Genomic DNA, 144,179 nt, shown 5'->3' with positions numbered 1-144,179 from the left:
TGATCAAACTTCTCACAATAGGAGTGTTTTATTTAGGATCAGTTTTGCCTTTCAGAACACAATGAATAAGATTACATGGACAGGGGAACCTGATCCTAGATCATCACTGATTATATAGACAGGGGGACCTGATCCTAGATCATCACTGATTATATAGACAGGGGGACCTGATCCTAGATCAACACTGATTATATAGACAGGGGGACCTGATCCTAGATCATCACTGATTATATGGACAGGGGGACCTGATCCTAGATCAACACTGATTACATGGACAGGGGAACCTGATCCTAGATCATCACTGATTATATAGACAGGGGGACCTGATCCTAGATCATCACTGATTATATGGACAGGGGGACCTGATCCTAGATCAACACTGATTATATAGACAGGGGGACCTGATCCTAGATCATCACTGATTATATGGACAGGGGGACCTGATCCTAGATCATCACTGATTATATAGACAGGGGGACCTGATCCTAGATCATCACTGATTATATAGACAGGGGGACCTGATCCTAGATCAACACTGATTATATAGACAGGGGGACCTGATCCTAGATCATCACTGATTACATGGACAGGGGGACCTGATCCTAGATCATCACTCCACTGATTATATAGACAGGGGGACCTGATCCTAGATCAACACTGATTATATAGACAGGGGGACCTGATCCTAGATCATCACTGATTACATGGACAGGGGGACCTGATCCTAGATCATCACTCCACTGATTATATAGACAGGGGGACCTGATCCTAGATCATCACTGATTATATAGACAGGGGGACCTGATCCTAGATCAACACTGATTATATAGACAGGGGGACCTGATCCTAGATCATCACTGATTACATGGACAGGGGGACCTGATCCTAGATCATCACTCCACTGATTATATAGACAGGGGGACCTGATCCTAGATCATCACTGATTATATGGACAGGGGGACCTGATCCTAGATCATCACTCCTCTGATTATATAGACAGGGGGACCTGATCCTAGATCATCACTCCTCTGATTATATGGACAGGGGGACCTGATCCTAGATCAACACTGATTATATGGACAGGGGGACCTGATCCTAGATCATCACTGATTATATAGACAGGGGGACCTGATCCTAGATCATCACTGATTATATAGACAGGGGGACCTGATCCTAGATCATCACTCCTCTGATTATATGGACAGGGGGACCTGATCCTAGATCATCACTGATTATATAGACAGGGGGACCTGATCCTAGATCAACACTGATTATATGGACAGGGGGACCTGATCCTAGATCATCACTCCACTGATTATATAGACAGGGGGACCTGATCCTAGATCAACACTGATTATATGGACAGGGGGACCTGATCCTAGATCATCACTGATTATATAGACAGGGGGACCTGATCCTAGATCATCACTCCTCTGATTATATGGACAGGGGGACCTGATCCTAGATCATCACTGATTATATAGACAGGGGGACCTGATCCTAGATCATCACTCCTCTGATTATATGGACAGGGGGACTTGATCCTAGATCAACACTGATTATATAGACAGGGGGACCTGATCCTAGATCAACACTGATTATATAGACAGGGGGACCTGATCCTAGATCATCACTGATTATATAGACAGGGGGACCTGATCCTAGATCATCACTGATTATATAGACAGGGGGACCTGATCCTAGATCAACACTGATTATATAGACAGGGGGACCTGATCCTAGATCATCACTGATTATATAGACAGGGGGACCTGATCCTAGATCATCACTCCTCTGATTATATAGACAGGGGGACCTGATCCTAGATCATCACTGATTATATGGACAGGGGGACCTGATCCTAGATCAACACTGATTATATAGACAGGGGGACCTGATCCTAGATCATCACTGATTATATAGACAGGGGGACCTGATCCTAGATCATCACTGATTATATAGACAGGGGGACCTGATCCTAGATCATCACTGATTATATAGACAGGGGGACCTGATCCTAGATCATCACTCCTCTGATTATATAGACAGGGGGACCTGATCCTAGATCATCACTCCTCTGATTATATGGACAGGGGGACCTGATCCTAGATCATCACTCCTCTGATTATATGGACAGGGGGACCTGATCCTAGATCATCACTCCTCTGATTATATAGACAGGGGGACCTGATCCTAGATCATCACTGATTATATAGACAGGGGGACCTGATCCTAGATCATCACTCCTCTGATTATATGGACAGGGGGACCTGATCCTAGATCATCACTGATTATATAGACAGGGGGACCTGATCCTAGATCATCACTGATTATATGGACAGGGGGACCTGATCCTAGATCATCACTGATTATATAGACAGGGGGACCTGATCCTAGATCATCACTGATTATATAGACAGGGGGACCTGATCCTAGATCATCACTGATTATATAGACAGGGGGACCTGATCCTAGATCATCACTGATTATATAGACAGGGGGACCTGATCCTAGATCAACACTGATTATATGGACAGGGGGACCTGATCCAAGATCAACACTGATTATATAGACAGGGGGACCTGATCCTAGATCATCACTCCTACTCTGAGCAATGGTTGGAACCAAAATTATTTTCCAATCGTTCCGTTCCGAGCAGAATCCTGTTCTTTATGTTCCATTCCGGTGTTCCGAGCAGAACCCTGTTCTATATGTTCCATTCCGGTGTTCTGAGCAGAAGAACATTACTGTTTTATATAGTGGCTTTTCGTTACTTAAAAAAAACTGTGAAATCAATATCGTTTTAACATTTAGAGTTAAATAAATGTATTCCCCCTAATTAGCACCAATGTGTTTAGGCTATTACTAGCATTATAACTTCACCTAATTACAGAATTATATACTAGACATAAGGGATATTTTGGGGGGAAAAAAAGTTATTAACCGGTAATCAAGATTTGAAAATAACGGTTCTGTTCCCGGAACACTAGAGATCCCTTTCGTTCCTGGTTCTGATTTCGTTCCTCGGAAAATGTTTTTCAGTTCTGTTCCCGGAACACTAGAGATCCCTTTCGTTCTGATTTCGTTCCTGGGAAAATGTTTTTCAGTTCTGTTCCCTGAACCGGTCCCAAACCTCTGACTGAGATACATATGCGGCCCCTGAGAACCAGGCGTTTGCTGTAGTCTGAAACCACTGGGGGTTGATGCCATCACCATGGCGATGTTGAAATGTTTTTAGGTGTCTTTTATTTGCCTGATGTCTGATCTGGAAGCAACAGGTCTGTCTTTCACTGTAGCAACAAGGTTTAGATGGGTTTTTTTTTTATGTTGAGAATGATGCTTTACTTACGCTCTTGTCGATTATTGTACGAGAGGGACTCGTACGATGAACTGGGAATTCATTGATTTTGGGGAAGGACTTTGTCTATCTTTTTGTTTGTTTTATGCTTTGTACATGTTTATGACAATAAAATAAAAACATCTAAGGCCGGTCATATGTTTGTTGATAAATATACTGAACAAAGATATAAATGCAACAATTTAAATGAGTTTTCTGAGTTACAATTTTAATAAATATATTTGGCCCTAATCTATGGATTTCACATGACTGGGCAGGGGCTCAGCCACGGGTGGGGCTGGGAGGGCATGGGCCCACCCAATGGGGAGCCAGGCTCAGCCAATCAGAGTGAGTTCTTCCCCACAAAAGGACTTAATTACAGACAGAAATACTCCTGTTTCATCAACTGTCCGGGTGGCTGGTATCAGACGCTTCCAAAAAGTGAAGGAGCCGGATTTGGAGGTCCTGGGGTGGTTGCACGTAGTCTGCGGCTGGACGTTCTGGCAAATGCTCTAGAACGACATTGGAGGCGGCTTATGGTAGAGAAATGAACATGAAATTATTTGGCAACAGCTCTGGTGGACATTCCTGCAGTCAGTGTGCCAATTGCACGCTCCCTCAACTTGAGACATCTGTGGCGTTGTGTAACAAAACTGCACAATTTCGAGTGGCATTTTATTGTTCCCAGCACAAGGTGCACCTGTATAATGGTCATGCTGTTTAAATCAGCTTCTTGATATGAAACACCTGTCAGGTGGATGAATTATCTTGGCAAAGGAGGAATGCTCACTAACAGGGATTTAAACATTTGTGCGCACAATTTGAGAGAAATAAGCTTTCTGTGCATATGGGAAATTTCTGGGATCTTTTATTTCCAGCTCATGAAATATGAGACCAACACTTTTACATGTTGCTTTCATATTTTTGTTCCGTGTAGTAACTGCAAACATCAATTGTACTTATTCTAGGAACATTACTGCGTTCTGGTATTGGTCTGTGCTGGTCCCGAACGAACAGGTTACCACCGCGACTATAAGGCCCTCCTACCCGACCAATCAGGGGAGGGAGTGTGATGATGCGTGTTCCGGTTCATCTCAGAGTTAGTGTTTGACGACCAAATAACTAAATACAGTCTGGAACAAGAATTAGCGACGACACTAAAATTACACTGAGAAAGGGCAACTAGTAGTTATCTGTTGCTACTCACATCTAAAAGGAGTTAGCTAACTAGCATAAGAGGAGTTATTCTTATTTGATAGAGCAAAGTTGTTAGCCTTTCTAATAGTAACGTTAATATATTATTGACCTGCAACAGATGCACAGCCTTTGGTAGGAAAACAACTTTGTTGGGAGCAGTTGCCATCGGTCCCATTTAAGATGAGGGAAGATCATTACATCGTGCTACAATGGCCTAGAAAATGCTGAGGCATATTTATATGTGCTTGTATTTAGCACGACCTGGACCCAACACCTTCAGGATATTGGAAGTCTGTTCAGGCATTTCTCAGTTAACTGGTTAAAGAGCAACAGTGAAATGTCTCAGGAAGGTGGTAAAGGAAAGCTGACCGGACCTCAATAACTTCCCAGCTTCTCACCAGAAACAGCGACAATTCTTGGGAATAGCTGGCTACTACTGGGCTTTTTGCAAGAACTTTGCCCAGGTTATTACGCCACAGATTTGACCAATCCGAAAGATTTTTTCCCCCCCGTTGGATCCCCAACTGTCAGGAGGCTTTTGGTCTCTCCACCGATGCTAGCTTGCTCCGGATTTCCGTCATTTATTTGCGTTGTTCACCGATGCCAGAGATGTAGGAGCAGGGTCGGTGGTCCTACAGAAAGACGATAACAACGTTGAACACCCTGTGGGGTACTTTTCAAAGACATTGGCTTCATATAAAAAAAAAATACCACTCGACTATCGAGACGGAGACACTCGCTTTGGTACTGGCTCTTCAGCACTTCGAGATTTATGAATCGGTCTCTACTCCTCAGCTGGTCTATACGGATCATAACCCTCTCGAGCTCCATGAATCGCCGACTCACTGGGGTCTTCTGTTGCAGGAGTTTCCCATTGAAATCAGACGCGTCTGTGGTAAAAGGACAACTTGGTTGCTGGCTGTCTATCAAGGGTGGGCAGTCAATAGCTTTTTCTGACCAAAAATATTTGGACACCTGCTCGTCGAACATTTCATTCCAAAATCATAGGCCTTAATATGGAGTTGGTCCCTCCTTTGCTGCTATAACAGCCTCAACTCTTCTGGGAAGGCTTTCCACTAGATGTTGGAACATTGCTGCTATAATAGCCTCCACCCTTCTGGGAAGGCTTTCCACTAGATGTTGGAACATTGCTGCTATACCAGCCTCCACTCTTCTGGGAAGGCATTCCACTAGATGTAGGAACATTGCTGCTATAACAGCCTCAACTCTTCTGGGAAGGCTTTCCACTAGATGTTGGAACATTGCTGCTATAACAGCCTCCACTCTTCTGGGAAGGCTTTCCACTAGATGTTGGAACATTGCTGCTATAACAGCCTCCACTCTTCTGGGAAGGCTTTCCACTAGATGTAGGAACATTGCTGCTATAACAGCCTCAACTCTTCTGGGAAGGCTTTCCACTAGATGTTGGAAAATTGCTGCTATAACAGCCTCCACTCTTCTGGGAAGGCTTTCCACTAGATGTTGGAACATTGCTGCTATAACAGCCTCCACTCTTCTGGGAAGGCTTTCCACTAGATGTTGGAACATTGCTGCAGGGACTTGATTCCATTCTTAGTGAGGTCGGGCACTGATGTTGGGTGATAAGGACTGGCTCGTAGTCGCGTTCCAATTCATCCCAAAGCTGTTTGATGGGGTTGAGGTCAGGGTTCTGTGCAAACCATTTCTGCATGTACCTCACTTTGTGCATGGGGGCATTGTCATGATGAAACAGGAAAGGGCCTAAGCCAAACTGTTGCCACAAAGTTGGAAGCACAGAATCGTCTAGAATGTCATTGTATGCTGTAGTGTTAAGATTTCCCTTCATTGGAACTAAGGGGCCCAAACCATGAAAAACAGCCCCAGACCATTATTTCTCCTCCACCAAACTTTACAGTTGGCACTATGCATTGGGGCAGGTAGCGTTCTCATGGCATCCGCCAAACCGAGATTAGTCCGTTAAATATACTTTTGTATACAGTGCCTTCGGAAAGTATTCAGACCCCTTGACTTTTTCCACATTTTGTTAGGTTACAGCCTTATTCTAAAATTGATTATATTCGTTTTTTTCTCCTCGTCAATCTACACACAATACCCCATAATGACATCACAATACCCCATAATGACATCACAATACCCCATAATGACATCACAATACCCCATAATGACAAAGCAAAAACAAAGCCTGAGAGGATCTACAGAGAAGAATGAGAGAAACTCCCCAAATACAGGTGTGCCAAGCTTGTAGTGTTTTTTTTTATTTCACCTTTATTTAACCAGGTAGGCTAGTTGAGAACAAGTTGTCATTTATAACTGCAACCTGGACAAGATAAAGCAAAGCAGTGCGACAAAAACAGCAACACAGAGTTACACATAAACAAACGTACAGTCAATAACACAATAGGAAAGTCTATATACAGTGTCTACATATGAGGTAAAATAGGGAGGTAAACAAACGTACAGTCAATAACACAATAGGAAAGTCTATATACAGTGTCTACATATGAGGTAAAATAGGGAGGTAAACAAACGTACAGTCAATAATATCTCCCCATAATAGTGTAATATCTTCATAAATGTGTTTGATTATAAATCTACTGATGTCGTCTTACCACAGATTCCTTACATGAACACGATGCCGAAAAAGATGCAACACTGTTTCTGGGTGGTCCTTATAAAAGGTACAATTTGGAGAATTAAAAAAATAAAAAAAAACTTCATCTAGTGGTTGTCAGGATAATATTTATGAATCATTTTAAAAAGTAGGTATGTATGTGGCAACATCCAAACTTTTTTCCAACAAACATGATCAATAAAACCATTCCAGTAAGGCATGACATGAGGTATAGATACAACATCCTGTTGAAACAAGGTTCCTATAGTTCTATTGTTGTTGAATGGACCAACATGACATGAGGTATAGATACAACATCCTGTTGAAACAAGGTTCCTATAGCTCTATTGTTGTTGAATGAACCAAATATTTCCTACTGATGAGTCAACAGGGTTAATCGTAGGTCTGAGGGTCAGGTCTTTCCTACTGATGAGTCAACAGGGTTAATCGTAGGTCTGAGGGTCAGGTCTTTCCTACTGATGAGTCAACAGGGTTAATCGTAGGTCAGAGGGTCAGGTCTTTCCTACTGATGAGTCAACAGGGTTAATCGTAGGTCTGAGGGTCAGGTCTTTCCTACTGATGAGTCAACAGGGTTAATCGTAGGTCTGAGGGTCAGGTCTTTCCTACTGATGAGTCAACAGGGTTAATCGTAGGTCTGAGGGTCTTGACACGTTCCTGAATAATAAAGCAACACCTGAGGGAATGGCGTCTAAAACAATTGCAAAATCTTTAAGTGTTACTGGGATCTTGTAAAATGATCCTTATAAGGAAGTAATTAACCCTCTGCATTTACCAGTTGTCACACCAATAGGATATTATTTCGGAACCAATATTCTAAAAACAAAGAAGTATTTTTATACAATATATCCCGATTATTCCATATACAATATCTGTGTGGAGAAACATTATGCTTATAAATTAAGGACCATGACAAGAAAGTTTCGCTTGACCTGTCAATATTAAAATTGCAAACCAACATGAAGTTAAGTTCACCAAAAGTAGAGAGGACCGAGGAATAAAGTTCCACATAGAAGTGGGTCTTCTAAGGAATTGTTTTATCCAATTGATCTTAAATCATATTTTATGGTAGTAAAGTCAAAAAAATTCAGCCCACCATTCTCATAAGTGTTCATTACAACAGTTTTCCTATAATGTAATGGGTACGGTTTCTCCACAGAAAGTTGAAAAGCATCTGGTCTATCTCCTTGCTTATTTTACTGTCAAGATATAAACAGAGCGCCATATGTTAGTCTAGAGATACCTTCAGCCTTGGTTATTAGGACTCTTCCTTTTAAAGATAAGTCCCTCTGTAGCCATTGATTTAGCTTCTTCTGGGTTTTTTATTTATTTGAGGGTTAAAATGTAGTAAGCCACTAGACTTCTGATCCTTTGTAATGGTTATGCCTAAATATGGAAGTTCTTCTTTTACTGGAATACCATAATATGAAGGTGTCACACAATCTTTGACAGCCATGAGTTCACATTTATTAATGTTAAGATATAGACCAGATGCTTTGAAAATGGATTCTATATCACATTGATCGATACGGGAATCTGACCAGCGTCTTTCAGAAAAAGTGTAGTATTGTCAGCCAGCTGGCATATAATAATTTATTTACCAGCTATGGAAATACCTTGTACAGGACTATTATTTAAAGAATTTGTAAGAAGTTGAGTGATTAATAAAAATGGAGACGGTGAGATAGGACAACCTTGCCTAATTCCTTTCTATAACTCAAATCTAGGTAAGTGCTTGTTTCTCCTCTGCACCTAACAGGACCGCTGGCATTCGCGTCGTTACGCACGAACCTAACGCTATGCGTCTTCACACTCCCTCTGATTGGTCAAGTAGGCGGGCCTTCTGAATTTGTGGCTGTAGTAGCTAGTGACGACCAAATGAACGCGAGACCAAAGACATTGCAGTATGAAGATATGCAGATCCCCGATCACGCGTGTAGGTGTCATGGCGACGTTGGCTGGCTAAGCGCTTGCGTAGAAATACGTCATCGGGTCTAACGGTCGTCTCGTGCCGAACTGCGCAGGTGCAGGCCGTCAAAAATCAAAACGCATGCTTTCGATATAGTCGTTTTTGACGAAAATGAAAACGTGTCACCTTCCCGAGGTTGGAGTAATAACATGTTAAAATACTTAAAACATTGTTTCGTATCTAGCTTGTGCCTTTTAGATAAAAACAAAGGAAGAACGTTTCGCTTCTCTTAACGCTAAACCACGGCCTGCTTCGCAAGTGTTCCCGGAAGTCTTGCGATGTTGCGCCTCTGGGTTTAAAAACTCTGTGGCGAGATCTCGGCACCATTTTGTGAAGCCACTCAAGCCTGCGAGAGTTGTGGTGGGAATATTTGTATTTTGTTGCTAGTGAGCTAGCAAAACTTGGTGTGAACTGTTAACGACTGACCAAACATAGCTTGCTATTTTTTTTTAAATATATTTTTTACAATAGCAATTAGTTAAATTAACGTTAAAAGTGGTCTCCTAACTTTTAAAACACGAAAGTTAGTTATCAGTCTACGGATGTCTGGAGATAATATGTCGGGCGGCGGGAGCGTGGTTCGTGGCCCAGCGGGAAACAACGACTGTCGGATCTACGTGGGTAACCTGCCGCCTGATATTCGCACTAAAGACGTGGAGGATGTGTTTTATAAGTACGGGGCGATCCGAGATATCGATCTGAAGAACCGGAGAGGAGGACCTCCGTTCGCTTTTGTGGAATTCGAGGACCCCAGGTAAGTTAGCTGACTATGCTAAAAACATAATTAATAATCCGCTTTCAGAACAAAACCGATAGCTAAGTAGCTAGCCGCGGACTAGCAACCCTTTAGCTACCTCGTGTTGAGGCGGAGATATTGGTTGGTGTTTTGTTGCCAGACAGTTTTTTTTTTACCAGAGTTTAAAAAATATATACTATATATAGGTTATTTAGCTTTTTCTACTATGGTCAAGAGCCAAGTTATTGAGGTGGTTGTCACTAGTTTCCACAGTCCATAATTATGGCTAAACGGAGAGCTGCGCAAGATGGCGATGGGCCGGACACATGACTTTATTTAACGCTTCCCTTTTTAAATTAGTTAAATGCATCTGCCATGGAGTCCAGTTGCATTAGTTTGGCCCAACTGCCTGCCGTACTTTTAGAAGTAATCGCGGAAACATATTTAATAGTTTTTTTTTTTTTTTGCACCCTGCCAGCTCCTACTTGTTTTATTGAGCACGGATGCACCAACTCGCCTTTTTAACTTTCTATGCTCAGCCCCATTGTTCTGCGTGAGTGCCAGCCTGTTAACCCACCCAAACCGTCTGTTTACCGAAGATATTAATAAGGTTACTACTATGTGAGAGCGTCCGCTGTTCGCATGGGTACACCTTGATGGCCTACGGTGAGAGGTTGCTGGCGTGTGCAAATCAAAAGTGAAACATTATATTCTTCTCGTGGTTAACAATCATTCGGGGTGTAAAATCTAACAATTTGTCCCAGTCTTTTTCAAGATGTGACCAATTATAAAGCACTTTTTTGGTTTGAAGAAAAACGTTTTATTTTATTTTAAGTTTTTATTGGGAATCATTGTTTCTAACTGGCTGCGGTGTAATTTGATTTGCGTTAACATCTGTAACACGAGAGACACATTTAATATGTTGGGGAGATGAAACAATGGAAGCCCATTCATTTTGAATGAAGGAAGCAAAGTGGGTGAGGGGCGGGACCAAAGTTGGTTAAAGCTGAACTTCATGCAAATAATCCGAGACATAGCATTGTTATTTACCAATCCAAGCTCACTGTAGTTTCCAGCCCCTACAGGATTGGCTGTTAATACCTATCACCACCTGGCCTGATTGCTAGCGCCAACACGAGGACGAAGCAATCATGGCTATCCGTTAGTGTGCCTAGTGGTTAGTGTTGGACATGTTTTTTTTCTTCTCACCTTTATTTAACCAGGTAGGTCAGTTGAGAACAAGTTCTCATTTACAACTGCGACCTGGCAAAGATAATTCAAAACAGTGTGACAAAAACAACAGTTACACAAAGAATAAACAAAAGTACAGTCAATAGAAAAGTCTATATACAGTGTGTGCAAATGAGGTGAGATTGAGGTAAGGCAATAAATAGGCAATAGTGGCAAAATAATGACAATTTAGCAAATAAACACTGGAGTGATAGATGTGCAAGTAGAGATACTGGGGTGCAAAGGAGAAAAAAATAACCATATGGGGATGAGGTAGTTGGATGGGCTGTTTACAGATGGGCTATGTACAGATGCAGTGATCTGTGAGCTGCTCTGACAGCTGATGCTTAAAGTTAGTGAGGGAGATATGAGTCTCCATCTAAAGTGATTTTTGCAATTTGTTATTCATTGGCAGCAGAGAACTGGAAGGAAAGACGACCAAAGGAGGCATTGGCTTTGGTGGTGACCAGCGAAATATACCTGCTTGAGCGCGTGCTATGGGTGGGTGCTGCTATGGTGACCAGTGAGCTGAGATAAGGTGGTGCTTTACCTAGCAAAGGCTTATAGATGACTTGGAGCCAGTTGGTTTGGTGACGATTATGAAGTGAGGGCCAGCCAACGAGAGCATACAGGTTGTAGTGGTGGGTAGTATATGGGGCTTTGGTGACAAAACGGATTGCACTGTGATAGACTGCATCCAATTTGCTGAGTAGAGTGTTGGAGGCTATTTTGTAAATGACATCGCCGAAGTCGAGGATTGGTAGGATAGTCCGTTTTACGAGGGTATGTTTGGCAGCATGAGTGAAGGATGCTTTGTTGTGAAATAGGAAGTCGTTTCTATTTAATTTTGGATTGGAGATGCTTAATGTGAGTCTGGAAGGAGAGTTTACAGTCTAACCAGACACCTAGAATATGTTGACAACTACAAATACCTAAGAACCATCCCGTGTATTGATGCTGGGCAGGCGGGCAGCGATTGGTTAAAGAGCCGGCATTTAAGAGCAGTTGGGGGCAACGGACAGAGTTTTGTATGGCATTGAAGTGCGTAATAGTGTCCAAAGAATGGCCAGAAGTATACAGAATGGTATCATCTTATCGATGGAGGTTATGATATCGTTTAGGACCTTGAGCACGGCTGAGGTGCATCCATGACCAGCTTCGGAAACAAGATTGCATAGTGGAGAAGGTATGTTGGCATTCGAAATGGTCATGGCTTTCAAAGACCTTAGAAAGGCAGGGTAGGATAGATATAGGTCTGTAGCAGTTTGGGTCTTGAGTGTCCCCCTTCGAAGAGTGGGATGACCGCAGCAGCTTTCTAATCTTTGGGGATCTCAGAAAGGGTTGCAACAATTGCAGTGGATCGTTTTCGAAAGATAGGGTCCAGATTGTCTAGCCCGGCTGATTGGTAGGGATCCAGATTTTGCAGCTTTTTCGGAACATCGGCTATCTGGATTTGGGTGAAATAGAAATGTGGGGTGCTTGGGCAAGTTGCTGTGGGGGGTGCAAAGCTGTTGACCGGGGTAGGGGTATTTTGGTGGCCTTCCTAAGCCAGGGCCGACAGGTTAACAAAATGAGGAACCGTGTTATTGTAACAGTCCGGGGGGCATCAGCTGTGTAGCCGAGTGATCATAGGGTCGAAAGAGTAGCACTGTACGGTTTTCACTTCTCCGCAATCTGTTTTTATATCTTTCTCTCTCACTGGGGACACTGCATTCAGAAAAAGCTAGCAGGCCGCGGTTAGTAGATGGTTCTGTGGTGACGTCGTAACAGAATAGCCTGTTGAGACCACATTGGGCGATCATGTAGGCAGTCCAGTTGTCATGGATTTGCGGGGCTCCGTGCCGACAATAAAGGGTCCAGGCCAATTGGCGAAGGCGGTATTGTAGCCCTAGAATTAGTTGGAATATGGGCCTAGCTCGAGGCTGGGTCAAGGCTAGCTGGTGCTTGCTCGTTTGCAGCTAGCTAGCTGCGATGATCCGGTGTAATGATCCAGAGTGGCAGGAATCCGGTGCTGTGGTAGAGAGAAGCAGTCCGATATGCTCTGGGTTGATATCGCGCAGTGCAAGACTGGTAGGTGACTGTCCGAGCCAAGGCTTGCTGATTCCAGGGGGGAAGGCGATGACCGCTATCTGTGGCTAACAAAGACTAGTAGCTAGTTAGCTGGCTAGAGGACAGCTAGCCGTGGCTAACAAAGACTAGTAGCTAGTTCGCTGGCTAGAGGACCGCTAGCCGTGGCTAACAAAGACTAGTAGCTAGTTAGCTGGCTAGAGGACCGCTAGCCGTGGCTAACAAAGACTAGTAGCTAGTTAGCTGGCTAGAGGACCGCTAGCCGTGGCTAACAAAGACTAGTAGCTAGTTAGCTGGCTAGAGGACCGCTAGCCGTGGCTAACAAAGACTAGTAGCTAGTTAGCTGGCTAGAGGACCGCTAGCTGTGGCTAACAAAGACTAGTAGCTAGTTAGCTCGCTAGCTCCTGATGGACGTTCCAGTTATAAGTAATAAAATGGCAAAAAATATATATGTACCGCATTGAGTGAGTTGCAGGAAAGTATATTTAGTTCGTAGATCGAAGTGAGATTAAGATGTAATGAAAAAAGACCAGCTATTGACACCGATATACATGTCCTACTGCGCCCGCCGCCATCTTGTGACCGAAAGGTTGTTAGATCGAATCCCAGAGCTGACAAGGTAAAAAATCTGTCCTTCTACCCCTGAACAAGGCAGTTAACCCACTGTTCCTAGGCCGTCATTATAACTGATTTGCCTAGTTAAATAAAGGTTAAATAAAATGTGCTGCTCGCGTTCACTGGGGGTGTTTTCACACATTTTTCACGGAACAGCCAATCAGACTGTTACATTTGATGTATTTGGTCTGGTTGGTTTCATGGCAACTGTGCAGACGTTAAACAACTCAGTGAAAACAGGGTAGGCTGTGGAATGTGCTTTTCACAAACTGATGCATAGGCAGCAGAGTGAAGTAGCTAGCTAATTAAACAATTGGCCCTCTCAAGCTCTGTCTGTGTTACATCTTTCTCTCTTGGTGTCTGTCTCCCAGGGATGCTGATGACGCGGTGCACGGTCGCGATGGTTACGACTACGATGGTTACCGTCTCCGGGTGGAGTTCCCCCGTAGTGGGCGTGGGGGAGGGAGAGGGGGTGGTGGCGGCGGCAGGGGTGGCGGCGGCGGCGATGGAGGAGGAGCCCCAAGAGGTCGATACGGACCTCCCTCACGGCGCTCAGAGTACAGAGTCATCGTCTCAGGTCTGTCTTTACCCCTCCTGTCTTCACTGTGTTGCCCCTCTACCTCCTCCCTCTCCAGGTCTCCTCCTGTCTTTACACTGTTGCTCCTCCTCCCTCTCCAGGTCTCCTCCTGCCTTTACACTGTTGCCCCTCTACCACCTCCTCCTCCCTCTCCAGGTCTCCTCCTGCCTTTACACTGTTGCCCCTCCTCCTCCTCCTCCTCCCTCTCCAGGTCTCCTCCTGCCTTTACACTGTTGCCCCTCCTCCTCCCTCTCCTCCCTCTCCAGGTCTCCTGTCTTTACACTGTTGCCCCTCCTCCTCCCTCTCCAGGTCTCCTCCTGTCTTTACACTGTTGCCCCTCTACCTCCTCCTCCCTCTCCAGATCTCCTCCTGCCTTTACACTGTTGCCCCTCCTCCTCCCTCTCCTCCCTCTCCAGGTCTCCTGTCTTTACACTGTTGCCCCTCCTCCTCCCTCTCCAGGTCTCCTCCTGTCTTTACTGTTGCCCCTCCTCCCTCTCCAGGTCTCCTCCTGTCTTTACACTGTTGCCCCTCTACCTCCTCCTCCTCCCTCTCCAGGTCTCCTGTCTTTACACTGTTGCCCCTCTACCTCCTCCTCCCTCTCCAGGTCTCCTCCTGTCTTTACACTGTTGCCCCTCCTCCTCCGCCCTCTCCAGGTCTCCTCCTGTCTTTACACTGTTGCCCCTCTACCTCCTCCTCCTCCCTCTCCAGGTCTCCTCCTGTCTTTACACTGTTGCCCCTCTACCACCTCCTCCTCCCTCTCCAGGTCTCCTCCTGTCTTTACACTGTTGCCCCTCTACCTCCTCCTCCTCCCTCTCCAGGTCTCCTCCTGTCTTTACACTGTTGCCCCTCACCTCCTCCTCCCTCTCCAGGTCTCCTCCTGTCTTTACACTGTTGCCCCTCTACCACCTCCTCCTCCCTCTCCAGGTCTCCTCCTGTCTTTACACTGTTGCCCCTCTACCACCTCCTCCCTCTCCTCCCTCTCCAAGTCTCCTCCTGTCTTTACACTGTTGCCCCTCCTCCTCCTCCCTCTCCAGGTCTCCTCCTGTCTTTACACTGTTGCCCCTCTACCACCTCCTCCTCCCTCTCCAGGTCTCCTCCTGTCTTTACACTGTTGCCCCTCTACCTCCTCCTCCTCCCTCTCCAGGTCTCCTCCTGTCTTTACACTGTTGCCCCTCTACCACCTCCTCCTCCCTCTCCAGGTCTCCTCCTGTCTTTACACTGTTGCCCCTCTACCTCCTCCCTCTCCAGGTCTCCTCCTGTCTTTACACTGTTGCCCCTCTACCACCTCCTCCTCCCTCTCCAGGTCTCCTCCTGTCTTTACACTGTTGCCCCTCTACCACCTCCTCCTCCCTCTCCAGGTCTCCTCCTGTCTTTACACTGTTGCCCCTCTACCACCTCCTCCTCCCTCTCCAGGTCTCCTCCTGTCTTTACACTGTTGCCCCTCTACCACCTCCTCCTCCCTCTCCAGGTCTCCTCCTGTCTTTACACTGTTGCCCCTCTACCACCTCCTCCTCCCTCTCCAGGTCTCCTCCTGTCTTTACACTGTTGCCCCTCTACCTCCTCCTCCTCCCTCTCCAGGTCTCCTCCTGTCTTTACACTGTTGCCCCTCTACCACCTCCTCCTCCCTCTCCAGGTCTCCTCCTGTCTTTACACTGTTGCCCCTCTACCTCCTCCTCCCTCTCCAGGTCTCCTCCTGTCTTTACACTGTTGCCCCTCTACCACCTCCTCCTCCCTCTCCAGGTCTCCTCCTGTCTTTACACTGTTGCCCCTCTACCTCCTCCTCCCTCTCCAGGTCTCCTCCTGTCTTTACACTGTTGCCCCTCTACCTCCTCCTCCCTCTCCAGGTCTCCTCCTGTCTTTACACTGTTGCCCCTCTACCACCTCCTCCTCCCTCTCCAGGTCTCCCCTCTAGTGGTAGCTGGCAGGACCTAAAGGACCACATGCGTGAGGCAGGTGATGTATGTTACGCTGACGTGTTCCGGGACGGTACCGGTGTGGTGGAGTTCGTACGCAAGGAGGACATGACCTACGCTGTCCGCAAGCTGGACAACACCAAGTTCCGCTCCCACGAGGTAGGTCAGAGGTTGGTCTGGACTCCAGGGGTGGAACACTGTTGGTTGGAGTCCACACTCTATACTCTTATGTGTCTCATCAGGCAGCCTTCTCTCTCTCTCTCCTGTGTGTTTAGGGAGAGACTGCGTATGTGCGTGTGAAGGTGGACGGACCTCGCAGCCCCAGTTACGGACGCTCCCGCTCTCGTAGCCGTAGCAACGGGCGTAGCAACGGGCGTAGCAACAGCCGCTCGCGCAGCTTCTCGCCGCCGCGACGCAGCCGTCCCTCGCCACGCTACTCGCCACGACACTCCCGATCACGCTCCCGCAGCTAGACACAAACCACACACACACACACACCTCACCTCCAGCCCAGCGGCCCCCAGGGAGAGGATACATCAGACCAGGAGACGGACAGACGCCGCCCGGTGGACATTCTAATGAATTACACCTAATGTTCTCTTGCCTCGGCCACCTCTTGTTCTTTCATCCCCGTTTCCTGGTCTAGTTTGCCTCAGCTGTGGTTTTGGCTTCTGACCTCTGTTCTCTTTGTATCTGCTGACCCCTCATCTTCCCCCGCTCTCTCTCCCATCTCCCCCCCCCCCCATCTGTGTAAAGGGCTTTAATTGTTCTGTTTCTATTAGTTTTGACTGGGGGGGAGATTTAATTGTGTGTTTATGTGGGGAGGGATGGTATTTTCTTTGGCCATTTGTGGTGTCTGTGATGTGTTGTTGTGCTGACCTCTGACCTGTCTGTCGTGTCTCTCTGTAGAGATCACAGGAGCAAGCTGATAGGCTGCTGGGAAACAGGAAACTGTTCATATTAGGATTAACAGGAGGAGCAGGAGGAGTCAAATAACCAGCCAATGGTATGACGACAGTAGTCTCTCATCCAATCAGCTGTCAGACCTGATGTTTTAGTGACCAGTAATATTATTGAACTGGTTTTAACTTTCTACTCTTAACTCTCTCATATTAGAGTGCTTTGCCACCTCTCCTTCCCTCAATCCCATCCTCCCCTGGTTTTCTATTCACGGTTTCTGGTCAGAGTAACACAGTGTGTGTCTGTGGAGGTAGGGTGTCTGTGGAGGTAGGGGTGTCTGTGGGGGGGGTAGGGTTGGGTAGGGTAGTGCATCGGTAGGGTAGTGCATCGGTAGGGTAGTGCAGTGCTTCGGTAGGGTAGTGCGTCGGTAGGGTAGTGCGTCGGTAGGGTAGTGCGTCGGTAGGGTAGTGCAGTGCTTCGGTAGGGTAGTGCGTCGGTAGGGTAGGGTAGTGCGTCGGTAGGGTAGGGTAGTGCTTCGGTAGGGTAGTACTTCGGTAGGGTAGGGTAGTGCGTCGGTAGGGTAGGGCGTCGGTGGTGGCAGTATCAATAGGATAGTGTGTGTGTGTCTGGCATTGTTATTAGTGGTTGGTTAGTCTTAGTTCAGAGAACTTTAGTTATAATGTTGAGGTGAGTTTTCTTCTGTAGATGTCTTGTATAACTAACCTTAGGGCTGTAAATGTCTGTAAATGTCTTGTCTTAAACACAGCTTTCAGAGCCAGCAGGTTGTGATGGCTGATTGGCTGTAGCTAGACTTGGGGCGGTATACCATATTTTACTATACAGATATTGATGCAGGGACCGGTTTGGGTTTTTACTTTACCTTCTATAACGATATTTGAACGTTTGGTTTGTTAAATGTGATACGCTGTGTGTAGCGTCCGTTTTTATAGTTGACTTGGGTCGTCTCTCGCCATGCCACTTTCTAGCCACGCCCCCCTGTCACTCAAGGAGCATAATTGTTGTTGCTTGACCAGGATACTCTTTCATTCAGTCTGCATGGTCAATGCTGACCACTACCATGTTGGCTAACCAGGAGACGCTTGGGTTCAGTCTGCATGGTCAATGCTGACCACTACCATGTTGGCTAACCAGGAGACGCTTGGGTTCAGTCTGCATGGTCAATGCTGACCACTACCATGTTGGCTAACCAGGAGACGCTTGGGTTCAGTCTGCGTGGTCAATGCTGACCACTACCATGTTGGCTAACCAGGAGACGCTTGGGTTCAGTCTGCGTGGTCAATGCTGACCACTACCATGTTGGCTAACCAGGAGACGCTTGGGTTCAGTCTGCGTGGTCAATGCTGACCACTACCATGTTGGCTAACCAGGAGACGCTTGGGTTCAGTCTGCGTGGTCAATGCTGACCACTACCATGTTGGCTAACCAGGAGACGCTTGGGTTCAGTCTGCGTGGTCAATGCTGACCACTACCATGTTGGCTAACCAGGAGACGCTTGGGTTCAGTCTGCGTGGTCAATGCTGACCACTACCATGTTGGCTAACCAGGAGACGCTTGGGTTCAGTCTGCGTGGTCAATGCTGACCACTACCATGTTGGCTAACCAGGAGACGCTTGGGTTCAGTCTGCGTGGTCAATGCTGACCACTACCATGTTGGCTAACCAGGAGACGCTTGGGTTCAGTCTGCGTGGTCAATGCTGACCACTACCATGTTGGCTAACCAGGAGACGCTTGGGTTCAGTCTGCGTGGTCAATGCTGACCACTACCATGTTGGCTAACCAGGAGACGCTTGGGTTCAGTCTGCGTGGTCAATGCTGACCACTACCATGTTGGCTAACCAGGAGACGCTTGGGTTCAGTCTGCGTGGTCAATGCTGACCACTACCATGTTGGCTAACCAGGAGACGCTTGGGTTCAGTCTGCGTGGTCAATGCTGACCACTACCATGTTGGCTAACCAGGAGACGCTTGGGTTCAGTCTGCGTGGTCAATGCTGACCACTACCATGTTGGCTAACCAGGAGACGCTTGGGTTCAGTCTGCGTGGTCAATGCTGACCACTACCATGTTGGCTAACCAGGAGACGCTTGGGTTCAGTCTGCGTGGTCAATGCTGACCACTACCATGTTGGCTAACCAGGAGACGCTTGGGTTCAGTCTGCGTGGTCAATGCTGACCACTACCATGTTGGCTAACCAGGAGACGCTTGGGTTCAGTCTGCGTGGTCAATGCTGACCACTACCATGTTGGCTAACCAGGAGACGCTTGGGTTCAGTCTGCGTGGTCAATGCTGACCACTACCATGTTGGCTAACCAGGAGACGCTTGGGTTCAGTCTGCGTGGTCAATGCTGACCACTACCATGTTGGCTAACCAGGAGACGCTTGGGTTCAGTCTGCGTGGTCAATGCTGACCACTACCATGTTGGCTAACCAGGAGACGCTTGGGTTCAGTCTGCGTGGTCAATGCTGACCACTACCATGTTGGCTAACCAGGAGACGCTTGGGTTCAGTCTGCGTGGTCAATGCTGACCACTACCATGTTGGCTAACCAGGAGACGCTTGGGTTCAGTCTGCGTGGTCAATGCTGACCACTACCATGTTGGCTAACCAGGAGACGCTTGGGTTCAGTCTGCGTGGTCAATGCTGACCACTACCATGTTGGCTAACCAGGAGACGCTTGGGTTCAGTCTGCGTGGTCAATGCTGACCACTACCATGTTGGCTAACCAGGAGACGCTTGGGTTCAGTCTGCGTGGTCAATGTAACACGTGCAACAATGTTGATGACAATGTTGTTTTCACTTTGCTTCTTAATATAAATCCACTAGCGTTCCGTAATTACACTATTAGTTTGTTTCTTACATCTGCAAATTTGTATTTTCATAGCAAGTCGGGCCTATATCTTGTTAGCCGCTAATGCTAACTGCTAGCTCGCAAATTAAATGTACCGAGTCAGAGCAAATGTAACTAGCTATACAGCCTGATAATACCAGTGATGGTGTAGAACTAAATCGGCATGTTGGTACAACAGTATTTTTTCGAAATCAGAGGAACATGTGAATGTCAGTTACATGAAGTAACTAAGAGAACCTTCAATGTAGCCAAAGATTAGAGTCCCATAGGAAACACTGACCATCACTTTGGTTCCTACCCTGTCACAATAACTCCTCCTGGCATTTTCATGTCAAACAACACACAGTATTCAAAGTGCCCACAATTATATCCGAACTATATAATTAACCCTGCCTAATCATGATTTCCTTTTATTTCAACAGTTCACCCAAGTGTTTTGCTCTAAATCGCAAGTCCAATTGCAACATTTGGTTAAAAATAAGGCCTAGTTTATTTTTTGTTGCCCATTTATCGTGCAGCCAGTCTTACTTTGTGGAAACGATCTCAAATGAGTGCAGGAAACGCAGACATTTATGAAAATGTTTTTGGTTGAAATGAACAGTATAAAACAAAGACCCATTTGAAATCACATATGTATTAGGTTGGTAACAATATTCATAATGAAAATTAAGGACTTTTATTAAAAAACATGAAATACTGGCATACCATTTTTTAAATATTTTTTTTCTAATATTGTTTTTACACCGTGATATATTTTGGCCATATCGCCAAGCCCTAACTATAGCAGGTTGTGATAGTGTGGCTGATTGGCTGTAGCAGGCTGTGAGTGATTCTAACCTGTTGCTCCTTCCTTCTCTCTGTTGGGTGCGGGATCTGTCTCAAGGAGGGCTGTGATTGGAGGAGGGCTCTGTCTCCCCGTCCTGGAGCCAATCAGACCTTCAGGATTCAGGATCAGAGCAGGGATTAGGATTAAGGATGGAGAGAGAACGCGGAGTGGGACAGGAGCATAGGATCGGGACCAGCCCCCAGGCCACAGCCCAGCCCACTGGAACCTAGATACTAGACCTAAGTCACTCAAATGGCTCTCAAACACCCAAAATTAGTTTATTTCCCCCCCCACGTGTGGACTCCACAGCGTCCTTCTAGGATCCTGACCAGCGTTCTTTTATTTAAGTGGAGCTCAACGCAAAACCAGGAGTCTGGCACAGGATGGAGGGAGGCGCACATAAGGAGATTGGTAACTAGAAGGGAATTATAATCTGGGGGGGGTTAAATGTGTTTCGTTTGTTTGGAGGGAGGGTGTGTTTATTTTTAAGGTTTGCATTGTTTCCTCAGTAGATTTTATGATTCGTTTGTTTCCCTAGTTGGTAACTTTTCATGTTTCAGCACCTCTTCAATAAAGTGTCTTCTACAGTAGCTAGTCTGTGTGCCTCTGATTCTTGTTCCTGTGGATTCTGCTACAGCAGGGATGCAAACTAGTCACCTTTCGGGCGAAATGTGCCGTTTTCAATCCAAAATAGGTGACCTACGTGATTTGTGTCGATCCAATGAAAAGTTTTAGGGGGGGGGGGATCATCTTTGAATCACTATTGGCTGTCAGTGAATGAGTGAAGTGCGTTTGGACCAATCCCGGCTGTTTCCAAGGCTCAGCCAGTCGTTCACATGACAACAGAACGCAGCGCCCGACTGAAAGAAGACTTGTCCCGTTACAGCAGCGTGTCTCCCTGAACGGTAACTGAGGTAACGGTAGGTGAGAGACCGGGGTGAGGTAACGGTAGGTGAGAGACCGTTGTGAGGTAACGGGTAGGTGAGAGACCGGGGTGAGGTAACGGTATGTGAGAGACCGGGGTGAGGTAACGGTAGGTGAGAGACCGTTGTGAGGTAACGGTAGGTGAGAGACCGTTGTGAGGTAACGGTAGGTGAGACCGGGGCGAGGTAACGGTAGGTGAGAGACCGGGGTGAGGTAACGGTAGGTGAGAGACCGTTGTGAGGTAACGGTAGGTGAGAGACCGTTGTGAGGTAACGGTAGGTGAGAGACCGTTGTGAGGTAACGGTAGGTGAGAGACCGTTGTGAGGTAACGGTAGGTGAGAGACCGGGGCGAGGTAACGGTAGGTGAGAGACCGGGGCGAGGTAACGGTAGGTGAGAGACCGGGGAGAGGTAACGGTAGGTGAGAGACCGGGGCGAGGTAGGTGAGAGACCGGGGCGAGGTAGGTGAGAGACCGGGGCGAGGTAGGTGAGAGACCGGGGCGAGGTAGGTGAGAGACCGGGGCGAGGTAGAGGTAGGTGAGAGACCGGGGCGAGGTAGAGGTAGGTGAGAGACCGGGGCGAGGTAACGGTAGGTGAGAGACCGGGGCGAGGTAGGTGAGAGACCGGGGCGAGGTAACGGTAGGTGAGAGACCGGGGCGAGGTAACGGTAGGTGAGAGACCGGGGCGAGGTAACGGTAGGTGAGAGACCGGGGCGAGAAGGTGATGAAGCGGACTTCATGAGCTGTAACCGAAAAACAACCGGCTTTTGGAGAGTTTGAGCTGAAGAAGAAAGTGGTAGAACAAGTATGATTAGCATCGTTAACTATCTGGTTAGCTGGATTGGTTTCTCCGTTAGATAATTTATCCAGAGAAATGTTGAGCAACATTAGCCAATTTTAACTGATCAAATCATTTAGTTTATGGTGTGAAAAATTAGCTGGCTGATTGTCAGGCGGTTAACGTTACAACATCGGATGAGCCAACTTTAGTAACCTAACCAAATTTGCAATAGTATTAACTTGTAACGTTATACGACTCCTTGCCTTTCCTCAAGTTATAACGCGTTATGTGCTTACTGGACCCTGGCAATCTGTGTGAAATGTTAATGAACTAATGTTTTGGATTATTTTTGAATGAGAGGCGTTGTTTGTTAAGTGTAGCTGGGCCTGTCTTAAACTGGATGCCACTATAGAGGTGAAAGACCACACACTTTCCCTCTACAATACAGTGGTATAAAGGGCTATGCCAGGTGACTACCTGCCTGAAAGAGATCAATTATACCAACAACTGGTCTCATGCTCTGCTGGCACATTGTACAACAGATGTCCACAGGCAGAACGTGTACAATGTAAATATGTTCAGTGTAGCCCCAACGATATTGCTTTTGTTGTGTTGAATTTGACAGTAATACGTGAGTGAGGGGGGGGGGGGGTCATTACATTTCTTTCTCAGTTAACTTTATTTTTGCTCACATGTATCCTTGTGCACTGGGTTTGTGTCTATAATGATCATATTCTATTTCTACTTTAAGATGTTTTTCCCCCCCAAGTGTAATGTGTGTGTGTGTGTGTGTGGTCACAAGCATTCTATTATAAAGGCTGTCATGACTGAAATATTAGTGTATTGATTTTTTTCTGAAGACTTGAGTGGCAATTCAGTGTCTAACCATGAATTCTCTGAGAGCCCCCTTACAATGCAACTGAGTTCCTTTTAATAGCAAAGACACACATAGTCAGACAGCATAGACATAATATATCGTTCAGCTTTGTCTCCTTACTCAAACCCCAGAACCATAAACCAACCCTCCATATCAACAGGCATATATCAAATTGTCATTTAGATTACAACCCACTCTAAATACGACCTCACGGAGAGGATAGAAAGATTCCAGACACTGCCATCCTCCATGGGAAAAGTAGGGAGTGAACTGGCAACACACACAGTGGAGCAAAAGATGTTTACACATGATGACACTTTGACCTCTCCCCTCTCTGCGGCCCAAGCAACTTAGTCTCGACAGAGAACAGATAACTGCAACCTCGCCACAGTATTATACAAACATACCATTCTTGATGAGAAGTAACTTACACACATATGATGAATATAAAACATCTTACAAATGTTACCAACAAATTCTGAATCTTCCACGACAAGACTTGAGTGTCAATTTGCAGTAAAGTCGAGGCAACAAATAACATTGGATTGCTTTCTTATTTTTTTTATTTTTTTTATAGCTGTGAGTCAGTGTCACATTAACCACTTATTTTACACACAGAGACTGATCATGTAGATTCTGTTTAATGGTTATGAATGCAGTCAGTATTTGGTGGTCTACCTCCTGCTCAGATGTTGCATCAACCAATGGTGGCATGCTACGGCATTGGCCAAAATACCGATCCAGACGTTGTGAGATCTGTCTGGCATCTGCAATGTCTGAGCTCTGGAACGTTGTACAGGACAGCGTAGTGACAAATTCAATAAGATTAGCAAGTATGCAACATTTGAGAATAAATCACTATTATTGATAGGAGGGGACTTGAACATTACTATAAATAATTTAACTGATAGATGGCCCCCAGGAGGCCAACCAATCAGAATTTGGGTTTAATACTTTTTATGGAAAAGTTTGATCTTACTGATATATGGAGAGAGAGGTTTCTGACCGAAAGATCATTCACTTGGAGTAATAAAACAGGTTCCAGACAATCCAGAATATATTTTTGTCTTATATCCAAACTGTCAGATTTCACTGGAAGGCTCTCCCAACAGTGGATGATGGAGGTCCCTGATCTCTCTGTCCCTTCTTGTTTTTTTCCGCAGCTCTGTGGATTTTGATGACCAAAGGAAGGAAGGAAGGATGCCTTGAGCTCGATCAGCTGCATTTCAAAGTCCTCAATCCCCATCCACTGAAACACAGACAGATCCAAGTCACTGTCCTCAAAGTCGTCTGGCTTGATTAAAAAATCAAACATTGGGCCAGGTTGCTTGAAATCTGACAGAGAAACTCTGACTTCAGTTCCCCCATGTACACTCCGTCAGCACTGACCGTGTGTGGAGTTGACAGCCCTGTGAGTTGCTTGAAGTAGCGGAACGTTCCATCTTGAATATCCTTCGAGTAGACATTTTTTTTTATAGCTTGGCAACGAATGCCTTCCATGCATGTAACAGTTCCAGGACTGTTTCCCCTGCACCCTGAAGATGCACGTTGAGCACGTCGAGGTGTCCTGTTATGTCAGTGAGAAATATCAGTTTTATAAGCCAACCCCGAGCTCTGGGTAGTTTTGGCCCTTTTCAGCCAGAAAGGATAAAACCGTATCCAAACACTCCACGAACCGTTCCAGAACCTTCCTTCAACTTAACCCACCTAACACTGCAGTGAAGAGGCAAGTCTTTGTGGATTTGTTCCACCTCTTCCAGCAGTGACTGAAACTGTCTGTGTGTCGAAGATGAGCGAACAACAAGGAAATTCACTATTTTATTTACATAGCATCACGGTACCATTTTAACTACAGTAGCATCACAGTACCATTTTAACTACAGTAGCATCACGGTACCTACATTTGAATTTTAAATATTTGAACACATATCCGTGCCGTGGGGGATATCTTCGTGGGCTATACTCAGCCTTGTCTCCGGTGTCCTCTATGAATTAAGTATTCTTCCTCTCCCTCCCCTTCCAGAGGCGCTGAGCCCTGAGCCATGCCTCAGGACTACTTGGCCTGTCCCCAGTCCACCTAATCGTGCTGCTGCTCCAGTTTCAACTGTTCTGCATGCGGCTATGGAACCCTGACCTGTTCACCGGACGTGCAACCTGTCCCAGACCTGCTGAACCCTGACCTGTTCACCGGACGTGCTACCTGTCCCAGACCTGCTGTTTTCAACTCTCTAGAGACAGCAGGAGCGGTAGAGATACTCTTAATGATTGGCTATGAAAAGACAACTGACATTTACTCCTGAGGTGCTGACCTGTTGCACCCTCTACAACCACTGTGGTTATTATTATTTGACCATGCTGGTCATTTATGAACATTTTAACATCTTGGCCATGTTCTGTTATAATCTCCACCCGGCACAGCCAGAAGAGGACTGGCCATCCCTCATAGCCTGGTTCCTCTCTAGGTTTCTTCCTAGGTTGTGGCCTTTCTAGGGAGTTTTTCCTAACCACCGTGCTTCTACACCTGCATTTGCTTGCTGTTTGGGGTTTTAGGCTGGGTTTCTGTACAGCACTTTGTGACATCGGCTGATGTAAAAAGGGGTCTTTATAAATACATGTCATTTATTGAGTAAATTGTAAAACATTTAAACTAAATCATTGTTAGGTATTCTGTCTCCATGACACTAGCTGAATGTTTTCTCTCAACTCCTGTCAACTCCTTTTCTCTCAACTCACAACTCCTGTCTCGTTAATTAGAGAGGATCTGTAGAGGACGTAAACACATCACAGTAATAGTAACGTCCTCACGACAAATACTGCCGTTTGAGACATGGAAAATACCAAACGTAACCATGCAAACGAAATACGTTATACTTTGGTTTCCATATTCCACTGATGAGACAATGGCGACACCATGTGGACGCGAGATACAACCACAAACATATCCAGGCTTTATAATCAATCGTCGAATCACCGGTTGGTTTAACTAGACTGGGATCGAGTCGTCATGCCTTTTTTCGCGTCTCCACGCTGTTTCAATGGACGCCTTCGACTTGTTTCGTAAACTCGGAGCCGGAGCGAAATTTGATTTCAAGAGGTTTGGTAAAGATGCCGAACGATTTAAGGTAATGAGGATGATGTCCAATATTTCTCTATTCGTGTTCAGCGAGTAGTATTTGAAGGCTGCAAAGATTTGAGCGGTTCGTTAGCGTGTCTGCCCTCGATCTGTAGAGACACAGTCTAGCTAAGTTAGCTAGTTTCAGGTTTAAAATGAATACATCTCAAACTCAATGTTTCGTTTATTCTCATAAATTGAAGCCCCGGATGATATTATCTATATGTAACTTTCGATTGTTTTGGTTAACTAACATTATTCTGAACGTTTGTAGTGAGATGTATCAGGACATATATCACATTAGGATTTAGCTGGTCTGGGGTATTGCTAGTAGTTGTCTTCGTAGTATACTCTTGTCATTAACAATATTTATATGTATTTATGGTACGTGTGTGCGTTCCAGGTGGTGAGATCTCAAGAGAAAGATGTATCTGACCACTATGGGATCGACTTTTTCGGGACCGGAACAACCCACGGCAACCAGGAGCAGAGAGCGGAGGAGAAGCGAGACGAGGAGGGAGAGGTAGATGCTGCTGCAGGGAAAAGGAAACGACAGGATGAGGAGAAGACTGCAAAGAAGAAAAAGAAAGATACTCAGGCTGAAGGTAGTATTTGGAGGCTTGTGTTCTACAGTGCGGCTGAAGGTAGTATTTGCCCCTTTCTGATTCTCTATTTTTGACACTGAATGTTAAATCTTCAACCAAAACCTAATATTAGATAAAGATAACCTGTGTTTACAAATTGCAAAAAAAGAGTGTACTTATTCAATTAACAAAGTTATGTAACACCCAATGCCCCTGTGTGTAAAAGTAATTGGCCACTTTCACTCAATAACTAGTTGTGCCACCTTTAGCTGTAACAACTCCAACCAAACACTTCCTGTAGTTGTTGATCAGTCCACCTTTAGCTGCAGTGACTCCAACCAACCACTTCCTGTAGTTGTTGATCAGTCCACCTTTAGCTGCAGTGACTCCAAACAAACACTTCCTGTAGTTGTTGATCAGTCCACCTTTAGCTGCAGTGACTCCAACCAACCACTTCCTGTAGTTGTTGATCAGTCCACCTTTAGCTGCAGTGACTCCAACCAACCACTTCCTGTAGTTGTTGATCAGTCCACCTTTAGCTGCAAAGACTCCAACCTAACACTTCCTGTAGTCTCTCACATCGATGTGGAGGAATTTTGGCCCACTCTTCCATGCAGAAATGCTTTAACTCAGTGACATTTTTGGGTTTTCAAGCTTGAAATGCTTGTTTCAAGTCCTGCCACAACATCTCAATTGGGATTAGGTCTGGACTTTGACTTGGCCATTTCCAAAACTTCATGTGTTGCTTTTTGGGCATCTTTCCACAGCGGTGTGTATGTGTGTTGTGTGTTTCAACTGGAGCAGCTTATTGTTGTTTAAAATGACCCATGAATGAATTCAGCGTTCTGATGGTCCCTGTCGTTTTGTTGTAGTGGAGTGTGAGGAGACCGAGGGCATCCTGTGGACCTCCTCTGCAGACAGGAAGTCTAAAGGCTTGAAGGAGGGGAGGGACAGAGACAAGACATCCATGAAGAGACTCCAACACCTCCACCAAGAGAAGGTACACACACACACACACACACACACACACACACACACACACACACACAGCTCTTCGCTCTGTCTACCTGTTGAATCTCATCTCTGTGTGTTGTCAGGTGAACCGTGTCCGTATGCAACATCGTATCAACGTGCATGGCTGTGACGTGCCTGACCCGGTGTGCACCTTCTCCGAGCTGCAGTCCGAGTACGACCTGAACCCACGCGTCCTCCAGAACCTGTCCGCAGCTGGACTCACCATACCCACGCCCATCCAGATGCAGGCTATACCCCTGATGATGCATGTGAGTACACAGAGATGCATCAGTGTATGGATATATAGAATGGAACACAGGGACTGAGTGTGGATATATAGAATGGAACACAGGGACTGAGTGTGGATGTATAGAATGGAACACAGACTGATGAGTGTGGATGTATAGAATGGAACACAGACTGATGAGTGTGGATATATAGAATGGAACACAGACTGATGAGTGTGGATATATAGAATGGAACACAGGGACTGAGTGTGGATATATAGAATGGAACACAGACTGATGAGTGTGGATATATAGAATGGAACACAGGGACTGAGTGTGGATATATAGAATGGAACACAGACTGATGAGTGTGGATATATAGAATGGAACACAGACTGATGAGTGTGGATATATAGAATGGAACACAGGGACTGAGTGTGGATGTATAGAATGGAACACAGACTGATGAGTGTGGATATATAGAATGGAACACAGACTGATGAGTGTGGATATATAGAATGGAACACAGACTGTTGAGTGTGGATATATAGAATGGAACACAGACTGATGAGTGTGGATATATAGAATGGAACACAGGGACTGAGTGTGGATATATAGAATGGAACACAGACTGTTGAGTGTGGATATATAGAATGGAACACAGACTGATGAGTGTGGATATATAGAATGGAACACAGACTGATGAGTGTGGATATATAGAATGGAACACAGGGACTGAGTGTATGGATATATAGAATGGAACACAGACTGATGAGTGTGGATATATAAAATGGAACACAGACTGATGAGTGTGGATATATAGAATGGAACACAGACTGATGAGTGTGGATATATAGAATGGAACACAGACTGATGAGTGTGGATATATAGAATGGAACACAGACTGATGAGTGTGGATATATAGAATGGAACACAGGGACTGAGTGTGGATATATAGAATGGAACACAGACTGATGAGTGTGGATGTATAGAATGGAACACAGGGACTGAGTGTGGATATATAGAATGGAACCCTAAATAAAATCATTGTATGCATCTCTCTCTCACCCCTCTCCCAGGGTCGTGAGTTGTTGGCGTGTGCTCCGACAGGTTCGGGGAAGACTCTAGCGTTCTGTCTCCCTCTCCTGACACACCTGAAACAGCCTGCTAACCTCGGCATCAGAGCTCTGGTCATCTCTCCCACCAGGGAACTGGCCAGCCAGGTACACACACACATATAGAAGCGTTTGGTCCTCATGCCTCATAAACAAATCCATGTCTTGTGGCCGTTGTGCCCTTGGGGTGAGTATAATAATAATTTCCTGCTCTCAATCGCCCGTGCTCCTCTCACCTCTCACTCACCAGGCTCTCTCAGATATCGCAATTCTTATTAGCCAATGCCGGCACTTGATCGGGTCCTTGTCACAGGCATTGCAGCTTGGAAGTAGGTTACGCGTGAAGACGTCCTCACCGGGGGAGGCCACACACGTCCTCATTGAATTCCGAGGCGCGTATTGAAGATGATAGAACTGTCCACATTTGACTTTCCGTCAGCCGTGAGGAACGAACGCTGTCGATCTAGTATCCATCAGGGTACAACAGTTGACCTCGTCTATTGGTCAGCTTGTCCTTCTGTGTGACAAATACATCTTGCAAACATAGTCAGGGAGAGTTGTGGTAACGATAGACCCCAAACTAATACAACCACTATATATATATATATATCAAATCACTTTTAAAAGCAATGAGATTCATGCAGCATGACATTTAGCTTAAGCACAGCGATGTGCACACGGCAGTAGGCTATAAACGCACATGTTATAAAATTCAATTACCGGAAAACACCGTTCTCAAAAGTGCACTGCAAATGAAGATAGTAATGAAGATATCCTTTAACCCTACAGTATACTGCTGTTACTGTCTATCTATCCTTAAACCCTACCTACAGTATACTGCTGTTACTGTCTATTATCTATCCTTTACCCCTACCTACAGTATACTGCTGTTACTGTCTATCTATCCTTAAACCCTACCTACAGTATACTGCTGTTACTGTCTATTATCTATCCTTTACCCCTACCTACAGTATACTGCTGTTACTGTCTATTATCTATCCTTTACCCCTACCTACAGTATACTGCTGTTAATGTCTATTATCTATCCTTTACCCCTACCTACAGTATACTGCTGTTACTGTCTATTATCTATCCTTTACCCCTACCTACAGTATACTGATGTTACTGTCTATTATCTATCCTTTACCCCTACCTACAGTATACTGCTGTTACTGTCTATTATCTATCCTTTACCCCTACCTACAGTATACTGCTGCTACTGTCTATTATCTATCCTTTACCCCTACCTACAGTATACTGCTGTTACTGTCTATTATCTATCCTTTCCCCCTACATACAGTATACTGCTGTTACTGTCTATTATCTATCCTTTACCCCTACCTACAGTATACTGCTGTTACTGTCTATTATCTATCCTTTACCCCTACCTACAGTATACTGCTGTTACTGTCTATTACCTATCCTTTACCCCTACCTACAGTATACTGCTGTTACTGTCTATTATCTATCCTTTACCCCTACCTACAGTATACTGCTGTTACTGTCTATTATCTATCCTTTACCCCTACCTACAGTATACTGCTGTTACTGTCTATTATCTATCCTTTACCCCTACCTACAGTATACTGCTGTTACTGTCTATTATCTATCCTTTACCCCTACCTACAGTATACTGCTGTTACTGTCTATTATCTATCCTTTACCCCTACAGTATACTGCTGTTACTGTCTATTATCTATCCTTTACCCCTACCTACAGTATACTGCTGTTACTGTCTATTACCTATCCTTTACCCCTACCTACAGTATACTGTCTATTATCTATCCTTTACCCCTACCTACAGTATACTGTCTATTATCTATCCTTTACCCTACCTACAGTATACTGTCTATTATCTATCCTTTACCCCTACCTACAGTATACTGCTGTTACTGTCTATTATCTATCCTTTACCCCTACCTACAGTATACTGTCTATTATCTATCCTTTACCCCTACCTACAGTATACTGCTGTTACTGTCTATCTATCCTTTACCCATACCTACAGTATACTGCTGCTACTGTCTATTATCTATCCTTTACCCCTACCTACAGTATACTGCTGTTACTGTCTATTATCTATCCTTTACCCCTACCTACAGTATACTGCTGTTACTGTCTATTATCTATCCTTTACCCCTACCTACAGTATACTGCTGTTACTGTCTATTATCTATCCTTTACCCCTACCTACAGTATACTGCTGTTACTGTCTATTATCTATCCTACCTACAGTATACTGCTGTTACTGTCTATTATCTATCCTTTACCCCTACCTACAGTATACTGCTGTTACTGTCTATTATCTATCCTTTACCCTACCTACAGTATACTGCTGTTACTGTCTATTATCTATCCTTTACCCCTACCTACAGTATACTGATGTTACTGTCTATTATCTATCCTTAAACCCTACCTACAGTATACTGCTGTTACTGTCTATTATCTATCCTTTACCCCTACCTACAGTATACTGCTGTTACTGTCTATTATCTATCCTTATACCCTACCTACAGTATACTGCTGTTACTGTCTATTATCTATCCTTTACCCCTACCTACAGTATACTGCTGTTACTGTCTATTATCTATCCTTTACCCCTACCTACAGTATACTGCTGTTACTGTCTATTATCTATCCTTTACCCCTACCTACAGTATACTGCTGTTACTGTCTATTATCTATCCTTTACCCCTACCTACAGTATACTGCTGTTACTGTCTATTATCTATCCTTTACCCCTACCTACAGTATACTGCTGTTACTGTCTATTATCTATCCTTTACCCCTACCTACAGTATACTGCTGTTACTGTCTATTATCTATCCTTTACCCCTACCTACAGTATACTGCTGTTACTGTCTATTATCTATCCTTTACCCCTACCTACAGTATACTGCTGTTACTGTCTATTATCTATCCTTTACCCCTACCTACAGTATACTGCTGTTACTGTCTATTATCTATCCTTTACCCCTACCTACAGTATACTGTCTATTATCTATCCTTTACCCCTACCTACAGTATACTGCTGTTACTGTCTATTATCTATCCTTTACCCCTACCTACAGTATACTGTCTATTATCTATCCTTTACCCCTACCTACAGTATACTGCTGTTACTGTCTATTATCTATCCTTTACCCCTACCTACAGTATACTGCTGTTACTGTCTATTATCTATCCTTTACCCCTACCTACAGTATACTGCTGTTACTGTCTATCTATCCTTTACCCCTACCTACAGTATACTGCTGTTACTGTCTATTATCTATCCTTTACCCCTACCTACAGTATACTGCTGTTACTGTCTATTATCTATCCTTTACCCCTACCTACAGTATACTGCTGTTACTGTCTATCTATCCTTTACCCCTACCTACAGTATACTGCTGTTACTGTCTATCTATCCTTAAACCCTACCTACAGTATACTGCTGTTACTGTCTATTATCTATCCTTTACCCCTACCTACAGTATACTGCTGTTACTGTCTATTACCTATCCTTTACCCCTACCTACAGTATACTGCTGTTACTGTCTATTATCTATCCTTTACCCCTACCTACAGTATACTGCTGTTACTGTCTATTATCTATCCTTTACCCTACCTACAGTATACTGCTGTTACTGTCTATTATCTATCCTTTACCCCTACCTACAGTATACTGCTGTTACTGTCTATTATCTATCCTTTACCCCTACCTACAGTATACTGCTGTTACTGTCTACTATATATCCTTTACCCCTACCTACAGTATACTGCTGTTACTGTCTATTATCTATCCTTTACCCCTACCTACAGTATACTGCTGTTACTGTCTATTATCTATCCTTTACCCCTACCTACAGTATACTGCTGTTACTGTCTATTATCTATCCTTTACCCCTACCTACAGTATACTGCTGTTACTGTCTATTATCTATCCTTTACCCCTACCTACAGTATACTGCTGTTACTGTCTATTATCTATCCTTTACCCCTACCTACAGTATACTGATGTTACTGTCTATTATCTATCCTTTACCCCTACCTACAGTATACTGCTGTTACTGTCTATTATCTATCCTGTACCCCTACCTACAGTATACTGCTGTTACTGTCTATTATCTATCCTTTACCCCTACCTACAGTATACTGCTGTTACTGTCTATTATCTATCCTTTACCCCTACCTACAGTATACTGGTGTTACTGTCTATTATCTATCCTACCTATTTGTACGTACCTCATACCCCTGCATGTCCACTTGGTACCTGTACTACATGTTTTTAGCCAACTTATTGTTAGTCGTTGTGTATTTTTATTCCTGGGGTTATAATTGTTCTATTTCTCTCTGCATTGTTGGGAAGGGCCTGTCGGTAAACATGTCATAGTCTACACCTGTTGTTTACCAAGCATGTGACAAGTACAATTTGATTTGACGTTGTTGCATGTGCTTTTTTATGCTGTGTTAGAATGTTGTGTTGCTATGTTAGAATGTTGTGTTGCTATGTTGCTATGTAGAATGTTGTGTTGCTATGTTAGAATGTTGTGTTGCTATGTTAGAATGTTGTGTTAGAATGTTGTGTTGCTGTGTTAGAATGTTGTGTTGCTATGTTAGAATGTTGTGTTAGAATGTTGTGTTAGAATGTTGTGTTAGAATGTTGTGTTGCTGTGTTAGAATGTTGTGTTGCTCTGTTAGAATGTTGTTGCTGTGTTAGAATGTTGTTGCTCTGTTAGAATGTTGTTGCTGTGTTAGAATGTTGTTGCTGTGTTAGAATGTTGTTGCTGTGTTAGAATGTTGTTGCGGTGTTAGAATGTTGTTGCGGTGTTAGAATGTTGTGTTGCTGTGTTAGAATGTTGTGTTGCTATGTTAGAATGTTGTGTTAGAATGTTGTGTTGCTGTGTTAGAATGTTGTTGCTGTGTTAGAATGTTGTTGCTGTGTTAGAATGTTGTGTTGCTGTGTTAGAATGTTGTTGCTGTGTTAGAATGTTGTTGCTGTGTTAGAATGTTGTGTTGCTGTGTTAGAATGTTGTTGCTGTGTTAGAATGTTGTTGCTGTGTTAGAATGTTGTTGCTGTGTTAGAATGTTGTTGCTGTGTTAGAATGTTGTTGCGGTGTTAGAATGTTGTTGCGGTGTTAGAATGTTGTGTTGCTGTGTTAGAATGTTGTGTTGCTATGTTAGAATGTTGTGTTAGAATGTTGTGTTGCTGTGTTGTTGAATGTTGTTGCTGTGTTAGAATGTTGTTGCTGTGTTAGAATGTTGTGTTGCTGTGTTAGAATGTTGTTGCTGTGTTAGAATGTTGTTGCTGTGTTAGAATGTTGTGTTGCTGTGTTAGAATGTTGTGTTGCTGTGTTAGAATGTTGTGTTGCTGTGTTAGAATGTTGTGTTGCTATGTTAGAATGTTGTGTTGCTATGTTAGAATGTTGTGTTGCTGTGTTAGAATGTTGTGTTAGAATGTTGTGTGTTAGAATGTTGTGTTGCTGTGTTAGAATGTTGTGTTGCTGTGTTAGAATGTTGTGTTGTTAGAATGTTGTGTTGCTGTGTTAGAATGTTGTGTTGTTACAATGTTGTGTTATGATGTTACAATGTTGTGTTGTTGTGTAGACCCACAGGGAGTTGGTGCGTCTGTCGGAGGGCGTCGGGTTCAGAGTTCACATACTAGACAAGGCCTCCATGGCAGCCAGGAAATACGTTCCCAGCTCTCACAAGAAATCCGGTACAAAGACAATATTCAAATGATCTGTAAAATGCGCTGGGACCTGTTTACTAATGAGACCGAGACCAGCACAACAGCCCTCACTCATTTTCTATTTGTTTTGTCCCTCCCCCCTCTCTCTCCCCCTCTCTCTCTCTGTCTAGATATTCTGATCAGTACCCCCAATAGACTGGTGTTCCTCCTGAAGCAGGATGCTATAGACCTCAGCAGGTCAGCTCCCTCTGTGTCTGTCGGCTTTATGTTGGTTGAGGGCTATTGTAATAGGTTTTGTTTGTCAATACTGTGTGTGTTAAACGCATCCACACATATTATTAACTATACCCGTGGAGACCAGAAGTCAAAACATTTGACCAACTGGGTTCACAAGGTCAAATAATATTTCTAAGTTGTTTAGGGTTAAGGTTAGAATTAGGGTTAGGAGCTAAGGTTAGAGTTAGGGTTATGTTTTGTGGTTAGGGGAAATAGGATTTAGAATGGGACAGGATTGTATGCCCCCATAAGGTTCAAATCAAATCAAATTTTATTTGTCACGTACACATGGTTAGCAGATGTTAATGCGAGTGTAGCGAAATGCTTGTGCTTCTAGTTCCGACAATGCAGTGATAACCAACAAGTAATCTAACTAACAATTCCAAAACTACTGTCTTATACACAGTGTAAGGGGATAAGGAATATGTACATAAGGATATATGAATGAGTGATGGTACAGAGCAGCATACAGTAGATGGTATCGAGTACAGTATATACATATGAGATGAGTATGTAGACAAAGTAAACAAAGTGGCATAGTTAAAGTGGCTAGTGACATAAGAATGCAGTCGATGATCTAGAGTACAGTATATGCATATGAGATGAATAATGTAGGGTAAGTAACATTATATAAGGTAGCATTGTTTAAAGTGGCTAGTGATATATTTACATAATTTCCCATCAATTCCCATTATTAAAGTGGCTGGAGTTGGGTCAGTGTCAATGACAGTGTGTTGGCAGCAGTCATTCAATGTTAGTGGTGGCTGTTTAACAGTCTGATGGCCTTGAGGTAGAAGCTGTTTTTCAGTCTCTCGGTCCCAGCTTTGATGCACCTGTACTGACCTCGCCTTCTGGATGATAGCGGGGTGAACAGGCAGTGGTTCGGGTGGTTGATGTCCTTGATGATCTTTATGGCCTTCCTGTAACATCGGGTGGTGTAGGTGTCCTGGAGGGCAGGTAGTTTGCCCCGGTGATGCGTTGTGCAGACCTCACTACCCTCTGGAGAGCCTTACGGTTGAGGGCAGAGCAGTTGCCGTACCAGGCGGTGATACAGCCCGCCAGGATGCTCTCGATTGTGCATCTGTAGAAGTTTGTGAGTGCTTTTGGTGACAAGCCGAATTTCTTCAGCCTCCTGAGGTTGAAGAGGCGCTGCTGCGCCTTCTTCACTGCAGCTGTCAGAGTGAGTGGACCAATTCAGTTTGTCTGTGATGTGTATGCCGAGGAACTTAAAACTTGCTACCCTCTCCACTACTGATCCATCGATGTGGATAGGGGGTGTTCCCTCTGCTGTTTCCTGAAGTCCACAATCATCTCCTTAGTTTTGTTGACGTTGAGTGTGAGGTTATTTTCCTGACACCACACTCCGAGGGCCCTCACCTCCTCCCTGTAGGCCGTCTCGTCGTTGTTGGTAATCAAGCCTACCACTGTTGTGTCGTCCGCAAACTTGATGATTGAGTTGGAGCGTGCATGGCCACGCAGTCGTGGGTGAACAGGGAGTACAGGAGAGGGCTCAGAACGCACCCTTGTGGGGCCCCGTGTTGAGGATCAGCGGGGAGGAGATGTTGTTGCCTACCCTCACCACCTGGGGGCGGCCCGTCAGGAAGTCAGTACCCAGTTGCACAGGGGCGGGGTCGAGACCCAGGGTCTCGAGCTTGATGACGAGCTTGGAGGGTACTATGGTGTTGAATGCCGAGCTGTAGTCGATGAACAGCATTCTCACATAGGTATTCCTCTTGTCCAGGTGGGTTAGGGCAGTGTGCAGTGTGGTTGAGATTGCATCGTCTGTGGACCTATTTGGGCGGTAAGCAAATTGGAGTGGGTCTAGGGTGTCAGGTAGGGTGGAGGTGATATGGTCCTTGACTAGTCTCTCAAAGCACTTCATGATGACGGAAGTGAGTGCTACGGGGCGGTAGTCGTTTAGCTCAGTTACCTTAGCTTTCTTGGGAACAGGAACAATGGTGGCCCTCTTGAAGCATGTGGGAACAGCAGACTGGTATAGGGATTGATTGAATATGTCCGTAAACACACCGGCCAGCTGGTCTGCGCATGCTCTGAGGGCGCGGCTGGGGATGCCGTCTGGGCCTGCAGCCTTGCGAGGTTAACACGTTTAAATGTCTTACTCACCTCGGCTGCAGTGAAGGAGAGACCGCATGTTTTCGTTGCAGGCCGTGTCAGTGGCACTGTATTGTCCTCAAAGCGGGCAAAAAGTTATTTAGTCTGCCTGGGAGCAAGACATCCTGGTCCGTGACTGGGCTGGGTTTCTTCTTGTAGTCCGTGATTGACTGTAGACCCTGCCACATGCCTCTTGTGTCTGAGCCATTGAATTGAGATTCCACTTTGTCTCTGTACTGACGCTTAGCTTGTTTAATAGCCTTGCGGAGGGAATAGCTGCATTGTTTATATTCGGACATATTACCAGACACCTTGCCCTGATTAAAAGCAGTGGTTCGCGCTTTCAGTTTCACGCGAATGCTGCCATCAATCCACGGTTTCTGGTTTGGGAATGTTTTTATCGTTGCTATGGGAACGACATCTTCGACGCACGTTCTAATGAACTCGCACACCGAATCAGCGTATTCGTCAATATTTCCATCTGACCTTGTCTGAAACATGTCCCAGTCCACGTGATGGAAGCAGTCTTGGAGTGTGGAGTCAGCTTGGTCTGACCAGCGTTGGACAGACCTCAGCGTGGGAGCCTCTTGTTTTAGTTTCTGCCTGTAGGCAGGGATCAGCAAAATGGAGTCGTGGTCAGCTTTTCCGAAAGGGGGGCGGGGCAGGGCCTTATATGCGTCGCGGAAGTTAGAGTAACAATGATCCAAGGTTTTACCACCCCTGGTTGCGCAATCGATATGCTGGTAAAATTTAGGGAGTCTTGTTTTCAGATTAGCTTTGTTAAAATCCCCAGCTACAATGAATGCAGCCTCCGGATAAATGGTTTCCAGTTAGTTTGGGCTGGGCGATATGACCAAAATATATCACTGTTTAAAAAAAATGTTAGTCCTAAAAGTCCTTAATGTGCTTTGAGTAATGACCCCCAGGGTGGCAACAATCATTCTACGTGATTTCAATGGGTCTTTCTCCTTTCTGTTTTATACTGTTCAATTCAAACCAAAAACATTTTCATACATTTCTGTGTTTCATTCATTTCCACATTGCCGTAAGACTGGCCACAAATACTAGGCCTTATTTATAACCAAATGTTGCAATTGATTTAGAGCATAAAACACTGATGAACCGTTGGAACCATGGCAATAGAAGGATTATTCTAATTCTATAGTTAGAATATAAATAATGGTGGGCACTTTGAATACAGTGTTGTTTGACATGACAACGAATGAAAATGCCAGGGAGGAATTATTGTGACAGGGTAGGAACCAAAGTGTTGATAAGTGTTTCCTAGGGGACCCTATAATCTTTGGCTACATTTAAATGTTTCTTCATGTAGCCGACATATTAATGCTATAACTATTCCTCTTTGATTTAGAAGATATTTTTTTTTTTCCCCGCAAACTTGCTAAGAACTTTGCAGATGTAAGAAACAAACTAATAGTGTAATTACGGAACGCTAGTGGATTTATATTAAGAAGCAAAGTGAAAACAACATTGTCGCACGTGCTACGTAGAACCCCGCAGTGGTGGTGTCATAATACCCATAAAACCTAGTGGTCAAACAGGGAAATGGTTCCTTTGTTTTTCCACCATTCATTTTGTATTTATTTTTTAGAAACACTTAAATTAAGGGCTGTGTTTCATGTAGTCGTGACGTTTTGATGACCGTGTATCTCTCTCGGACAAGGTGACTTTTATCAATACATTCGGCTCTATTTACTTTCGGATTCTAAAATGCTAATTTGCATCAAAGTAGACATTATGCAAGACTACAAATCCCTGCAAGCTCCTGCACGTCATCTCTATCTGGCACCTTTGCTAACATATTGTCAATTTAAAACTTGCACAAGTTTTCACAGAATTGTCCATTTTTTAAGAAATGTAGCCAATTTGATTCATTACTACATATAGCTAACATTAGATAGTTAATCCAGACATTCTTACCTTTGCCTCGATTCGGCTAGATCATGGTGGCATTTGTAGTTCTTTATATTAGCCACATTAGCAGCTAATTGCAGTTTCATTTTTGGCGAGTTAATACAGGCGAAAAGTCTCCTTGTAAACCTACGAGAAACATATCCCTTATTTTAAGTGTTTCTAAAATAAAAAATGTATTGTGAAAAAACAATGGAACCATTTCCCTGTTTGACCACTAGGCTTTGTGGGGATTATGACTCATACTGTGGTACTCGATTGACCATGCAGACTGAACACAAGTGTCTCTGGGCAAGTAACATCAAAATGCGCTCCTTGAGTGACAGGGGGGCGTGGCTAGAAAGTGGCATGGCGAGAGACGACCCAAGTAGCCAAGTCAACTATAAAAACGGACGTTACACACAGCGTATCACATTTAACAAACCAAACGTTCAAATATCGTTATAGAAGGTAAAGTAAAAACCCAAACCGGTCCCTGCATCAATATCTGTATAGTAAAATATGGTATACCACCCCAAGTCTAGCTACAGCCAATCAGCCATCACAACCTGCTGGCTCTGAAAGCTGTGTTTAAGACAAGACATTTACAGACATTTACAGCCCTAAGGTTAGTTATACAAGACTGTTGTTGGGTCTGATATGTTGGTCAAGGGCTGTCGTAGCAGGGTTTGTTAATACTGTGTGTGTGTGTGTGTGTGCTCAGTGTGGAATGGTTGGTGGTGGATGAGAGCGATAAGCTGTTTGAGGATGGTCGTAGTGGCTTCAGAGAGCAGCTAGCAGCAGTGTTCCAGGCGTGTTCCTCTCCGCGGGTCAGACGAGCGCTCTACAGTGCTACCTGTGCTCCAGACGTGGAACAGTGGTGTCGCCTCAACCTCGACAACCTGGTCTCTGTCAACATTGGACACAGGTACTCCACTACCCACAGTCCCCTGTTCTACAATACTCCACTACCCACAGTCCCCTGTTCTACTATACTCCACTACCCACAGTCTCCTGTTCTACGATACTACACTACCCACAGTCCCCTGTTCTACGATACTACACTACCCACAGTCCCCTGTTCTACTATACTACACTACCCACAGTCCCCTGTTCTACTATACTACACTACCCACAGTCCCCTGTTCTACTATACTACACTACCCACAGTCCCTGTTCTACTATACTACACTACCCACAGTCCCCTGTTCTACAATACTACACTACCCACAGTCCCCTGTTATACAATACTACACTACCCACAGTCCCCTGTTCTAGTATACTACACTACCCACAGTCCCCTGTTCTACTATACTACACTACCCACAGTCCCCTGTTCTACTATACTACACTACCCACAGTCCCCTGTTCTACTATACTACACTACCCACAGTCCCCTGTTCTACTATACTACACTACCCACAGTCCCCTGTTCTACTATACTACACTACCCACAGTCCCCTGTTCTACTACACTACCCACAGTCCCCTGTTCTACTACACTACCCACAGTCCCCTGTTCTACTACACTACCCACAGTCCCCTGTTCTACTACACTAGTCCCTGTTCTACTACACTACCCACAGTCCCCTGTTCTACAATACTACACTACCCACAGTCCCTGTTCTACTATACTATACTACCCACAGTCCCTGTTCTACTATACTACACTACCCACAGTCCCCTGTTCTACTATACTACACTACCCACAGTCCCTGTTCTACTATACTACACTACCCACAGTCCCCTGTTCTACTATACTACACTACCCACAGTCCCCTGTTCTACTATACTACACTACCCACAGTCCCTGTTCTACAATACTACACTACCCACAGTCCCTGTTCTAGTATACTACACTACCCACAGTCCCTGTTCTAGTATACTACACTACCCACAGTCCCTTGTTCTAGTATACTACACTACCCACAGTCCCTGTTCTAGTATACTACACTACCCACAGTCCCCTGTTCTACTACACTACCCACAGTCCCTGTTCTACTACACTACCCACAGTCCCTGTTCTACTATACTACACTACCCACAGTCCCTGTTCTACTATACTACACTACCCACAGTCCCCTGTTCTAGTATACTACACTACCCACAGTCCCCTGTTCTACTACACTACCCACAGTCCCCTGTTCTACTACACTACCCACAGTCCCCTGTTCTACTACACTACCCACAGTCCCTGTTCTACAATACTACACTACCCACAGTCCCTGTTCTACTATACTATACTACCCACAGTCCCCTGTTCTACTATACTACACTACCCACAGTCCCCTGTTCTACTATACTACACTACCCACAGTCCCCTGTTCTACTATACTACACTACCCACAGTCCCCTGTTCTACTATACTACACTACCCACAGTCCCCTGTTCTACAATACTACACTACCCACAGTCCCCTGTTCTAGTATACTACACTACCCACAGTCCCCTGTTCTAGTATACTACACTACCCACAGTCCCTTGTTCTAGTATACTACACTACCCACAGTCCCCTGTTCTAGTATACTACAGTCCCCTGTTCTAGTATACTACACTACCCACAGTCCCCTGTTCTACTATACTACACTACCCACAGTCCCCTGTTCTACTATACTACACTACCCACAGTCCCCTGTTCTACTATACTACACTACCCACAGTCCCCTGTTCTACTATACTACACTACCCACAGTCCCCTGTTCTACTATACTACACTACCCACAGTCCCCTGTTCTAGTACACTACACTACCCACAGTCCCCTGTTCTACTATACTACACTACCCACAGTCCCCTGTTCTACTATACTACACTACCCACAGTCCCCTGTTCTACTATACTACACTACCCACAGTCCCCTGTTCTACTATACTACACTACCCACAGTCCCCTGTTCTACTATACTACACTACCCGTAACTGCCCTCTCTAACTGTATCCCCTCTAAAAGAGTTTCAAAACGATTGTGTGTGTTCTCAGGAACTCTGCAGTAGAGACAGTAGAACAGGAGCTGCTGTTTGTTGGAACGGAGAACGGGAAGTTACTGGCCGTGAGGGACATCATCAAAAAGGTACCTTCCCAAATACATCTAATCAAATGTTATTAGTCGAATGCAACAGGTGTAGTAGACCTCACAGGTGTAGTAGACCTCACAGGTGTAGTAGACCTCACAGGTGTAGTAGACCTCACAGGTGTAGTAGACCTTACAGTGAAATGCCGAATACAACAGGTGTAGTAGACCTTACAGTGAAATGCTGAATACAACAGGTGTAGTAGACCTCACAGTGAAATGCTGAATACAACAGGTGTAGTAGACCTCACAGTGAAATGCTGAATACAACAAGTGTAGTAGACCTTACAGTGAAATGCTGAATACAACAGGTGTAGTAGACCTCACAGTGAAATGCTGAATACAACAGGTGTAGTAGACCTCACAGTGAAATGCTGAATACAACAGGTGTAGTAGACCTTACAGTGAAATGCTGAATACAACAGGTGTAGTAGACCTCACAGTGAAATGCTGAATACAACAGGTGTAGTAGACCTTACAGTGAAATGCTGAATACAACAGGTGTAGTAGACCTTACAGTGAAATGCTGAATACAACAGGTGTAGTAGACCTTACAGTGAAATGCTGAATACAACAGGTGTAGTAGACCTCACAGGTGTAGTAGACCTCACAGGTGTAGTAGACCTCACAGGTGTAGTAGACCTTACAGTGAAATGCTGAATACAACAGGTGTAGTAGACCTCACAGGTGTAGTAGACCTCACAGCTGTAGTAGACCTCACAGGTGTAGTAGACCTCACAGGTGTAGTAGACCTTACAGTGAAATGCCGAATACAACAGGTGTAGTAGACCTTACAGTGAAATGCTGAATACAACAGGTGTAGTAGACCTCACAGTGAAATGCTGAATACAACAGGTGTAGTAGACCTCACAATGAAATGCTGAATACAACAGGTGTAGTAGACCTTACAGTGAAATGCTGAATACAACAGGTGTAGTAGACCTTACAGTGAAATGCTGAATACAACAGGTGTAGTAGACCTCACAGGGAAATGCTGAATACAACAGGTGTAGGTAGACCTCACAGTGAAATGCTGAATACAACAGGTGTAGTAGACCTTACCGTGAAATGCTGAATACAACAGGTGTAGTAGACCTCACAGTGAAATACTGAATACAACAGGTGTAGTAGACCTTACAGTGAAATGCTGAATACAACAGGTGTAGTAGACCTTACAGTGAAATGCTGAATACAACAGGTGTAGTAGTCCTTACAGGTGTAGTAGACCTCACAGTGAAATACTGAATACAACAGGTGTAGTAGACCTCACAGTGAAATACTGAATACAACAGGTGTAGTAGACCTCACAGTGAAATACTGTATACAACAGGTGTAGTAGACCTCACAGTGAAATGCTGAATACAACAGGTGTAGTAGACCTCACAGTGAAATGCTGAATACAACAGGTGTAGTAGACCTCACAGTGAAATGCTGAATACAACAGGTGTAGTAGACCTCACAGTGAAATGCTGAATACAACAGGTGTAGTAGACCTCACAGTGAAATCCTGAATACAACAGGTGTAGTAGACCTCACAGTGAAATGCTGAATACAACAGGTGTAGTAGACCTCACAGTGAAATACTGTATACAACAGGTGTAGTAGACCTCACAGTGAAATGCTGAATACAACAGGTGTAGTAGACCTCACAGTGAAATGCTGAATACAACAGGTGTAGTAGACCTCACAGTGAAATGCTGAATACAACAGGTGTAGTAGACCTCACAGTGAAATGCTGAATACAACGGGTGTAGTAGTCCTTACAGGTGTAGTAGACCTTACAGTGAAATGCGTACTTACAAGCTCTTAACCAACAATGCAGTTTAAAAAAACCTCAAACAAATCAAATTAATTAAATTAAAGAGCAGCAGTAAAATAACAATAGCGAGACTATATACAGGAGCATTTCTGAGTCGATGTGCGGGGGCACCGGTTAGTTGAGGTAATGTGTACATGTAGGGAGAGTTATTAAGGTGACTATTCGTACAACATAACAACAGAGTAGCAGCGGTGTAAAGGGGGGGGCATTGCCAATAGTCTGGGTAGCCATTTCGATTAGATGTTCAGGAGTTTTATGGCATGGGGGTAGAGGCTGTTAAGAAGCCTCTTGGATCTAGACTTGGTGCTCCGGTACCGCTTGCCGTGTGGTAGCAGAGAGAACAGTCTATGACTAAGGTGGCTGGGGTCTTTGACAATTTGTAGGGCCTTCCTCTGACACCACCTGGTGTAGAGGTCCTGGATGGCAGGCAGCTTAGCCCCAGTGATGTACTGGGCCGTACGCACTGTAGTGCCTTGCGGTCGAAGGCCAAGCAGTTGCCATACCAGGCAGTGATGCAACCAGTTATGATGCTCTCGATGGTGCAGCTGTTGAACCTTTTGAGGATCTGAGGACCCATGCCAAATCTTTTCAGATTCCTGAGGTTTTGTCATGCCCTCTTCACAACTGTCTTGGTGTGTTTGGACCATTCTAGTTTGTTGATGTGGACGCCAAGGAACTTGAAGCTCTCAACCTGCTCTACTGCAGCCTCGTCTATGAGAATGGGGGTGTGCTCGGTCCTCTTTTTCCTGTAGTCCACAATCAGCTCCTTTGTCTTGCTCACGTTGAGGATAGAGGTTGTTGTCGTGCACCGCATGTTGGAGTTGTCTGGCCATGCAGTCATGAGTGAACAGGGAGTACAGGAGGGGACTGAGCACGCACCCCTGAGGGCCCTGTGTTGAGGATCGGAGTGGAGGATGCGTTGTTACCTACCCTTACTACCTGGGGCGGCCTGTCAGGAAGTCCAGGATCCAGTTGCAGAGCGAGGTGTTTAGTCCCAGGGTTCTTAGCTTAGTGATGAGCTTTGAGGGCACTATGGTGTTGAACGCTGAGCTGTAGTCAATGAACAGCATTCTCACATAGGTGTTCCTTTGGTCCAGGTGGGAACGGTCAATGTGGAGTGCAATAGAGATTGCATCATCTGCGGATCTGTTGGGGTGGTATGCGGTGGAGTGGGTCTAGGGTTTCTGGGATAATGGTGTTGATGTGAGCCATGACCAGCCTTTCAAAGCATTTCATGGATACAGATTTGAGTGCTACGGGTCAGTAGTCATTTAGGCAGGTTACCGTAGTGTTCTTGGTACAGGGTGTTACGCACGCCTCTAAGAAGAGGGAACGCAACACCCTGCTACAACTCAACTCCCCGTTAACTTAGTGTTCTTGGGCGCAGGGACTATGGTGGTCTGCTTAAAACAGGTTGGTACGACAGACTCAGACAGGGAGACATTGAAAATGTCAGTGAAGACACTTGTGAGTTGGTCAAAGCATGCTCACAGTACACTTCCTGGTTATCCGTCTGGCCCTGTGAATGTTGACCTATTTGAACCTGTTTGGGGTAGGGGGCAGCATTTTCACTTTTGGATAAATAGCGTGCCCAAACTGAACTGCCTCCTACTCTGTCCCAGATCCTAATATATGCATATTATTATTAGTATTGGATAGAACACACTCTGAAGTTTCTAAAACTGTTTGAATCATGTCTGTGAGTATAACAGAACTTATTTAGCAGGCAAAACCCAGAGGACAAACCATTCAGATCTTTTTTTTGTTTTGAGGTCACTGTTTTTTTCAATATGTTTTCATGGGGAATCCAGAATTCTAAACGACTTTCCTGCAGTTCCTACCGCTTCCACTGGATGTCACCAGTTTGTAGAAATTGGTTGATGTTTTTCCTTTGTGTAATGAAGAAGTACCATAGCTCAGAACGAGAGTCACTTCATGTGTACCTTTTGATAGTGGCGCTTAACCAGAAAAGTAGCGTCAGTTTGTTTTGCTCCTGTATTGAACACAGATCATCCCGTCTTCAATTTGATCGATTATATACGTTTAGCCAAGTTTACAGGTAACTTTTGAGATATTTTGTAGCGACGTTGTGTAAGTTGGAAGCAGTGTTTTCTGGATCAAACGCGCCAAATAAATTGACATTTTGGATATTTTTCGACCGAATTAATCTAACAAAAGGACCATTTGTGATGTTTATGGGACATATTGGAGTGCCAACAAAAGAAGCTCGTCAAAGGTAAGGCATGAATTATATTTTATTTCTGCGTTTTGTGTCGCGCCTGCAGAGTTGAAATATGCTTCTCTCTCTTTGTTTACTGTTGTGCTATCATCAGATAATAGCATCTTATGCTTTTGCCGAAAAGCCTTTTTGAAATCTGACATGTTGGCTGGATTCACAACGAGTGTCGCTTTAATTTATCTTGCATGTGTAATTTAATGAAAGTTTGATTTTTATAGAAATGTTTTGAATTTGGCGCTCTGCATTTTCCCTGGCTATTGGCCATGTGGGACGCAAGCGTTAAGGTCTTACTCACATCGGCTGCGGAGAGTGTGATCACACTGTCTTTCGGGAACAGCTGATGCTCTCATGCATGTTTTAGTGTTATTTTCCTCGAAGCAAGCATAGAAGTAATTTAGCTCGTCTGGTAGGCTCGTGTCACTGGGCAGCTCTCGGCTGTGCTTCCCTTTGTAGTCTGTAATGGTTTGCAAGCCCTGTCACATCCGACGAGCGTCAGAGCCGGTGTAGTACGATTCGATCTTAGTCCTGTATTGACCCTTTGCCTGTGATCGTTGGTCGCAGGGCATAGCGGGATTTCTTCTACGCTTTCAGGTTAGAGTCCCGCTCCTTGAAAGTGGCAGCTCTAGCCTGTAGCTCAGTGAGGATGTTGCCTGTAATCCATGGCTTCTGGTTGGGGTACGTACGTACGGTCACTGTGGGGATGACGTCATCGATATCCTTATTGATGAAGCCAATGACTGACGTGGTGTATTCCTCAATGCCATCGGAGTAATTCTGGAACTTATTCCAGTCTGTGACAGCAAAACAGTCCTGTAGCTTAGCATCTGCTTCATCTGAACACTTGTTTTTATTTATCTACTCACTGGTTCGTCCTGCTTTAATTTTTGCATGTAAGCAGGAATCAGGAGGATATAATTATGGTCAGATTTGCCAAATGGAGGGTGAGGGAGAGCTTTTGTACATTTCTCTGTGTGTGGAGTAAAGGTGGTTCAGAGTTTGTTTTTTGTTTTCCTCTGATTGCACATTTAACATGCTGATAGAAATTTGGTAAAATGGATTTCAGTTTCCCTGCATTAAAGTCCCCGGCCACTAGGAGCGCCGCTTCTGGGTGAGTTTTCTTGTATTGGTCGTTCAGCACCAGAAGGGGTAGTGATATGGAGGACTAACTGATGTATTGGTAGTTCAGCACCAGAAGGGGTAGTGATATGGAGGACTAACTGATGCAGGGGATGTATTGGTCGTTCAGCACCAGAAGGGGTAGTGATATGGAGGACTAACTGATGTATTGGTCGTTCAGCACCAGAAGGGGTAGTGATATGGAGGACTAACTGATGCAGGGGATGTATTGGTAGTTCAGCACCAGAAGGGGTAGTGATATGGAGGACTAACTGATGCAGGGGATGTATTGGTCGTTCAGCACCAGAAGGGGTAGTGATATGGAGGACTAACTGATGTATTGGTCGTTCAGCACCAGAAGGGGTAGTGATATTGATGTATTGGTAGTTCAGCACCAGAAGGGGTAGTGATATGGAGGACTAACTGATGTATTGGTAGTTCAGCACCAGAAGGGGTAGTGATATGGAGGACTAACTGATGCAGGGGATGTATTGGTCGTTCAGCACCAGAAGGGGTAGTGATATGGAGGACTAACTGATGTATTGGTAGTTCAGCACCAGAAGGGGTAGTGATATGGAGGACTAACTGATGCAGGGGATGTATTGGTAACTGTTCAGCACCAGAAGGGGTAGTGATATGGAGGACTAACTGATGTATTGGTCGTTCAGCACCAGAAGGGGTAGTGATATGGAGGACTAACTGATGCAGGGGATGTATTGGTCGTTCAGCACCAGAAGGGGTAGTGATATGGAGGACTAACTGATGCAGGGGATGTATTGGTAGTTCAGCACCAGAAGGTTTCAGCACCAGAAGGGTAGTGATATGGAGGACTAACTGATGCAGGGGATGTATTGGTAGTTCAGCACCAGAAGGGGTAGTGATATGGAGGACTAACTGATGCAGAAGGGGGGATGACTATTGGTAGTTCAGCACCAGAAGGGGTAGTGATATGGAGGACTAACTGATGTATTGGTCGTTCAGCACCAGAAGGGGTAGTGATATGGAGGACTAACTGATGTATTGGTAGTTCAGCACCAGAAGGGGTAGTGATATGGAGGACTAACTGATGTATTGGTAGTTCAGCACCAGAAGGGGTAGTGATATGGAGGACTAACTGATGCAGGGGATGTATTGGTAGTTCAGCACCATGAGTGGTAGTTCAGCACCAGAAGGGGTAGTGATATGGAGGACTAACTGATGCAGGGGATGTATTGGTCGTTCAGCACCAGAAGGGGTAGTGATATGGAGGACTAACTGATGTATTGGTCGTTCAGCACCAGAAGGGGTAGTGATATGGAGGACTAACTGCAGGGGATGTATTGGTAGTTCAGCACCAGAAGGGGTAGTGATATGGAGGACTAACTGATGATGTATTGGTAGTTCAGCACCAGAAGGGGTAGTGATATGGAGGACTAACTGATGTATTGGTAGTTCAGCACCAGAAGGGGTAGTGATATGGAGGACTAACTGATGTATTGGTAGTTCAGCACCAGAAGGGGTAGTGATATGGAGGACTAACTGATGCAGGGGATGTATTGGTAGTTCAGCACCAGAAGGGGTAGTGATATGGAGGACTAACTGATGTATTGGTAGTTCAGCACCAGAAGGGGTAGTGATATGGAGGACTAACTGATGATCAGCACCATGGAGGGATGTATTGGTTGTTCAGCACCAGAAGGGGTAGTGATATGGAGGACTAACTGATGTATTGGTAGTTCAGCACCAGAAGGGGTAGTGATATGGAGGACTAACTGATGCAGGGGATGTATTGGTCGTTCAGCACCAGAAGGGGTAGTGATATGGAGGACTAACTGATGTATTGGTAGTTCAGCACCAGAAGGGGTAGTGATATGGAGGACTAACTGCAGGGGATGTATTGGTAGTTCAGCACCAGAAGGGGTAGTGATATGGAGGACTAACTGATGCAGGGATGTATTGGTAGTTCAGCACCAGAAGGGGTAGTGATATGGAGGACTAACTGATGCAGGGGATGTATTGGTCGTTCAGCACCAGAAGGGGTAGTGATATGGAGGACTAACTGATGTATTGGTTGTTCAGCACCAGAAGGGGTAGTGATATGGAGGACTAACTGATGCAGGGGATGTATTGGTTGTTCAGCACCAGAAGGGGTAGTGATATGGAGGACTAACTGATGCAGTGGATGTATTGGTAGTTCAGCACCAGAAGGGTAGTGATATGGAGGACTAACTGATGTATTGGTAGTTCAGCACCAGAAGGGGTAGTGATATGGAGGACTAACTGATGCAGGGGATGTATTGGTAGTTCAGCACCAGAAGGGGTAGTGATATGGAGGACTAACTGATGTATTGGTAGTTCAGCACCAGAAGGGGTAGTGATATGGAGGACTAACTGATGCAGGGGATGTATTGGTAGTTCAGCACCAGAAGGGGTAGTGATATGACTAACTGATGGGGATGTATTGGTCGTTCAGCACCAGAGGGGGTAGTGATATGGAGGACTAACTGATGTATTGGTCGTTCAGCACCAGAGGGGGTAGTGATATGGAGGACTAACTGATGTATTGGTAGTTCAGCACCAGAAGGGGTAGTGATATGGAGGACTAACTGATGCAGGGGATGTATTGGTAGTTCAGCACCAGAAGGGGTAGTGATATGGAGGACTAACTGATGCAGGGGATGTATTGGTCGTTCAGCACCAGAAGGGGTAGTGATATGGAGGACTAACTGATGTATTGGTTGTTCAGCACCAGAAGGGGTAGTGATATGGAGGACTAACTGATGCAGGGGATGTATTGGTTGTTCAGCACCAGAAGGGGTAGTGATATGGAGGACTAACTGATGCAGTGGATGTATTGGTAGTTCAGCACCAGAAGGGGTAGTGATATGGAGGACTAACTGATGTATTGGTAGTTCAGCACCAGAAGGGGTAGTGATATGGAGGACTAACTGATGCAGGGGTTGTATTGGTCGTTCATCACCAGAAGGGGTAGTGATATGGAGGACTAACTGATGTATTGGTAGTTCAGCACCAGAAGGGGTAGTGATATGGAGGACTAACTGATGTATTGGTCGTTCAGCACCAGAAGGGGTAGTGATATGGAGGACTAACTGATGCAGGGGATGTATTGGTAGTTCAGCACCAGAAGGGGTAGTGATATGGAGGACTAACTGATGCAGGGGATGTATTGTTCGTTCAGCACCAGAAGGGGTAGTGATATGGAGGACTAACTGATGTATTGGTCATTCAGCACCAGAAGGGGTAGTGATATGGAGGACTAACTGATGCAGGGGATGTATTGGTCGTTCAGCACCAGAAGGGGTAGTGATATGGAGGACTAACTGATGTATTGGTAGTTCAGCACCAGAAGGGGTAGTGATATGGAGGACTAACTGATGCAGGGGATGTATTGGTAGTTCAGCACCAGAAGGGGTAGTGATATGGAGGACTAACTGCAGGGGATGTATTGGTAGTTCAGCACCAGAAGGGGTAGTGATATGGAGGACTAACTGATGCAGGGGATGTATTGGTAGTTCAGCACCAGAAGGGGTAGTGATATGGAGGACTAACTGATGTATTGGTAGTTCAGCACCAGAAGGGGTAGTGATATGGAGGACTAACTGATGTATTGGTAGTTCAGATATGGGGACTAACTGATGTATTGGAGTTCAGCACCAGAAGGGGTAGTGATATGGAGGACTAACTGATGCAGGGGATGTATTGGTAGTTCAGCACCAGAAGGGGTAGTGATATGGAGGACTAACTGATGCAGGGATGTATTGGTCGTTCAGCACCAGAAGGGGTAGTGATATGGAGGACTAACTGATGTATTGGTAGTTCAGCACCAGAAGGGGTAGTGATATGGAGGACTAACTGATGCAGGGGATGTATTGGTCGTTCAGCACCAGAAGGGGTAGTGATATGGAGGACTAACTGATGTATTGGTCGTTCAGCACCAGAAGGGGTAGTGATATGGAGGACTAACTGATGTATTGGTAGTTCAGCACCAGAAGGGGTAGTGATATGGAGGACTAACTGATGTATTGGTAGTTCAGCACCAGAAGGGGTAGTGATATGGAGGACTAACTGATGTATTGGTCGTTCAGCACCAGAAGGGGTAGTGATATGGAGGACTAACTGATGTATTGGTTGTTCAGCACCAGAAGGGGTAGTGATATGGAGGACTAACTGATGTATTGGTTGTTCAGCACCAGAAGGGGTAGTGATATGGAGGACTAACTGATGTATTGGTAGTTTAGCACCAGAAGGGGTAGTGATATGGAGGACTAACCGATGCAGGGGTTGTATTGGTCGTTCAGCACCAGAAGGGGTAGTGATATGGAGGACTAACCGATGCAGGGGATGTATTGGTAGTTCAGCACCAGAAGGGGTAGTGATATGGAGGACTAACTGATGCAGGGGATGTATTGGTAGTTCAGCACCAGAAGGGGTAGTGATATGGAGGACTAACTGATGCAGGGGATGTATTGGTAGTTCAGCACCAGAAGGGGTAGTGATATGGAGGACTAACTGATGTATTGGTAGTTCAGCACCAGAAGGGGTAGTGATATGGAGGACTAACTGATGTATTGGTAGTTCAGCACCAGAAGGGGTAGTGATATGGAGGACTAACTGATGCAGGGGTGTATTGGTAGTTCAGCACCAGAAGGGGTAGTGATATGGAGGACTAACTGATGCAGGGATGTATTGAGTTGCACCAGGGGATGTATTGGTAGTTCAGCACCAGAAGGGGTAGTGATATGGAGGACTAACTGATGCAGGGGATGTATTGGTAGTTCAGCACCAGAAGGGGTAGTGATATGGAGGACTAACTGATGTATTGGTCGTTCAGCACCAGAAGGGGTAGTGATATGGAGGACTAACTGATGCAGGGGATGTATTGGTAGTTCAGCACCAGAAGGGGTAGTGATATGGAGGACTAACTGATGTATTGGTCGTTCAGCACCAGAAGGGGTAGTGATATTGATGTATTGGTAGTTCAGCACCAGAAGGGGTAGTGATATGGAGGACTAACTGATGTATTGGTAGTTCAGCACCAGAAGGGGTAGTGATATGGAGGACTAACTGATGCAGGGGATGTATTGGTCGTTCAGCACCAGAAGGGGTAGTGATATGGAGGACTAACTGATGTATTGGTCGTTCAGCACCAGAAGGGGTAGTGATATGGAGGACTAACTGATGTATTGGTTGTTCAGCACCAGAAGGGGTAGTGATATGGAGGACTAACTGATGTATTGGTAGTTCAGCACCAGAAGGGGTAGTGATATGGAGGACTAACCGATGCAGGGGTTGTATTGGTCGTTCAGCACCAGAAGGGGTAGTGATATGGAGGACTAACCGATGCAGGGGATGTATTGGTAGTTCAGCACCAGAAGGGGTAGTGATATGGAGGACTAACTGATGCAGGGGATGTATTGGTAGTTCAGCACCAGAAGGGGTAGTGATATGGAGGACTAACTGATGCAGGGGATGTATTGGTAGTTCAGCACCAGAAGGGGTAGTGATATGGAGGACTAACTGATGTATTGGTAGTTCAGCACCAGAAGGGGTAGTGATATGGAGGACTAACTGATGTATTGGTAGTTCAGCACCAGAAGGGGTAGTGATATGGAGGACTAACTGATGTATTGGTAGTTCAGCACCAGAAGGGGTAGTGATATGGAGGACTAACTGATGCAGGGGATGGGAGTTCAGCACCAGGGGATGTATTGGTAGTTCAGCACCAGAAGGGGTAGTGATATGGAGGACTAACTGATGCAGGGGATGTATTGGTAGTTCAGCACCAGAAGGGGTAGTGATATGGAGGACTAACTGATGTATTGGTAGTTCAGCACCAGAAGGGGTAGTGATATGGAGGACTAACTGATGCAGGGGATGTATTGGTAGTTCAGCACCAGAAGGGGTAGTGATATGGAGGACTAACTGATGCAGGGGATGTATTGGTAGTTCAGCACCAGAAGGGGTAGTGATATGGAGGACTAACTGATGTATTGGTAGTTCAGCACCAGAAGGGGTAGTGATATGGAGGACTAACTGATGTATTGGTAGTTCAGCACCAGAAGGGGTAGTGATATGGAGGACTAACTGATGCAGGGGATGTATTGAGTTCAGCACCAGAAGGGGTAGTGATATGGAGGACTAACTGATGTATTGGTAGTTCAGCACCAGAAGGGGTAGTGATATGGAGGACTAACTGATGCAGGGGATGTATTGGTCGTTCAGCACCAGAAGGGGTAGTGATATGGAGGACTAACTGATGTATTGGTAGTTCAGCACCAGAAGGGGTAGTGATATGGAGGACTAACTGATGCAGGGGATGTATTGGTAGTTCAGCACCAGAAGGGGTAGTGATATGGAGGACTAACTGATGTATTGGTCGTTCAGCACCAGAAGGGGTAGTGATATGGAGGACTAACTGATGTATTGGTAGTTCAGCACCAGAAGGGGTAGTGATATGGAGGACTAACTGATGCAGGGGATGTATTGGTAGTTCAGCACCAGAAGGGGTAGTGATATGGAGGACTAACTGATGCAGGGGATGTATTGGTAGTTCAGCACCAGAAGGGGTAGTGATATGGAGGACTAACTGATGTATTGGTAGTTCAGCACCAGAAGGGGTAGTGATATGGAGGACTAACTGATGCAGGGGATGTATTGGTTGTTCAGCACCAGAAGGGGTAGTGATATGGAGGACTAACTGGATGTATTGGTAGTTCAGCACCAGAAGGGGTAGTGATATGGAGGACTAACTGATGTATTGGTAGTTCAGCACCAGAAGGGGTAGTGATATGGAGGACTAACTGATGCAGGGGTTGTATTGGTCGTTCATCACCAGAAGGGGTAGTGATATGGAGGACTAACTGATGTATTGGTAGTTCAGCACCAGAAGGGGTAGTGATATGGAGGACTAACTGATGCAGGGGATGTATTGGTCGTTCAGCACCAGAAGGGGTAGTGATATGGAGGACTAACTGATGCAGGGGATGTATTGGTAGTTCAGCACCAGAAGGGGTAGTGATATGGAGGACTAACTGATGTATTGGTCGTTCAGCACCAGAAGGGGTAGTGATATGGAGGACTAACTGATGTATTGGTAGTTCAGCACCAGAAGGGGTAGTGATATGGAGGACTAACTGATGCAGGGGATGTATTGGTAGTTCAGCACCAGAAGGGGTAGTGATATGGAGGACTAACTGATGCAGGGGATGTATTGGTCGTTCAGCACCAGAAGGGGTAGTGATATGGAGGACTAACTGATGTATTGGTTGTTCAGCACCAGAAGGGGTAGTGATATGGAGGACTAACTGATGCAGGGGATGTATTGGTTGTTCAGCACCAGAAGGGGTAGTGATATGGAGGACTGAAGTGGATGTATTGGTAGTTCAGCACCAGAAGGGGTAGTGATATGGAGGACTAACTGATGTATTGGTAGTTCAGCACCAGAAGGGGTAGTGATATGGAGGACTAACTGATGCAGGGGATGTATTGGTAGTTCAGCACCAGAAGGGGTAGTGATATGGAGGACTAACTGATGTATTGGTAGTTCAGCACCAGAAGGGGTAGTGATATGGAGGACTAACTGATGTATTGGTAGTTCAGCACCAGAAGGGGTAGTGATATGGAGGACTAACTGATGCAGGGGATGTATTGGTAGTTCAGCACCAGAAGGGGTAGTGATATGGAGGACTAACTGATGCAGGGGATGTATTGTTCGTTCAGCACCAGAAGGGGTAGTGATATGGAGGACTAACTGATGTATTGGTCATTCAGCACCAGAAGGGGTAGTGATATGGAGGACTAACTGATGCAGGGGATGTATTGGTCGTTCAGCACCAGAAGGGGTAGTGATATGGAGGACTAACTGATGTATTGGTAGTTCAGCACCAGAAGGGGTAGTGATATGGAGGACTAACTGATGCAGGGGATGTATTGGTAGTTCAGCACCAGAAGGGGTAGTGATATGGAGGACTAACTGATGTATTGGTAGTTCAGCACCAGAAGGGGTAGTGATATGGAGGACTAACTGATGCAGGGGATGTATTGGTAGTTCAGCACCAGAAGGGGTAGTGATATGGAGGACTAACTGATGTATTGGTCGTTCAGCACCAGAGGGGGTAGTGATATGGAGGACTAACTGATGTATTGGTCGTTCAGCACCAGAAGGGGTAGTGATATGGAGGACTAACTGATGCAGGGGATGTATTGGTAGTTCAGCACCAGAAGGGGTAGTGATATGGAGGACTAACTGATGTATTGGTAGTTCAGCACCAGAAGGGGTAGTGATATGGAGGACTAACTGATGTATTGGTAGTTCAGCACCAGAAGGGGTAGTGATATGGAGGACTAACTGATGCAGGGGATGTATTGGTAGTTCAGCACCAGAAGGGGTAGTGATATGGAGGACTAACTGATGTATTGGTAGTTCAGCACCAGAAGGGGTAGTGATATGGAGGACTAACTGATGTATTGGTAGTTCAGCACCAGAAGGGGTAGTGATATGGAGGACTAACTGATGTATTGGTTGTTCAGCACCAGAAGGGGTAGTGATATGGAGGACTAACTGATGTATTGGTAGTTCAGCACCAGAAGGGGTAGTGATATGGAGGACTAACCGATGCAGGGGTTGTATTGGTCGTTCAGCACCAGAAGGGGTAGTGATATGGAGGACTAACCGATGCAGGGGATGTATTGGTAGTTCAGCACCAGAAGGGGTAGTGATATGGAGGACTAACTGATGCAGGGGATGTATTGGTAGTTCAGCACCAGAAGGGGTAGTGATATGGAGGACTAACTGATGCAGGGGATGTATTGGTAGTTCAGCACCAGAAGGGGTAGTGATATGGAGGACTAACTGATGTATTGGTAGTTCAGCACCAGAAGGGGTAGTGATATGGAGGACTAACTGATGTATTGGTAGTTCAGCACCAGAAGGGGTAGTGATATGGAGGACTAACTGATGCAGGGGATGTATTGGTAGTTCAGCACCAGAAGGGGTAGTGATATGGAGGACTAACTGCAGGGGATGTTCAGCACCAGAAGGGGTAGTGATATGGAGGACTAACTGATGTATTGGTCGTTCAGCACCAGAAGGGGTAGTGATATGGAGGACTAACTGATGCAGGGGATGTATTGGTAGTTCAGCACCAGAAGGGGTAGTGATATGGAGGACTAACTGATGCAGGGGATGTATTGGTCGTTCAGCACCAGAAGGGGTAGTGATATGGAGGACTAACTGATGTATTGGTAGTTCAGCACCAGAAGGGGTAGTGATATGGAGGACTAACTGATGCAGGGGATGTATTGGTAGTTCAGCACCAGAAGGGGTAGTGATATGGAGGACTAACTGATGTATTGGTAGTTCAGCACCAGAAGGGGTAGTGATATGGAGGACTAACTGATGTATTGGTAGTTCAGCACCAGAAGGGGTAGTGATATGGAGGACTAACTGATGCAGGGGATGTATTGGTCGTTCAGCACCAGAAGGGGTAGTGATATGGAGGACTAACTGATGTATTGGTAGTTCAGCACCAGAAGGGGTAGTGATATGGAGGACTAACTGATGTATTGGTAGTTCAGCACCAGAAGGGGTAGTGATATGGAGGACTAACTGATGTATTGGTAGTTCAGCACCAGAAGGGGTAGTGATATGGAGGACTAACTGATGCAGGGGATGTATTGGTAGTTCAGCACCAGAAGGGGTAGTGATATGGAGGACTAACTGATGTATTGGTAGTTCAGCACCAGAAGGGGTAGTGATATGGAGGACTAACTGATGTATTGGTTGTTCAGCACCAGAAGGGGTAGTGATATGGAGGACTAACTGATGTATTGGTTGTTCAGCACCAGAAGGGGTAGTGATATGGAGGACTAACTGATGTATTGGTAGTTCAGCACCAGAAGGGGTAGTGATATGGAGGACTAACTGATGCAGGGGATGTATTGGTCGTTCAGCACCAGAAGGGGTAGTGATATGGAGGACTAACTGATGCAGGGGATGTATTGGTAGTTCAGCACCAGAAGGGGTAGTGATATGGAGGACTAACTGATGCAGGGGATGTATTGGTAGTTCAGCACCAGAAGGGGTAGTGATATGGAGGACTAACTGATGCAGGGGATGTATTGGTAGTTCAGCACCAGAAGGGGTAGTGATATGGAGGACTAACTGATGTATTGGTAGTTCAGCACCAGAAGGGGTAGTGATATGGAGGACTAACTGATGTATTGGTAGTTCAGCACCAGAAGGGGTAGTGATATAGAGGACTAACTGATGCAGGGGATGTATTGGTAGTTCAGCACCAGAAGGGGTAGTGATATGGAGGACTAACTGATGCAGGGGATGTATTGTAGTTCAGCACCAGAAGGGGTAGTGATATGGAGGACTAACTGATGTATTGGTAGTTCAGCACCAGAAGGGGTAGTGATATGGAGGACTAACTGATGCAGGGGATGTATTGGTCGTTCAGCACCAGAAGGGGTAGTGATATGGAGGACTAACTGATGCAGGGGATGTATTGGTAGTTCAGCACCAGAAGGGTAGTGATATGGAGGACTAACTGATGTATTGGTAGTTCAGCACCAGAAGGGGTAGTGATATGGAGGACTAACTGATGCAGGGATGTATTGGTAGTTCAGCACCAGAAGGGGTAGTGATATGGAGGACTAACTGATGTATTGGTCGTTCAGCACCAGAGGGGGTAGTGATATGGAGGACTAACTGATGTATTGGTCGTTCAGCACCAGAAGGGGTAGTGATATGGAGGACTAACTGATGCAGGGGATGTATTGGTAGTTCAGCACCAGAAGGGGTAGTGATATGGAGGACTAACTGATGTATTGGTAGTTCAGCACCAGAAGGGGTAGTGATTGGAGGTGCAGGGGATGTATTGGTAGTTCAGCACCAGAAGGGGTAGTGATATGGAGGACTAACTGATGTATTGGTAGTTCAGCACCAGAAGGGGTAGTGATATGGAGGACTAACTGATGCAGGGGATGTATTGGTCGTTCAGCACCAGAAGGGGTAGTGATATGGAGGACTAACTGATGTATTGGTCGTTCAGCACCAGAAGGGGTAGTGATATGGAGGACTAACTGATGTATTGGTAGTTCAGCACCAGAAGGGGTAGTGATATGGAGGACTAACTGATGTATTGGTTGTTCAGCACCAGAAGGGGTAGTGATATGGAGGACTAACTGATGTATTGGTAGTTCAGCACCAGAAGGGGTAGTGATATGGAGGACTAACTGATGCAGGGTTGTATTGGTCGTTCAGCACCAGAAGGGGTAGTGATATGGAGGACTAACCAGAAGGGGATGATATGGAGGGATGTATTGGTAGTTCAGCACCAGAAGGGGTAGTGATATGGAGGACTAACTGATGCAGGGGATGTATTGGTAGTTCAGCACCAGAAGGGGTAGTGATATGGAGGACTAACTGATGCAGGGGATGTATTGGTAGTTCAGCACCAGAAGGGGTAGTGATATGGAGGACTAACTGATGCAGGGGATGTATTGGTAGTTCAGCACCAGAAGGGGTAGTGATATGGAGGACTAACTGATGTATTGGTAGTTCAGCACCAGAAGGGGTAGTGATATGGAGGACTAACTGATGCAGGGGATGTATTGGTGGTAGTTCAGCACCAGAAGGGGTAGTGATATGGAGGACTAACTGATGCAGGGGATGTATTGGTCGTTCAGCACCAGAAGGGGTAGTGATATGGAGGACTAACTGATGTATTGGTAGTTCAGCACCAGAAGGGGTAGTGATATGGAGGACTAACTGATGCAGGGGATGTATTGGTAGTTCAGCACCAGAAGGGGTAGTGATATGGAGGACTAATTGGTAGTTGAGTGATATGGAGGATTGATGTATTGGTAGTTCAGCACCAGAAGGGGTAGTGATATGGAGGACTAACTGATGCAGGGGATGTATTGGTCGTTCAGCACCAGAAGGGGTAGTGATATGGAGGACTAACTGATGTATTGGTAGTTCAGCACCAGAAGGGGTAGTGATATGGAGGACTAACTGATGTATTGGTAGTTCAGCACCAGAAGGGGTAGTGATATGGAGGACTAACTGATGTAGGGGATGTAGTTCAGCACCAGAAGGGGTAGTGATATGGAGGACTAACTGATGTATTGGTAGTTCAGCACCAGAAGGGGTAGTGATATGGAGGACTAACTGATGTATTGGTTGTTCAGCACCAGAAGGGGTAGTGATATGGAGGACTAACTGATGTATTGGGTTCAGCACCAGAAGGGGTAGTGATATGGAGGACTAACTGATGTATTGGTAGTTCAGCACCAGAAGGGGTAGTGATATGGAGGACTAACTGATGCAGGGGATGTATTGGTCGTTCAGCACCAGAAGGGGTAGTGATATGGAGGACTAACCGATGCAGGGGATGTATTGGTAGTTCAGCACCAGAAGGGGTAGTGATATGGAGGACTAACTGATGCAGGGATGTATTGGTAGTTCAGCACCAGAAGGGGTAGTGATATGGAGGACTAACTGATGCAGGGGATGTATTGGTAGTTCAGCACCAGAAGGGGTAGTGATATGGAGGACTAACTGATGTATTGGTAGTTCAGCACCAGAAGGGGTGTGATATGGAGGACTAACTGATGTATTGGTAGTTCAGCACCAGAAGGGGTAGTGATATGGAGGACTAACTGATGCAGGGGATGTATTGGTAGTTCAGCACCAGAAGGGGTAGTGATATGGAGGACTAACTGATGCAGGGGATGTATTGGTAGTTCAGCACCAGAAGGGGTAGTGATATGGAGGACTAACTGATGTATTGGTAGTTCAGCACCAGAAGGGGTAGTGATATGGAGGACTAACTGATGCAGGGGATGTATTGGTCGTTCAGCACCAGAAGGGGTAGTGATATGGAGGACTAACTGATGCAGGGGATGTATTGGTAGTTCAGCACCAGAAGGGGTAGTGATATGGAGGACTAACTGATGTATTGTAGTTCAGCACCAGAAGGGGTAGTGATATGGAGGACTAACTGATGCAGGGGATGTATTGGTAGTTCAGCACCAGAAGGGGTAGTGATATGGAGGACTAACTAGTGATATGGAGGATGATGTATTGGTAGTTCAGCACCAGAAGGGGTAGTGATATGGAGGACTAACTGATGCAGGGGATGTATTGGTCGTTCAGCACCAGAAGGGGTAGTGATATGGAGGACTAACTGATGTATTGGTCGTTCAGCACCAGAAGGGGTAGTGATATGGAGGACTAACTGATGTATTGGTAGTTCAGCACCAGAAGGGGTAGTGATATGGAGGACTAACTGATGTATTGGTAGTTCAGCACCAGAAGGGGTAGTGATATGGAGGACTAACTGATGCAGGGGATGTATTGGTCGTTCAGCACCAGAAGGGGTAGTGATATGGAGGACTAACTGATGTATTGGTCGTTCAGCACCAGAAGGGGTAGTGATATGGAGGACTAACTGATGTATTGGTTGTTCAGCACCAGAAGGGGTAGTGATATGGAGGACTAACTGATGTATTGGTTGTTCAGCACCAGAAGGGGTAGTGATATGGAGGACTAACTGATGTATTGGTAGTTCAGCACCAGAAGGGGTAGTGATATGGAGGACTAACTGATGCAGGGGATGTATTGGTAGTTCAGCACCAGAAGGGGTAGTGATATGGAGGACTAACGATGCAGGGGATGTATTGGTAGTTCAGCACCAGAAGGGGTAGTGATATGGAGGACTAACTGATGCAGGGGATGTATTGGTAGTTCAGCACCAGAAGGGGTAGTGATATGGAGGACTAACTGATGCAGGGGATGTATTGGTAGTTCAGCACCAGAAGGGGTAGTGATATGGAGGACTAACTGATGTATTGGTAGTTCAGCACCAGAAGGGGTAGTGATATGGAGGACTAACTGATGTATTGGTAGTTCAGCACCAGAAGGGGTAGTGATATGGAGGACTAACTGATGCAGGGGATGTATTGGTAGTTCAGCACCAGAAGGGGTAGTGATATGGAGGACTAACTGCAGGGGATGTATTGGTCGTTCAGCACCAGAAGGGGTAGTGATGTACTGATGTATTGGTCGTTCAGCACCAGAAGGGGTAGTGATATGGAGGACTAACTGATGCAGGGGATGTATTGGTCGTTCAGCACCAGAAGGGGTAGTGATATGGAGGACTAACTGATGCAGGGGATGTATTGGTCGTTCAGCACCAGAAGGGGTAGTGATATGGAGGACTAACTGATGTATTGGTAGTTCAGCACCAGAAGGGGTAGTGATATGGAGGACTAACTGATGCAGGGGATGTATTGGTAGTTCAGCACCAGAAGGGGTAGTGATATGGAGGACTAACTGATGTATTGGTCGTTCAGCACCAGAGGGGGTAGTGATATGGAGGACTAACTGATGTATTGGTCGTTCAGCACCAGAAGGGGTAGTGATATGGAGGACTAACTGATGCAGGGGATGTATTGGTCGTTCAGCACCAGAAGGGGTAGTGATATGGAGGTACGTTCAGCACCAGAAGGGGTAGTGATATGGAGGACTAACTGATGTATTGGTAGTTCAGCACCAGAAGGGGTAGTGATATGGAGGACTAACTGATGTATTGGTAGTTCAGCACCAGAAGGGGTAGTGATATGGAGGACTAACTGATGCAGGGGATGTATTGGTCGTTCAGCACCAGAAGGGGTAGTGATATGGAGGACTAACTGATGTATTGGTCGTTCAGCACCAGAAGGGGTAGTGATATGGAGGACTAACTGATGTATTGGTTGTTCAGCACCAGAAGGGGTAGTGATATGGAGGACTAACTGATGTATTGGTTGTTCAGCACCAGAAGGGGTAGTGATATGGAGGACTAACTGATGTATTGGTTGTTCAGCACCAGAAGGGGTAGTGATATGGAGGACTAACCGATGCAGGGGTTGTATTGGTCGTTCAGCACCAGAAGGGGTAGTGATATGGAGGACTAACTGATGCAGGGGATGTATTGGTAGTTCAGCACCAGAAGGGGTAGTGATATGGAGGACTAACTGATGCAGGGGATGTATTGGTAGTTCAGCACCAGAAGGGGTAGTGATATGGAGGACTAACTGATGCAGGGGATGTATTGGTAGTTCAGCACCAGAAGGGGTAGTGATATGGAGGACTAACTGATGTATTGGTAGTTCAGCACCAGAAGGGGTAGTGATATGGAGGACTAACTGATGTATTGGTAGTTCAGCACCAGAAGGGGTAGTGATATGGAGGACTAACTGATGTATTGGTAGTTCAGCACCAGAAGGGGTAGTGATATGGAGGACTAACTGATGCAGGGGATGTATTGGTAGTTCAGCACCAGAAGGGAATTGGTAGTTCAGCACCAGAAGGGGTAGTGATATGGAGGACTAACTGATGCAGGGGATGTATTGGTCGTTCAGCACCAGAAGGGGTAGTGATATGGAGGACTAACTGATGTATTGGTCGTTCAGCACCAGAAGGGGTAGTGATATGGAGGACTAACTGATGCAGGGGATGTATTGGTCGTTCAGCACCAGAAGGGGTAGTGATATGGAGGACTAACTGATGCAGGGGATGTATTGGTAGTTCAGCACCAGAAGGGGTAGTGATATGGAGGACTAACTGATGTATTGGTAGTTCAGCACCAGAAGGGGTAGTGATATGGAGGACTAACTGATGTATTGGTAGTTCAGCACCAGAAGGGGTAGTGATATGGAGGACTAACTGATGCAGGGGATGTATTGGTAGTTCAGCACCAGAAGGGGTAGTGATATGGAGGACTAACTGATGTATTGGTAGTTCAGCACCAGAAGGGGTAGTGATATGGAGGACTAACTGATGCAGGGGATGTATTGGTCGTTCAGCACCAGAAGGGGTAGTGATATGACTAACTGATGTATTGGTAGTTAGCACCAGAAGGGGTAGTGATATGGAGGACTAACTGATGCAGGGGATGTATTGGTCGTTCAGCACCAGAGGGGGTAGTGATATGGAGGACTAACTGATGTATTGGTCGTTCAGCACCAGAGGGGGTAGTGATATGGAGGACTAACTGATGTATTGGTAGTTCAGCACCAGAAGGGGTAGTGATATGGAGGACTAACTGATGCAGGGGATGTATTGGTAGTTCAGCACCAGAAGGGGTAGTGATATGGAGGACTAACTGATGCAGGGGATGTATTGGTCGTTCAGCACCAGAAGGGGTAGTGATATGGAGGACTAACTGATGTATTGGTAGTTCAGCACCAGAAGGGGTAGTGATATGGAGGACTAACTGATGCAGGGGATGTATTGGTAGTTCAGCACCAGAAGGGGTAGTGATATGGAGGATTGATGTATTGGTAGTTCAGCACCAGAAGGGGTAGTGATATGGAGGACTAACTGATGCAGGGATGTATTGGTAGTTCAGCACCAGAAGGGGTAGTGATATGGAGGACTAACTGATGTATTGGTAGTTCAGCACCAGAAGGGGTAGTGATATGGAGGACTAACTGATGCAGGGGATGTATTGGTAGTTCAGCACCAGAAGGGGTAGTGATATGGAGGACTAACTGATGCAGGGGATGTATTGGTAGTTCAGCACCAGAAGGGGTAGTGATATGGAGGACTAACTGATGTATTGGTAGTTCAGCACCAGAAGGGGTAGTGATATGGAGGACTAACTGATGCAGGGGATGTATTGGTCGTTCAGCACCAGAAGGGGTAGTGATATGGAGGACTAACTGATGTATTGGTAGTTCAGCACCAGAAGGGGTAGTGATATGGAGGACTAACTGATGCAGGGGATGTATTGGTCGTTCAGCACCAGAAGGGGTAGTGATATGGAGGACTAACTGATGTATTGGTAGTTCAGCACCAGAAGGGGTAGTGATATGGAGGACTAACTGATGCAGGGGATGTATTGGTAGTTCAGCACCAGAAGGGGTAGTGATATGGAGGACTAACTGATGTATTGGTAGTTCAGCACCAGAGGGGTAGTGATATGGAGGACTAACTGATGTATTGGTAGTTCAGCACCAGAAGGGGTAGTGATATGGAGGACTAACTGATGCAGGGGATGTATTGGTCGTTCAGCACCAGAAGGGGTAGTGATATTCAGCAGTTCAGCACCAGAAGGGGTAGTGATATGGAGGACTAACTGATGTATTGGTAGTTCAGCACCAGAAGGGGTAGTGATATGGAGGACTAACTGATGCAGGGGATGTATTGGTAGTTCAGCACCAGAAGGGGTAGTGATATGGAGGACTAACTGATGTATTGGTCGTTCAGCACCAGAGGGGGTAGTGATATGGAGGACTAACTGATGTATTGGTCGTTCAGCACCAGAAGGGGTAGTGATATGGAGGACTAACTGATGTATTGGTAGTTCAGCACCAGAAGGGGTAGTGATATGGAGGACTAACTGAGGGGTTGTATTGGTAGTTCAGCACCAGAAGGGGTAGTGATATGGAGGACTAACTGATGCAGGGGATGTATTGGTAGTTCAGCACCAGAAGGGGTAGTGATATGGAGGACTAACTGATGCAGGGGATGTATTGGTAGTTCAGCACCAGAAGGGGTAGTGATATGGAGGACTAACTGATGTATTGGTAGTTCAGCACCAGAAGGGGTAGTGATATGGAGGACTAACTGATGTATTGGTAGTTCAGCACCAGAAGGGGTAGTGATATGGAGGACTAACTGATGTATTGGTAGTTCAGCACCAGAAGGGGTAGTGATATGGAGGACTAACTGATGCAGGGGATGTATTGGTAGTTCAGCACCAGAAGGGGTAGTGATATGGAGGACTAACTGATGCAGGGGATGTATTGGTCGTTCAGCACCAGAAGGGGTAGTGATATGGAGGACTAACTGATGGATGTATTGGTAGTTCAGCACCAGAAGGGGTAGTGATATGGAGGACTAACTGATGCAGGGGATGTATTGGTAGTTCAGCACCAGAAGGGGTAGTGATATGGAGGACTAACTGATGCAGGGGATGTATTGGTAGTTCAGCACCAGAAGGGGTAGTGATATGGAGGACTAACTGATGTATTGGTAGTTCAGCACCAGAAGGGGTAGTGATATGGAGGACTAACTGATGATGTATTGGTCGTTCAGCACCAGAAGGGGTAGTGATATGGAGGACTAACTGATGTATTGGTAGTTCAGCACCAGAAGGGGTAGTGATATGGAGGACTAACTGATGCAGGGGATGTATTGGTAGTTCAGCACCAGAAGGGGTAGTGATATGATATGGAGGACTAAAGGGGATGTTCAGCACCAGAAGGGGTAGTGATATGGAGGACTAACTGATGTATTGGTAGTTCAGCACCAGAAGGGGTAGTGATATGGAGGACTAACTGATGCAGGGGATGTATTGGTAGTTCAGCACCAGAAGGGGTAGTGATATGGAGGACTAACTGATGCAGGGGATGTATTGGTAGTTCAGCACCAGAAGGGGTAGTGATATGGAGGACTAACTGATGTATTGGTAGTTCAGCACCAGAAGGGGTAGTGATATGGAGGACTAACTGATGCAGGGGATGTATTGGTAGTTCAGCACCAGAAGGGGTAGTGATATGGAGGACTAACTGATGTATTGGTAGTTCAGCACCAGAAGGGGTAGTGATATGGAGGACTAACTGATGTATTGGTAGTTCAGCACCAGAAGGGGTAGTGATATGGAGGACTAACTGATGCAGGGGATGTATTGGTCGTTCAGCACCAGAAGGGGTAGTGATATGGAGGACTAACTGATGTATTGGTTGTTCAGCACCAGAAGGGGTAGTGATATGGAGGACTAACTGATGTAGTTCAGCACCAGAAGGGGTAGTGATATGGAGGACTAACTGATGTAGGGGATGTATTGGTAGTTCAGCACCAGAAGGGGTAGTGATATGGAGGACTAACTGATGTATTGGTAGTTCAGCACCAGAAGGGGTAGTGATATGGAGGACTAACTTGTATTGGTAGTTCAGCACCAGAAGGGGGTGATGTATTGGTAGTTCAGCACCAGAAGGGGTAGTGATATGGAGGACTAACTGATGCAGGGGATGTATTGGTAGTTCAGCACCAGAAGGGGTAGTGATATGGAGGACTAACTGATGCAGGGGATGTATTGGTAGTTCAGCACCAGAAGGGGTAGTGATATGGAGGACTAACTGATGCAGGGGATGTATTGGTAGTTCAGCACCAGAAGGGGTAGTGATATGGAGGACTAACTGATGCAGGGATGTATTGGTAGTTCAGCACCAGAAGGGGTAGTGATATGGAGGACTAACTGATGCAGGGGATGTATTGGTAGTTCAGCACCAGAAGGGGTAGTGATATGGAGGACTAACTGATGCAGGGGATGTATTGGTAGTTCAGCACCAGAAGGGGTAGTGATATGGAGGACTAACTGATGCAGGGGATGTATTGGTAGTTCAGCACCAGAAGGGGTAGTGATATGGAGGACTAACTGATGTATTGGTAGTTCAGCACCAGAAGGGGTAGTGATATGGAGGACTAACTGATGCAGGGGATGTATTGGTAGTTCAGCACCAGAAGGGGTAGTGATATGGAGGACTAACTGATGTATTGGTAGTTCAGCACCAGAAGGGGTAGTGATATGGAGGACTAACTGATGTATTGGTAGTTCAGCACCAGAAGGGGTAGTGATATGGAGGACTAACTGATGGATGGTATTGGTAGTTCAGCACCAGAAGGGGTAGTGATATGGAGGACTAACTGATGCAGGGGATGTATTGGTAGTTCAGCACCAGAAGGGGTAGTGATATGGAGGACTAACTGATGTATTGGTAGTTCAGCACCAGAAGGGGTAGTGATATGGAGGACTAACTGATGCAGGGGATGTATTGGTAACTGTTCAGCACCAGAAGGGGTAGTGATATGGAGGACTAACTGATGTATTGGTCGTTCAGCACCAGAGGGGGTAGTGATATGGAGGACTAACTGATGTATTGGTTGTTCAGCACCAGAAGGGGTAGTGATATGGAGGACTAACTGATGCAGGGGATGTATTGGTAGTTCAGCACCAGAAGGGGTAGTGATATGGAGGACTAACTGATGTATTGGTAGTTCAGCACCAGAAGGGGTAGTGATATGGAGGACTAACTGATGTATTGGTAGTTCAGCACCAGAAGGGGTAGTGATATGGAGGACTAACTGATGCAGGGGATGTATTGGTAGTTCAGCACCAGAAGGGGTAGTGATATGGAGGACTAACTGATATTGGTAGTTCAGCACCAGAAGGGGTAGTGATATGGAGGACTAACTGATGTATGTTCAGCACCAGAAGGGGTAGTGATATGGAGGACTAACTGATGTATTGGTAGTTCAGCACCAGAAGGGGTAGTGATATGGAGGACTAACTGATGCAGGGGATGTATTGGTAGTTCAGCACCAGAAGGGGTAGTGATATGGAGGACTAACTGCAGGGGATGTATTGGTAGTTCAGCACCAGAAGGGGTAGTGATATGGAGGACTAACTGATGTATTGGTAGTTCAGCACCAGAAGGGGTAGTGATATGGAGGACTAACTGATGCAGGGGATGTATTGGTAGTTCAGCACCAGAAGGGGTAGTGATATGGAGGACTAACTGATGCAGGGGATGTATTGGTAGTTCAGCACCAGAAGGGGTAGTGATATGGAGGACTAACTGATGTATTGGTAGTTCAGCACCAGAAGGGGTAGTGATATGGAGGACTAACTGATGCAGGGTGTATTGGTAGTTCAGCACCAGAAGGGGTAGTGATATGGAGGACTAACTGATGTATTGGTCGTTCAGCACCAGAAGGGGTAGTGATATGGAGGACTAACTGATGTATTGGTAGTTCAGCACCAGAAGGGGTAGTGATATGGAGGACTAACTGATGTATTGGTAGTTCAGCACCAGAAGGGGTAGTGATATGGAGGACTAACTGATGCAGGGGATGTATTGGTAGTTCAGCACCAGAAGGTTCAGGTAGTGATATGGAGGACTAACTGATGCAGGGGATGTATTGGTCGTTCAGCACCAGAAGGGGTAGTGATATGGAGGACTAACTGATGTATTGGTCGTTCAGCACCAGAAGGGGTAGTGATATGGAGGACTAACTGATGCAGGGGATGTATTGGTCGTTCAGCACCAGAAGGGGTAGTGATATGGAGGACTAACTGATGCAGGGGATGTATTGGTAGTTCAGCACCAGAAGGGGTAGTGATATGGAGGACTAACTGATGTATTGGTAGTTCAGCACCAGAAGGGGTAGTGATATGGAGGACTAACTGATGCAGGGGATGTATTGGTAGTTCAGCACCAGAAGGGGTAGTGATATGGAGGACTAACTGATGCAGGGGATGTATTGGTAGTTCAGCACCAGAAGGGGTAGTTGGAGGACTAACTGATGTATTGGTAGTTCAGCACCAGAAGGGGTAGTGATATGGAGGACTAACTGATGCAGGGGATGTATTGGTAGTTCAGCACCAGAAGGGGTAGTGATATGGAGGACTAACTGATGTATTGGTAGTTCAGCACCAGAAGGGGTAGTGATATGGAGGACTAACTGATGTATTGGGGATGTATTGGTAACTGATGCAGGGGATGTATTGGTAGTTCAGCACCAGAAGGGGTAGTGATATGGAGGACTAACTGATGTATTGGTAGTTCAGCACCAGAAGGGGTAGTGATATGGAGGACTAACTGATGTATTGGTAGTTCAGCACCAGAAGGGGTAGTAGTGATATGGAGGACTAACTGATGCAGGGGATGTATTGGTAGTTCAGCACCAGAAGGGGTAGTGATATGGAGGACTAACTGATGTATTGGTAGTTCAGCACCAGAAGGGGTAGTGATATGGAGGACTAACTGATGTATTGGTAGTTCAGCACCAGAAGGGGTAGTGATATGGAGGACTAACTGATGCAGGGATGTATTGGTAGTTCAGCACCAGAAGGGGTAGTGATATGGAGGACTAACTGATGTATTGGTAGTTCAGCACCAGAAGGGGTAGTGATATGGAGGACTAACTGATGCAGGGATGTATTGGTAGTTCAGCACCAGAAGGGGTAGTGATATGGAGGACTAACTGATGTATTGGTAGTTCAGCACCAGAAGGGGTAGTGATATGGAGGACTAACTGATGCAGGGGATGTATTGGTAGTTCAGCACCAGAAGGGGTAGTGATATGGAGGACTAACTGATGCAGGGGATGTATTGGACTAGTTCAGCACCAGAAGGGGTAGTGATATGGAGGACTAACTGATGTATTGGTAGTTCAGCACCAGAAGGGGTAGTGATATGGAGGACTAACTGATGTATTGGGGGATGTATTGGTAAGTTCAGCACCAGAAGGGGTAGTGATATGGAGGACTAACTGATGTATTGGTAGTTCAGCACCAGAAGGGGTAGTGATATGGAGGACTAACCGATGCAGGGGATGTATTGGTAGTTCAGCACCAGAAGGGGTAGTGATATGGAGGACTAACTGATGCAGGGGATGTATTGGTAGTTCAGCACCAGAAGGGGTAGTGATATGGAGGACTAACTGATGCAGGGGATGTATTGGTAGTTCAGCACCAGAAGGGGTAGTGATATGGAGGACTAACTGATGTATTGGTAGTTCAGCACCAGAAGGGGTAGTGATATGGAGGACTAACTGATGCAGGGGATGTATTGGTAGTTCAGCACCAGAAGGGGTAGTGATATGGAGGACTAACTGATGCAGGGATGTATTGGTAGTTCAGCACCAGAAGGGGTAGTGATATGGAGGACTAACTGATGCAGGGATGTATTGGTAGTTCAGCACCAGAAGGGGTAGTGATATGGAGGACTAACTGATGTATTGGTAGTTCAGCACCAGAAGGGGTAGTGATATGGAGGACTAACTGATGCAGGGATGTATTGTAGTTCAGCACCAGAAGGGGTAGTGATATGGAGGACTAACTGATGTATTGGTTGTTCAGCACCAGAAGGGGTAGTGATATGGAGGACTAACTGATGTATTGGTAGTTCAGCACCAGAAGGGGTAGTGATATGGAGGACTAACTGATGTATTGGTAGTTCAGCACCAGAAGGGGTAGTGATATGGAGGACTAACTGATGCAGGGGGATGTATTGGTTGTTCAGCAGCACCAGAAGGGGTAGTGATATGGAGGACTAACTGATGTATTGGTAGTTCAGCACCAGAAGGGGAATGGAGGGTAGTATTGATATGGAGGACTAACTGATGTATTGGTCGTTCAGCACCAGAAGGGGTAGTGATATGGAGGACTAACTGATGTATTGGTATGTTCAGCACCAGAAGGGGTAGTGATATGGAGGACTAACTGATGCAGGGGATGTATTGGTCGTTCAGCACCAGAAGGGGTAGTGATATGGAGGACTAACTGATCAGATGTATTGGTAGTTCAGCACCAGAAGGGGTAGTGATATGGAGGACTAACTGATGCAGGGGATGTATTGGTCGTTCAGCACCAGAAGGGGTAGTGATATGGAGGACTAACTGATGTATTGGTAGTTCAGCACCAGAAGGGGTAGTGATATGGAGGACTAACTGATGCAGGGATGTATTGGTAGTTCAGCACCAGAAGGGGTAGTGATATGGAGGACTAACTGATGTATTGGTAGTTCAGCACCAGAAGGGGTAGTGATATGGAGGACTAACTGATGCAGATTGGGGATGTATTGGTAGTTCAGCACCAGAAGGGGTAGTGATATGGAGGACTAACTGATGCAGGGGATGTATTGGTAGTTCAGCACCAGAAGGGGTAGTGATATGGAGGACTAACTGATGTATTGGTAGTTCAGCACCAGAAGGGGTAGTGATATGGAGGACTAACTGATGATATTATTTCAGTTCAGCACCAGAAGGGGGTAGTGATATGGAGGACTAACTGATGTATTGGTAGTTCAGCACCAGAAGGGGTAGTGATATGGAGGACTAACTGCAGGGGATGTATTGGTAGTTCAGCACCAGAAGGGGTAGTGATATGGAGGACTAACTGATGCAGGGGATGTATTGGTAGTTCAGCACCAGAAGGGGTAGTGATATGGAGGACTAACTGATGTATTGGTGTTCAGCACCAGAAGGGGTAGTGATATGGAGGACTAACTGATGTATTGGTAGTTCAGCACCAGAAGGGGTAGTGATATGGAGGACTAACTGATGTATTGGATCAGCACCAGAAGGGGTAGTGATATGGAGGACTAACTGATGTATTGGTAGTTCAGCACCAGAAGGGGTAGTGATATGGAGGACTAACTGATGCAGGGGATGTATTGGTAGTTCAGCACCAGAAGGGGTAGTGATATGGAGGACTAACTGATGTATTGGTAGTTCAGCACCAGAAGGGGTGATATGGAGGACTAACTGATGTATTGGTAGTTCAGCACCAGAAGGGGTAGTGATATGGAGGACTAACTGATGTATTGGTAGTTCAGCACCAGAAGGGGTAGTGATATGGAGGACTAACTGATGTATTGGTAGTTCAGCACCAGAAGGGGTAGTGATATGGAGGACTAACTGATGCAGGGGATGTATTGGTCGTTCAGCACCAGAAGGGGTAGTGATATGGAGGACTAACTGATGTATTGGTTGTTCAGCACCAGAAGGGGTAGTGATATGGAGGACTAACTGATGTATTGGTCGTTCAGCACCAGAAGGGGTAGTGATATGGAGGACTAACTGATGCAGGGGATGTATTGGTCGTTCAGCACCAGAAGGGGTAGTGATATGGAGGACTAACTGATGTATTGGTAGTTTAGCACCAGAAGTGGTAGTGATATGGAGGACTAACCGATGCAGGGGTTGTATTGGTAGTTCAGCACCAGAAGGGGTAGTGATATGGAGGACTAACTGATGCAGGGGATGTATTGGTCGTTCAGCACCAGAAGGGGTAGTGATATGGAGGACTAACTGATGTATTGGTAGTTCAGCACCAGAAGGGGTAGTGATATGGAGGACTAACTGATGTATTGGTAGTTCAGCACCAGAAGGGGTAGTGATATGGAGGACTAACTGATGCAGGGGATGTATTGGTAGTTCAGCACCAGAAGGGGTAGTGATATGGAGGACTAACTGATGCAGGGGATGTATTGGTAGTTCAGCACCAGAAGGGGTAGTGATATGGAGGACTAACTGATGCAGGGGATGTATTGGTAGTTCAGCACCAGAAGGGGTAGTGATATGGAGGACTAACTGATGCAGGGGATGTATTGGTAGTTCAGCACCAGAAGGGGTAGTGATATGGAGGACTAACTGATGTATTGGTAGTTCAGCACCAGAAGGGGTAGTGATATGGAGGACTAACTGATGCAGGGGATGTATTGGTCGTTCAGCACCAGAAGGGGTAGTGATATGGAGGACTAACTGATGTATTGGTTGTTCAGCACCAGAAGGGGTAGTGATATGGAGGACTAACTGATGTATTGGTAGTTCAGCACCAGAAGGGGTAGTGATATGGAGGACTAACTGATGTATTGGTCGTTCAGCACCAGAAGGGGTAGTGATATGGAGGACTAACTGATGTATTGGTAGTTTAGCACCAGAAGGGGTAGTGATATGGAGGACTAACTGATGCAGGGGATGTATTGGTAGTTCAGCACCAGAAGGGGTAGTGATATGGAGGACTAACTGATGTATTGGTCGTTCAGCACCAGAGGGGGTAGTGATATGGAGGACTAACTGATGTATTGGTCGTTCAGCACCAGAAGGGGTAGTGATATGGAGGACTAACTGATGCAGGGGATGTATTGGTCGTTCAGCACCAGAAGGGGTAGTGATATGGAGGACTAACTGATGTATTGGTAGTTCAGCACCAGAAGGGGTAGTGATATGGAGGACTAACTGATGTATTGGTAGTTCAGCACCAGAAGGGGTAGTGATATGGAGGACTAACTGATGCAGGGGATGTATTGGTCGTTCAGCACCAGAAGGGGTAGTGATAGCACCAGCACCAGAAGGGGTAGTGATATGGAGGACTAACTGATGTATTGGTCGTTCAGCACCAGAAGGGGTAGTGATATGGAGGACTAACTGATGTATTGGTTGTTCAGCACCAGAAGGGGTAGTGATATGGAGGACTAACTGATGTATTGGTTGTTCAGCACCAGAAGGGGTAGTGATATGGAGGACTAACCGATGCAGGGGATGTATTGGTTGTTCAGCACCAGAAGGGGTAGTGATATGGAGGACTAACTGATGCAGGGGATGTATTGGTCGTTCAGCACCAGAAGGGGTAGTGATATGGAGGACTAACTGATGTATTGGTCGTTCAGCACCAGAAGGGGTAGTGATATGGAGGACTAACTGATGCAGGGGATGTATTGGTAGTTCAGCACCAGAAGGGGTAGTGATATGGAGGACTAACTGATGCAGGGGATGTATTGGTAGTTCAGCACCAGAAGGGGTAGTGATATGGAGGACTAACTGATGTATTGGTAGTTCAGCACCAGAAGGGGTAGTGATATGGAGGACTAACTGATGTATTGGTAGTTCAGCACCAGAAGGGGTAGTGATATGGAGGACTAACTGATGCAGGGGATGTATTGGTAGTTCAGCACCAGGGGATGTATTGGTAGGGAAGTCGTAGTTCAGCACCAGAAGGGGTAGTGATATGGAGGACTAACTGATGCAGGGGATGTATTGGTCGTTCAGCACCAGAAGGGGTAGTGATATGGAGGACTAACTGATGTATTGGTCGTTCAGCACCAGAAGGGGTAGTGATATGGAGGACTAACTGATGCAGGGGATGTATTGGTCGTTCAGCACCAGAAGGGGTAGTGATATGGAGGACTAACTGATGCAGGGGATGTATTGGTAGTTCAGCACCAGAAGGGGTAGTGATATGGAGGACTAACTGATGTATTGGTAGTTCAGCACCAGAAGGGGTAGTGATATGGAGGACTAACTGATGTATTGGTAGTTCAGCACCAGAAGGGGTAGTGATATGGAGGACTAACTGATGCAGGGGATGTATTGGTAGTTCAGCACCAGAAGGGGTAGTGATATGGAGGACTAACTGATGTATTGGTAGTTCAGCACCAGAAGGGGTAGTGATATGGAGGACTAACTGATGCAGGGGATGTATTGGTCGTTCAGCACCAGAAGGGGTAGTGATATGGAGGACTAACTGATGTATTGGTAGTTCAGCACCAGAAGGGGTAGTGATATGGAGGACTAACTGATGCAGGGGATGTATTGGTCGTTCAGCACCAGAGGGGGTAGTGATATGGAGGACTAACTGATGTATTGGTCGTTCAGCACCAGAGGGGGTAGTGATATGGAGGACTAACTGATGTATTGGTAGTTCAGCACCAGAAGGGGTAGTGATATGGAGGACTAACTGATGCAGGGGATGTATTGGTAGTTCAGCACCAGAAGGGGTAGTGATATGGAGGACTAACTGATTGAGGGGATGTATTGGTCGTTCAGCACCAGAAGGGGTAGTGATATGGAGGACTAACTGATGTATTGGTTTTTTCAGCACCAGAAGGGGTAGTGATATGGAGGACTAACTGATGCAGGGGATGTATTGGTAGTTCAGCACCAGAAGGGGTAGTGATATGGAGGACTAACTGATGTATTGGTAGTTCAGCACCAGAAGGGGTAGTGATATGGAGGACTAACTGATGTATTGGTAGTTCAGCACCAGAAGGGGTAGTGATATGGAGGACTAACTGATGCAGTGGATGTATTGGTAGTTCAGCACCAGAAGGGGTAGTGATATGGAGGACTAACTGATGTATTGGTAGTTCAGCACCAGAAGGGGTAGTGATATGGAGGACTAACTGATGTATTGGTTGTTCAGCACCAGAAGGGGTAGTGATATGGAGGACTAACTGATGCAGGGGATGTATTGGTCGTTCAGCACCAGAAGGGGTAGTGATATGGAGGACTAACTGATGTATTGGTTGTTCAGCACCAGAAGGGGTAGTGATATGGAGGACTAACTGATGTATTGGTCGTTCAGCACCAGAAGGGGTAGTGATATGGAGGACTAACTGATGCAGGGGATGTATTGGTCGTTCAGCACCAGAAGGGGTAGTGATATGGAGGACTAACTGATGTATTGGTAGTTCAGCACCAGAAGGGGTAGTGATATGGAGGACTAACTGATGCAGGGGATGTATTGGTCGTTCAGCACCAGAAGGGGTAGTGATATGGAGGACTAACTGATGCAGGGGATGTATTGGTAGTTCAGCACCAGAAGGGGTAGTGATATGGAGGACTAACCGATGCAGGGGATGTATTGGTAGTTCAGCACCAGAAGGGGTAGTGATATGGAGGACTAACTGATGCAGGGGATGTATTGGTAGTTCAGCACCAGAAGGGGTAGTGATATGGAGGACTAACTGATGCAGGGGATGTATTGGTAGTTCAGCACCAGAAGGGGTAGTGATATGGAGGACTAACTGATGTATTGGTAGTTCAGCACCAGAAGGGGTAGTGATATGGAGGACTAACTGATGCAGGGGATGTATTGGTAGTTCAGCACCAGAAGGGGTAGTGATATGGAGGACTAACTGATGTATTGGTAGTTCAGCACCAGAAGGGGTAGTGATATGGAGGACTAACTGATGCAGGGGATGTATTGGTAGTTCAGCACCAGAAGGGGTAGTGATATGGAGGACTAACTGAGGGGATTGGTAGTTCAGCACCAGAAGGGGTAGTGATATGGAGGACTAACTGATGCAGGGGATGTATTGGTAGTTCAGCACCAGAAGGGGTAGTGATATGGAGGACTAACTGATGCAGGGGATGTATTGGTAGTTCAGCACCAGAAGGGGTAGAGGATATGGAGGACTAGTGATATGCAGGGGATGTATTGGTAGTTCAGCACCAGAAGGGGTAGTGATATGGAGGACTAACTGATGTATTGGTCGTTCAGCACCAGAAGGGGTAGTGATATGGAGGACTAACTGATGTATTGGTAGTTTAGCACCAGAAGGGGTAGTGATATGGAGGACTAACCGATGCAGGGGTTGTATTGGTAGTTCAGCACCAGAAGGGGTAGTGATATGGAGGACTAACTGATGCAGGGGATGTATTGGTAGTTCAGCACCAGAAGGGGTAGTGATATGGAGGACTAACTGATGTATTGGTAGTTCAGCACCAGAAGGGGTAGTGATATGGAGGACTAACTGATGCAGGGGATGTATTGGTAGTTCAGCACCAGAAGGGGTAGTGATATGGAGGACTAACTGATGCAGGGGATGTATTGGTAGTTCAGCACCAGAAGCGGTAGTGATATGGAGGACTAACCGATGCAGGGGATGTATTGGTAGTTCAGCACCAGAAGGGGTAGTGATATGGAGGACTAACTGATGCAGGGGATGTATTGGTAGTTCAGCACCAGGGGATGTATTGGTCGTTCAGCACCAGAAGGGGTTTAGTCTCTGTTCGACTGTGTATCCAGTATCGGCTGCCATATTTTGTAGAATATAGGAGCTAAAACTTTCCATATGCATTACATTTCGTAAATGTCATAACCACATTTTAAATGGTAGGTACAGTTTCCAATTTCCAAAATTGTATTGGAGTGTGTTTTAAATAGCCACGGTTGGTGATATACAGCCATGGACAATTATTACATCAGGATCAGGAGTATACAGGGGTTGGTTGTTTAGCAAGAACACTGACACGTGGACAACTACTTGGCAAAACAGACCTGGTTGGTTTAAAATACACAAAACAGATCCCAGACATTTTACATATCCACAAAAAGCTTTCAACCGTTGTGCACATAAGTGTTTACGTCCCTGTTAGTGAGCATTTCTCCTTTTCCAAGATAATCCATCCACCTGACAGGTGTGGCATATCAAGAAAGGGATTAAACAGCATGATCATTACACAGGTGCACCTTGTGCTGGGGGACAATAAAAGGCCACTCTAAAATGTGCAGTTTTGTCATACACCTCAATGCCAATGGGGTAATCAGGTACAGATGGTTAGAGTTCTGGATCTGGGGACCCTCTGGGGTATTCAGGTACAGATTAGGGTTCTGGATCCAGACCCTCTGGGGTATTCAGGTACAGGTGGTTAGAGTTCTGGATCCAGACCCTCTGGGGTATTCAGGTACAGGTGGTTAGAGTTCTGGATCCAGACCCTCTGGGGTATTCAGGTACAGATGGTTAGAGTTCTGGATCCAGACCCTCTGGGGTATTCAGGTACAGATGGTTTAGAGTTCTGGATCCAGACCCTCTGGGGTATTCAGGTACAGATGGTTTAGAGTTCTGGATCCAGACCCTCTGGGGTATTCAGGTACAGATGGTTTAGAGTTCTGGATCCAGACCCTCTGGGGTATTCAGGTACAGATGGTTAGAGTTCTGGATCCAGACCCTCTGGGGTATTCAGGTACAGATGGTTAGAGTTCTGGATCCAGACCCTCTGGGGTATTCAGGTACAGATGGTTAGAGTTCTGGATCCAGACCCTCTGGGGTATTCAGGTACAGATGGTTAGAGTTCTGGATCCAGACCCTCTGGGGTATTCAGGTACAGATGGTTAGAGTTCTGGATCCAGACCCTCTGGGGTATTCAGGTACAGGTGGATCTGTGAAGACTCTCGTCCCTGTGAAAGAGAAGGTTGAGGACCCCTGGCTTAGACTAGACAACATGTAAACAATATATCCTCCCCAGATGTTCATTGAAAACATAAATACATTTGCACAATGATCGCTTGTTATCTCTCAAATACATCGCTACAGTTGTTGATTAGCTAGCTAGCGGATTTTAGCCATATTGGCGTAGACATGACATAAGTCAACACAAGACATGGTATCAAGAACAAGCTTAAACGAGCCACCTCCGATTCCTCACAAGGTAGTTTCTTGTCATTGTTGCTATCTGACCGCTCAGAATCATAACAAGCCACATCTTCCGGCCACGTCGATGCGCGTGCGTCATTTTGGTGACGGAAGATAAACCACCTAATTCATTGGCTGATCCCTCCTCATGACCTGGATGGAATCATGTGATCATTCCTTCTTAACCCATTGGCTGATCCCTCCTCATGACCTGGATGGAATCATGTGATCATTCCTTCTTAACCCATTGGATGTTCCACCCTGCTGACTTCCTGTACTTCAAAATGGTTTAGGAAGTCCCACACTGCCTGACTTCCTGTACTTCAAAATGGTTTAGGAAGTCCCACCCTGCTGACTTCCTGTACTTCAAAGTGTTTTAAGCCCTCTGGCCCTGTCTGTTAAAACATAGTCCTCTTTCTAACTCCCAGCACATTGACTCAGTACTGGTACCGTGTGTGTATATAGCCTGGTACCGTGTGTGTATATAGCCTGGTACCGTGTGTGTGTGTGTGTGTGTGTGTGTGTGTGTATATAGCCTGGTACCGTGTGTGTGTATATAGCCTGGTACCGTGTGTGTGTGTGTGTGTGTGTATATAGCCTGGTACCGTGAGTATATAGCCTGGTACCGTGTGTGTGTGTGTGTGTATATAGCCTGGTACCGTGTGTGTGTATATAGCCTGGTACCGTGTGTGTGTATATAGCCTGGTACCATGTGTGTGTATATAGCCTGGTACCGTGTGTGTGTGTATATAGCCTGGTACCATGTGTGTGTATATAGCCTGGTACCATGTGTGTGTATATAGCCTGGTACCATGTGTGTGTACATAGCCTGGTACCGTGTGTGTGTGTGTGTGTGTGTGTGTGTGTGTGTGTGTGTATATATAGCCTGGTACCATGTGTGTGTATATAGCCTGGTACCATGTGTGTGTATATAGCCTGGTACCATGTGTGTGTATATAGCCTGGTACCATGTGTGTGTATATAGCCTGGTACCGTGTGTGTGTGTGTATATATAGCCTGGTACCATGTGTGTGTATATAGCCTGGTACCATGTGTGTGTATATAGCCTGGTACCATGTGTGTGTATATAGCCTGGTACCATGTGTGTGTATATAGCCTGGTACCGTGTGTGTGTATATAGCCTGGTACCGTGTGTGTATATATAGCCTGGTACCATGTGTGTGTATATAGCCTGGTACCATGTGTGTATATATAGCCTGGTACCGTGTGTGTATATATAGCCTGGTACCGTGTGTGTATATATAGCCTGGTACCATGTGTGTGTATATAGCCTGGTACCGTGTGTGTATATATAGCCTGGTACCGTGTGTGTGTATATAGCCTGGTACCGTGTGTGTATATATAGCCTGGTACCATGTGTGTGTATATAGCCTGGTACCGTGTGTGTATATATAGCCTGGTACCATGTGTGTGTATATAGCCTGGTACCATGTGTGTGTGTGTGTGTGTGTATATATAGCCTGGTACCGTGTGTGTGTGTGTGTGTGTGTGTATATAGCCTGGTACCATGTGTGTGTATATAGCCTGGTACCATGTGTGTGTGTGTGTGTGTGTATATAGCCTGGTACCATGTGTGTGTATATAGCCTGGTACCATGTGTGTGTGTGTGTGTGTGTATATAGCCTGGTACCATGTGTGTGTATATAGCCTGGTACCATGTGTGTGTGTGTGTGTGTGTGTGTGTATATAGCCTGGTACCATGTGTGTGTATATAGCCTGGTACCATGTGTGTGTGTGTGTGTGTGTGTGTATATAGCCTGGTACCATGTGTGTGTGTATATAGCCTGGTACCGTGTGTGTGTATATAGCCTGGTACCATGTGTGTGTATATAGCCTGGTACCATGTGTGTGTATATAGCCTGGTACCATGTGTGTGTATATAGCCTGGTACCATGTGTGTGTATATAGCCTGGTACCATGTGTGTGTATATAGCCTGGTACCGTGTGTGTGTGTGTATATAGCCTGGTACCGTGAGTATATAGCCTGGTACCGTGTGTGTGTATATAGCCTGGTACCGTGTGTGTGTATATAGCCTGGTACCATGTGTGTGTATATAGCCTGGTACCGTGTGTGTGTGTGTGTGTGTATATAGCCTGGTACCATGTGTGTGTATATAGCCTGGTACCGTGTGTGTGTGTGTGTATATAGCCTGGTACCATGTGTGTGTATATAGCCTGGTACCATGTGTGTGTGTATATAGCCTGGTACCATGTGTATACAGCAATGTTATTTTTATTTTTCTCTCTGGGTTGTTGGGAAGGGCCTGTAGGTTACATTTCACTGTTAGTCTACACCTGTTGTTGTTAGTCTACACCTGTTGTTTACCAAGCATTTCACTGTTAGTCTACACCTGTTGTCGTTAGTCTACACCTGTTGTTGTTAGTCTACACCTGTTGTTGTTAGTCTACACCTGTTGTTGTTAGTCTACACCTGTTGTTGTTAGTCTACACCTGTTGTTTACCAAGCATTTCACTGTTAGTCTACACCTGTTGTCGTTAGTCTACACCTGTTGTTGTTAGTCTACACCTGTTGTTGTTAGTCTACACCTGTTGTTGTTAGTCTACACCTGTTGTTGTTAGTCTACACCTGTTGTTTACCAAGCATTTCACTGTTAGTCTACACCTGTTGTTGTTAGTCTACACCTGTTGTTTACCAAGCATTTCACTGTTAGTCTACACCTGTTGTTGTTAGTCTACACCTGTTGTTTACCAAGCATGTTTCAGATAACATTTGCTACCTGAATGGTAAATACTAATTCCTCTCTCCTAGGGTTTCTTGCCCCCTATGCTGGTGTTTGTCCAGTCTATTGATCGAGCCAGAGAGCTCTTCCATGAGCTGGTGTACGAAGGCATCAACGTAGACATCATACACGCTGACCGCACACAGCAACAGGCACGCACACACACACACACACACAATATACTTGTCAAGACTTTTGGGGACTAGCAATTGATTTCCATCTAAATCCTGTTTTCCTGTACCTCTAACCCTAAATCTAACCTCTAACCTCTAACCCTAGTTTTAACCCTAAATCTATAACCTCTAACCCTAAATCTAACCTCTAACCCTAAATCTAACCTATAACCTCTAACCCTAAATCTAACCTCTAACCCTAGTTTTAACCCTAAATCTAACCTATAACCTCTAACCCTAGTTTTAACCCTAAATCTAACCTATAACCCTAGTTTTAACCCTAAATCTAACCTATAACCTCTAACCCTAAATCTAACCCCTAACCCTAGTTTTAACCCTAAATCTAACCTATAACCTCTAACCCTAGTTTTAACCCTAAATCTAATCCTAGTTTTAACCCTAAATCTAACCTATAACCTCTAACCCTAGTTTTAACCCTAAATCTAACCTATAACCTCTAACCCTAGTTTTAACCCTAAATCTAACCTATAACCTCTAACCCTAGTTTTAAACCTAAATCTAACCTATAACCTCTAACCCTAGTTTTAACCCTAAATCTAACCTATAACCTCTAACCCTAGTTTTAACCCTAAATCTAACCTCTAACCCTAGTTTTAACCCTAAATCTAATCCTAGTTTTAACCCTAAATCTAACCTATAACCCCTAACCCTAGTTTTAACCCTAAATATAACCTCTAACCCTAGTTTTAACCCTAAATCTAACCTATAACCTCTAACCCTAGTTTTAACCCTAAATCTAATCCTAGTTTTAACCCTAAATCTAACCTATAACCCCTAACCCTAGTTTTAACCCTAAATATAACCTCTAACCCTAGTTTTAACCCTAAATCTAACCTATAACCTCTAACCCTAGTTTTAACCCTAAATCTAATTTATAACCTCTATTCCTAGTTTTAACCCTAAATCTAACCTATAACCCTAGTTTTAACCCTAAATCTAACCTATAACCTCTAACCCTAGTTTTAACCCTAAATCTAACCTATAACCTCTAACCCTAAATCTAACCTATAACCTCTAACCCTAAATCTAACCTATAACCTCTAACCCTAGTTTTAACCTAAATCTAACCTATAACCCTAGTTTTAACCCTAAATCTAACCTATAACCTCTAACCCTAAATCTAACCCCTAACCCTAGTTTTAACCCTAAATCTAACCTATAACCTCTAACCCTAGTTTTAACCCTAAATCTAATTTATAACCTCTATTCCTAGTTTTAACCCTAAATCTAACCTATAACCCTAGTTTTAACCCTAAATCTAACCTCTAACCCTAGTTTTAACCCTAAATCTAACCTATAACCTCTAACCCTAAATCTAACCTCTAACCCTAGTTTTAACCCTAAATCTAACCTATAACCTCTAACCCTAAATCTAACCTATAACCTCTAACCCTAGTTTTAACCCTAAATCTAACCTATAACCTCTAACCCTAAATCTAACCTATAACCTCTAACCCTAGTTTTAACCCTAAATCTAACCTAAAACCTCTAACCCTAAATCTAACCCCTAACCCTAGTTTTAACCCTAAATCTAACCCTAACCCTAGTTTTAACCCTAAATCTAACCCTAACCCTAGTTTTAACCCTAAATCTAACCCTAACCCTAGTTTTAACCCTAAATCTTACCTCTAACCCTAAATCTAACCTCTAACCCTAGTTTTAACCCTAAATCTAACCTCTAACCCTAGTTTTAACCCTAAATCTAACCTCTAACCCTAGTTTTAACCCTAAATCTAATCCTAGTTTTAACCCTAAATCTAACCTATAACCCTAGTTTTAACCCTAAATCTAACCTATAACCTCTAACCCTAAATCTAACCTCTAACCCTAGTTTTAACCCTAAATCTAACCTCTAACCCTAAATCTAACCCTAACCCTAGTTTTAACCCTAAATCTAACCTATAACCCTAGTTTTAACCCTAAATCTAACCTATAACCTCTAACCCTAAATCTAACCTCTAACCCTAGTTTTAACCCTAAATCTAACCTATAACCTCTAACCCTAAATCTAACCCCTAACCCTAGTTTTAACCCTAAATCTAACCCTAACCCTAGTTTTAACCCTAAATCTAACCCTAACCCTAGTTTTAACCCTAAATCTAACCCTAACCCTAGTTTTAACCCTAAATCTAACCTCTAACCCTAAATCTAACCTCTAATACTAGTTTTAACCCTAAATCTAACCTCTAACCCTAAATCTAACCTATAACCTCTAACCCTAAATCTAACCTCTAACCCTAGTTTTAACCCTAAATCTAACCTCTAACCCTAAATCTAACCCTAGTTTTAACCCTAAATCTAACCTATAACCCTAGTTTTAACCCTAAATCTAACCTATAACCTCTAACCCTAAATCTAACCTCTAACCCTAGTTTTAACCCTAAATCTAACCTCTAACCCTAAATCTAACCCTAACCCTAGTTTTAACCCTAAATCTAACCTATAACCCTAGTTTTAACCCTAAATCTAACCTATAACCTCTAACCCTAGTTTTAACCCTAAATCTAACCTATAACCTCTAACCCTAGTTTTAACCCTAAATCTAACCTCTAACCCTAGTTTTAACCCTAAATCTAACCTCTAACCCTAGTTTTAACCCTAAATCTAACCTATAACCTCTAATCCTAGTTTTAACCCTAAATCTAACCTATAACCCTAAATCTAACCTATAACCCTAGTTTTAACCCTAAATCTAACCTCTAACCCTAGTTTTAACCCTAAATCTAACCTATAACCTCTAACCCTAGTTTTAACCCTAAATCTAACCTATAACCTCTAACCCTAGTTTTAACCCTAAATCTAACCTCTAACCTTTAACCCTAGTCTTAACCCTAAATCTAACCTATAACCTATAACCCTAGTCTTAACCCTAAATCTAACCTATAACCTCTAACCCTAAATCTAACCCCTAACCCTAGTTTTAACCCTAAATCTAATCCTAGTTTTAACCCTAAATCTAACCTATAACCTCTAACCCTAAATCTAACCTCTAACCCTAAATCTAACCTATAACCTCTAACCCTAAATCTAACCTCTAACCCTAGTTTTAACCCTAAATCTAACCTATAACCTCTAACCCTAGTTTTAACCCTAAATCTAACCTATAACCTCTAACCCTAGTTTTAACCCTAAATCTAACCTCTAACCCTAGTTTTAACCCTAAATCTAACCTCTAATCCTAGTTTTAACCCTAAATCTAACCTATAACCTCTAACCCTAGTTTTAACCCTAAATCTAACCTATAACCTCTAACCCTAGTTTTAACCCTAAATCTAACCTCTAATCCTAGTTTTAACCCTAAATCTAACCCTAACCCTAGTTTTAACCCTAAATCTAACCTCTAACCCTAGTTTTAACCCTAAATCTAACCTCTAATCCTAGTTTTAACCCTAAATCTAACCTATAACCCTAGTTTTAACCCTAAATCTAACCTATAACCTCTAACCCTAAATCTAACCTCTAACCCTAGTTTTAACCCTAAATCTAACCTCTAACCCTAAATCTAACCCTAACCCTAGTTTTAACCCTAAATCTAACCTATAACCCTAGTTTTAACCCTAAATCTAACCTATAACCTCTAACCCTAAATCTAACCTCTAACCCTAGTTTTAACCCTAAATCTAACCTATAACCTCTAACCCTAGTTTTAACCCTAAATCTAACCTCTAACCCTAGTTTTAACCCTAAATCTAACCTCTAACCCTAGTTTTAACCCTAAATCTAACCTATAACCTCTAATCCTAGTTTTAACCCTAAATCTAACCTATAACCTCTAACCCTAAATCTAACCTATAACCCTAGTTTTAACCCTAAATCTAACCTCTAACCCTAGTTTTAACCCTAAATCTAACCTATAACCTCTAACCCTAGTTTTAACCCTAAATCTAACCTATAACCTCTAACCCTAGTTTTAACCCTAAATCTAACCTCTAACCTTTAACCCTAGTCTTAACCCTAAATCTAACCTATAACCTATAACCCTAGTCTTAACCCTAAATCTAACCTATAACCTCTAACCCTAAATCTAACCCCTAACCCTAGTTTTAACCCTAAATCTAATCCTAGTTTTAACCCTAAATCTAACCTATAACCTCTAACCCTAAATCTAACCTCTAACCCTAAATCTAACCTATAACCTCTAACCCTAAATCTAACCTCTAACCCTAGTTTTAACCCTAAATCTAACCTATAACCTCTAACCCTAGTTTTAACCCTAAATCTAACCTATAACCTCTAACCCTAGTTTTAACCCTAAATCTAACCTCTAACCCTAGTTTTAACCCTAAATCTAACCTCTAATCCTAGTTTTAACCCTAAATCTAACCTATAACCTCTAACCCTAGTTTTAACCCTAAATCTAACCTATAACCTCTAACCCTAGTTTTAACCCTAAATCTAACCTCTAATCCTAGTTTTAACCCTAAATCTAACCCTAACCCTAGTTTTAACCCTAAATCTAACCTCTAACCCTAAATCTAACCTCTAACCCTAGTTTTAACCCTAAATCTAACCTATAACCTCTAACCCTAGTTTTAACCCTAAATCTAACCTCTAATCCTAGTTTTAACTCTAAATCTAACCTCTAACCCTAGTTTTAACCCTAAATCTAACCTATAACCTCTAACCCTAGTTTTAACCCTAAATCTAACCTATAACCTCTAACCCTAGTTTTAACCCTAAATCTAACCTCTAACCTTTAACCCTAGTCTTAACCCTAAATCTAACCTATAACCTATAACCCTAGTCTTAACCCTAAATCTAACCTATAACCTCTAACCCTAAATCTAACCCCTAACCCTAGTTTTAACCCTAAATCTAATCCTAGTTTTAACCCTAAATCTAACCTATAACCTCTAACCCTAAATCTAACCTCTAACCCTAAATCTAACCTATAACCTCTAACCCTAAATCTAACCTCTAACCCTAGTTTTAACCCTAAATCTAACCTATAACCTCTAACCCTAGTTTTAACCCTAAATCTAACCTATAACCTCTAACCCTAGTTTTAACCCTAAATCTAACCTCTAACCCTAGTTTTAACCCTAAATCTAACCTCTAATCCTAGTTTTAACCCTAAATCTAACCTATAACCTCTAACCCTAGTTTTAACCCTAAATCTAACCTCTAATCCTAGTTTTAACCCTAAATCTAACCCTAACCCTAGTTTTAACCCTAAATCTAACCTCTAACCCTAAATCTAACCTCTAACCCTAGTTTTAACCCTAAATCTAACCTCTAACCCTAGTTTTAACCCTAAATCTAACCTATAACCTCTAACCCTAGTTTTAACCCTAAATCTAACCTCTAATCCTAGTTTTAACTCTAAATCTAACCTATAACCCTAGTTTTAACCCTAAATCTAACCTATAACCTCTAACCCTAAATCTAACCTCTAACCCTAGTTTTAACCCTAAATCTAACCTATAACCTCTAACCCTAAATCTAACCCTAACCCTAGTTTTAACCCTAAATCTAACCTATAACCCTAGTTTTAACCCTAAATCTAACCTATAACCTCTAACCCTAAATCTAACCTCTAACCCTAGTTTTAACCCTAAATCTAACCTATAACCCTAGTTTTAACCCTAAATCTAACCTCTAACCCTAGTTTTAACCCTAAATCTAACCTATAACCTCTAACCCTAGTTTTAACCCTAAATCTAACCTCTAACCCTAGTTTTAACCCTAAATCTAACCTATAACCTCTAATCCTAGTTTTAACCCTAAATCTAACCTCTAACCCTAAATCTAACCTATAACCCTAGTTTTAACCCTAAATCTAACCTATAACCTCTAACCCTAAATCTAACCTATAACCTCTAACCCTAGTTTTAACCCTAAATCTAACCTCTAACCTTTAACCCTAGTCTTAACCCTAAATATAACCTATAACCCTAGTCTTAACCCTAAATCTAACCTATAACCTCTAACCCTAGTTTTAACCCTAAATCTAACCAGCAAAATGTCCTTAGGTCTCTATTTTAGTTAGTTTACTATTCTAGTGTGGACTTCTGGTACTTCCAAGTATAGTACAACATGTATACACACACACACACACACACACACGCACACACACTACTGTACTCCCAAGTATAGTAAAACACACACTACTATAAGTCATTCCCTAACTGTTGTTTTTTCTCTCCAGAGAGACAACGTGATCAGTAGTTTCCGGTCGGGTGACATCTGGGTGTTGATCTGTACGGCCCTGCTGGCCCGAGGTATCGACTTTAAGGGTGTCAACCTGGTGCTGAACTACGACTTCCCTACCAGCGCTGTGGAATACATCCACCGTATCGGTTAGTCCCTGCGTATCACTACACTACCACACAAAGCTCTAAAAATCTCATCTTGTTTTATTAGTTACATGTGCCGAATACGGTACTGAGTAACCGGTGCCCCCCGCACGTACACATGACCTCTGTGTTGGTAGAGGGACTGCAAAGACAATACACAGAGCAGCAGTGTAAAATTAAAGGGGGGTGGATCAATGTAAATAGTCTGGTGGCCATTTTGATTAGATGTTCAGCAGTTTTATGGCTTGGAGGTCGAAACTGTTAAGGAGCCTTCTGATCCTAGACTTGACACTCTGGTACCGCCTGCCGTGTGCTAGTAGAGAACAGTCTGACTTGGTGCTCCGGTACCGCCTGCCGTGTGGTAGTAGAGAACCGTCTGACTTGGTGCTCTGGTACCGCCTGCCGTGTGGTAGTAGAGAACAGTCTGACTTGGTGCTCTGGTACCGCCTGTCGTGTGGTAGTAGAGAACAGTCTGACTTGGTGCTCTGGTACCGCCTGCCGTGTGGTAGTAGAGAACCGTCTGACTTGGTGCTCTGGTACCGCCTGCCGTGTGGTAGTAGAGAACAGTCTGACTTGGTGCTCTGGTACCGCTTGCCGTGTGGTAGCAGAGAAAACAGTCTGACTTGGTGCTCTGGTACCGCCTGCCGTGTGGTAGCAGAGAAAACCGTCTGACTTGGTGCTCTGGTACCGCCTGCCGTGTGGTAGCAGAGAACCGTCTGACTTGGTGCTCTGGTACCGCCTGCCGTGTGGTAGCAGAGAACCGTCTGACTTGGTGCTCTGGTACCGCTTGCCGTGTGGTAGCAGAGAACCGTCTGACTTGGTGCTCTGGTACCGCTTGCCGTGTGGTAGCAGAGAACCGTCTGACTTGGTTGACTGGAGTCTTTGAACATTTTTTGAAGACCCCCTATTCCCTATATAGTGGTACTACTACAGACCAGAGCCCTATTCCCTATATAGTGGTACTACTATAGACCAGAGCCCTATTCCCTATATAGTGGTACTACTATAGACCAGAGCCCTATTCCCTATATAGTGGTACTACTATAGACCAGAGCCCTATTCCCTATATAGTGGTACTACTATAGACCAGAGCCCTATTCCCTATATAGTGGTACTACTATAGACCAGAGCCCTATTCCCTATATAGTGGTACTACTATAGACTAGAGCCCTATTCCCTATATAGTGGTACTACTATAGACCAGAGCCCTATTCCCTATATAGTGGTACTACTATAGACCAGAGCCCTATTCCCTATATAGTACACTACTATAGACCAGAGCCCTGTTCCCTATATAGTGGTCCTACTATAGACTAGAGCCCTATTCCCTATATAGTGCACTACTATAGACCAGAGCCCTGTTCCCTATATAGTGGTACTACTATAGACCAGAGCCCTATTCCCTATATAGTGGTACTACTATAGACCAGAGCCCTATTCCCTATATAGTGCACTACTATAGACCAGAGCCCTATTCCCTATATAGTGGTACTACTATAGACCAGAGCCCTATTCCCTATATAGTGGTACTACTATAGACCAGAGCCCTATTCCCTATATAGTACACTACTATAGACTAGAGCCCTGTTCCCTATATAGTGGTACTACTATAGACCAGAGCCCTGTTCCCTATATAGTGGTACTACTATAGACCAGAGCCCTATTCCCTATATAGTACACTACTATAGACTAGAGCCCTGTTCCCTATATAGTGGTACTACTATAGACCAGAGCCCTATTCCCTATGTAGTGGTACTACTATAGACCAGAGCTCTATTCCCTATATAGTGGTACTACTATAGACCAGAGCCCTATTCCCTATATAGTACACTACTATAGACCAGAGCCCTATTCCCTATATAGTGGTACTACTATAGACCAGAGCCCTGTTCCCTATATAGTGGTACTACTATAGACCAGAGCCCTATTCCCTATATAGTGGTACTACTATAGACCAGAGCCCTATTCCCTATATAGTGGTACTACTATAGACCAGAGCCCTATTCCCTATATAGTGGTACTACTATAGACCAGAGTCCTATTCCCTATATAGTGGTACTACTATAGACCAGAGCCCTATTCCCTATATAGTGGTACTACTATAGACCAGAGCCCTATTCCCTATATAGTGGTACTACTATAGACCAGAGCCCTGTTCCCTATATAGTGGTACTACTATAGACCAGAGCCCTATTCCCTATATAGTGGTACTACTATAGACCAGAGCCCTATTCCCTATATAGTGCACTACTATAGACCAGAGCCCTATTCCCTATATAGTGGTACTACTATAGACCAGAGTCCTATTCCCTATATAGTGGTACTACTATAGACCAGAGCCCTATTCCCTATATAGTGGTACTACTATAGACCAGAGCCCTATTCCCTATATAGTGGTACTACTATAGACCAGAGCCCTATTCCCTATATAGTGGTACTACTATAGACCAGAGCCCTATTCCCTATATAGTGCACTACTATAGACCAGAGCCCTATTCCCTATATAGTGGTACTACTATAGACCAGAGCCCTATTCCCTATATAGTGGTACTACTATAGACTAGAGCCCTATTCCCTATATAGTGGTACTACTATAGACCAGAGCCCTATTCCCTATATAGTACACTACTATAGACCAGAGCCCTGTTCCCTATGTAGTGCACTAGTTAAAGTACATATGTAGTGAAGTGTTGTCCATCTTTGTATGTCCTATCCTAGGTCGTACTGGCAGGGCCGGACGCACAGGGAGAGCTGTCACCTTCTTCACCGAGGATGACAAGCCTCTTCTACGCAGGTACACCAGGGGGAGGAGCCTAGGGATCCACAGGGGGAGGGGCTTGTAAAGCAGCACTGTCTGATGGGAGCTGTAGTATTAACTCACCTCTCTCTCCCCCCACCTCTCTCCCCCCACCTCTCTCTCTCCCCCACCTCTCCCCCCCACCTCTCTCTCCCCCCTATCCCCCACCTCTCTCTCCCCCACCTCTCTCCCCCCCACCCTCTCTCCCCCACCTCTCCCCCACCTCTCCCCCACCTCTAGTCACCCCCACCTCTCCTCCCACCACCTCTCCCCCCCACCTCTCTCCCCCACCCCTCTCTCCCCACCTCTCTCCCCCACCCCTATTCCCACCTCTCTCCCCCCACCTCTCTCCCCCACCTCTCTCCCCCACCTCTCCCCCACCCTCTTCCCCCACCTCTCTCTCCCCCACCCCTCTCTCTCCCCCACTACTATAGACCAGAAAGCCCTATTCCTCTCTCCCCCACCCCCCACCTCTCTCCCCCCCCCACTCTCTCTCCCCCACCTCTCTCTCCCCCCACCACTCTCTCTCCCCCCCCTCTCTCCCCCACCTCTCCTCCCCCTCTCTCTCCCCCAGCCCTCTCTCTCCCCCACCTATCTCTCTCCCCCACCTCTCTCTAGACCCCACCTCTCACTACTCTCCCCCACCTCTCTCCCTCCCCCACCTCTCTCTCTCCCCCCCACCTCTCTCTCTCCCCCACCTCTCTCTCCCCCCACCTCCCTCTCCCCCCACCTCTCTCTCTCCCCCACCTCTCTCTCTCCCCCACCTCTCTCTCTCCCCCCCACCTCTCTCTCTCTCTCCCCCACCCTCTCTCTCTCCCCACCACCTCTCTCTCTCTCCCCCACCCTCTCTCTCCCCCACCTCTCTCTCTCTCTCCACCCCTCCTCCCCCCCACCTCTCTCTCTCCCACCCACTCTCTCTCCCCCACCTCTCTCTCCCCCCCCACCCTCTCCCCACTCTCTCTCCCCCACCTCTCTCTCTCTAGACCCCCACCTCTCTCTCTCTACTACCCCCCACCTCTCTCTTCCCCCACCTCTCTCCCCCACCTCTCTTCCCCCACCTCTCTCTCCCCCACCTCTCTCTCCCCCACCTCTCTCTTCCCCCCACCTCTCTCTTCCCCCACCCTCTTCCCCCACCTCTCTCTCCCCCCACCTCTCCCCCCACCTCTCTTCCCCCACCTCTCTCTCTCCCCCACCTCTCTTCCCCCCACCTCTCTCTCCCCCACCTCTCTCTTCCCCCACCTCTCTTCCCCCCCACCTCTCTCCCCCCCACCTCTCTCTCCCCCACCTCTCTTTCCCCCACCTCTCTCCCCCCCCCCTCTCTTCCCCCCCCTCTCCCCCACCTCTTTCCCCCACCTCTCTCTCCCCCCACCTCTCTCTCCCCCACCCTCTCTCCCCCCACCTCTCCCTCCCCCACCTCTCTTCTCTTTAGACCCAGAGCCCTGTTCCTATAAGTGGTACCTACTTCCCACCTCTCTCCCCCCACCTCTCTTCTCCCCACCTCTCTCTCCCCCACCTCTCTTCCCCCCACCTCTCTTCCCCCACCTCTCTCCCCCACCCTCTCTTCCCCCCCCACCTCTTCCCCCCACCTCTCTCTTCCCCCACCTCTCTCCCCCACCTCTCCTCCCCCACCCTCTCTCTCTCTCTCCCCCACCTCTCTCTCTCCCCCCACCCTCTCTCTCTCTCTCACCCCACCTCTCTCTCCCCCCCACCTCTCTCTCCCCCCACCCCTCTCTCTCCCCCACCTCTCTCTTCCCCCCCACCTCTTCCCCCCACCTCTCTCTCCCCACCTCCTCTCTCCCCCACCTAGATCTCTTTCCCCCACCCTCTCTCTCCCCCACCTCTCTCTCCCCCACCTCTCTTCTCCCCACCTTCTCTCTCCCCACCTCTCTCCCCCCCCTCTAGACCCTCTCTCTCCCCCACCTCTCTCCCCCCCACCTCTCTCCCCCCTCCTCTCTCCCCCCACCTCTCTCTCCCCCATGTTCCCTCTCTCTCTCCCCCACTCTCTCTCTCCCCCACCCTCTTCCCCCCCCCTCTCTCTCCCCCACCTCTCTCCCCCACCTCTCTCCCCCCACCTCTCTCCCCCCCCCCACCTCTCTCTTCTCCCCCACCTCTCTCTCTCTCTCCCCCACCCTCTCTCCTGGTTCTCCCCCCCACCCTCTCTCTCCCCCACTCTCTCTCTCCCCCCCTCTCTCTCTCCCCTCTCCCCCACCTCTCTCTCCCTCCCCCCACCTCTCTCTCTGCCTCCCCCCCACCTCTCTCTCTCTCTCTCCCCACTTCTCTCTCTCCCCCCAGATGGTTTCTCTCCCCCACCTCTGTTCCCCCACCTGTCTCTCCCCCCAACTCTCTCTCTCTCCCCCCACCTTTCTCTGTTCCCCACCTCTTCTCTCTGCAGGAGTAGATGGTTTCTCTCTCCCCCCACCTCTCTCTCCCCCACCTGTTCTTATCCCCCCACCTCTCTCTCTCTCCCCCACCTCTCTCTCTCCCCCACCTCTCTCTCTCCTCAACTCTGGTTCCCCCCACCTCTCTCTCTGTCCCCCCACCTGGTTCTCTCTCCCTCCACCTCTCTCTCCCCCCCACCCCACCTCTTCTCTCCAGTTATTTGCAGGAGTAGATGGTTTAAACAGGCCGGTTTGTGATGTCCCTGGCTACATGGTAGGCTTTAAAAAGATACACAGGTGAGTTTACAGCTGCATGGTTTAATCATGTGGTTTAGCTGATGTTCCCTGCCTGTTATTATGCAGGAGTAGATGGTTTAATCATGTGGTTTAGCTGATGTTCCCTGCCTGTTATTATGCAGGAGTAGATGGTTTAATCATGTGGTTTAGCTGATGTTCCCTGCCTGTTATTATGCAGGAGTAGATGGTTTAATCATGTGGTTTAGCTGATGTTCCCTGCCTGTTATTATGCAGGAGTAGATGGTTTAATCATGTGGTTTAGCTGATGTTCCCTGCCTGTTATTATGCAGGAGTAGATGGTTTAATCATGTGGTTTAGCTGATGTTCCCTGCCTGTTATTATGCAGGAGTAGATGGTTTAATCATGTGGTTTAGCTGATGTTCCCTGCCTGTTATTATGCAGGAGTAGATGGTTTAATCATGTGGTTTAGCTGATGTTCCCTGCCTGTTATTATGCAGGAGTAGATGGTTTAATCATGTGGTTTAGCTGATGTTCCCTGCCTGTTATTATGCAGGAGTAGATGGTTTAATCATGTGGTTTAGCTGATGTTCCCTGCCTGTTATTATGCAGGAGTAGATGGTTTAATCATGTGGTTTAGCTGATGTTCCCTGCCTGTTATTATGCAGGAGTAGATGGTTTAATCATGTGGTTTAGCTGATGTTCCCTGCCTGTTATTATGCAGGAGTAGATGGTTTAATCATGTGGTTTAGCTGATGTTCCCTGTCTGTTATTATGCAGGAGTAGATGGTTTAATCATGTGGTTTAGCTGATGTTCCCTGTCTGTTATTATGCAGGAGTAGATGGTTTAATCATGTGGTTTAGCTGATGTTCCCTGCCTGTTATTATGCAGGAGTAGATGGTTTAATCATGTGGTTTAGCTGATGTTCCCTGTCTGTTATTATGCAGGAGTAGATGGTTTAATCATGTGGTTTAGCTGATGTTCCCTGCCTGTTATTATGCAGGAGTAGATGGTTTAATCATGTGGTTTAGCTGATGTTCCCTGCCTGTTATTATGCAGTAGTAGATGTGGTATAAACCAGTGACTGTTACCCCTTAGCATGGTTTAATCATGACGACGCACACACTGTGCTGCCAGTGTAGGAAGCAAGATAAAACAGACATTTAGAGGGTGAGGAGAGAAAGGAGGAAGAGGGCGAGGGAGAGAAAGAGGGAGAGAAAGGAGGAAGAGGGAGAGAAAGGAGGAAGCTTGCCGTCTTGTTACGACATGTGTTATCTGAATTATACCAACGGGGGAACTTTGAATGCCTTTGAACGTTAGCTAGATAACAACCTTGTGTGCCGAGCGGCACCAGCATTAAAAACACATCTTACCTTTCTGTAGTTAATAAATCCAATGTGAAACGTGATCACTACAGTATCCTTAACTAGCATTGAAAAAGTCAATACATTTTTTAAAAATTAAACATCTCCCTCAATGGTGCTTGTAATGTTGTCAGTAGCTACAGTAACCTATGGGTCAGAGGGGAGGGGAGGGGCAGAGGGGAGGGGCTACAGTAACCTATGGGTCAGAGGGGAGGGGCAGTAACCATGGGTAACCTATGGGTCAGAGGGGAGGGGCAGTAACCTATGGGTCAGAGGGGAACCTATGGGTCGGAGGGGAGGGGCTACAGTAACCTGGGTCGGAGGGGAGGGGGTCAGAGGGGAGGGGCTACAGTAACTATGGGTCGGAGGGGGGTCAGACCTATGGGTCAGAGGGGGGCTACAGTAACCAGTAATGGGTCAGAGGGGAGGGGCTACAGTAACTATGGGTCAGATGGGTCAGACCTATGGGGGGAGGGGCTACAGTAACCTATGGGTCAGAGGGGAGGGGCTACAGTAACCTATGGGTCAGAGGGGAGGGGCTACAGTAACCTATGGGTCAGAGGGGAGGGGCTACAGTAACCTATGGGTCAGAGGGGAGGGGCTACAGTAACCTATGGGTCAGGGGAGGGGGGCTAACTAACCTATGGGTCAGAGGAGGGGCTACAGTAACCTATGGGAGGAGGGAGGGGCTACAGTAACCTATGGGTCAGAGGGGAGGGGCTCAGTAACCTATGGGTCAGAGGGGAGGGGCTACAGTAACCTATGGGTCAGAGGGGAGGGGCTACAGTAACCTATGGGTCAGAGGGGAGGGGCTACAGTAACCTATGGGTCAGAGGGGAGGGGCTACAGTAACCTGAAAAATAAAAACCTAACAAAAGCATAACTGTGTATCTGCAGTAAGGTAAAACGGCAGCTCCAGAAGAAACCGCCGAAGAGGAGCGCTATCCGTACCACGCCTCAATTTGTACTGAAGAAGGGAAGAGGAGGAGAGAAGACGGGAGGAGGAGTGGGAGGACCGAAGAAAGGAGCACTGGGAGGACCGAAGAAAGGAGCTGACGGACAGGAGACGAAGGGAGATAAAGGACAGAAGTCGTCTGTTGGAGTCCAGTCTAAGGTCCAGGGGACGAGGTAGGAGCTCTGATCATGTAGAGGAAACAAAGGATCTTTGACAATATGAATCTATTCCTCGCCACCGCCTCAACCCTATTGGAGGAGGAGAGTTGAGGTCCTTCGCCTCTGACTTTCTTTTCCAGTCTGTTTTGAGGAGGAGAGGAATAGATTAATATCCATCTGGGTTAATGTGCTTCCAACTGTCTTCTTTTGATGATGTCATCAGACATATGTGTGTTTATTGTACTGTGAGGTTGACACTGACTTCCGACCCTTAGATTCTCTCTTGCCTCGGCTCTTTCTCTCTCTCTCTCTCTCGCACCTCTTTCAATTCAAAGGGCTTTATTGTCATGGGAAACATATGTTTACATTGCCAAAGCAAGTGAAATAGATAATAAACAAAGAATGAACCGTAAATATTACACTCAGCGTAGTTTCAGAGGAGTAGAGACATGTCATATTATGGCAGACCAATCCAAACTCATCTCCCGGCATGCCCAGCCCACTCATTATCTCAGCCAATCATGGCTTGCGTGAAGATTGCTGACTTTTTCTGTGGCAAAATCAACTAGGCTTGTGCTTTTAACAGTTTTTTTATTAGGTTTCTACATGTTTGTTATTGAGGCACATGAAAGTTCACATAATTCAGCATTTCTGCCAAAAAACGCATTTTGATAAATCATTTATGTTCAAATGCCTCTCCTGTGAAGTGGTGATGCGCAAAATAAGGCGCTCGCTGGCTCCCTCTGGCTCGGCTCCGTGCGCGCTCCCTCTGGCTCGGCTGTTGTATTGTGGAATCTTCGGTCAATACATTTAATTAAGACGATAAAGAAAGAGAATGTAAATACTACAGGGAATTAATATTTAGGAAATTAATCTTTAGGAAATTAATATTTAGGGAATTAATCTTTTGGCTGAGATCCCGCTAACGGGATCAATATGACAACAGCCAGTGAAATTGCAGGTCGCCAAATTCAAAACAACAGAAATCTCATAATTAAAATTCCTCAGACATAGAAGTATTTCACACCATTTTAAAGATACACTTCTTGTTAATCCAACCACATTGCCCGATTTCAAATAGGCTTTACGGCGAAAGCACCACAAACGGTTATGTTCGGTCAGCGCCAAGTCACAGAAAAACACAGTCATTTTTCCAGCCAAAGAGAGGACTCACAAAAAGCAGAAATAGAGATAAAATGAATCACTAACCTTTGATGATCTTCATCAGATGACACTCATAGGACTTCATGTTACACAATACATGTATGTTTTGTTCGATAAAGTTCATATTTATATCCAAAAATCTCAGTTTACATTGGCACGTTATGTTCCTTAATTGCAACCGCTGTGTCAGATTTCAAAAAAGCTTTACGGAAAAAGCAAACCATGCAATAATCTGAGTACGGCGCTCAGACCCAACAAGCCAAACAGATATCCGCCATGTTGTGCAGTCAACAGAAGTCAGAAATAACATTATAAATATTCACTTACCTTTGATCTTCATCAGAATGCACTCACAGGAATCTCAGTTCCACAATAAATGTTTTTGTTCGATGATGTCCATCATTTATGTCCAAATAGCTTCTTTTGTTAGCGCATTTGGTAAACAAATCAAACCTCACAAAGCGCGTTCACTAGTTGCAGACTAAATGTCAAAATGTTTCGTTACAGTCCGTAGAAACATGTCAAACGATGTATAGAATCAATCTTTAGGATGTTTTTATCATAAATCTTCAATAATGTCCCAACCGGACACTTCCTTTGTCTGTAGAAAAGCAATGGAACGCGAGGTCGCTCACGTGAACGAGCGCCACGAGCGTGTGGCTCTCTGCCAGACACCTGACTCATTCCCCTGTCACTCAGTCCCCCTTTACAGTAGAAGCCTGAAACAACGTTCTAAAGACTGTTGACATCTAGTGGAAGCCATAGGAAGTGTAACATGACCGGTATCTTCAATAGGGGCTGAGTTGAAAAACGACCAACCTCAGATTGACCATTTCCGGGCTGAATATTTTTCTCAGTTTTTTGACTGCCATATGATTTCTGTTATACTCACAGACATCATTCAAACAGTTTTAGAAACTTCAGAGGGTTTATATACAAAATATACTAATAATATGCATATATTAGCAACTGGGACTGAGTAGCAGGCAGTTTACTCTGGGCACCTTATTCATCCAAGCTACTCAATACTGCCCCAGCCATAAGAAGTTAACCTCTTGCTTCTACCTGAGACACTTGCGTCCCAACTAGAGCTCTGGAAATGCAAATGCGCTACGCTAAATGCTAATAGTATTAGTTAAAACTCAAACGTTCATTAAAATACACATGCAGGGTATCGAATTAAAGCTACACTCGTTGTGAATCCAGGCAACAAGTCAGATTTTTAAAATGCTTTTCGGCGAAAGCATGAGAAGCTATTATCTGATAGCATGCACCAATACACTACAACAGAAAAGCACAGCAGGGGACGTAAACAAAATAATTAGCATTTCGGCGTTACACAAACCGCACCATAAAATAGAAAACAGTCCTTACCTTTCACCATCTTCTTTGTTGGCACTCCTAGATGTCCCATAAACACTATTGGGTCTTTATTTCGATTAAATCGGTCCATATAAAGCCAAGATATCGTTATATGTAGACTGTGTGATAAACGAAAAAAACAGCGTTTTCAAAACGTAACGTCATTTTTTAAAATTCAAAAAGTCGACGATAAACTTTCACAAAACACTTCGAAATACGTTTGTAATGCAACTTTAGGTATTAGTAAACGTTAATAAGCGATAAAATTCATCAGGAGGCGATGTAAAGATCATTAGCTGTCCGTCTGGAAAAATGTCCGGCTAGAAACTCAACGAAAATATCCGGTCCTAGACCTGAGGAAATACGGTGTCCTGCATGTGTTTGACCAAGAAAAAACTCGAAGGGAAATGACAAGACTCTAGACACCGTGTGGAAGCTGTAGGTACTGCAACCTCAGTCAATTAATTGTGGTTCACCTTTATCAATGGGTTCAAGTAGCGCATGGATATATTTTCCCATTTTCAGTGATCAGTTTTTCCTGTGCTTTTCGATGTAAATGCCGTTCTGGTAAAGCCACAGCAGTGATTTAACCAGTTTTATAAACGTCTGAGTGTTTTCTATCCACACAGACTAAGCAAATGCATATACTATAAATGCACAGAAGTTGGGGATTGATTGAGATGTTCTTATTTGGGAGTATTTCTCACAGTAGAGGAGGCAGTGCATCTCTGTCTCTACCTCCCCTGTAGTGCAGTGACCAGATAGACACTCCTCTTTGGGCGGCCATGTTTTTTTGCGTCTGTGTTTGGTCAGGATCTGTCTCTGTTTTGTATCTCTAGAGATATTTTGCTCGTTTCTTTTCTCGTTTTAAGCCAAATAGCAATCTAGTTCATTCTGTCTTTGTTTCATTTTCCCAATTTGTCAAATAGGAGGTTTTGATTTCCTTGTGTTTGGATAATAATGTTGTTTAGTGTTTTTAACAACAGCTGGCAGGGGACAGCGGGATTCTCGTACTCTTTTCTCTCAATTCAATTTGCTTTATTGGCATGATGTAATAACAATGTACATATTGCCAAAACATACTTTGGAGATTTTTTTAAATATATTTTTTGTAATTTAATAAAAATTGTCAATGGGACAATCATTCACAACAATAATCTCTTTGTTCTCAGGAAAAAGAAGAAAGGAAAGAAGAACTGAGAAGACAGGCAGATGAGAGGAAGGAGAAGACCGATGGAGATGGGAAGACGGGCAGATGAGAGGAAGGAGAAGACCGATGGAGATGTGAAGACGGGCAGATAAGAGGAAGGAGAAGACCGATGGAGATGTGAAGACAGGCAGATGAGAGGAAGGAGAAGACCGGTGGAGATGTGAAGACGGGCAGATGAGAGGAAGGAGAAGACCGATGGAGATGTGAAGACGGGCAGATGAGAGGAAGGAGAAGACCGATGGAGATGTGAAGACGGGCAGATGAGAGGAAGGAGAAGACCGATGGAGATGTGAAGACGGGCAGATGAGAGGAAGGAGAAGACCGATGTGTATGATAATACTGTTCTGTTGCTTTCAGATACGTGTGATTTGTATTTCTTGGACATTCTAATAAAAACAGTTGATTTAATGAAGTCAATTAAGAGCAAATTCTTAAAACCAGACATCACAAAATATATATAAGACACAGATACACATAAAGATGTACAAGACGGATACATACAGCACCAGTCAAAAGTTTGGACACCTACTCATTGAAGGTTCTTTATTTTTTACTATTTTCTAAATCTAAATCTTTTCTACATTGTGGAATAATAGTGAAGACATCAAAACTATGAAATAACACATATGGAATCATGTAGTAACCAAAAAAGTGTTAATAACAAATCTAAATATATTTGAGATTTTAGATTCTTCAAAGTAGCCAAGCTGATGACAGCTTGGCATGCTCTCAACCAGCTTCACCTGGAATGCTTTTATTTATATGCATTTTATTGCATGACATAAGTATTTGATCACCTACCAACCAGTAAGAATTCCGGCTTTCACAGACCTGTTAGTTTTTCTTTAAGAAGCCCTCACTCAGTACCTGTATTAACTGCACCTGTTTGAACTTGTTACCTGTATAAAAGACACCTGTCCACACACTCAATCAAACAGACTCCAACCTCTCCACAATGGCCAAGACCAGGGAGCTGTGTAAGGACATCAGGGATAAAATTGTATACCTGCACAAGGCTGGGATGGGCTACAGGACAATAGGCAAGCAGCTTGGTGAGAAGGCAACAACTGTTGGCGCAATCATTAGAAAATGGAAGAAGTTCAAGATGACGGTCAATCACCCTCGGTCTGGGGCTCCATGCAAGATCTCACCTCGTGGGGCATCAATGATCATGAGGAAGGTGAGGGATCAGCCCAGAACTACACGGCAGGACCTGGTCAATGACCTGAAGAGAGCTGGGACCACAGTCTCAAAGAAAACCATTAGTAACACACTACGCCGTCATGGATTAAAATCCTGCAGCGCACGCAAGGTCCCCCTGCTCAAGCCCGCGCATGTCCAGGCCCGTCTGAAGTTTGCTAATGACCATCTGGATGATCCAGAGGAGGAATGGGAGAAGGTCATGTGGTCTGATGAGACAAAAAATAGAGCTTTTTGGTCTCAACTCCACTCGCCGTGTTTGGAGGAAGAAGAAGGATAAGTACAACCCCAAGAACACCATCCCAACCGTGAAGCATGGAGGTGGAAACATCATTCTTTGGGGATGCTTTTCTGCAAAGGGGACAGGACGACTGCACCGTATCGAGGGGAGGATGGATGGATGGGGCCATGTATCGCGAGATCTTCCCTCAGTAAGAGCATTGAAGATGGGTCGTGGCTGGGTCTTCCAGCATGACAACGACCCGAAACACACAGCCAGGGCAACTAATGAGTGGCTCCGTAAGAAGCATCTCAAGGTCCTGGAGTGGCCTAGCCAGTCTCCAGACCTGAACCCAATAGAAAATCGTTGGAGGGAGCTGAAAGTCCGTATTGCCCAGCGATAGCCCCGAAACCTGAAGGATCTGGAGAAGGTCTGTATGGAGGACTGGGCCAAAATCCCTGCTGCAGTGTGTGCAAACCTGGTCAAGAACTACAGGAAACGTATGATCTCTGTAATTGCAAACAAAGGTTTCTGTACCAAATAGTAAGTTATGTTTTTCTGATGTATCAAATACTTATGTCATGCAATAAAATGCAAATTATTTACTTAAAAATCATACAATGTGATTTTCTGGATTTTTGTTTTAGATTCTGTCTCTCACATTTGAAGTGTACCTATGATAAAAATACAGACCTCTACATGCTTTGTAAGTAGGAAAACCTGCAAAATCGGCAGTGTATCAAATACTTGTTCTCCCCAGTGTATATACACGTATATTATTCCCGAGATCCCAGTTGTCTTGAATTCACTGAAGTCAAGTTTTCTCAGTTCCGAGTTGTTTTGAGCGTGGCACAAATCATGCTTCATTGACAGCATGGCCAATGTTGAACGTTTATCATTTTAAACATGGAAAAGAGACCCTTAATCCCAGATTTGGGACCACTCAGCCACTCCACTGAATGGCAGGTTAGTGATTGCTTTGCAATGCTTGCAGTTAGCCACTGACACTGATTCCTTCCAAACCACTTTCCAACTTGTTGTGTAATGTTTGCACCGACATTTTATCTCTTTCTTTGACAAAGATTAAAAAGGATTCGCCAGTATATTGTCAACTTGATGCATGATGACTGCTAGCTAAGATTTTAAAAGTATGATGTTGACCTGATCAGTCCAATCAAAGCTACTGTAGATATAACGTGATTTGACGTCATTTTATCTGTGGCCATTGACCTTGAGACTTTTCGGATGGGCACTTTTATTGTAACGCTATGGCAGGGCCCAAGAGGATAGAATTGTCTAGCTCTACCCTTAGACTTGTCGGTGACGTAGTGTCCCCATGAGTGACAGAACACTGAGCCAATAACGACGCAACGCTCTGTATTTGCTGCTGGCTCGCCCCACCACCACAGAAAGCACTGAGCTGGACTGAAACACCTGCACGTTGGAGCTGCCTCACCACCACAGAAAGCACTGAGCTAGACTGAGCTGCCTCACCACCACAGAAAGCACTGAGCTAGACTGAGCTGCCTCACCACCACAGAAAGCACTGAGCTAGACTGAGCTGCCTCACCACCACAGAAAGCACTGAGCTAGACTGAGCTGCCTCACCACCACAGAAAGCACTGAGCTAGACTGAGCTGTCCCACCACCACAGAAAGCACTGAGCTAGACTGAGCTGCCCCACCACAACAGAAAGCACTGAGCTAGACTGAGCTGCCCCACCACAACAGAAAGCACTGAGCTAGACTGAGCTGCCCCACCACAACAGAAAGCACTGAGCTAGACTGAGCTGTCCCACCACCACAGAAAGCACTGAGCTAGACTGAGCTGCCCCACCACAACAGAAAGCACTGAGCTAGACTGAGCTGCCCCACCACAACAGAAAGCACTGAGCTAGCCTGAGCTGTCCCACCACCACAGAAAGCACTGAGCTAGACTGAGCTGCCCCACCACCACAGAAAGCACTGAGCTAGACTGAGCTGCCCCACCACCACAGAAAGCACTGAGCTAGACTGAGCTGCCCCACCACAACAGAAAGCACTGAGCTAGACTGAGCTGCCCCACCACCACAGAAAGCACTGAGCTAGACTGAAACACCTGCATTTTAGAGCTGTCCCACCACCACAGAAAGCACTGAGCTGGACTGAAACACCTGCATCATCTGTTGTCTGCCCCTCCACCACAGAAAGCACTGAGCTAGACTGAAACACCTGTATGATATGCTGTCTGCCCCACCACCACAGAAAGCACTGAGCTAGGCTGAAACACCTGTATCATCTGTTGTCTGCCCCACCACCACAGAAAGCACTGAGCTAGGCTGAAACACCTGTATCATCTACTGTCTGCCCCACCACCACAGAAAGCACTGAGCTAGACTGAGCTGCCCCACCACCACAGAAAGCACTGAGCTGCCCCACCACCACAGAAAGCACTGAGCTAGACTGAGCTGCCCCACCACAACAGAAAGCACTGAGCTAGACTGAGCTGCCCCACCACCACAGAAAGCACTGAGCTAGGCTGAAACACCTGTATCATCTACTGTCTGCCCCTCCACCACAGAAAGCACTGAGCTAGACTGAGCTGCCCCACCACTACAGAAAGCTCTGAGCTAGACTGAGCTGCCCCACCACCACAGAAAGCACTGAGCTAGACTGAGCTGCCCCACCACAACAGAAAGCACTGAGCTAGACTGAGCTGCCCCACCACCACAGAAAGCACTGAGCTAGACTGAGCTGTCCCTCCACCACAGAAAGCACTGAGCTAGACTGAGCTGTCCCACCACCACAGAAAGCACTGAGCTAGACTGAGCTGTCCCTCCACCACAGAAAGCACTGAGCTCCACCACAGAAAGCAGACTAGACTGAGCTGTCCCACCACCACAGAAAGCACTGAGCTAGACTGAGCTGCCCCACCACCACAGAAAGCACTGAGCTAGACAGCTGCCCCACCACCACAGAAAGCACTGAGCTAGACTGAGCTGTCCCTCCACCACAGAAAGCACTGAGCTAGACTGAGCTGTCCCACCACCACAGAAAGCACTGAGCTAGACTGAGCTGTCCCTCCACCACAGAAAGCACTGAGCTAGACTGAGCTGTCCCACCACCACAGAAAGCACTGAGCTAGACTGAGCTGCCCCACCACCACAGAAAGCACTGAGCTAGACTGAGCTGCCCCACCACAACAGAAAGCACTGAGCTGTCCCACCACCACAGAAAGCACTGAGCTAGACTGAGCTGCCCCACCACAACAGAAAGCACTGAGCTGTCCCACCACCACAGAAAGCACTGAGCTGTCCCACCACCACAGAAAGCACTGAGCTAGACTGAGCTGTCCCACCACCACAGAAAGCACTGAGCTAGACTGAGCTGTCCCTCCACCACAGAAAGCACTGAGCTAGACTGAGCTGTCCCACCACCACAGAAAGCACTGAGCTAGACTGAGCTGCCCCACCACAACAGAAAGCACTGAGCTAGTCACACCACCACAGAAAGCACTGAGCTGCCCCACCACCACAGAAAGCACTGAGCTAGACTGAAACACCTGCATTTTGGAGCTGCCTTACTCAAGAAATAAAAAAAGAGACCATGTTTGTTTCCAGCTTTATTAACTCAATGATATATATTTGTCTACATTGTTTGCAAACTGATATGTGATACGTATTAATGCCAAAATAACATGCAAAACAGGCAAGGCCAACCTGCCCTGACTGACGGGTCGCCATTTGCTCTTTACATATTAGTGTTCATAGAATATTAGTGTAACATTTGGTAGTTGTACGTCATTGTAAATAAGAATTTGTTCTTAATCTACGTGCCTTGGTGAAGCACGTTGGGAAGGTTTGTGTTATGGCACTTTGATGCCGTCTGTCGGTAAAGGTGAATTACTGCGACACCAGTGTAACCCGGATGTATTGCAATGTGCTGTTACAAGACTGGTTACTCGCATCAGCGACTCCGTCTCGTCAGTTTAGTCCCTATGCCGACAGGAGACGCTCTGATCACTCCTGATATGTAGTTATCAAGAATATACATCATGGATTCCCAATATCTGAATAAGATGTTATCATTAGTCCCCTGACGCCGATTAAGACAACCCTCCGCACCTCTCTCTGATTCAGAGGGGTTGGGGTTACATTTCGGAGGACACATTTCAGTTGTACAACTGTCTAGGTATCCCCCTTTTCCCATTAGAATAACAGTGGCCCTAGCCTCTGAATGTCAGCTTTACCCAGGGGTGAAAGTAATGTATGTTCCGGTAGGGCGAACCTATTACAATTAATACATCATGCCCCCAAAAAACTACAGTCTATTACACCATTATGGAACAGTACTGCGTGTCAGCCGCAAGAACAATTAGCGGAATTGACTGGAAACCGGGTGGAATGTTCTCCAAACTGCGTTGTAGTTTGAGGAGAAAACTGACGTTTTGTCATAGCGGAGACGAGTGGCTGAGACCGAGGACAACAGGGGATACATCAATTCAGACTACAAGTGTACTGCTCCTAATGACAATCACAGCACATTTCAATCTATACGGAGGTGTTTTGTAACACATGTATCTTTCCATTCATCAAATTGCGGATGCACAGTGCACTGGTGGGGTTTGGATGCTGAAATGAATTGGTAAGTGGATGAATGTGCGCGGGCAGCCCACAGGAGCGCCTTTTAAGTGATTGTTTGACAACCGGATGAAAACACCATAACTGGTTGTGTTTATGCCACGTTTAAAAAAAAAGGCATAAACTAAGCTTTCCCTAAATTGAATTTAAATCGGCAAAATTATACAGCCCTAATTAGCTTACTCCTGTCTATACATAAATGAATAAAATCATTCAAAATAGGCTACTACACCAGAAAGCAGGATTTGGCCACAGCGGATCATTGGTTTACTTTATTAACCTGTGGCTTGTTTTAAATCGCATCAACTAGTCGGAAGGGCCCGCAATTTGGGCAGCGGCTGCTGCAATACCAATAGATGACTGTTGCGGCCCGCAATTTGGGCAGCGGCTGCTGCAATACCAATAGATGACTGTTGCGGCCCGCAATTTGGGCAGCGGCTGCTGCAATACCAATAGATGACTGTTGCGGCCCGCAATTTGGGCAGCGGCTGCTGCAATACCAATAGATGACTGTTGCGGCCCGCAATTTGGGCAGCGGCTGCTGCAATACCAATAGATGACTGTTGCGGCCCGCAATTTGGGCAGCGGCTGCTGCAATACCAATAGATGACTGTTGCGTTAGCGACTGTCAGTGAAAAGCAGAGACCCGGCCATGCATATCGCAATATTTAAAGATTACAATCCGGGAAAACTGTTTAGAAAGGACCTGGATATTTCTGTAAAACATATTACAGTCAGAAGACTCCAATCTGTATTTTAGCTTTCAAAATTCTTAAACTTAATCTTCCTGGCACCAGCAGAGAACATCGGCCATGTCCCCCCCGGGTCTGTGCATGTTCAGTCTTTATCATTGGATCAGTGCCACTTTTGTTTGTTTTTGGACAATAATGTCCCCCTCCATTGTATTTGTGCCTCCCGTTTTCGTAGGCCAATTATATGGATCAGACGTCGGGTTTTGTTGATCTGTTCGTCAGTGTCAGCAGAGTAGGCTACTCTTGTCATTTTCGCAGTAAAAATATATTAAAAAAGCGTGCGTGCTCTTGGCTGACCCCTACCGATAAGAAATGACATCTACTTTCACCCCCGGCTTTGCCTTAACATCCCATCGCGTATAAAACAAACCTGTTACATTATAGAATCTATGAACATAGAAACGAATCCCATTCTGTTTAAGTATTCACCTCATGATGCCTGTGTCAACAAGGACAATCCAATTCGTGACTTTTTCCTCCTTCAGGTCTTGTATAAAAATGGAATTTTTTGACATGTAATTGATATTTAACAATGTTTTTTGTTTGTTTGTGAATGTTGGACCAGGAGCTGGGTCAAGTGGGCGGGGAATCATCCTGTTGGACCAGGAGCTGGGTCAAGTGGGCGGGGAATCATCCTGTTGGACCAGGAGCTGGGTCAAGTGGGCGGGGAATCATCCTGTTGGACCAGGAGCTGGGTCAAGTGGGAAGGGAAACATCAGGTGAATAGACAGGAGCTGGGTCAAGTGGGAAGGGAATCATCAGGTGAATAGACAGGAGCTGGGTCAAGTGGGCAGGGAATCATCAGGTGAATAGACAGGAGCTGGGTCAAGTGGGCGGGGAAACATCAGGTGAATAGACAGGAGCTGGGTCAAGTGGGCAGGGAAACATCAGGTGAATAGACAGGAGCTGGGTCAAGTGGGAAGGGAATCATCAGGTGAATAGACAGGAGCTGGGTCAAGTGGGCGGGGAAACATCAGGTGAATAGACAGGAGCTGGGTCAAGTGGGAAGGGAATCATCAGGTGAATAGACAGGAGCTGGGTCAAGTGGGAAGGGAATCATCAGGTGAATAGACAGGAGCTGGGTCAAGTGGGAAGGGAATCATCAGGTGAATAGACAGGAGCTGGGTCAAGTGGGAAGGGAAACATCAGGTGAATAGACAGGAGCTGGGTCAAGTGGGCGGGGAAACATCAGGTGAATAGACAGGAGCTGGGTCAAGTGGGCGGGGAAACATCAGGTGAATAGACAGGAGCTGGGTCAAGTGGGCAGGGAATCATCAGGTGAATAGACAGGAGCTGGGTCAAGTGGGCGGGGAATCATCCTGTTGGACCAGGAGCTGGGTCAAGTGGGCAGGGAATCATCAGGTGAATAGACAGGAGCTGGGTCAAGTGGGCGGGGAAACATCAGGTGAATAGACAGGAGCTGGGTCAAGTGGGCAGGGAAACATCAGGTGAATAGACAGGAGCTGGGTCAAGTGGGAAGGGAATCATCAGGTGAATAGACAGGAGCTGGGTCAAGTGGGCGGGGAAACATCAGGTGAATAGACAGGAGCTGGGTCAAGTGGGCGGGCAAACATCAGGTGAATAGACAGGAGCTGGGTCAAGTGGGCGGGGAAACATCAGGTGAATAGACAGGAGCTGGGTCAAGTGGGCGGGGAAACATCAGGTGAATAGACAGGAGCTGGGTCAAGTGGGCGGGGGGAAACATCAGGTGAATAGACAGGAGCTGGGTCAAGTGGGAAGGGAATCATCAGGTGAATAGACAGGAGCTTGGTCAAGTGGGCGGGGAAACATCAGGTGAATAGACAGGAGCTGGGTCAAGTGGGCGGGCAAACATCAGGTGAATAGACAGGAGCTGGGTCAAGTGGGAAGGGAATCATCAGGTGAATAGACAGGAGCTGGGTCAAGTGGGAAGGGAATCATCAGGTGAATAGACAGGAGCTGGGTCAAGTGGGCGGGGAAACATCAGGTGAATAGACAGGAGCTGGGTCAAGTGGGCGGGGAAACATCAGGTGAATAGACAGGAGCTGGGTCAAGTGGGCAGGGAATCATCAGGTGAATAGACAGGAGCTGGGTCAAGTGGGCAGGGAATCATCAGGTGAATAGACAGGAGCTGGGTCAAGTGGGCGGGGAATCATCCTGTTGGACCAGGAGCTGGGTCAAGTGGGCAGGGAATCATCAGGTGAATAGACAGGAGCTGGGTCAAGTGGGAAGGGAATCATCAGGTGAATAGACAGGAGCTGGGTCAAGTGGGCGGGGAAACATCAGGTGAATAGACAGGAGCTGGGTCAAGTGGGCAGGGAAACATCAGGTGAATAGACAGGAGCTGGGTCAAGTGGGAAGGGAATCATCAGGTGAATAGACAGGAGCTGGGTCGGGGAATCAGTGGGAGCTGGGAAACATCAGGTGAATAGACAGGAGCTGGGTCAAGTGGGCGGGGAATCATCCTGTTGGCAAACATCAGGTGAATAGACAGGAGCTGGGTCAAGTGGGCGGGAAACATCAGGTGAATAGACAGGAGCTGGGTCAAGTGGGAAGGGAATCATCAGGTGAATAGACAGGAGCTGGGTCAAGCTGGGCAGGGAATCATCAGGTGAATAGACAGGAGCTGGGTCAAGTGGGCAAACATCAGGTGAATAGACAGGAGCTGGGTCAAGTGGGCGGGGAAACATCAGGTGAATAGACAGGAGCTGGGTCAAGTGGGAAGGGAATCATCAGGTGAATAGACAGGAGCTGGGTCAAGTGGGAAGGCAATCATCAGGTGAATAGACAGGAGCTTGGTCAAGTGGGCGGGAAACATCAGGTGAATAGACAGGAGCTGGGTCAAGTGGGCGGGCAAACATCAGGTGAATAGACAGGAGCTGGGTCAAGTGGGAAGGGAATCATCAGGTGAATAGACAGGAGCTGGGTCAAGTGGGAAGGGAATCATCAGGTGAATAGACAGGAGCTGGGGTCGGGGAATCATCCTGTTGGACCAGGAGCTGGGTCAAGTGGGCAGGGAATCATCAGGTGAATAGACAGGAGCTGGGTCAAGTGGGAAGGGAATCATCAGGTGAATAGACAGGAGCTGGGTCAAGTGGGGGGAAACATCAGGTGAATAGACAGGAGCTGGGTCAAGTGGGCAGGGAATCATCAGGTGAATAGACAGGAGCTGGGTCAAGTGGGAAGGGAATCATCAGGTGAATAGACAGGAGCTGGGTCAAGTGGGCGGGGAATCATCCTGTTGGACCAGGAGCTGGGTCAAGTGGGCAGGGCAATCATCAGGTGAATAGACAGGAGCTGGGTCAAGTGGGGGAACATCAGGTGAATAGACAGGAGCTGGGTCAAGTGGGCGGGAAACATCAGGTGAATAGACAGGAGCTGGGTCAAGTGGGCAGGGAAACATCAGGTGAATAGACAGGAGCTGGGTCAAGTGGGAAGGGAATCATCAGGTGAATAGACAGGAGCTGGGTCAAGTGGGCGGGGAAACATCAGGTGAATAGACAGGAGCTGGGTCAAGTGGGCGGGGAATCATCCTGTTGGACCAGGAGCTGGGTCAAGTGGGCGGGCAATCATCAGGTGAATAGACCAGGAGCTGGGTCAAGTGGGGGGAAATCATCAGGTGAATAGACAGGAGCTGGGTCAAGTGGGGGGGAATCATCAGGTGAATAGACAGGAGCTGGGTCAAGTGGGCGGGGAAACATCAGGTGAATAGACAGGAGCTGGGTCAAGTGGGAAGGGAATCATCAGGTGAATAGACAGGAGCTGGGTCAAGTGGGCGGGCAAACATCAGGTGAATAGACAGGAGCTGGGTCAAGTGGGCGGGCAAACATCAGGTGAATAGACAGGAGCTGGGTCAAGTGGGCGGGCAAACATCAGGTGAATAGAATACATGAACATACTGTATAGAAACTGTCCCAGGCTGGTAGACAGTAACCGGTATGTACCAACACGCGCATGTACTTTTCTTAGTCCCCCGTTTCTCAAATAAGTTCAAATTTGAGAAACGTTTAGTCACCACACCTTATTAGATCTTCAACATTGCAGAACCATTTTTTTTTTTTTTTTTTTTGGTCAACTTTATTTTCTAAAATTACAAATTGTAAACTTAAAAGACAAATGTCATGGACAAAATGATTGGCACCTCAGAGCTTAGTACTTGGTTGCACAGCCTATTGACCATGATAACCGCAGACACTTCTTGAAGCAAAACATATATATGCTTGACACACCTTTTCAACTGTCAATTTGGGGACTCTTAGCTGGGCGCACCAGAACCTCTGTTTTAGGGGTCATTGTCCTGCTGGAAGAACCACAACCTTTAATGGAGACCCTGTTTTTGGATACTGGGTTGAACATTGGACTCCAGAAAACCCAGAATCTCCTGTTCCAAGACCACTAGTACCAGAAGCAGCAAAGCAAACCTCCACCATCTTTGATTGTGTTATTTTATCTGAATGCTTTGTTTTGGTTGTTGGTAAACACCAGGAAGACCCCCCCCCCCAACAAGACAAAAATAATCATGCAATGAGTAGATTATCAGGGCATTTTGGAGTGCAATGTCTCTCTGTTGAAGGTTGTGGGTCTTCTAGTAGGACAACAACCCTAAAACACATAGAAGCACCCTGGAATGGTTCAAGACGACAACGCTGGACTGTTCTGGAGAGGCCGGTGAAGAGTCCAGAATCACATCCATTACCTTTGGGGGAAAGCTCCAAACAGCAGTTGGTGGAGGGCATTGAATAACTAGATCTGTTATTTTCTGAAGGTCAAATCTCCAGTAGAATAGTGCAGCAAGCTCATTGATGGAAGAAGAAACATTTGTCTGCAGTTATCTTGAACAAAAAGATGTGCAAAAACTAGCAACAAAATAAACATATGTTCCTCAATGTTGACAATCCAATAACAAAAAAGGTGCGGAGACCAATTTCAAACGTTAACTTAAAGAAGAGAAGAGAAAAAAAAGGGAATTATTTAAGAGAAGTTGCAAGGATGCCAATCTATTTGGCTGCAACTGTACATCTAGAATATGGAAAGATACATATTCCTCACACCAACACACTGTAACAGGAAGGTGTGTGGGGTTTCAGTGTGGCTTGAGGACTGCAAGGTGAACCAGGTCCCCCGTGATACCAGTCAGTATCCGACGTCCATCTATGTCTGAGGACGTCGGGAGCTGAGGGGGGAAACCAGCCTGAACTTAACCCTAAATCTTTAAATGTCTAAAAATCAAATCAAATCAAATGTATTTTTTTAAAATCTCAAAGTGCTGCAGTTAAAACCCCAAACAGCAAACAATGCAGGTGTTGAGAAAAACATGATCTTTTTTTTAAAACTTTGCATTTTGACGTTTGAGAAACATGGATCAACGGCGAATTCTGACGTGAGACTGAGCTAGTAGGAGGCGTTTGGCTCTGTGAAAGAAGAGCAGCCAAGCCTCCCGCTGGGGTCCAACCTCCTCACCATAACGCTCTGCTGCACAGGACCTCTGGAGGGGGTGAGAGGGAAAAGAGAAGGAGGAGAGTTTGGTTGAGTCAGTGTGTCTGGTTGATAGCAGCAGTCTTTGTGTCAGTTAAACAATGTGAGCCATCCATTCATTCACTGTGTTTTTTTTTTGGGGGATTCACATCAGCGTCACATGCCTGTCCACTGGTCACAATGAGAGGCTCTTAGTTATCTGACGTAATGACATGACACTTCTCTGCCCTCTTGTGGCTGCGTTCCAGACAGACTCCTGACCTCTCCAGGGACGAGTTCTAATTCTCTACCCTTCTAGAAGTGTATACTTGTTCTTTCCTCAGGCATATGGAGGAACCTCCCTCCAGTAGGGCCTTCTTTAAAAATAGGTTACATCTTTTCCTGATTCCGTTTGAGTATTTTCTACATTTAGTTTTTCCAGGTTTCCACAGGTCTTTTCAGGTTTTCACTCTCAAAAAGCACTATTTTTTTTTTAAATAGAAAAACAACAAACCTGGATGTTGTAAGTCCACAACAATGATTAAAGCACCTCAGGAGACCACTGTGAGGTCTTGGAAACCTCTGTGTTTCTGGGTGTAGTTAGTGTGCATTGTTGTTTGGTTAGCAAAGGTTTCTTTAGTGCTCATCTGATTGCAGAGTTTTGTGAGGGATTTTTTTTCCCCCCCATCACAGTTTTCAAAACAAAATGGCCACTGGATGAATGAAAATAATCCTATCAGCATTCTACCAGATAGTCATAGGCTACTTTGTAGATGACATTTCATTTAGTTTTATATGGGGAAAGGCTTTCCATCTACCAGAAGACTTATCATCATCGCTAACAGCTAAGTGGACATTCCTGCGCCTCTTCAGGAAGTTGCAGGAATATAATTAACTTAGTAGAAAATACATAAAATTACTAAATTCAATGCAGTTATTTGATTCCCTACTATTTTTTTGAATATTGTTGAATTCCGTTTTAAATGTCTGGATTCCGTGATTCTGTCCTCGTTCTATTTTATAGGACCCCTCTTCTTTCTTGCACCAATCCAATGCTTTTAGAGTGGACGTGAACAATCACACACTTCTGGAGAAGGAGCGAGAATCAGAACTCAAGCTTTGTCAAGACCAACTGGGTAGTTATTGTGTGTCTGAGTATCAGTCTGTTGTTGTGTCTGAATGGAAGCCCACCAGTCTGAGTATCAGTCTGTTGTTGTTGTGTCTGAGTATCAGTCTGTTGTTGTGTCTGAAGGGAAGCCCACCAGTCTGAGTATCAGTCTGTTGTTGTTGTGTCTGAGTATCAGTCTGTTGTTGTTGTGTCTGAAGGGAAGCCCACCAGTCTGAGTATCAGTCTGTTGTTGTTGTCTGAGTATCAGTCTGTTGTTGTTGTGTCTGAATGGAAGCCCACCGGTCTGAGTATCAGTCTGTTGTTGTGTCTGAGTATCAGTCTGTTGTTGTTGTGTCTGAATGGAAGCCCACCAGTCTGAGTATCAGTCTGTTGTTGTTGTGTCTGAGTATCAGTCTGTTGTTGTTGTGTCTGAGTATCAGTCTGTTGTTGTTGTGTCTGAATGGAAGCCCACCGGTCTGAGTATCAGTCTGTTGTTGTTGTGTCTGAGTATCAGTCTGTTGTTGTTGTGTCTGAATGGAAGCCCACCGGTCTGAGTATCAGTCTGTTGTTGTCTGAATGTCTGAGTATCAGTCTGTTGTTGTTGTGTCTGAAGGGAAGCCCACCGGTCTGAGTATCAGTCTGTTGTTGTTGTGTCTGAGTATCAGTCTGTTGTTGTTGTGTCTGAATGGAAGCCCACCGGTCTGAGTATCAGTCTGTTGTTGTTGTGTCTGAATGGAAGCCCACCGGTCTGAGTATCAGTCTGTTGTTGTTGTGTCTGAGTATCAGTCTGTTGTTGTTGTGTCTGAGTATCAGTCTGTTGTGTCTGTGTCTGAGTATCAGTCTGTTGTTGTTGTGTCTGAATGGAAGCCCACCGGTCTGAGTATCAGTCTGTTGTTGTGTCTGAATGGAAGCCCACCGGTCTGAGTATCAGTCTGTTGTTGTTGTGTCTGAATGGAAGTTGTTGTGTCTGAATGAGTCTGAGTATCAGTCTGTTGTTCAGTCTGTTGTGTCTGAATGGAAGCCCACCAGTCTGAGTAGCAGTCTGTTGTTGTTGTGTCTGAGTATCAGTCTGTTGTTGTGTCTGAATGGAAGCCCACCAGTCTGAGTATCAGTCTGTTGTTGTTGTGTCTGAGTATCAGTCTGTTGTTGTTGTGTCTGAATGGAAGCCCACCGGTCTGAGTATCAGTCTGTTGTTGTTGTGTCTGAGTATCATCAGTCTGTTGTTGTTGTGTCTGAATGGAAGCCCACCAGTCTGAGTATCAGTCTGTTGTTGTTGTGTCTGAGTATCAGTCTGTTGTTGTTGTGTCTGAATGGAAGCCCACCAGTCTGAGTATCTTTTAGGCTTTTAGATGGACAGCACCATGCAATGTCATGCAGTCAGTCAGCCAACCAATCAGCCACGAGGTCAACTCTCCCATGCAGTCAAGTCAGTCAGTCAGCCAACCAATCAGCCACGAGGTCAACTCTCCCATGCTCTCAGCCATCAGTCAAGTCAACTCTCAGTCAGCCAACCAATCAGCCACGAGGTCAACTCTCCCATGCAGTCAAGTCAGCCAACCAATCAGCCACGAGGTCAACTCTCCCATGCAGTCAAGTCAGTCAGTCAGCCAACCAATCAGCCACGAGGTCAACTCTGCCATTCAATCAGGGGCAGATGGCCCAGTACCAGCAGTAGTTCAGTAACAGAGTGTTAGGTGAGACAGTTAGCTAGTGTAAACGTGGTTACCTGCATATTCACTCTGCAATTAGAGAGTAGTTGAAGGTTCTGCTGCAGGACGAAGAACAACAGGGTTAACAACAGAGAGGGTTATACCTTTACAGTCCCAGCTGATATACCTTTACAGTCCCAGCTGATATACCTTTACAGTCCCAGCTGATATACCTTTAAAGTCCCAGCTGATATACCTTTACAGTCCCAGCTGATATACCTTTACAGTCCCAGCTGATATACCTTTACAGTCCCAGCTGATATACCTTTACAGTCCCATCTGATATACCTTTACAGTGATATACCATTACAGTCCCAGCTGATATACCTTTACAGTCCCAGCTGATATACCTTTACAGTCCCAGCTGATATACCTTTACAGTCCCAGCTGATATACCATTACAGTACCAGCTGATATACCTTTACAGTCCCAGCTGATATACCTTTACAGTCCCAGCTGATATACAATTACAGTCCCAGCTGATATACCTTTACAGTCCCATCTGATATACCTTTACAGTCCCATCTGATATACCTTTACAGTCCCAGCTGATATACCTTTACAGTCCCAGCTGATATACCTTTACAGTGATATACCTTTACAGTCCCAGCTGATATACCTTTACAGTGATATACCATTACAGTCCCAGCTGATATACCTTTACAGTGATATACCTTTACAGTCCCAGCTGATATACCTTTACAGTCCCAGCTGATATACCTTTACAGTCCCAGCTGATATACCTTTACAGTCCCAGCTGATATACCTTTACAGTCCCAGCTGATATACAGTCCCAGCTTTACAGTCCCAGCTGATATACCGTTACAGTCCCAGCTGATAGTGATATACCTTTACAGTCCCAGCTGATATACCTTTACAGTCCCAGCTGATATACCTTTACAGTCCCACCTTTCTGATATACCTTTACAGTCCCAGCTGATATACCTTTACAGTCCCAGCTGATATACCTTTACAGTCCCAGCTGATATACCTTTACAGTCCCAGCTGATATACCTTTACAGTCCCAGCTGACCTTTACAGTCCCAGCTGATATACCTTTACAGTCCCAGTTGATATACCTTTACAGTCCCAGCTGATATACCTTTACAGTACCAGCTGATATACCTTTACAGTCCCATCTGATATACCTTTACAGTGATATACCATTACAGTCCCAGCTGATATACCTTTACAGTCCCAGCTGATATACCTTTACAGTCCCAGCTGCCCAGTCCCATCTGATATATCTTTAGCAGTCGGATAGTCCCAGCTTAAAATCCCACTGAAAGAAATATAACATCCCAGCTGATAACTTTACAGTCCCCATTCAAGTCAATGATACAGTCCCATGTTCTGTCCATTCTATTTACAGTCCCAGCATTTAATCAGCTATCCGACAGTCCCAGCTGATAAATCTTTACAAAGAGATAACTGGGCCTTACAGTCCCAGCTGACAGACAGAGACTCCCAGGATTTTCACTGATAAAGTCTGACTTACAGTTGTTGGACCTAATTTCATCGTTTGAACAAGTCTTAAAATCTGATAGAATTCATCAGCTGAAAAATGACACTGATAAAGTTAAATCCAATTCCCAGTTCATAACTTTAAAATCCTACTGAAATGACAAAAATGTTCATGATCAACTTCAGTGTTCATTACCTTTACAGTGATGTGCATAGTCCCATCTGATATACCTTTTCAAGGCAATTAGATACATTGGCTGATATACCTTTACAGTCCCAGCTGATATACTTTACAGTACCAGCTTTTATTTTGAATACGGTTTGGTCCCAGGGAGAACTTTACAGTCCCGATATACTAACATATGAATTTCCATTCTTTAAATGACAGTCCCAGCTGATATGCTACAGTCCCGTGATGTACCTTTGTCCCAGCATATACGTAGCATGATTACATTGTAATTTCCATTCTAAATTAGAGGTGATATACCTTTACAGTCCCAGCATGTATTCCTTTACAGTAGCATGTTGTCCCATTGATAATTTCCATTCTAAATTAGAGGTGATATATCTACGCAGCTAGAATGTAGCATGTTGCATTGTAATTTCCATTTTAAATTAGAGGTGCTTTACAGTCCCAGCTGATATAGCAACAGTCCCATTGTAATTTCCATTCTAAATTAGAGTCCCAGCTGTGCTAGCTGATATATCTTTACAGTCCCAATGATAGCATGTTGCATTGTAATTTCCATTCTAAATTATAGGTGCTTACAGTCCCAGCTGATATACCTTTACAGCATGTTATCTTTACAGTCCCAACTGATAGCATGTTACATTGTAATTTCCATTCTAAATTAGAGGTGCTTTACAGTCCCAGCGTAGAATGTATTCCAGTCCCAGCTGATATGTTACAGTTGATATAATTTCCATTCTAAATTATAGGTGCTTACAGTAGCATGTTATATCATGTACCAGCTGCCCGTTAGCATGTTGCATTGTAAATTTCAGAAATAAAATGTATCTGTCAATGATAATGTTCTGTCCAGTGGAATGATGGTGTTCAAATGATAAAATGGCCGACCGTGATTATTAGCCTTAATTAGTTGCGTGTCAACCTATGTGATTTGTTATGTTATTGTTACCTATATGGAGATGTTGAAAATGGTGTTTTACTGGAGTCAAAGTCAGCTACTGTCGACCAATCATCTGGCTATACCTGTTGAAAACTACAACCGATTCTATTTGGATTGTTCAGGTTCACCATCAGCAATAGTTTTGGTAGTTTTGCTTTAAACAATCAGCGTTTTATGTTGTTTATTTTTTAGAAATAGAGGGTAAAGTTCATTTCATAACGAGGACAGAAATCCCTTTTGCGATGCGCACTGCATGGCCGAAGCACAGAAGACCACTCCATAAAAACATTTAAACTGTAAAAAAAATATATATATATATTTTTGAGATGGGGGTGAAATCAAAAGTTATACTAGATATTAATTGGCTGTCATAGCGAATTCTTCAGCTCATTCTGTGAGCTCCTAGGCGTTTCCACTTCACAAATAACAGCACTTACAGTTGACCGGGGCAGGGCGGAAATTTGACTGGCCTGCGTAGTCTCACACACACACACACCCTCCTCCCCTAAGCATCACTCCTAAAACAAGTCCAACTATAGAGTTCTGACTCCCCCCTGTCCTCTCCAACCATCCCCACATCACCCCCCTCCCAGTCCTCCCTCACTCATCCACATACCACAGACCGAATTTGAATCTGAGCGGGCGGGAAGGAGAGAGCAGCTGAAAGGTTTTAGGGCAGGCGACCGTTAGACAGGAGCCCCTCCTCAGGGCCCCAGAACAGGAAACGCATATCTGAGCCAGATTTGCTAACATCTCCCCGTCCTAACCTCTCACTACATAGTCCTGTCCTGCTCCCCAGCCTAACCTCTCACTACATAGTTCTCTGTCCTGCTCCCCAGCCTAACCTCTCACTACATAGTCCTCTGTCCTGCTCCCCAGCCTAACCTCTCACTACATAGTCCTGTCCTGCTCCCCAGCCTAACCTCTCACTACATAGTCCTGTCCTGCTCCCCGTCCTAACCTCTCACTACATAGTTCTCTGTCCTGCTCCCCAGCCTAACCTCACTACATAGTTCTCTGTCCTGCTCCCCAGCCTAACCTCACTACATAGTTCTCTGTCCTGCTCCCCAGCCTAACCTCACTACATAGTCCTCTGTCCTGCTCCCCAGCCTAACCCCTCACTACATAGTCCTGTCCTGCTCCCCAGCCTAACCTCTCACTACATAGTCCTGTCCTGCTCCATGTCCTAACCTCTCACTACATAGTCCTCTGTCCTGCTCCCCAGCCTAACCTCACTACATAGTCCTCTGTCCTGCTCCCCAGCCTAACCTCACTACATAGTCCTCTGTCCTGCTCCCCAGCCTAACCTCACTACATAGTCCTCTGTCCTGCTCCCCAGCCTAACCTCACTACATAGTCCTCTGTCCTGCTCCCCAGCCTAACCTCACTACATAGTCCTCTATCCTGCTCCCCAGCCTAACCTCACTACATAGTTCTCTGTCCTGCTCCCCAGCCTAACCTCACTACATAGTTCTCTATCCTGCTCCCCAGCCTAACCCCTCACTACATAGTAAAACACTGTAACAGATGGTATCTGTCTCTGTCCTGCTCCCCAGCCTAACCCCTCTCATTGTCCTATATAAATACTAGTGTAAATATAGTGAGTAAAACACTGCGTAACAGACGGTATCTGTATGAATAAATGTTAGTGTTCTCTTCACCGGTCGTCTCTCCCTATGACATCATCAAAGGCGTGGGACAGACGTTTCAGCTTCCTGAGACCGCTGGACACACTCTCCAGGTCCCGGCCAAACTTCCTGTCAATCATACACAGGAACCAATCAGAGAGCAGGACACACCAGTCAATCACACGCACTCCATTTCTGGGCATGGTCAATTCGGGTATACATTGTTTGAGAGTGTGGATGTGTGTGTAGGGATGTACAGTACCAGTCAAAAGTTTGGACACATTCAGGGGGTTTTCTTTCTTTCTTTTTTACTATTGTTTACATTTCACACTTTGTTGGTTACTACATGATTCCATGTGTGTTATTTCATAGTTTTGATGTCTTCACTGTTATTCTACAATGTGTAAAATAGTAAAAAAAAATTGAAAAAAAACTGGAATGAGTAGGTACTATATATGTGTACACGTATGGGTGTGTGTGCGTGTGTATGTATACATGTGTGTGTGTGTGTGTGTGTATGTATACATGTGTGTGTGTGTATGTATATGTGTGTGTGTGTGTATGTATACATGTGTGTGTGTGTGTGTGTGTATGTATACGTGTGTGTGTGTGTGTGTGTATGTATACATGTGTGTGTGCGTGTGTGTGTGTATACATGTGTGGGTGTGTGTGTGTATGTATTATACATGTGAGTGTGCGTGTGTATACATGTGTGGGTGTGTGTGTGTGTATGTATACATGTGTGTGTGTGTGTGGGGGTGTGTCCTCACCGTCTGAGGCTCTGAGTGTTAGGAGATGCGAAGGGGCTTCGTAGTGCAGCCATCCGAACCAGCTGCCTCCTCCCTCCCACGTTCTTCACTCCTGTCACCTCAGGACTTCGCCCTGTGGTTCTCCTCCCCCTGCGGCCTGAGGCAGGGGTGCGTTTGGGCACGGTGGCTCTGGGGGTGCGACTGGGGGTTGTTGTAGGTATGAGTGTGGTGGAACGGACGGGGGTGCGCCTGGGTGTACGGGAGGTGACCCCCTCGTTGTTCTCTCCCCTCTCACACACCTGGCCAGGTGTCGCCACCAAACACTCCTCCTGATCCTGTACCACTGCTCTGTTCCTCTGAAGCTTCTGAGAAAGAGAGAAAAGAGATCACAAGCAGAATTTTTCAGCATGTTTAAAAAAAAAAATTTTTTAACAAAAAGATAAGATTTAGAGTTGGATAAACTTGGATTTTTTTATTGGGTAACCCCAAACAGTTTCAGCTGGACTTTCACAGAATCAAAGATTCTCTCTCTTGGTGGAGACCAAGCTGCGCGTGGGTGTGCAGTAGCCTTGCAGCTCCCAGGGACAGATTAAATATCAGCCCAAAGAGAGAAGCACAGATTGAACTTCATTCAACTTTCTAGAGTTTTCCCTGTTACGGTGGTAATTGTGATCGAATCAACGAAATATTGGCCACTTTCAATGCAACATACCAAAACAAACTATGCAAGAGATTTGGTTGTAGGCAGAACTCATCGGAGTATGATTCTATTGCATACTCTACACAGACCGGTGCAGCATAACCAATCAGAGCTGCAGTAGGCCTATATGCAAATAGACCCTTGCCATATATGGATCTGTGCCATTCACTTTGAACTGGACTGTGTTTACAACATGAGCGGTCGTGAGTAGATGCGATTGGTTTGAGATCAAAGCATTCCACCACAAATCCCTCACCTACAGAGAGATGAACCTAGAGAAGGAGTCCCCTCAGCCAGCTGGTCCTGGGGCTCTGTGGGGTCTGTTTTGTGTTTGTGAACAGAGCCCCAGGACCAGCTGGCTGAGGGGACTCTTCTCCAGGTTCATCTCTCTGTAGGTGATGGCTCTGTGGGGTCTGTTTTGTGTTTGTGAACAGAGCCCCAGGACCAGCTGGCTGAGGGGACTCCTTCTCCAGATTCATCTCTCTGTAGGTGATGGCTCTGTGGGGTCTGTTTTGTGTTTGTGAACAGAGCCCCAGGACCAGCTGGCTGAGGGGACTCTTCTCTAGATTCATCTCTCTGTAGGTGATGGCTCTGTGGGGTCTGTTTTGTGTTTGTGAACAGAGCCCCAGGACCAGCTGGCTGAGGGGACTCCTTCTCTAGGTTCAGGACAGAAACACAATTAGACCCAAACACATTATGAGAAAGTAAAACTATTTGACATGCTGGAAAGAAATCAACAAAAACAACCAAGCGAATTGGAATGCTATTTGGCCCTGAACGATCTTGCTACCTTACAGTTAACTAGTCCAACGCAATAACGACCTGCCCCTTGTGGCTTACTCCACAGTAAGCCAAGGTAAGTTGGTAGCTAGCATTAAACGTATCTTATAAAAACAATCAATCAATCAATCATAATCACTAGTTAACTACACATGGTTGATGATATTACTAGATATTATCTAGCGTGTCCTGCGTTGCATATAATCTGACTGAGCATACAAGTATCTAAGTATCTGACCGAGCGGTGGTAGGCAGAAGCAGGTGCGTAAACATTCATTCAAACAGCACTTTCGTGTGTTTTGCCAGCAGCTCTTCGTTGTGCGTCAAGCATTGTGCTGTTTATGACTTCAAGCATATCAACTCCCGAGATGAGGCTGGTGTAACCGATGTGAAATGGCTGGCTCGTTAACGTGCGCTAATAGCGTTTCAAACGTCACTCGCTCTGAGCCTTGGGGTGGTTGTTTCCCTTGCTCTGCATGGGTAACGCTGCTTCGAGGGTGGCTGTTGTCGTTGTGTTGCTGGTTCGAGCCCAGGGAGGAGCGAGGAGAGGGACGGAAGCTATACTGTTACACTGGCAATACTAAAGTGCCTATAAGAACATCCAATAGTCAAAGGTATATGAAATACAAATGGTATAGAGGGGAAATAGTCCTATAATAACTACAACCTAAAACTTTTTACCTGGGAATATTGAAGACTCATGTTAAAAGGAACCACCAGATTTCATATGTTCTCATGTTCTGAGCAAGGAACTTAAACGTTAGCTTTCTTACATGGCACATATTGCACTTTTACTTTCTTCTCCAACACTTTGTTTTTGCATTATTTTTAAACCAAATTGAACATGTTTCATTATTTATTTGAGGCTAAATTGATTTTATTGATGGATTATATTATGTTAAAATAAGTGTTTTACCTTTTAACTAGGAACTCATTCTTATCATTCTTGTTCCAGGGTGTGAGTCAGTTAAGAACTCATTCTTATCATTCTTGTTCCAGGGTGTGAGTCAGTTAAGAACTCATTCTTATCATTCTTGTTCCATTAAGTTAAAATCATTCTTGTTCCAGGGTGTGAGTGTTCATTCATTCTTGTTCCATTGTTAAGAACTCATTCTTATCATTCTTGTTCAGGGTGTTCATTAAGAACAAATTCTTGTTCCAAAAGTTAAGAACTCAATCATTCTTGTTCCAGGGTGTGTTTAAATTCTTGTTCCGATTAATCGGCGCTGAAAAATCATAATGCTAGCCCACCTGGAGACCCAGGTACAACAGGTTCTCAAGGTTTCATTCAGCCACAGTGACATCACCGTTATCGCGTCCCGCCTCGACTACAGTAGCAGGGAGGGTCTGGCCGACAGCATGAGAGCCTTCAAGTCCAGCCCAGGTTGTCCTAACCCCTAGTTAATAGTCCAGGTGAGTCTCTCCCAACCCCTAGTTCCCTAGTCCAGGTTCCACTCCCAACCCCTAGGTGTCCAGGTTAGTCCCAACCCCTAGTTAACCCTAGTCTAGTCCTACTCCCAACCCCTAGTTAACCCTAGTCCAGGTTAGTCCTACTCCAATCTGTTAGTTAGTTAACCCTGCCCAGGTTAGTCCTACTCCCAATCAGTTAACCCTAGTCCAGGTTAGGTTAAAATAAGTGTTCATTCAGTATTGTTATAATTGTCATTATTACTAAAATAAAATGTATGTACTGTGGAATAGAGTCGAATAGAGTTCCATGTAGTCATGGCTCCTATGTAGTACTGTGGAATAGAGTTCCATGTAGTCATGGCTCTATGTAGTACTGTGGAATAGAGTTCCATGTAGTCATGGCTCTATGTAGTACTGTGGAATAGAGTTCCATGTAGTCATGGCTCTATGTAGTACTGTGGAATAGAGTTCCATGTAGTCATGGCTCTATGTAGTACTGTGGAATAGAGTTCCATGTAGTACTGTGGAATGAGCATGTAGTCATGGCTCTATGTAGTACTGTGGAATAGAGTTCCATGTAGTCATGGCTCTATGTAGTACTGTGGAATAGAGTTCCATGTAGTCATGTCTCTATGTAGTACTGTGGAATAGAGTTCCATGTAGTCATGGCTCTATGTAGTACTGTGGAATAGAGTTCCATGTAGTCATGGCTCTATGTAGTACTGTGGAATAGAGTTCCATGTAGTCATGGCTCTATGTAGTACTGTGGAATAGAGTTCCATGTAGTCATGGCTCTATGTAGTACTGTGGAATAGAGTTCCAGTCATGCTCTATGTCACTGTGGAATAGAGTTCCATGTAGTCATGTCTCTATGTAGTACTGTGGAATAGAGTTCCATGTAGTCATGGCTCTATGTAGTACTGTGGAATAGAGTTCCATGTAGTCATGGCTCTATGTAGTACTGTGGAATAGAGTTCCATGTAGTCATGGCTCTATGTAGTACTGTGGAATAGAGTTCCATGTAGTCATGGCTCTATGTAGTACTGTGGAATAGAGTTCCATTTAGTCATGGCTCTATGTAGTACTGTGGAATAGAGTTCCATGTAGTCATGGCTCTATGTAGTACTGTGGAATAGAGTTCCATGTAGTCATGGCTCTATGTAGTACTGTGGAATAGAGTTCCATGTAGTCATGGCTCTATGTAGTACTGTGGAATAGAGTTCCATGTAGTCATGGCTCTATGTAGTACTGTGGAATAGAGTTCCATGTAGTCATGGCTCTATGTAGTACTGTGGAATAGAGTTCCATGTAGTCATGGCTCTATGTAGTACTGTGGAATAGAGTTCCATGTAGTCATGGCTCTATGTAGTACTGTGGAATAGAGTTCCATGTAGTCATGGCTCTATGTAGTACTGTGGAATAGAGTTCCATGTAGTCATGGCTCTATGTAGTACTGTGGAATAGAGTTCCATGTAGTCATGGCTCTATGTAGTACTGTGGAATAGAGTTCCATGTAGTCATGGCTCTATGTAGTACTGTGGAATAGAGTTCCATGTAGTCATGTCTCTATGTAGTACTGTGGAATAGAGTTCCATGTAGTCATGGCTCTATGTAGTACTGTGGAATAGAGTTCCATGTAGTCATGACTATGTAGTACTGTGGAATAGAGTTCCATGTAGTCATGGCTCTATGTAGTACTGTGGAATAGAGTTCCATGTAGTCATGGCTCTATGTAGTACTGTGGAATAGAGTTCCATGTAGTCATGGCTCTATGTAGTACTGTGGAATAGAGTTCCATGTAGTCATGGCTCTATGTAGTACTGTGGAATAGAGTTCCATGTAGTCATGGCTCTATGTAGTACTGTGGAATAGAGTTCCATGTAGTCATGGCTCTATGTAGTACTGTGGAATAGAGTTCCATGTAGTCATGGCTCTATGTAGTTGTGGAATAGAGTTCCATGTAGTCATGGCTCTATGTAGTACTGTGGAATAGAGTTCTGTGGAATGTTCCATGTAGTCATGGCTCTATGTAGTACTGTGGAATAGAGTTCCATGTAGTCATGTCTCTATGTAGTACTGTGGAATAGAGTTCCATGTAGTCATGGCTCTATGTAGTACTGTGGAATAGAGTTCCATGTAGTCATGGCTCTATGTAGTACTGTGGAATAGAGTTCCATGTAGTCATGGCTCTATGTAGTACTGTGGAATAGAGTTCCATGTAGTCATGGCTCTATGTAGTACTGTGGAATAGAGTTCCATGTAGTCATGGCTCTATGTAGTACTGTGGAATAGAGTTCCATGTAGTCATGGCTCTATGTAGTACTGTGGAATAGAGTTCCATGTAGTCATGGCTCTATGTAGTACTGTGGAATAGAGTTCCATGTAGTCATGGCTCTATGTAGTACTGTGGAATAGAGTTCCATGTAGTCATGGCTCTATGTAGTACTGTGGAATAGAGTTCCATGTAGTCATGGCTCTATGTAGTACTGTGGAATAGAGTTCCATGTAGTCATGGCTCTATGTAGTACTGTGGAATAGAGTTCCATGTAGTCATGAGTTCTATGTAGTACTGTGGAATAGAGTTCCATGTAGTCATGGCTCTATGTAGTACTGTGGAATAGAGTTCCATGTAGTCATGACTCTATGTAGTACTGTGGAATAGAGTTCCATGTAGTCATGGCTCTATGTAGTACTGTGGAATAGAGTTCCATGTAGTCATGACTCTATGTAGTACTGTGGAATAGAGTTCCATGTAGTCATGGCTCTATGTAGTACTGTGGAATAGAGTTCCATGTAGTCATGACTCTATGTAGTACTGTGGAATAGAGTTCCATGTAGTCATGGCTCTATGTGGTACTGTGGAATAGAGTTCCATGTAGTCATGGCTCTATGTAGTACTGTGGAATAGAGTTCAATGTAGTCATGTCTCTATGTAGTACTGTGGAATAGAGTTCCATGTAGTCATGGCTCTATGTAGTACTGTGGAATAGAGTTCCATGTAGTCATGGCTCTATGTAGTACTGTGGAATAGAGTTCCATGTAGTCATGGCTCTATGTAGTACTGTGGAATAGAGTTCCATGTAGTCATGGCTCTATGTAGTACTGTGCACCTCCCATAGTCTGTTCTAGACTTGGGGACTGTGAAGAGACCTCTGGTGGCATGTCTTGTGGGGTATGTATGGGTGTCCGAGCTGTGTGCCAGTAGTTCAAACAGACAGCTCGGTGCATTCAACATGTCAATACCACAAATAAAAGTAGTGATGAAGTCAAACTCATCCACTATGAGCCAGGAGAGATTGACATGCATATTATTAATATTAGCTCTCTGTGTACATCCAAGGGCCAGCCGTGCTGCCCTGTTCTGAGCCAATTGCAATTTTCCTAAGCCCTTTTTTTGTGGCACCCAACCACACGACTGAACGGTAGTCCAGGTGACAAGACCTGCCTTGTTGATAGTGCTGTTAAGAAGGCAGAGCATCGATTTATTATAGACAGACTTCTCCCCATCTTAGCTACCACTGTATCAATGTTTTGACCATGATAGTTTACAATCTAGTGTTACTCCAGCAGTTTAGTCATCTTAACTTGCTCAATTTCCACATGGTTTATTACAAGATTTAGTTGAGGTTTAGGTGTAGTGAGTGTTTTGTTCCAAATACAATGCTTTTAGTTTTAGAAATATTTAGGACTAACATATTCCTTGCCACCCACTCTGAAACTAACTGTAGCTCTTTGTTAAGTGTTGCAGTCATTTCAGTCACTGTAGTAGCTGACGTGTATAGTGTTGCAGTCATTTCAGTCACTGTAGTAGCTGACGTGTATAGTGTTGAGTGTTGCAGTCATTTCAGTCACTGTAGTAGCTGACGTGTATAGTGTTGAGTGTTGCAGTCATTTCAGTCACTGTAGTAGCTGACGTGTATAGTGTTGCAGTCATTTCAGTCTCTGTAGTAGCTGACGTGTATAGTGTTGAGTGTTGCAGTCATTTCAGTCACTGTAGTAGCTGACGTGTATAGTGTTGAGTGTTGCAGTCATTTCAGTCACTGTAGTAGCTGACGTGTATAGTGTTGAGTGTTGCAGTCATTTCAGTCACTGTAGTAGCTGACGTGTATAGTGTTGAGTGTTGCAGTCATTTCAGCCACTGTAGTAGCTGACGTGTATAGTGTTGAGTCATCCGCATACATAGACACACTGGCTTTACTCAAAGCCAGTGGCATGACGTTAGTAAAAAAATAAAAATGTAAGGGGCCTAGACAGCTGCCCTGGGGAATTCCTGATTCTACCTGGATTATGTTGGGGAGGCTCCCATTATAGAACACCCTCTGTGTAACTCTTTATCCACAATTATAGCAGAGGGTGTAAAGCCAGAACACATACATTTTTCCAGCAGCAGACTTTGATCAATAATGTCAAAAGCTGCACTGTAAGTCTAACAAGACAGCCCCCACAATTATTTTTTAGCAATTTCTCTCAGCTAATCATCAGACTGTGTAAGTGCTGTGCTTGTTGAGTGTCCTTCCCTATAAGCTGAAAATCTGTTGTCAATTTGTTTACTGTAAAATAACATTGTATCTGGTCAAACACTATTTTTTCCAGAAGTTTACTAAGGGTTGGTAACAGGCTGATTGGTCGGCTATTTGAGCCAGTAAAGGAGGCTTTACTATTCTTAGGTAGCAGAATGACTTTAGCCTCCCTCCAGGCCTGAGGGATCACACTTTACTATTCTTAGGTAGAAGAATGACTTTAGCTTCACCTCCCGGGGCGGCAGGGTAGCCTAGTGGTTAGAGTGTTGGACTAGTAACTGGAAGATTGCAAGTTCAAACCCCCGAGCTGAACGACATCTGTCGTTCTGCCCCTGTCTTTCATAATTTGGTCCGATATACTTGGATGTGTCAGCGTTTGTTGCTGGCACGTCACTAGCTGTTCTACAGTGTGTATATAATGGGGGTTTGGATCATCTTGTTTCATAAGTGTACTGACAAGTGACTAAATGATTCCAGCTGCATCGGAAACCAATAGAGGTGTCGACTTCAACTTCTGGATCAATTCATTGTGATATTGATGACATGTATTTGGCTTCAGTCTTACTGCTAAAAAACAAATGATGCAGAGAGTTGGTGTATCATTTGAACTAATGTGCTCTCCAGTAAACATAAAAACAGTAGATTAGACCGATTCAAATTCAAAAAAATAAAAAAAAGAATATAGCAAATAAGTAGACATGGCATGTATTCAAGACCACATTAATTTTGCTCTGGAGACCGAGGTGAGTTTCCACAGCAGTATGCAGGAACAGTAATGACAATGTATGACATACACCAAGTATACCAAACATTAGGAACACCATTCTTAATACTGAGTTGCGTGCTGCCCTTCTCGAGCTGGTCTCCTCCCTTTCATCTACACTGATTGAAGTGGATTTAACAAGAGATATCAATAAGGGGATCAATAGTCTGACCAGGTGAAGGCTCTGGTCATGGAAAGACCGGGGCGGCAGGGTAGCCTAGTGGTTAGAGCGTTGGACTAGTAACCGGAAGGTTGCAAGTTCAAACCCCCGAGCTGACATGGTACAAATCTGTCGTTCTGCCCCTGAACAGGCAGTTAACCCACTGTTCCTAGGCCGTCATTGAAAATAAGAATTTGTTCTTAACTGACTTGCCTAGTTAAATAAAGGTAAAATAATTTTTTAAAAAAGAGCAGGTCTTCTTTATGTTTTGTACACCCGACAGAAGAAAAATATACTACTAATGCTTATAATAAATACTTCAGTTCTACAAAGGGAATACTGGCATATGGTGTGTTTGGGTGTAGCAGTATTGGTGCAGAATATGAGATGTCTCACAGACACGCATTAGCTAGCTAGCGAGTACATTTGAGGTATAACAAACACAGCTAGCTAGTTAAACTTGGCTTGTAGTGGTTCTAGCAAGCCCCGTTATGGCCGAATTGATCACCAAATTGTACTGGACAACACTACCTCAGTTAAGAGATTATACGGGTAGCTAGCGGCCGACAGCAAAACAATTTATCCTCCTGAGTCCTGGTCCAGCTGGTCTAGGGCTGCTGCTGGTCTAGGCTGCTGCTGCTTGCTGGTGTAGGCTGCTGCTGCTGGTCTAGGCTGCTGCTTGCTGGTCTAGGCTGCTGCTGCTTGCTGGTCTAGGCTGCCGCTGCTTGCTGGTCTAGGCTGCCGCTGCTTGCTGGTCTAGGCTGCCGCTGCTTGCTGGTCTAGGCTGCTGCTGTTTGCTGGTCTAGGCTGGCTGCTTGCTGGTCTAGGCTGCTGCTGCTTGCTGGTCTAGGCTGCCGCTGCTTGCTGGTCTAGGCTGCTGCTGCTTGCTGGTCTAGGCTGCTGCTGCTTGCTGGTCCAGCTGGTGCTGCTTGCTGGTCTAGGCTACTTGCTGGTCTAGGCTGCTTGCTGGTCTAGGCTACTTGCTGGTCTAGGCTGCTTGCTGGTCTAGGCTGCCGCTGCTTGCTGGCCGCTGCTTGCTGGTCTGCTGGTCTAGGCTACTTGCTGGCTGTCTAGGCTGCTGCTGGTCTAGGCCTGGTCTAGGGCTGCTGCTGGTCCAGCTGGTCTAGGCTACTTGCTGGTCTAGGCTGCTTGCTGGTCTAGGCTGCTGCTGCTTGCTGGTCTAGGCTGCTGCTGCTTGCTGGTCCAGCTGGTGCTGCTTGCTGGTCTAGGCTGCTGCTGCTTGCTGGTCTAGGCTGCTGCTGCTTGCTGGTCTAGGCTGCTGCTGCTTGCTGGTCCAGCTGGTGCTGCTTGCTGGTCTAGGCTGCTGCTGCTTGCTGGTCTAGGCTGCTGCTGCTTGCTGGTCTAGGCTGCTGCTGCTTGCTGGTCCAGCTGGTGCTGCTTGCTGGTCTAGGCTGCTGCTGCTTGCTGGTCCAGCTGCTGCTGCTTGCTGGTCTAGGCTGCTGCTGCTTGCTGGTCTAGGCTGCTGCTGCTTGCTGGTCTAGGCTGCTGCTGGTCCAGCTGGTGCTGCTTGCTGGTCTAGGCTGCTGCTGTCTAGGCTTGCTGGTCTAGGCTGCTGCTGCTTGCTGGTCTAGGCTGCTTGCTGTCCAGCTCTGCAATTATTTTACTTGCTGGTCTAGGCTGCTTCTGGTCAACTCCTCTCCAGTGCTTGCTGGTCTAGTCTAGCTCAAATGAATTGCTGGTATAGGCTATGCTGCTATGTAAAATAACATTTAAAAATGGCTACTTGCTGGTCTAGGCTGCTGCTGGTCTCTTCATGGAAAGAGGCTGCTGCTGCTTGCTGGTCTAGGCCATTTGTGCTGGTCCAGCTAATTATTTAGTCATCTTGGCTAGACAGTGAACTTGCTGAACTAGCTACTTGCTGGTCTAGGCTGCTTTGGAAAAGCCTGATTTCGATGGTGGGAACCAGCTGATGCTGCTTGCTGGTCAGGCTGCTGTCTTTACAAAGCCAGCTGGGCAATGCTGGTCAAGGCTGATATGCTATAGGCTGTCCTGGCAGCTGAACTTGCTGGTGAGACTACTTTTTTATTTTTTTGCTTTCACTGCCGCTTTATTTAACTTGCTGGTAGGCAAGTTGAGAACAAGTTCTGGTTTAGGCTGCTGCTGCTTGCTGGTCTAGGCTGGCCAAGCTGGCAAGGCTGCTTGCTGGTCTAGGCTGCCGCACTTGCTGGTTGCTGCATGGAGTAAAACAAACTTGCTGGTCAATAATGCTGTAGAAACTAGGCTGGCTTGCTGGTCTAGGCTGCTGCTGCTTGCTGGTCTAGGCTGCTGCTGCTTGCTGGTCTAGGCTGCTGCTGCTTGCTGGTCTAGGCTGCCGCTGCTTGCTGGTCTCGCAATTATTTTTCTCGCCGTCTCAACTCCTCTCCAGTGTATTCTAGCTCAAATGAATGGTAGTTATGCTGGAAGAATGTAAAATAAATTTAAAAAAATGGTGCAAAGGAGCAAAATCTTCATGGAAAGAAAATACAGTTGGGAAAGTAGCAGCCATTTGTAGCTAATTATTTAGTCATCTTGGATAGACAGTGAACCTGTGAACTAGTACCGGCCCGTTTTGAAAAGCCTGATTTCGATGGTGGGAACAAGGGATGTATATGGCTCCCGGCAGGCTGTAGTCTTTACAAAGCCAGGGGGACAATGAGTCAACCTAGATATGCTATAATGTCCTGGCAGATAGGAACATCGTTGAGACTATTTTTTATTTTTTTATTTCACCTTTATTTAACCAGGTAGGCAAGTTGAGAACAAGTTCTCATTTACAATTGCGACCTGGCCAAGATAAAGCAAAATTAGTTGAAACGACACAGAGTTACACATGGAGTAAAACAAACATACAGTCAATAATACAGTAAAAAAACAAGTCTATATACAATGTGAGCAAATTAGGTGAGAAGGGAGGTAAAGGCAAAAAAGGCCATGGTGGAGAAAAGTAAATACAATATAGCATCTTAAAACACTGGAATGGTAGTTTTGCAATGGAAGAATGTGCAAAGTAGAAATAAAAATAATACTATTTCAAAGGATACAAATAAATAAATAAATTAAATACAGTTGGGAAAGAGGTAGTTGTTTGGGCTAAATTATAGGTGGGCTTTACAACTGGTCAAAGTATGTCATTTGGAAGTTTGACAGTTGGTGCTTAAAGCTAGTGAGGGAGATAAGTGTTTCCAATTTAAGAGATTTTTGTAGACTAGACTAGTCCCAAGGCTCTATTGAACAAGGACAGCCATATCTACTAGTGTGATTGTGCAATCGGCGAAACACAAAAGCCACCATAATTTCTATTAAAACATGACTATTCATTTTTTTTTTTTATCCGACAGCAGGCTCAATCAACCAATGACATCTCCCGGTGCAAAAATAGTGAATAATTATGTCTGAAACACCCCCGCATAATTATGTAGGGAGACGAGAAAAACACTAGGTGTAAAGTTCGCCTTTAATATTAACAGAATTAAACATTTCCCCAAATGTAGGCTAAATTGACTCAAACAGGAGTGGAGAAACATGATTTCTTTCAGCATCTTGAGAGAATACGAATGCGCAGTTAGCACCTCTACAGACGGTCTACATCTTCATCAGCATCATATAAGCCGATACTATTTCAACCACATACAAATATTCATCCAAGCCAAACTGAAATCTTATCAGAAGCACGTTGGGTTGTTTTCACAGCTTTTCTATTTCCTTTACAACTGGTCAAAATGATGTCATTTGGAAGTTTGGCACAGAAACGTATTGCATTTTCTCCCCGGTCCCTAAACACCCTCTAAAGAAGCAGAGGTGACAGAACTTTACCGACGTCAACTATGTCAACTACGAGCCATTCTATTGGCTTATGGAATTCTGTTGAGCAAAAGGTTGTCTTCTAGGGCAACATATAATGACTGAAGAGAAGCTGCATGTATCTAATTAGGAGTTAACAAGTTAACTAACTAAAGTCTACTAAAATATCAGAAACTATAAGCAGAAACATATCCTGCACTCCCCTGTCCAAAAATCATTCCCCCGGTTCTGACTGTAGCCCACAGAGCGGTTCTGACTGTAGCCTGCAGAGCGGTTCTGACTGTAGCCTACAGAGCGGTTCTGACTGTAGCCCACAGAGCGGTTCTGACTGTAGCCTACAGAGCGGTTCTGACTGTAGCCCGCAGAGCGGTTCAGAGCGGTTCTGACTGTAGCCTGCAGAGCGGTTCTGACTGTAGCCTGCAGAGCGGTTCTGACTGTAGCCCGCAGAGCGGTTCTGACTGTAGCCCGCAGAGCGGTCGCAGAGCGGTTCTGACTGTAGCCCACAGAGCGGTTCTGACTGTAGCCCACAGAGCGGTTCTGACTGTAGCCTACAGAGCGGTTCTGACTGTAGCCCACAGAGCGGTTCTGACTGTAGCCCACAGAGCGGTTCTGACTGTAGCCTACAGAGCGGTTCTGACTGTAGCCTACAGAGCGGTTCTGACTGTAGCCCACAGAGCGGTTCTGACTGTAGCCCACAGAGCGGTTCTGACTGTAGCCCGCAGAGCGGTTCTGACTGTAGCCTGCAGAGCGGTTCTGACTGTAGCCTGCAGAGCGGTTCTGACTGTAGCCTGCAGAGCGGTTCTGACTGTAGCCTACAGAGCGGTTCTGACTGTAGCCTGCAGAGCGGTTCTGACTAGCCTGCAGAGCGGTTCTGACTGTAGCCTACAGAGCGGTTCTGACTGTAGCCCACAGAGCGGTTCTGACTGTAGCCTGCAGAGCGTCTTCTATATTAGCAGGTTGGGGTCAGACGCTTCAGATTTTTACTTGATCACATACAGGGTTGCGGATGGGTTATTAGCAATTGCGGTGCAGGAAAAAGCAGAGGCACCGCTACGGTCAGTGTCTCCTACCTGGTACACTCCCCCGATGTGGCTGCGTGCGCTGCGTGTGAGCTGGCAGACAGCGTTGGTCTTCTGATTGGCCTGCAGACTCTCCCAGGTGGGGTCAGGGGTCAGCTCAGGGTCTGGCAGTGAGTTGGTCTGGAGGAACAATGCACCACTTTTTATTGGCCATTATCGGACAGGACGATAGGATTATTATCTTAGCAGCCCGACACACACACACACACACACACACACACACACACACACAATAAAACATTAAGAACACAGTATGATCCCTTATTGATGTCACTTGTTAAATACACTTCAAAAATCTGTGTAGATGAAGGGGAGGAGACATGTAAATGAAGGGGAGGGGCCATGTAAATGAAGGGGATGAGACATGTAAATGAGGGCAAAGGAGGATTTTTTAAGCCTTGAGAATTGGATTGTGTTCGTGTGTCATTTAGAGGGTGAATTGACAAAAGACGTCAGTGCCTTTGAACGGGGTAATGGTAGTAGGTGCCAGGAGCACCGGTTTGGTGTCAAGAACTGCAACGCTGCTGGGTTTTTCACACAAGTTTTCTGTGTGTACCAAGGATGGTCCACCACCCAAATGACATCCAGCCAACTTGACACAACTGTGGGAATCATTGGAGTCAACATGGACCAGCACCCCTGTGGAACGCTTTCGACACCTTGTAGAGTCCATGCCCCGACAAAATGAGGCTGAGGGCAAGGGGGGGGCACCTTCATGTTTTGTACATTCAGTGGCACTTGACACAACTGTGGGAAGCATTGGAGTCAACATGGACCAGCATCCCTGTGGAACGCTTTAGAGTCCATGCCCTGACAAACCGAAGCTGTTCTCAGGGCAACTCAATATTAGGAAGGTGTTCTTATAATGTTTTGTAAACTCAGTGTACACACAGACTCTGGACAGAGAGGGGTTAGTTGCTTTGCTTAAGGTCCCAATGGCAGGAGATGTTATCTAGGATGAGGTCTTTCTATGTATCCCAAATTACTCTGGTCAAAAGTAGTGAACTAAATAGGGAGCCATTGAGGACGTGTGCAGCTTGATTCACACTCTTACCTGTACAGAGCGCAGCGGAAGCCTCCTCTTCAGAGACATGCGGAGGGAGTTGAGAGAGGAGGAGGAGCGTAGCTTCCTGAAGCGGTCAGGGGGGGGTGCCTCAGGGGAGCTGGACTCGCCGCCGTCTGACTCCTCCAGGACGCTGTGAGCCCTCCACACCGCCACGCCACTCATCACCGACGACGACATGCTGAAGCTGGCCAATCAGGGAGGGAAGAGGAAGAGATCAGGGCTGTGTTCAGCAGTACACACACACACAACAATGTAGAGCGTTCAGATAGAAATGTAGAACAAGCATCAAAATGTAAAATATAAGCACATAATAAAAACTGGTGCCCATCTTTCCATTGTGGGATGAAATTCTGCACAACAGATGGCTGAGGTCACTTAAACACGCCTGGGGGGGAAAAACGGTGGTTTTGGAGTGAACTAGAAAGCACTGCAAAACAAAGTCCATCTGAAGATTATGACGTGGTCTGTGATCCTAAAAGGGAATGCTTGAGTGTCTCGGATGGTATTTTAGAGTCTCAAATGGTATGAGCGCGCCCAACCTGTAAAGGTCTGTTGGTCCCGAGTCAGTAGTTTGTTCTAGGCACATACCATGACCCCGGAAACCTCTTGCAACAATTGTGCACCGGGGCCTCCCACGCTTTCTATTCTGGTTAGAGCCAGTTTGCGCTGTTCTGTGAAGGGAGTAGTACACAGCATTGTACCAGATCGTCAATTTCTTGGCAATTTCTCGCATGGAAAAGCCTTCAATTCTCAGAACAAGAATAGACTGACGAGTTTCAGAAGAAAGTTCTTTGTTTTCTGGTCATTTCGAGCCTGTAATCGAACCCACAAATGCTGATGCTCCAGATACTCAACTAGTCTAAAGAAGGACAGTTTTATTGCTTCTTTAACCAGAACAACAGTTTTCAGCTGTGCTAACATAATTGCAAAAGGGTTTTCTAATGATCAATTAGCTTTTAAAATTATGAACTTGGATTAGCTACCACAACGTAGACGAATAGTCCCCACGATATGCAACTGTTCAGGGAAGTCAGGAACCAATACACGCAGTCAGTCAAGAAAGCTAAGGCCAGCTTCTTCAGGCAGAAGTTTGCATCCTGTAGCTCCAACTCCAAAAAGTTCTGGGACACTGTGAAGTCCATGGAGAACAAGAGCACCTCCTCCCAGCTGCCCACTGCACTGAGGCTAGGTAACACAGTCACCACCGATAAATCCATGATTATCGAAAACTTCAACAAGCATTTCTCAACGACTGGCCATGCCTTCCTCCTGGCTACTCCAACCTCGGCCAACAGCTCCGCCCCCCCCGCAGCTACTCGCCCAAGCCTCTCCAGGTTATCCTTTACCCAAATCCAGATAGCAGATGTTCTGAAAGAGCTGCAAAACCTGGACCCGTACAAATCAGCTGGGCTTGACAATCTGGACCCTCTATTTCTGAAACTATCCGCCGCCATTGTCGCAACCCCTATTACCAGCCTGTTCAACCTCTCTTTCATATCGTCTGAGATCCCCAAGGATTGGAAAGCTGCCGCAGTCACCCCCCTCTTCAAAGGGGGAGACACCCTGGACCCAAAATGTTACAGACCTATATCCATCCTGCCCTGCCTATCTAAGGTCTTCGAAAGCCAAGTCAACAAACAGGTCACTGACCATCTCGAATCCCACCGTACCTTCTCCGCTATGCAATCTGGTTTCCGAGCCGGTCACGGGTGCACCTCAGCCACGCTCAAGGTACTAAACGATATCATAACTGCCATCGATAAAAGACAGTACTGTGCAGCCGTCTTCATCAACATGGCCAAGGCTTTCGACTCTGTCAATCACCATATTCTTATCGGTAGACTCAGTAGCCTCGGTTTTTCTAATGACTGCCTTGCCTGGTTCACCAACTACTTTGCAGACAGAGTTCAGTGTATCAAATCGGAGGGCATGTTGTCTTGTCCTCTGGCAGTCTCTATGGGGGTGCCACAGGGTTCAATTCTCGGGCCGAATCTTTTCTCTGTATATATCAATGATTCCCTGATCCACCTCTACGCAGACGACACCATTCTGTATACTTCTGGCCCTTCCTTGGACACTGTGCTATCTAACCTCCAAACGAGCTTCAAAGCCATACAACACTCCTTCCGTGGCCTCCAACTGCTCTTAAACGCTAGTAAAACCAAATATATGCTTTTCAACCGTTCGCTGCCTGCACCCGCACGCCCGACTAGCATCACCACCCTGGATGGTTCCGACCTAGAATATGTGGACATCTATAAGTACCTAGGTGTCTGGCTAGACTGTAAACTCTCCTTCCAGACTCATATCAAACATCTCCAATCTAAAATCAAATCTAGAGTCGGCTTTCTATTCCGCAACAAAGTCTCCTTCACTCACGCCGCCAAACTTACCCTAGTAAAATGGACTATCAACAGATCCTCGACTTCGGCGATGTCATCTACAAAATAGCTTCCAATACTCTACTCATCAAACTGGATGCAGTTTATCACAGTGCCATCCGTTTATCACAGCTGGCCCTCGCTACATATTCGTCGCCAGACCCACTGGCTCCAGGTCATCTACAAGTCCATGCTAGGTAAAGCTCCGCCTTATCTCAGTTCACTGGTCACGATGGCAACACCCACCCGTAGCACGCGCTCCAGCAGGTGTATCTCACTGATCATCCCTAAAGCCAACACCTCATTTGGCCGCCTTTCGTTCCAGTTCTAGGCTGCCTGTGACTGGAATGAATTGCAAAAATCGCTGAAGTTGGAGACTTTTATCTCCCTCACCAACTTCAAACATCTGCTATCTGAGCAGCTAACCGATCGCTGCAGCTGTACATAGTCTATCGGTAAATAGCCCACCCAATTTTACCTACCGCATCCCCATACTGTTTATATTTATTTACTTTTCTGCTCTTTTATACACCAGTATCTCTACCTGCACATGACCATCTGATCATTTATCACTCCAGTGTTAATCTGCTAAATTGTAATTATTCGCCTACCTCCTCATGCCTTTTGCACACATTGTATATAGACTCTTTTTTTCTCCTGTGTTATTGACTTGTTTATTGTTGTTTATTGTTTATTGTTTACTCCATGTGTAACTCTGTGTTGTTGTCTGTTCACACTGCTATGCTTTATCTTGGCCAGGTCGCAGTTGCAAATGAGAACTTGTTCTCAACTAGCTTACCTGGTTAAATAAAGGTGAAATAAATAAAACGTGCCATTGGAACACAAGAGTGATGGTTGCTGATAATGGGCCTCTGTACGCCTATGTAGATATTCCATTAAAAACCAGCCATTTCCAGCTACCATAGTCATTTACAACATTAGCAAGGCCTACACTGTATTTCGGATCAATTGGATGTTATTTTTAATTGTGTTTCTTTGAAACAAACTAACTTTTGAACGGTAGTGTATATGTTTATTTTATTTTATATTTTTTATTTATTTTATTTTATTACACGAGACACCTGTCTGATTTGGTCTCTGGACAAATCCATTGAGGAGGCCGCAGTGATGACAATCAAATGGGGACTGTGGCTCAGATACACAAGGTACATCAGAATGTGTCCTCTCCTGCAATTTCATGGGTATACATATTGTTTCATAACTTTTGTGTGGCAGGTAGCCTAGTGGTTAGAGTGGAGGGGCGGCAGGTAGCCTAGTGGTTAGAGTGGAGGGACGGCAGGTAGCCTAGTGGTTAGAGTGGAGGGGCGGCAGGTAGACTAGTGGTTAGAGTGTTGGGCCAGTAACCGAAAGGTGGCTGGATCAAATGCCTGAGTTGACAAGGTCGTTCTGCCCCTGAACAAGGCAGTTTGCCCACTGTTCCCTGGTAGGCTGTTATTTGTTCTTAACTGACTTTGCCTAGTTAAATAAAAGGTTAAAAAAATAATTTAAAAATTAGTTGCAGTGTCTATTAATTTGCCGTTAATTCACAATTTCTAAATCTGCAATGTTTATTTACGTTCATTTCTGTTAATGCATTCAATATATTAGTTATTTAACATTGTCAGATTGGAAATGTGTTTTGCAGAACTCATAACACTTCTGAGAAACAAGCTTGTTTATTTCACTCCATTTATGAGTTGTCAATTTATTGGCCGTCTTTTGTTTGAAATGCTCCTGTCAATGTAAGGACGCATATAGAAGTAAGACTAGGCTACCTGGCCTGCGCGCAACTGTAGGCCTATAACATGTGTCCATTTGGGGATGTCTGATAGTTTTTCTGATTGTCTTAACACACCACCACTAAAGAGCTGTGAGTCTTTCTGGGTATGTCTCTAAGAGCTATGAGTCTTCCTGGGTCAGTCTCTAAGAGCTGTGAGTCTTTCTGGGCCAGTCTCTAAGAGCTGTGAGTCTTCCTGGGTCAGTCTCTAAGAGCTGTGAGTCTTTATGGGTCAGTCTCTAAGAGCTGTGAGTCTTCCTGGGTCAGTCTCTAAGAGCTGTGAGTCTTCCTGGGTCAGTCTCCAAGAGCTGTGAGTCTTCCTGGGTCAGTCTCCAAGAGCTGTGAGTCTTCCTGGGTCAGTCTCTAAGAGCGGTGAGTCTTTCTGGTCAGTCTCTAAGAGCTGTGAGTCTTTCTGGGTCAGTCTCTAAGAGCTGTGAGTCTTCCTGGGTCAGTCTCTAAGAGCTGTGAGTCTTCCTGGGTCAGTCTCTAAGAGCTGTGAGTCTTTCTGGGTCAGTCTCTAAGAGCTGTGAGCCTTCCTGGGTCAGTCTCTAAGAGCTGTGAGTCTTCCTGGGTCAGTCTCTAAGAGCTGTGAGTCTTCCTGGGTCAGTCTCTAAGAGCTGTGAGAGGTGATGTCTGATAGTGTTTCTGATTGTCTTAACACACCACCACTAATGAGCTGTGGAGTTTCTCAAAATCATATTTTTCTTCACCTGAAACAGCGAGTAAACAAAGTGTGTTTTTAGGATCAATTGAGATGTTCATCAAAGTATTTGAACAATATTTCCAGCTCTCTCCCTTTCGATAACCACTCAGCATGAAAGGAAGAAATGTAATGTTCTGATCCAGGGAAACATCGTAGAATACCTGATTACTTCTTATCCCTTTTGCACAAATAGCCTGCAGCTGTGTCTGTCCCAAAGCTCACTGGCTTGGGAAACTGAGGGCCCAGAATATTATACAATGTTTCAAGTTCGTTGCATACAGGCCATGCATAGCCAATGTGGTTTATAGGATATGTATTTATTTTCATCAGGTACCATTCAAATAAAACCCAGCCCTGAGTTTTCTACCTGCGGGCTGCAATGTTATGCATTGGCTTTATGTAGGCCATTTTTACATAGTTGGAAATGAAAGTTACTTTTAGATTTCAATAATTGTCATTTAGATTGTATGTGGTTAGTCTACAGTCTATGATTGATATAAAAAGACTAGTATAAAAATTAAAATTAAACTGTTCCACGAAAATGTGCATATGAAAATCGTAACTGGCAGGTAGATTAGTGGAAATAGTAAGATAAATTGTCACTCCAAATGGAAAAGGTTTCCGACCCTTTTGGTGTAGCCTGTTACCAACAACAGCAGGAACACAAAGCCAGAATGGAAAAGGTTTCCTTGGTGTAGCCTGTTACCAACAACATCAGGAACACAAAGCCAAATGGAAAAGGTTTCCGACCCTTTTGGTGTAGCCTGTTACCAACAACAGCAGGAACACAAAGCCAGAATGGAAAAGGTTTCCTTGGTGTAGCCTGTTACCAACAACATCAGGAACACAAAGCCAGAATGGAAAAGGTTTCCGACCCTTGGTGTAGCCTGTTACCAACTACATCAGGAACACAAAGCCAGAATGGAAAAGGTTTCCGACCCTTGGTGTAGCCTGTTACCAACTACATCAGGAACACAAAGCCAGAATGGAAAAGGTTTCCGACCCTTGGTGTAGCCTGTTACCAACAACAGCAGGAGCACAAAGCCAGAATGGAAAAGGTTTCCCTTGGTGTAGCCTGTTACCAACTACATCAGGAACACAAAGCCAGAATGGAAAAGGTTTCCTTGGTGTAGCCTGTTACCAACTACATCAGGAACACAAAGCCAGAATGGAAAAGGTTTCCGACCCCTTGGTGTAGCCTGTTACCAACAACATCAGGAACACAAAGCCAGAATGGAAAAGGTTTCCTTGGTGTAGCCTTTTACCAACTACATCAGGAACACAAAGCCAGAATCTGCAAAGGCCAGCTGCTGCAGCAGGAGGGTCAGGAACAGGTTCTGGTTATATTGATCTCTGCAGCAGGAGGGTCAGGAACAGGTTCTGGCTATATTGATCTCTGCAGCAGGAGGGTCAGGAACAGGTTCTGGTTATATTGATCTCTGCAGCAGGAGGGTCAGGAACAGGTTCTGGTTATATTGATCTCTGGCTCCCTCTTGAGTCATTTGTGTGTGTTAATTATTTAATCAAACCGCGCGCTTAAAGCGTCAGACAATTTCAGTACCTAGTTGATTGTATTATAGACACACCCCGTGTTGAACATGGAAAAAAAGACCCGTTTTAAAATGGACCAATTGATTGAAATTGGTCGTAAACACTACTACTCGATCAAGACCCACCGCCAGGTTATACCCCCCCACTTACTTCTAAAACCACAGTGTACCCTGCTAAACTCAGTCACGACTTGCGAACTTTGCAGGTGTTTCTGATTAATAAACAATGCCATGCTGGTGGGTGGTACCATTCAAATAAAACCCAGCCCTGAGTTTACATTTGTTGCACAATGTTGTCAGTCAACATGTAAGCGTTCAAGTTGAAGTGTGATATATTTGGACTCGAAGTGTTAACCGAACTGCCAGCGTCTTGCCAATGAGGGGGTTTGGTTCATTTCGCCCGGGTGTCCATGTAGGCGTGTTTTGCACCAGGTAAACGTTGATTACATTAGATAGCTGGCACACTCCTGGGTACGAGCCAGGTGCCCGGTTCAAAGCCCACAGTGATGTCGGCTCGAAACAAAGTGATGTAGGAGCATGTGGAGTAATGAGTAGGATTCTGTGTTTTCCACATGGAAAAGTGATTGTTTTTCAGCACACTCTGCATCCCCAAATGAAAACGAGTTTTTTTATTATTAAAAAATGATATATGTTTTTTTTCTGGACGTTGCACCATGCTGCCTTGTTGACAAAATGACTGAGAGGCGCAGATTACTGTTCCATTTCAGTAAGTGGCTTTTCCCTCCACGCTTTCGCCCGATGACGTAACGAGCCCGCGGCTCAGCGTAATCGAATCATCCCACTGACGTATCGTCTCTGGTGTGGGTGTTTAATACCAGGAACGTTTTGAAAAAGGAATGTAAAGACTACAAAGTTGCCTGCCATAATGTCAGATCGTGACATGTGAATTCAAATACATTTGTACCTGACCAAATTCCTGTCCCGCAAAAAATGAACGCATTGCAAAAAATGTGTGAACCAGAAAAAGGCTCTCCTCACTATCCATTGTTCCTGCAGTGAGGGCTTACAAAGCTTCAGATAATGTTTTTATAACGTTGTGCCAATTATCGTTGTATGGAGCTAAAACAAACAAACAGTAGTAGCAGTATGCATCTCAGGGAGCCAAATAAACGGCTGTTTCACCGACGCAATTCGGTTACCGAAAATCGCCAAAAAAAAAGAGCCGTTCGCTCCGGTATCTGCTGGAGCCTTACCTTATTTAAGCGTTTTGTCTCTGAAAAGGAGTCAACTCAAGTTTGCATTGTTTACATTTCGTCATGCCGTTCACAACCGCCCGGTTATGCTGCTTTTTTTGGGCTTGCCCCAACAATATATTACAGTACCCAGTTAACTGACGTTACAATATATTATAATTACAATATATTATGTAATATATTGTATAATATATTACAGTATATTACAGTACCCAGTTAACTAACGTTACAATATATTACAGTACCCAGTTAACTAACGTTACAATATATTACAGTACCCAGTTAACTAACGTTACAATATAATATATTACAGTACCCAGTTAACTAACGTTACAATATATTACAGTACCCAGTTAACTAACGTTACAATATATTATAATTACAATATATTATGTAATATATTGTATAATATATTACAGTACCCAGTTAACTAACGTTACAATATATTATAATATATATATTATGTAATATATTGTATAATATATTACAGCACCCAGTTAACTAACATTACCTACTGTAGTAATTTCACATGCTAGTTAACATCCCAATAACCATATCAACAAAATGTAGCTATCTTAAGTTAACTAGCTAGATACTTTGTTCTAATTTTGAATTCGCTAACCTTGCTATTAACTGACTTGCCTAGTTAAATAAAGGTTAAATAAAATATTTTAATAAAAATACTAGCAGCTTCGGATTAGCTAGTTAGCAAGCAGACAAAGTTAACATTATTAGCTAGCTGACGTAAAACTCTCTGAATGCCTGCTTCTTCTTTTTTTTATAGCTAAATCGTCCTTTGAACGAGGTGAATAGGTTATCTTTTTCTGTCAAACTCATTTATGATACACAATGAAGTACTTTATATTCGATAATATCTACCTTATAAAGTTGTTTGTTCCCTCTCTGTGTGTCTCCTGGAGAAACGTCTAACTGTAGTAGTCAACGGGAAGTCTTTCTGTGTTTGAATTTGGCGGTGGACGCGCTCCCCAACTACAGACCCTCAGTGCTATCTGATTGGTCGACGCTGTCCCGAGTGGTCCCAAACTTCCCCGAATTAATTACAAATTCGGTTCCTAGCTCCTTGCTTTAGTTCCTACTCTACTGATATCTGCTGTATTTTAAAATATATTCAAAATATATTTAAAAAACTGGCGGATAATGTGACTTTATAACAGTGATAGCTGGCTCGGACGGAATCTCTACCATTCTGCTTTTTTTCTTCTATCCAGTCCTTTTATGGCTGTGAATAACTTTTGGGATACAAATTCAGACTTGTGGATTTGCAATCCAAAACCCTGTTCGTTTGCACATGCGCACTGATTCCGTGTGCGCTCCAGCGGACACAGACAATAAGATAGTTGTAGTAGGGCCAGCCTGTGCTGAAAAAAATATAATAACGGATACAATTATTCAGTTGACTAAGTATCCACAGACTGTATTCATTGTATCTATGAATGAAATGTACTGATAATAGGGTGACAGTGTAAGAACTATAATTTTCTTCAGTGTTTCCCTATGGATACTATTTAGGGGAGCACAGGCAGAAAAGTTTAAAAGTCTCCTTGCACATATTTAGGAGTGGCGTAAAGAAAAGAGCAGATTCGCAGAGCTGTCTTACCAGGAATAACAATAATACTAGTGATGGGAATTCAAGGCTTTCTGAACCCTTAAGCTTTCACCAAATTGTTCCCGAAAAACAGTTATCTTTTAACATACCATTTTAACACAGGGCACATTCGGGACATCTGCTGGTCAGGGATAAATATCAGCATGTTTGATGTTTATATAGACCCCCCCCATATGTGAGTTGGTAAAATCCACCCATTTTGCCTCCAGGTTCACTATTTTTTTTCAAAATCCGTGGTATTATTACGCTGAAGACAAAATATTGTCATAGGCTACACTAAATAAAACGAATTATTTGAACAACAATGGGAAGATATTGTGGTTTCACCGATTTAGTTTTTAGTTTTTTGTTTTTTCAATCATTGGCATCGCCAGGATTCAATATTGTGTCGATGCCAGTTTTTTTGGCATCCCCTGACCCTACCAACAGAGCTACGGTTCAGGTGCTATAAACCGAAACACGTCTAACCAAATTGGTAATTAAGGTGTCCAGTAGAGGTCGGTGTTTGAAAGCAACTTTGCATCGAAGGAAGCCAAAAGCACAACAGCGAAATCAGTGGTATCTCTCATTTTGCAACACGAAAAAACGCGTGATAAAAGATTCGACGTCATTAAACACGTCATAATGTTACTTTAATACGATGATCGGTACCTTATGTCAAACCAGTAGTGCTTTGAAAAGTGCGTTGGAGCTCCAGTATCAATCGTCCCATCACTAACTACAACTTTATGAGAGGTTTTACACCTGAAGGTTCTATGCATTTGATTGGCTGTTTGGTAATCATTGTTTTTTTAAATCACCATGCTACCTAAAGATGGGGTATGGTTGAGTGTAATAACTAAGTTGGCAGTGGAGTGAAGTACTTAAGTAAAAATATTTGAAAGTACTACTTAAGTAGTTTTTTTTTTGGGGGGGGGTATCTGTACTTAACTTCTTATATATTTTTTACAACTTTTACTTCACTACATTCCTACAGAAAATGTTGTACTTTTTACTCCATACATTTTCCCTGACAACCAAAAGTAATCGTTACATTTTGAATGCTTAGCAGGACAGGAAAATGGTCCAATTCACACACTAATCAAAAGAACATCCCTGGTCAAGCCTACTGCCTCTGTTCTGGCTGATTCACTAAACACAGGCTTCATTTGTAAATTATGTCTATCTGTAAATTCAAATAAAAAAAAACAAGTAAATGATGCCGTCTGGTTTGCTTAATATGAGGAATTTGAAAATATTTATTATTTGACTTTTGATAGTTAAATATATTTA

General features: G+C 45.2%; 4 protein-coding genes across 7 annotated transcripts in view; 3 read left to right on the top strand and 1 right to left on the bottom strand.

Moving 5' to 3' along the window:
* The window catches only part of pigs (phosphatidylinositol glycan anchor biosynthesis, class S), a 22,654-nt gene extending 19,160 nt beyond the window's left edge, over nucleotides 1–3,494 (top strand). Inside the window, exon 11 of the mRNA XM_065005014.1 lies at nucleotides 1–3,494. This exon is cut by the window's left edge and continues 418 nt beyond it. The gene's annotated coding sequence lies outside the window, so the exon portion shown is untranslated.
* Nucleotides 3,495–9,451: 5,957 nt separating this feature from the next.
* On the top strand, nucleotides 9,452–21,453 carry LOC115121489 (serine/arginine-rich splicing factor 1B-like). Of its 2 annotated transcripts, XM_029650587.2 has the most exons (5): nucleotides 9,452–9,886; nucleotides 14,152–14,357; nucleotides 16,257–16,429; nucleotides 16,546–17,276; nucleotides 20,921–21,009. In XM_029650587.2, exons 1-4 carry the CDS (start codon nucleotides 9,675–9,677, stop codon nucleotides 16,741–16,743), a joined length of 789 nt encoding a protein of 262 aa, XP_029506447.1. In that variant the 5' UTR covers nucleotides 9,452–9,674; the 3' UTR covers nucleotides 16,744–17,276; nucleotides 20,921–21,009. The 2 variants fall into 2 exon arrangements, with proteins under 2 accessions (XP_029506447.1, XP_029506450.1); XM_029650590.2 differs by lacking the exon at nucleotides 16,546–17,276 and having other exon boundaries at nucleotides 9,456–9,886; nucleotides 20,921–21,453.
* A 4,992-nt stretch (nucleotides 21,454–26,445) lies between these two features.
* ddx52 (DEAD (Asp-Glu-Ala-Asp) box polypeptide 52) lies at nucleotides 26,446–99,773 on the top strand. Its single transcript, XM_065005066.1, has 15 exons — nucleotides 26,446–26,564; nucleotides 26,958–27,159; nucleotides 28,011–28,138; nucleotides 28,236–28,421; nucleotides 29,459–29,602; nucleotides 35,084–35,195; nucleotides 35,339–35,405; nucleotides 40,192–40,395; nucleotides 42,443–42,533; nucleotides 81,261–81,383; nucleotides 87,574–87,724; nucleotides 90,440–90,556; nucleotides 93,124–93,193; nucleotides 95,414–95,644; nucleotides 99,328–99,773. The coding sequence occupies exons 1-15, from the start codon at nucleotides 26,478–26,480 to the stop codon at nucleotides 99,353–99,355; spliced, it is 1,941 nt and encodes a 646-aa protein (XP_064861138.1). The 5' UTR covers nucleotides 26,446–26,477; the 3' UTR covers nucleotides 99,356–99,773.
* Nucleotides 99,774–111,460: 11,687 nt separating this feature from the next.
* On the bottom strand, nucleotides 111,461–142,254 carry LOC135562524 (uncharacterized). 3 transcript variants are annotated; one of them, XM_065005012.1, is made up of 7 exons: nucleotides 142,160–142,254; nucleotides 133,644–133,839; nucleotides 132,581–132,709; nucleotides 119,398–119,741; nucleotides 118,661–118,756; nucleotides 114,423–114,464; nucleotides 111,533–111,619 (listed from the first exon to the last, which is right to left on the bottom strand). In XM_065005012.1, the coding sequence occupies exons 2-6, from the start codon at nucleotides 133,830–133,832 to the stop codon at nucleotides 114,431–114,433; spliced, it is 792 nt and encodes a 263-aa protein (XP_064861084.1). In that variant the 5' UTR covers nucleotides 133,833–133,839; nucleotides 142,160–142,254; the 3' UTR covers nucleotides 111,533–111,619; nucleotides 114,423–114,430. The 3 variants fall into 3 exon arrangements, with proteins under 3 accessions (XP_064861083.1, XP_064861084.1, XP_064861085.1); XM_065005013.1 differs by having other exon boundaries at nucleotides 114,423–114,461; XM_065005011.1 differs by lacking the exon at nucleotides 114,423–114,464 and having other exon boundaries at nucleotides 111,461–111,619.
* Nucleotides 142,255–144,179: the final 1,925 nt, after the last annotated feature.

The sequence above is a fragment of the Oncorhynchus nerka genome, linkage group LG19, assembly GCF_034236695.1.
Source record: "Oncorhynchus nerka isolate Pitt River linkage group LG19, Oner_Uvic_2.0, whole genome shotgun sequence".
Taxonomy (NCBI): domain Eukaryota; kingdom Metazoa; phylum Chordata; class Actinopteri; order Salmoniformes; family Salmonidae; genus Oncorhynchus; species Oncorhynchus nerka.
The sequence above is the reverse complement of the archived record's forward strand: the minus strand, read 5'-3'. Positions and strand labels throughout refer to the sequence as shown.

Bases quoted from the DNA above. Each gene is read 5' to 3' on its own strand.
- LOC115121489 (XM_029650587.2), top strand. From the start codon at position 9,675: ATGTCTGGAGATAATATGTCGGGCGGCGGGAGCGTGGTTCGTGGCCCA. The intron at 14,358-16,256 runs GTCTGTCTTTAC...CTCCCTCTCCAG, and splicing joins GTACAGAGTCATCGTCTCAG to GTCTCCCCTCTAGTGGTAGC. The intron at 16,430-16,545 runs GTAGGTCAGAGG...CTGTGTGTTTAG, and splicing joins CCAAGTTCCGCTCCCACGAG to GGAGAGACTGCGTATGTGCG.
- ddx52 (XM_065005066.1), top strand. From the start codon at position 26,478: ATGGACGCCTTCGACTTGTTTCGTAAACTCGGAGCCGGAGCGAAATTT. The intron at 35,406-40,191 runs GTCAGCTCCCTC...GTGTGTGCTCAG, and splicing joins GATGCTATAGACCTCAGCAG to TGTGGAATGGTTGGTGGTGG. The intron at 42,534-81,260 runs GTACCTTCCCAA...CCTCTCTCCTAG, and splicing joins TGAGGGACATCATCAAAAAG to GGTTTCTTGCCCCCTATGCT.
- LOC135562524 (XM_065005011.1), bottom strand. From the start codon at position 133,832: ATGTCGTCGTCGGTGATGAGTGGCGTGGCGGTGTGGAGGGCTCACAGC. The intron at 132,710-133,643 runs GTAAGAGTGTGA...TTGTTCCTCCAG, and splicing joins TTCCGCTGCGCTCTGTACAG to ACCAACTCACTGCCAGACCC. The intron at 119,742-132,580 runs GTAGGAGACACT...TCTCTTTCTCAG, and splicing joins ACATCGGGGGAGTGTACCAG to AAGCTTCAGAGGAACAGAGC.